At 39.7% G+C, this 144,179-nt stretch overlaps 3 protein-coding genes across 4 annotated transcripts; 2 read left to right on the forward strand and 1 right to left on the reverse strand.

Moving 5' to 3' along the window:
• Positions 1 to 13,315: 13,315 nt before the first annotated feature.
• LOC143031823 (uncharacterized) lies at positions 13,316 to 102,230 on the reverse strand. Of its 2 annotated transcripts, none has more exons than XM_076196161.1 (15): positions 102,097 to 102,230; positions 90,318 to 90,488; positions 87,008 to 87,129; positions 76,526 to 76,646; positions 72,862 to 73,141; positions 65,195 to 65,258; positions 61,206 to 61,476; positions 59,456 to 59,735; positions 50,908 to 52,316; positions 50,423 to 50,545; positions 44,071 to 47,655; positions 33,107 to 36,512; positions 32,623 to 32,734; positions 32,131 to 32,502; positions 13,316 to 22,268 (listed from the first exon to the last, which is right to left on the reverse strand). In XM_076196161.1, the coding sequence occupies exons 1-15, from the start codon at positions 102,143 to 102,145 to the stop codon at positions 22,179 to 22,181; spliced, it is 10,455 nt and encodes a 3,484-aa protein (XP_076052276.1). In that variant the 5' UTR covers positions 102,146 to 102,230; the 3' UTR covers positions 13,316 to 22,178. The 2 variants fall into 2 exon arrangements, with proteins under 2 accessions (XP_076052276.1, XP_076052268.1); XM_076196153.1 differs by having other exon boundaries at positions 72,862 to 73,147.
• Positions 102,231 to 121,223: 18,993 nt separating this feature from the next.
• Positions 121,224 to 122,431, forward strand: LOC143030085 (uncharacterized). Its single transcript, XM_076193290.1, has 2 exons — positions 121,224 to 121,258; positions 121,395 to 122,431. The coding sequence occupies exons 1-2, from the start codon at positions 121,253 to 121,255 to the stop codon at positions 122,427 to 122,429; spliced, it is 1,041 nt and encodes a 346-aa protein (XP_076049405.1). The 5' UTR covers positions 121,224 to 121,252; the 3' UTR covers positions 122,430 to 122,431.
• A 565-nt stretch (positions 122,432 to 122,996) lies between these two features.
• On the forward strand, positions 122,997 to 123,669 carry LOC143031606 (uncharacterized). Its single transcript, XM_076195683.1, has 2 exons — positions 122,997 to 123,118; positions 123,360 to 123,669. The coding sequence occupies exons 1-2, from the start codon at positions 123,048 to 123,050 to the stop codon at positions 123,667 to 123,669; spliced, it is 381 nt and encodes a 126-aa protein (XP_076051798.1). The 5' UTR covers positions 122,997 to 123,047.
• Positions 123,670 to 144,179: the final 20,510 nt, after the last annotated feature.

Genomic DNA, 144,179 nt, shown 5'->3' on the forward strand with positions numbered 1-144,179 from the left:
TTTGAATCTGACTAAGTTGTGATCGCTATTTGCAACAGATTCACCGACTTCTACATCAGTTACCATGCTTTCGCGGCTAGTGATCAATAAATCGAGTAAGTTTCCATATCTTGTGGGCTCTTTTACATGTTGAATTAAGTAATTGTCACCAAGAAATCAATCAAGCGACTACCTATATGGCCATGTTCAAGGGTCATCCAATCAATGTCAGTAAAATTGAAATCACCCATTATCAATAAATCCCGGTTGCAGAAACTAGACAGTTCTTGAAATAACAGTTTGTCGTCTGCTAATGATAATGTCTTTGGCCTATATATTACACCTATATTCATTTTTTGTCCATTTGTTTGGGTTAACTCTACCCACAAACTGTCATATGCATCCTGTTTCACTTTCTCTAAAACACAAGCATGAACATTGTTTTTAACGTACAGTAGAACACCCCCACCTTTCTTGTGGTTTCTATCCTGATGAAAGTGTTTAAATCCCGCAATATTAAATTCAGCTTCGAACTCTGTACCATTTAACCATGTCTCAGTTATTCCTATCATATCGAGATTTATCGCTTTTGACATACGCCTGTATTTCTTGAGATTTGTTCCTAATACTACGAGCATTAAAGTACATAGTTTTAAGAAACTCGTGATTATTTCTTTTTGACACATTTTGAGTTTCAATATCATGTCTTATATTATCATTTTGTTTTTTATTTATGCCTTGCTCTATATTATTATTATTTGGTCCTTCATTGACATTCAATGCCTCATTAACATTTCTCCTATCAAAATTAACATTTCCCCCATCACGGACATCTGGTCGATTACGGTCATCCGATCTATTTTGTACATTTTGTCCCCCTACGTCACCGTGATTCACGCCGGCCTCCCGTCGTTCAGTGACATTATGTCCGGCATCCCTTTCTAAAATTATATTTTGTCCTCCAGTGACATTATATCCTACCGTGATATTTTTTCCTCCACTATAATTACATCTCATCGTGATCTTTTGTCTTCCACTGTCATTACATCCTATCTTGATATTTTGGCCTTCATTGACATTCTGTCCGGTATCTCTTCCTAAAATTATATTTTGTCCTTCACTGACATTATATCCTACCGTAATATTTTCTCCTCCATTATCATTACATCCTATCGTGATATTTTGTTCGCCACTATCATTATTTCCCATCGTGATCTTTTGTCCTCCACTGTCATTACATCCCATTGTGACATTTTGTCATATGACATTACATCCTAATGTGTCATATCGTCCTCTAGCGACATTACATCCTATCATGATATTTTGGCCTTCATTGACATTCTGTCCGGTATCCCTTCCTAAAATTACATTTTGGCCTTCAATGACATTATATCCTACCGTGATATTTTCTCCTCCATTATCATTACATCCTATCGTGATATTTTGTTCTCCACTATCATTACTTCCCATCGTGATCTTTTGTCCTCCACTGTCATTACATCCCATTGCGACATTTTGTCCTATGATATTATATCCTAATGTGACATTTCGTCCTCTAGCGACATTAAATCCTAAAATTATATTTTGTCCTATACTGGTACATTGTTCTACATTAATGCTATACTCTACACTGTTTTCCCAAGTACATTCTATTTCCCCTTCCCTTTGGCCTTCTACCCTAAAAAAGGAGCTAGTTCATTACAAACTCCCACAATGAGGTTTGTAAGAACATCTTTGCCTCTGCGGGTAAGGTGGATCCCATCAGAAGCGTAAAGGTCATGGCGCCTAGAAAAGAGATACCAAGGATCAAGAAAGTGGTATCCCAATTGTGTGCACAACTGCGATATCCTATCATTGATCCCTATGGCTCTACTGTTCCAACACGAACCTGCGTAGATCCTCGGGAGGATCCCACAGACTACGTGACGGCTCCCACGTTCCTTCATCTCCTGAAGGAGGACCTTGTAATTCCGAACAAGCTCCTCTGATCTCACCCTACCTACATCGTTACTTCCCGTATGAACAATCGTAACCGTGTTCTTCCGTCCTTGCTCCCTGATGGACCGGGTACAATCAACGATCCCACGGCCCGGTTGACATACAAGCTTGCAACGTCGCTTAGTCTTTCGCTGCAGGATGTCGTCATAGCCTCGAACTATGGAGTCCCCCACCGCCAAGAACTCCTGGTTTTCAGCCACTTCATCCTCCAGTAGAGCAAAACGATTGACTAGAGCCAGCGGTTGCTCCACAGGGCACACGTCTACCGAACGCGGGCTCGACAAACGGGACCCCACGGAGCGCCACTCGCTCATGGCAGTGACAGTAGGTGAAGAAGTGGAACGCTCTTTGGGTTGTGGGGAGGGTTCACTCTTCTCACGGAGCGCACTCCTGAGAAGCCGAATTTCCTCCTCACACATCCTGAGACGGACCTCTAGGTTCACGCAACCTTCACAAGCCATTTCGCTCCCCCTTTAGCAATAAAAACGGCAAAGAGAAAATACAAATCAACAACAAAAAATCAAAGCGGTCTCTAATAAACTAAATACGCGAAGCTTACTCTGCTTACCTTATACTATTTGTCCTACCTTTGGAGTACGGTAACAGAAAACTGTTTTGAAATTAAATAGAACCCTGCACTTTATCTTATATCTGTCAGTGATCATCTCAATATGTCTAATGACAAAGTTTATTTTTGTATGGTGAAATAGCGGCAGCTTCAGCTATGACTCCTCCCACCAGGACTCCGTTGTAAAATTCTCGAGGGAGGATCCAAATTATTCAGCATCTGCATTTACTCAAAGTGAGGATAGTATCATCAACACTAAATTCATTACAGGGTCTGAAAATATTTCATGTATTCGGTCTCAACTTGTTCCCAACTCACTGGCCTCTGAGATGATGCCAGCTTCACGCGTCAACCCTATTGCTTTAAAATATGCTTACGCCACCTTCAGGGCGAATTTTCATAGAATGTTTGATGCAAACCTGGTAGGTGATAATTTTCTCTAGTGTTTCGGGTTGGCTGACGTACTCTCTTCCTCTATGGGCACTGAATTTTTTATGCGTGCTCAGGCTAGAGCCAGTACGGTGGTCTCTGAAGTACTAGTTTCATTGATAAATTCACAGTGAACAGAAAAAAATCTATTACACTAGATAGACTCCGACTTGTTTTGGATTACCTATTCTACATTTTGTTACTCGCTCCATCTGAACGAAGGATTGTTTCTTCTCTTAGTTATCAGACAGATGAGTCTTTACTAACATTTACAACAAAGCTTTCTAGAAAGTTAAAAGAATTGCCTCATTGTACCTTGCTAGCTCCTGCACTACCTAGTCATTCACAGCAGACCACGGAGGTTCATACTCCTCCTCCACTAACTCCTCTGTCTTCGACACCTATACAGAGCACACTCCTTCATCTCCATCTATTCCTACTGTGCTTACTTTCATATATTGTAACCAAGTAGGTCATTCTAGTGTTTTCTCTTTCCTTTGTAAGCATCATGAGCGTTATTCTAAGCAGACTCCTGTATGCAGACGTTTTACTACTTCCTCTTCTAGCATCACACATGACTTTTCAAGAATGACATTTCAACCTCAATATAGCTATTGTCATGTCCAGTGTTCCTGGTCAGTGTTCCAAGATTTTGAAGCTTAGAGCAGAAAATAGTTCAATCCCCAGACATACTCAGTCCCATTTTCACAATCGCCCATATCAAAATCCCAAAGACTGACTAACAGTGATCAGTCCTGCTGTCTCTTCCCAACTCCTTACCTTTCAAAGTTATATGGACCAGTTACCTACCTCTGTAACAGTAGAGACTGGAGCAGAATGTAGTATTATAAGTACCATTGTTACCTTCTTGTAGTGCTTTGCAAGCTGTACAAGGCTCTCCCTTGTCTACTCTTGGATCTTTTTGCATTCCTTTAAGGTTTTCTTCCCATGCTAAAGTGTTTCATGTTAACTTTGTGGTAGCCTCTGATTATATACTTCAGTGTGATTGTCTCTTAGGTTTTGATACTTTAGCAACTCGTGCCATAGCTATATCTCCTCTGCATCATATGGTTACTTTCGACAAAAATGTCATTTCTGCAATGGACAGGCCAATTTCTATACATAGCTCACCTTCTGTGCATGGTCTGACCAGGCAGCCATCTTCCAAGTATTTAAAGCTCTTAGGCCCTCCTGTACTTTCTTGTGCTGCTGTTGTTGTAGACGAGCACTATTTTGGTCATTCTAGTGTAGTTCGAGTCCCAGTGCGCATTTCAGATGCCCCAATTAGTACTGACGTCTTATCTCAACCTGATTCTGCTCAAGTTAGACATCTTGCATTGGAGGGTATTCTTTCCACTGTTCGTGAGGACTATGTTACCACGGCACTGGTAACCAACAATACTGGTGTTCCCATTGCAATCTCCTCTGGTGGTAATTTGGGTTCTTTTGATGTCGTTGAGCTTGACACTATCCAGGATTCACCTATCATAGCAGCTTCTAGTCAATCGTCTACACAGGCAAGTGACACAGCTCATTTAGTCTCTCAGTATGCTACATATGCAGATAACATTTATTTTCCTGAGGTAAGAGGCCGTCTCATTAAACTGTTAGTGATACATCGTCAAGCTATGGCCTTACCTGGGGGAATGACTGGGTTCTTCAGATCATGTTGTTCACATCATTGACCTTAAACCATGGGTAGCTCAGTCTCTAGTTGACGAGTTGTTGAGTGAGGGCGTCATCCAAGAGTCTTGTTGCAAGTGGAACTCCCCACTCCTTCTTGTGCCCGAGAAGAATGAATCATTCCGCACTGTTTTGGATTGTAGACATGTCAATGATGCCACAATTCCAGATCATTACTCGCTGTCTATGTTGAGTGATCTTTTTCAGTCCATAGGAACAGGTAACACAGTGTTCACCACCTTGGACCTAAAGGCTGGTTTTTGGCAGATTTCTTTGAAAGAAAAGTCTCGTAAGATCACGGCTTTCTCGACTCTGTCAGGTCATTATAAATAGCCCCATTACTCCATGGGTTAACGTAATGCTTCTTTAACATGTCAGCGTCTTATTAACACAATTTTTCATGTAGTGGGTAATGGACTTTTTTGTGTATCTGGATGACTTGATTCTAGTTTCTAAGGATGTGGAAAGTCACTTCCATAAGTTTTCCTTAGTCTTGCAACGTTTTGATGAAGCTGAGTTGAAGTTCAATTTACCCAAATGCTCATTTTTTAAACCCAGCATCCAATTCTTATGTCATGTAGTAGACAGGGATGGCATTCATACTATAGATGATAAGATTAAACCTGTTAGAAATTTTCTTACACCTAAGACGTTTACCAAGTACATTCTTTCCTAGGATTGGTAGGATATCATTGTGCTTTTGTAAAAGACTTTGCTTACATTGCATCACCTCTTAATTGTTTCCTCAAAAAGGATGCTTCCTTCCAGTGGTATGATGCTCATCAGAAATTTGTTGACTCCTTGAAGCATGCACTTAGTGAAGCACCTGTGTTGGCATTCCCAGATATCTTCCTTTTACCATTTACACTGATGCTTCTGGTTTAGGTATTGGAGTTGCCCTAATGCAGTAGGTAGATGGTCGTCGTCCACTTGTCATTGTATATGCTAGCTGCATACTCAGTCATGCTGAGTCTCACTACTCTGTTATGCATCTGTAAGCTTTAGCAGTGGTGTGGGATCTCAAGCATTTTCGTGACACCATCTTTGGCTATCCTATTACAGTTTACACAGACCACATTGTTGTCACACAATTTTTCAAGGGCAATAGTCTTTCAGGCCGCCCAGCCAGATAGTTTCTTGCTATTGAGGAGTTCAATCCAGTCCTTAAGCCTATTCTGGGACGTGCAAACAATGTTGCTGATGCATTTTCACAAAATGTATCCGTAGCTACTGTTGCAGTAATTCACAAGTTCTATGAGATTTAGCCAAAGCTCAACGTGAGCGCCCTATTTGGTCTGCTGTCATTTACGCCTTAGAATCTGGCGATGTTGCTACCTTGCCAAATTTGCCTGTACATCTGTCTCAATTCTCCTTGCAAGACAGTGTTCTCACTCGTATTGTGAAAGTGTTTGAGCAAGATGTGGCACAGTTAGTGATCCCTGAGTCCCTGTTGTTTTATCTCTTGCTCATGATTCCACTCAAGCTGGTAACCCAGGTCATGACAAAATTCTGGCTATGGCTCACAAGAAATATTGTTGGCCTAGAATGCGTTTAGATATTACCACTCATGTAGCCTAGTGCAAGTCTTGTACTCAGACCAAAGGTTCTACTCAAACTGTTACTATTCTAGATTATCCTACTCTTTCTCGCCCCTTCAACACAGTAGTCATTGATCTCTTGCGATTACCCCCATAGCATTCAAGGCTCAGTGTACATTCTTGTATGTGTTGATCACTTTAGCCGTTTTGTGATATTGGTTCCCTTGGGTAATAAATCTGCTCCAGTTGTTGCTCATCCTCTAGTTTCCCATGTTTTCTGTTCTTACACTACTCATTCAGCGTTGCTTAGCTACGATGAGACTGAGTTTAAGAATGAGGTCATAGCCAACATTTGCAAACAATACATCACCACCCAGACTTTGGTAACTGCTTATCAACTTTCCTCTAACGGTCTGATGGAGAGGACAAATAGGAAAATACTTGACATCCTAAGGCACATTGCTAGTGATCTGGAGAAAACTTGGGAAGACCGGCTACCCCATGTCAGTGCCTGCATTGATAGCACTATCGATGTACAGGAGTCCCTCAAATAACGCGGATTCGAATAACACGGATTCAATCATACGCGGATTTTATTTCGAAACCATTTCAAATGTAGAACCGAATCGGGCACGCATACGCACACACGCGGCAACATCGCAAACATTTGTGGTGACTGCTTTCTATTTTACCATATACAGTCGATCCTCATATAACGCGGTCATTATGTACACTGGGAACTGCTCAAGGGTGTGGGGCGAGGGGATAGCCGTGGGTGGCTGCCTGCGGTTACGTGTCAACCTACGGGTACTGATGCAGGAGGGAGGAGAGGGGGAGTAGGGGGTGGTAGGGGGGTAGCCAACAAGCTTTAGCTTGTCGCTTCCACCACCTGCGGCGTGCTATCGTGAAATTTTTACTGCCCTAACCTGTTGAAGTGTAATGTTTCTTTCGTTTGGAACACAACTAATAAGTCTGATAATGACTGCGCTTGTCGTGTCTTAATTTCTCTTATGAGGTTCTTGTTGTTACTGGCGGTGGTGGCTTGGGAGATCAAAAACAGACATATACACGCTTACACACGTGTAGACACGCACACGTAGACACATGTTAGACAACCCGTGTATGTTGTGAATGCGCGCGCGTGTACACACAAATACGAACACAGACACATGCACGTACATGCTTACTTGTACATGTGAACAGACACATACACGCACGCACGCGCACACACACACATACATACGCCACATACACACACACGTACATACGCCACATACACACACATGTACATGCGCCACATACACACACATATGTATATACGCCACATACACACACATATGTATATACGCCACATACACATATGCATATACGCCACATACACACACATGTATATACGCACAAACACATACGCCACATACATACACCACATACACGCGCACACGCCGCATACATACACCACATACACGCGCGCGCACACACACACGCACGCACACACACACACTTTTGTCGGATGGACGGCGAAGATTAGAGTTCTGAAGAAAAAGTGAAATTTTCGTGGACCTCAACGCAAAGGAAGTACCTATTGTATTTACAGGGAAGGGGATAACTCGTGGTGTCGTGGGAAAGTGAGGAAAAAGGAGAAAGGGAAGGATTACTGAGGGAAATGGAAGGAAATGAGGAAGGGGAGGACTTGGTCCAAGAGGCCAGACGTCTTGTAACAAACGAAGGACCGATGATTCTGGTGATGGGATTAACAAAATTGTAAAGATTAGAAATATAGATAAGAGCAGCACAATGGAAGGTGAGGATAATAATTTCCAGGGATTTAATGAGGGTGGGGGAGATACCAACCTCCCCCGATTGACAAGACTAGAGGAGAAACTTGATATGATCGAACATTGGGAAGACAGGTTCGGTAACGTAACCAACATTGCGCAGAGATGTGAAAAGTTGGAAGAACTAGAGAAGGCGAAAAAAAAATTAACTAATGAAATAGAAGAATTAAAAAGACAGTTAAAAGAAGTAAAAGAGGAGAATGAAGAGTTAAAGAGGAATAATAAAGACAATAAAGAGGCCATAGCAAAAGAAGCACAGGGTTGGAGAAAAATCCAGGAAAACAGTAAAGTTGCATTTACTGACATAATTAAACAGCAAATGAAAGAACAAACTGAAAACTCAGTTATCAAAGTGATGAGACTGAAGGAGAATATAGTAAGAGACTTAGCAGATAAAAAGAAATGTATAATTATATTGGGAATGGAAGAGAAACATAACCTAGATAGAACTTCAAGAATCAGCGAGGAAAAAGAAAAAGTAAGCAGCTTACTAGAATTAGTTCAGGAAGATGAACCTGAAATAATGAAACAAATTGAAGAGATGTTTAGGCTCGGAAAATATAGTACAGATAAATCCAGACCAATTAAGATTAAATTCAGGACACAAACAACAGCAGAGAATATCTTAGCAAAAACAGGGAAGCTAGCAGCAAGTTAACAATATAAAAAAGTATGGATATAAAGAGAAATGAATAAAGAGGAAAGAGAGGAAGAAAATATGAAAAGGAAAGAAGCTAAAGAAAAAAAAAAAACGAGACCAGAACGGAGTCAGAAAAAGAAGAATTCTACTGGAGAGTAATGAATATGAAATTGAGGAAATGGACCATAACAGAGAGAAACAAAAAACAGAGAATACAATGGAAATAACAGAAAGTTAAGAGTGTCCTACACAAATATAGATGGATTAATAACAGGACTGAATGAACTGAACGAGTATCTGAAGGAAAAAGAACCGGACATAATGGGAATTGTAGAGACAAAATTAAAAGGTCCACTACCACCCAACAGCATAGGACACAATGCATATAATTATTGGATTAGAAACAGAGAGATAAAACAAGGGGGTGGAGTTATGTTCCTGACTAAGAAGGATATAAACGTGAAGTGTGTCACATATGGAAAGAATACAGTAGAGATGATTATGATAGAAGTAGAAGACAGAGATAAGAAGAGCAGAAAGTTTGTGATAAACTACGTGCCCCCGAAAACAGCCTCGTGGGAAGAGAGTGAACATAAAAGTATGTTAGACACAAGAATAACATTAAACAAGATAATGGAAGATGGAGGAAGAATAGTTATGATGGGCGACTTTAATTGCAAAGAAATCTGCTGGGAAGAGATGACTGTAAAGGGTGAAGACTCATGGGGAAATGTTCTACTTGATGATTATTGACCACACAATGGATTCAAGAGAACACTAGGTATAGAAATGAAGAAGAACCATCGAGACTAGACCTAATAATCACATCAGAACCTGAAATAGTGGAAAAAAAAATAGAATACCAGGCACCAACAAGTAAAAGTGACCACATATTGATAGAACTAGAACTAAATGAGAAAAAATATATGAAAAGAAATGAACAATATAGAAAAGGAAGATTGATGTATGAATAAACAAATTTTGATAAAATAAGATAATTCTTTCAAAATGAAAACTGGGAAAGAATACACAAAGAAGATACAACAGTAGAAGAGAAATGGAATATTTTTGCAAAAAATTATAAAAAAAGGAGTGGAAAAGTATGTCCCAAGACAAAAACAAGAAAAAGAATATGTAAAATGCTGGTACAATAAAAGTTGTAGGGAGTTAAAAGACAAAATAAACAAAGCTTGGACCAAATTGAAGAAAGACAAAAGATCTGAAAAATGGAAAATATATACTTGTTATTGAAATGAATATGTACAAACGTGCAGAGAGGAAAAGAGAAAATATGAAAAAGATGTCATAGAAAAATGTAAAGATCAACCAAAACTATTCTACAGATTTGTAAACAGCAAACTGGAAAACAAACAAGATTTGGAGAAATTAAGACAAGGAGTTGAATACACAGAGGAAATAGAAATGGCGGAAATTATGAACAGGCATTTTAAATCAGTGTTTACAAGGGAGAATATACAACCGGAAGAGATCGAATGGAGAAAGTCCCCCCTATGAAAGAAATAGAAGTAACAAAGAATGAAATAATGAAACACTTGAGTAATCTTGATGTTAGAAAATCGCATGGACCAGATGAAATAGCAAACTGGATTTTGAAAGAATGCAGAAATGAACTGGCAGACAAAATACATAGCATAATAGTTCCTTGAAAGAAGGAAAAGTTCCAGAAGATTGGAAAAAAGCAAATATAATACCTATATATAAAGGAGGAAATAAAGAAGACCCTACCAACTATAGACCAGTCTCTCTAACAAGTACAATAGCAAAAATTTGTGAAAGAATTATCAAAAGTAAATGGGTAAAATATTTAGAAAAAAAACAGCGTGCTAAATCCAAGGCAATTTGGATTCAGACAAGGACGATCATGCGTCACTAATTTAATATGTTTCTATTCAAGGCTAATAGATATAATACAAGAAAGAGATGGATGGGCTGATTGTGCATTTCTAGACCTAAAAAAAGCTTTTGACAAAGTACCACATAAGAAGTTGCTTAAGAAATTAGAAACTGAAGGAGGAATACAGGGCAAACTGCTTAAATGGATGGAAGACTTTTTGCAAGAAAGAAAAATGAGAGTAGTGATAAGAGACAAACATTCAAAATGGGATGACGTAATAAGCGGTGTTCCACAAGGAACAGTTCTGGCCCCAATAATGTTTGCTATATATATATTAATATGGATGAAAAAATTGAAAGTTATATGAGCTTCTTTGCAGATGATGCAAAACTATTAAAAAAAAGTGAACACGGAAGAAGATTGTGAGTCACTACAGAGTGATCTAAATAAAGTATGGGAATGGAGTAGTTTTTCATTTTAACCCAATTTTCATCGATTCTTGACCAGCCGGTCCCCTTAAGAGATAATCTCCATTTCCAGAGAAATGTTGTGCACCTTTTTTAACTTTTTATGTCTTTCTGCTGCTTCCTTGAATCTATCTTCTGCCACTCCTAAGTCTCCACTTATTCATATTTCTATCCTTCTGTGGCAGGGAGTCAGAATACTACTACCTTGTCCCAGAAGGCAACTAAATGCAACAGGGTGAGGGGATTAGGAGCTTCTCTGTAATTTTCCTTCCTAGGAGTCCTTTGTAGTGGATTAAATAACACACAAAATGATTTACTTGAAATATATAATCAATACAAATACATCATATTTACAATACAAGAACCTAAAAAAAATATGCTTTCTTCTATACTATTTACATCCTTTGGTTCTGCTAGACTGTCACATTCATATTCATCAAATACTAGAACTCAATACTAGATTGCATGCTGGACTTAAAGATTCAAGCTATAACTTTCACAATCAAAAATGTGTGCTGTTTCATACCAAACTATCATTTCAGTGTCTAATTATGATCAAGTACAGTTGAAATATGTAGCCATACTATGGTGAATGTGCAATGAGACACAAGGGGAGAGAGATTGTGGTCTGCAGGAGTTTCACTAAATTATTGACTCCATAAAACCCTTGTATCACATAAGGATGATGTATGACTCTGGTCTGCAGGGATATCAACAAAGTCCTTAGTCTTTGACTGCAAAAGACTTATGTGGTGAATACCCCCATATTGTTAGGGCTTCAGAGAAGTATTTTCAAAAGCATTCAGAAAAAAATATCTTATTCATTGACCCTCAGTCCTCTTTATGTGAAAATGTGGAAGAGAAATCACTGAAGTTGCTAGGAAGATATACTGGGTCTAGTCTACAAATGAATGCCAATCTCGTAGGGTTAGCATGTAAACCATGCAAAGGTTAAGGTGTGATGAGAGAGAGAGAGAGAGAGAGAGAGAGAGAGAGAGAGAGAGAGAGAGAGAGAGAGAGAGAGAGAGAGAGAGAGAGAGAGAGAGAGAGAGAGAGCACGTCCAGAAAAACACATGTTGGGATGGGTCAGAAACCCTCCCTGTTGCTTGCCTCCAGATCCCATCAACATTGATCTTCACCTAAAGGTACAGCTCTAAGGAGACGACAGTCTCTGTACTGAGCCTATTTCTTTTTCTCTCCCTCTCTATAACAAATTCTAAACTTATACTTCTCCCAAACTTCATAAGAAGGGCAGAATTATAAACTGACCTATTTCTCTTACTAAATGGTGACAAACAAATCAAGGTCCATTCACATGCTCATACTGTAACAAACCTATAATGCTTCGTTATTACCACTGTTGTGTTGCCATTACTATTATCAGTGGGATGGTATATCTGGAGTGACAGGGAGGTGTAGTAACACTGACGTGGTGAACATGTGGTGCTCATGGTTTGTTCACTTTGGTCCCCACCTGGTATCCAGATCTTACCAGTGGCTCAAAGTAGCTGTTTGTATGCAACAGTGGCCACACCCCAAGCAATGGCTTCCACTGGCCAGCTAAACCTGGTGAGGGTAATTGATGGGTCTGAAACCCTCAGTGATTTTGGGCTTGTCCTATGTGGAAGAATCCTTCATGGTTCAATGGGGAGGACGGTGGCTACAGCAATGTACCGTGGAGTGAAGAGAGCAAAATGAGACACACAAGGGCATCCTGGTTGTTCACTGCATCCATATTCATTCTTCAGTCATCTCGATCTGGTCTTGTTACTGGGAATCGATGGACTCTGATGAAAGAGTGAGGTTGATGTTGCACAACTCTTCTTCACTTTAGACAAAGTCATGGCACAAGTCATCATTCATCCTTCACCCCATCCCTTTATTCATCTTTCAAGCCCTGTGGCAAGAGACAAATGACAAAGCAACAGGTGCGAGTACAATGGTAGTTGTAGCCATGGACCTACACACAAGCAGCTCAGGCCATAGGATCACTTTTTATCAACTGGAGCAGTTATGGAGTTTGGTAGCCATCTGAGCAACTGAACAGCCCTCTTCAAGAATGCACTGTTCACCTCCCTGGCATAAGGAAGGGGGTAGAAAAGGTGTCCTAAACATTCCGTGCTATATATCATCCTAGCCAGCATACTGCAGCTGGCAGGGACCCAACATCAATGGTTGACATCAAAAGATAAAGATGAGGATTGTACCTCTCACCATTGAGGATTGAAATGTTCATGCCCTCCTAGACAGTGATGAATCTGATGGACCCCACAGGAGAAAAGCACTAGTTGCAACTGAACTTGCCAAGTACATCAACCTATACATACAGTCATTGACACTGCACTGCACAAAGGTAAGCTGTGTGAGACCAACAGGACTGTTCCAGTTATTCAGAAGAGGCAGGCTAGAAAGTCACAGGCAAATAGTATCCATGATGATGTCCCCATCAACTCTTTATTCCCTATATCACCATTGTCATCACATGACCATTACTGCCATTACATTATATTACTGCTGTCAGTTATGCATTGCCATTATAATTATCTGCCACCTTTTTTCTTTATTACTGCTGTTGCTGTGTTGACATTATCAGCCTTATATTTCCTTTACTACAACTGTCATCACATGACCAATACTATTACTGCTGTCAGTTAAGCATTGCCATTACTAATACTTCCATTTTTATTATTACCACTGTTATGTTGCCATTACTGTTATCAGCTGTACATTCCCTTTAGTACCATTGCCATCACATGACCATTGCTTTTCTAGATCTACAAAAAGCATTTGATAAAGTACCACACAAAAAACTAATAAAATAGAATCAATAGGTGGAATCAAAGAAAATTATTGTAATGGATGGAAGACTTCTTGACTGGGAGGAAAATGAGGGTAGTAATTAGAGACAAATACTCGACCTGGGAGGAAATGATAAGTGGTGTTCCGCAAGGTCTGGTATTGGCGCCAATCATGTTTGCCATATATATAAATGACATGGATGAAGGAGTGGAATGTCACATGAACTTCTTCACAGATGACGCAAAAATACTAAAGTACAGAGGAAGATTGATCTAGACAAATTCTGGAATGGAATTAAAAGTAGGAAGTAAACTTTAATATCAAGAAGTGTAGTATAATGGAGTTTGGAAAAAGTAAAAATAGAACTTTGGAGTCTCCAAAGAGACTTTGGAGTAATAATCAGCAGACATGTCACCACACAAACACATCAATAAAATAGTCTAAGAAACCTTCATTAGAGGCACAGGCTGAGGATCTCAAGATCATCTACACTTCCTTCATATTACCCTAGTTGATGTACATGTCACTTTCCTGGGCCTCCTCACTTACAGTAATGCAGCAGAGACAACTGGAGAAAATGCAGAAAATAGCCTGTCACATAATCCTTGGCAAGAAATACACCACCTACCAGCGCTGTCCTAAATCCACACTGTTCCTCGACAATTACTCCCTCTGTTCCTCTCCTAATCCTCTCAATCAAGATCTCCCATAAGCCTTCCCAACTACACTTTACAAGCTAATCCCTCTGAAACTACTACACTCACACTTGTCCCCTTTTCCCTTGTAAAGTGGAACTATACAGGCACTCCTCCAGTCATCCGGCACTCTACCCTCTCTCCAGCAAACATTAAATAACCTCACCAGCCAGTCCACCATCACTGTACCTCCTTTTTTTTTTAGACATTCTGCATGGCATCCATCCAGACCAGGTGCCTTACCTGCTTTCATCATCTTAACAATTGCCTTCACTTCATCTTTCCTTATTTCTCTTCCATTTTCCTCACTCATCACAATAATTTTCTTAGCACTTTCCACTGCAACTATCTTTCCCTCCCTATCCTCCTTCACATTTAGCAACTCCCCAAAACACTCTGCCCCCCCTCACTGCCCTCTCCCCCACCATCATCTCTCCATCCACACACCCCAATCCTTCTTCTCCACTTGATTCGCCTCCCCTTCCTCTCCCAACTTCGTCTTGATGTCAGAAAATCACACGGTCAGGATGGAATGGCGAATTGGATATTGAAAGAATGAAATGATGGGCTGACAGACAAAATATACAATATAATTAAATACTCAAAGAAGGAAAGGTACCACAGGACTGGAAAAATACAAATATTGTACCAATATATAAAGGAGAGAACAAGGAAAATCCAACCAACTACAGACCTGTCTCCCTTACAATCACAATACCAAAAACATGTGAAAAAGTTATTAAAAGTAGATGGGTTAAACATCTGGAAGAAAAAAATACTGAATCCAAATCAATTTGGATTAAGCGAAGGAAGATCATGTACAACAAACCTGATCTGCTTCTGTTTGAGACTAATAGAAATAATACAAGGGATGGATGGGCGGACTGTGCCTTTCTAGACCTACAAAAAGAATTTGATTAAGTACCACACAAAAAACTAATAAGAAAAATAGAATCAATAGGTGGCATCAAAGGGAAATTATTGGAATGGATGGAAGACTTCCTGACTGGGAGAAAAATGAGGGTAGTAGAGACAAATACTCAAATTGAGAAGAAATGATAAGTGCTGTCCCGCAAGGTTCAGTATTGGCTCCAATCATGTTTGCCATATATATGACATGGATGAAGGAGTGGAGTGTTATATGAATTTCTTCTTAGATGATGCAAAAATACTAAGTAAGAACAAAGGAGGATTGTGAATCATGACAGTTAGACCTAGACAAAATCTGGAGATGGACTCAAAAGTAGAAAGTGAACTTCAATATCAAGAAGTGTAGTATAATGGAATTTGGAAAAAAGTAAAAATAGAATATCAAGAAATTATAAAATTTGTGAAGAAGTAAAAAAAGTGAACTCAGAAAGAGACCTTGGAGTAATAATCAGCAAAGACATGACACGGACAAACATATCAATAAAATAGTCAGAGAGACCTTCAACCTACTAAAGTCAATGAAAGTGGCATTTGACTATTTGGATGAGGAAATTATTTAAAAAATATTAGTTACACTAAGACCAAAATTGGAGTATACAGCAACACTATGGACACTCAGTACTAAAAAGAATATAAAGAAATTAGAATACAAAGAGCAATGACAAAGTTGGCACCAATTCTCTCCGAATTAACATACAAAGATTGTCCAAATTGGAACTACCAACTCTGGAACAAAGAAGAGAAAGAGGAGATCTATTGACTATTTATAGAATCATGAAAGGAATGGAAACCCTAGATAGAGATGATTTAAAATGGGACAACAGAAAAACAAAAGGACATGAAAAACCCAAAAAGGATAACAGAAGAGATCTGGAAAAAAGCTTCCCACATGAAGTGCTGGATACCTGGAATAAATTAGATAAGGAAACAGTATGTGCAAACACTATTCAAGATTTTAACCTCTTCAGTACGGGCCTTAAATCTCGCGGGCAGCAGCCGCTGCCAGCCGTACGTGTCGTAATAATACTCGCATCATAAAATATAGTCACCGCTTATATCGATCGTTCTCTCTTTCACCCTTGAATTTTGATAACCATAGAAAATGTGATTAAAGACAGTTTAGAGAGTATGTAAAAACGCAGGGGCAACTACAATAAATATAATCAAGACGCCGATATGGCAGCCTCGCGTATCCACTTGCTCCTCATGCCGCCTACGTATGCGGCACCGTATGGAAGGGGTTAAGAAAAAACTTGATGTTGAAAGATACAAAGACGGGTCACCACAAGCATAGCTCCTTTCCCTTATAATACAACTAGGTAAATACAAAAATGAGAGTGGTGCTCAGAGATAAGAGTTCTACTTGGGAAGAGGTGATTAGTAGAGTTCCACAAGGATCAGTACTTGCTCCAATTATGTGTGCTATTTATATGAATGACATGGATGTGGGTGTAGAATGTTACATGAGCTTCTTTGCAGATGACTCAAAAATGTTGAAGAAAGCAAATATTGGAACGGATTATGATTCACTGTAGAGAGATCTGAACAGGGTTTGGGAATGGAGTCAGAAGTGGGAAGTGGACTTTAACATTAAGACATGTAGCATAATGGAATTTGGAGAGAGATATATTAGGACAATATAAGATTGGTGAAAAGGAAGTAAAGAAAGTGGGATCTGAAAAAGACCTGGGAGTAAATCATCACAAAGGATGAGTCCCCAGATAAACTGATAAACAAAACTATCGAGAGAAACCTACAACTTGTTAAGATCAATAAAAGTAGCTTTTACTTACTTGGATGAAGAAATGGTTAAGAAAATATTAGTCACACTGATAAGGCCAAAATTGGAGTATGCAGTGACACTGGTCACCCTGTACTAAAAAAAAAAAAAATACAGGGAAAATTGAGAGAATCCAAAGAGCAACTACGAAGATGGCCCCAACACTATCAAAACTGTCATATGAAAAGAGACTGTCAAAACTAGAATTGCTGAATCTGGAACAAAGCAGAGAAAGAGGTGACTTGCTGACCATCTACAGAATCATAAAAGGTATAGAAATCAACAATAGAGAAGACTTATTAAATTGGGATAAGAGAAATACAGTACTTGTCAAAAGTATGCGACCCCTACTCCCTGTGGCCACTTATTCATGACGAAAATAGAAAGGCATTTTCTGAGGTGACATTATGTAGACAGAATGTATCTGGCAACTCCCTGGTGTCACGCTGGTCCAACAGAGTGGAACATGAAGGAGAACTCAGCCAGTCGCTCCCACACTGCCATGGGAAGAGCATTTACAGGACACCCCTCTCTTTGGGCTCTTGCCTTCTTTCACACTGGTTTTCTTCATTTCCATTGGGTCTGTATCATTACCCCTACAAAAGAATTAATCAAAGATATAATTGCCCATGTCATTGAATTAAAGAAAGCAGACCATGGAACTAAAGAAATGAGTGAAATGTTGAAAGTAGCCAAGCCCAAAATCAAGAATACATGGTGCAATTTCAGGAGGGAAGAGGGCGGGAGATATCATCCCAGAAACCTAGGACAGGGCACCCTAAGAAGACTTCTCCAATGGTTTTGAATATCATAAAGCATACTTCGAGTCAAATCCATTAACAAAAATAAAATCTCTGTGGGAGAAGCCTTCTTAGGTTCCCCTATAAGAAGTTACTGGGATGGTATCTCCAGCCCTCCTCCCTCCCAAAATCGTACCATGTATCTCTTTAACTTTGGACTTGGCTACCTTCAACATTTCACTGATTTATTTAGTTCCATGCTCTGCCTTCTTTAATCCAATGACTTGGGCAATTACCACTTTAGTTAATTCCTGTAGTTTGCTCAAGTGCTGGGGGCAATGATATAGGTAAGTTAGGGAGTGAAGAATAGTTTGCGTGGTTCCAGGATGCACAAGACAAGATTAGAAATAAGGGAGGTAGGTGTTCCTGTTGTATATGGAATCCTTCCAAGGCGTTGAAAGCATGTGGCATTCCAGGGTTATTGCAATGAATTGCAGGCTGGCAAAACATTGTAAGGCCAATGGATGGGCATTTGTCGACAACTGGGACCGCTTCTAAGGTAAGAATCATCTATATACAAGGGACGGGATGCACTTACAGAATCAACAAAACTAGCACCGACACTCGCCGAACTAACATATGAGCAAAGACTATCCAAATTGAACCTGCCAACTCTGGAACAAAGAAGAGAAAGAGGAGATTTGCTATCTACAGAATAATGAAAGGAATGGAAGTTTTAGACAGGAACAACCTATTAATGTGGGACAACGGTAAAACAAGAGGACACGGAAAAAACTTGAAAAAGCATAGTTATAGAAAAAACTTGAAAAGGAACTGTTTCCCACACAGAGCGATAAATACATGGAACAAATTAGACAACAAAACAATATGTGCTAACACTATACAAGATTTTAAGATAAAACTTGATGCGGAGAGATACAAAGACGGGTCACCACTAGCATAGCTCCCCTCCCGTATATTACAACTAGGTAAATACTTGTTGCCCAGAGGATTTTGGCTCCTTGCTGAATCCCTTGAGCAAAAAGTAGGCATCCTACAGGTTTTTTTTTGGGTAGATTATGTGGGAGTAGGGGGGGGGAGTATCGGAATACAGTTTAGGCAATAGAAACAACTTAGAGAGGGTCTGTGAAAAGAATCATCAAAGCAAGTGTAAGGAAAATAAACTTAAAGTTTACTATACAAATAGCAGAAGCATAATTAACCAAATTGATTTGCTGCGAGGTAAAGCATGCACAGAGAATTTCGTTATTACAGCTATTACTGAATCCTGGATCAACATGGCTGATAAACATTTCCTTCTGGAAATCAAAATAGAAGGATATAAGTTTTTTCACAAGGATAGGGTTGGCAGGAGTGGGGAGGTGTAGCACTTTTTGTTAAAAATACAAGAAACTGTATTATCAACAATTTGATTAAGGAAGAAGACTGTATGGAATTTATTTGGGTAGAGATTATAGGCAAGAATAAGAGTTATTATTGGCATCTTGTATAGACCTCCTAACCTCAGCATTGAGCAGACTGATCCCCTGATTCATGAAATTCACAGAGCGTCCCAGTACAAAAATGTTGTGATCATGGGAGATTTTAATTATAGAACCATTAACTGGGAAACTTTAATAGATCAGGAAACGAAGAAATTCCTAGATGTGGTGCAGGATAATCTTCTATCCTTTTACACTAAAGTATATAAGGCATCTTTATTTTTAGGAATGTCCCCTGTGGGGCTACAGGGAGAAGGATGCCTGGTCCCAATCCCCGTTCCTTTTTTCTCACTTCTTACAATCCAAGTGGAAATATTTGGTGGCAGTATTCTTTTGCCCCCACCACAGGGATGACCCATTATCCAGGAGGTGCTAAGATAAGAGGGAGGGTGGAGGGGAGTGGAGTGTATTTAGGAATGAAATGGGTGGGAATTATTTTATGCCTTTTTCTTTTTGGCTACCTCCCTTGAAAGGGGGAAAAGGCCTTGGTATATGTATGCATGTCTAAAAGGCATCAGATAACAATGATAATTACGATGTAATTTACCTTGAAGTGTTCGACAAGGTGCCACACCAGACTAAATAAAATCAAAGCCCATGGCATAGGAGGAAAAGTGTTAGAATGGATTAGAGCTTGGATTAGTAACAGAAAACAGTGGGTCACCATAAATGGAGTAAAATCTAGGTGGGGCAATGTTACTAGTGGGGTCCCCCAGGGCTCGGTTTTGGGTCCCTTGTTGTTCATTATGTACATAAACGACTTAGACGATGGGATAAATAGTGATGTTAGTAAGTTTGCGGACGACACTAAAATAAGATGCCTAATTAGATCAGGAGACGACGCAGAGATTCTGCTGGATGATCTTAACAAATTGTTCACATGGTCAGTGAAATGGCAAATGAACTTCAATATCTCTAAGTGTAGTGTGTTAAACATAGGGCTACACAACCCTGAAAATAGATACAGCTTAGATAACATGCTTTTAGAGGAAACAGAGTGTGAGAGAGAGTTGGGAGTTCTAGCGAGTCCAGACCTTAAAACCAGAAAACAGTGCATTAATGCCAGGAATAAAGCTAACAGAGCATTAGGTTTCCTTGCTAAGATGGTAACGAATAGAAGTGCAGAGGTAATTATTAAACTCTATCTAGCGATAGTTAGACCCATCCTTGACTATGTGGTACAGTTTTGGTCTCCATCCTACTAAATGGACATCAATTCACTAGAATCAGTACAGAGAAGAATGACCAAAATTATACATGGACTCAGAAATTTGCCTTACGAAGAGAGGCTTAGGCACCTTAACTTACACTCTCTGGAAAAATGCAGAGTGCGGGGTGATCTAATAGAGGTGTTCAAGTGGATCAAAGGCTTTAACAAGGGTGATGCAAACAAGGTCATAATAAAACAACAGGACAGGACTCGCAGTAATGGTTATAAACTGGACAAATTTAGATTTAAGAAGGAAATAGGCAAGAATTGGTTTACTAATAGGGTGGTTGACAAATGGAATAAACTTAGTAACCATGTAGTAAGCGCTGAAACTATCAGTTGCTTTAAGAAACGATTAGACAACTTTATGGATGGGGATGACAGGTGGTGATGGATACGGAGCTGCCTAGTGTAGACTTTATGGTCTTTTGCAGTCTCCCTCATTCTTATGTTCTTATGGTAATGATACAGACCCTAGAGAAATGAAGAAAAACAGTGTGAAAAAAGGCAAGGTCCTGAAGAGATGGGTTACCTGTAAAAGCTCTTCCCATGGCAGTGTGAGAGCGACAGGCTGGATTCTCCCTCACGTTCCACTCTGTTGGCCCAGTGTGACACCAGGGTGTTGCCAGATACATTCTATCTACATAATTCCACCTCAGGAAATGACTTCCTATTTTCAACATAAATATGTGGCTGCAAGGGGTAAGGGTCGCATACTTTTGATAAGTACTGTACAATGGGACATAGAAGGAAGCTCAAAAAGGATAGTTATAGAAGAGACCTGAAGAAGAATAGCTTTCCCACAGAGTATAGTTGTATGGGACAAACTAGACAAAACAAAAGTGTGTGCAAAAACCATACACAAAATTAAGAACAAATTAGACACCACAAGCTAGCTCTTCCCACTAGGTAAATACAATACAACAGACAATACAGAATTAAGCTTAACTGCTTTGGTTGGTCACAATCCAATGAGGGATGCACTTGGGTAATCTGGTTGCATCTGCATTGTGCTGGAAATCTATCTAAATGACAAACACATGACTTTTCATAACAATCTGCATGCAAATCCCCACGACTTATACCTGATTTATAAGTTCAATGTAATTTATTCATCAAGTGTTCTGTTCCCTTGCATAACAAGTCATCTAAACACATAACATATTGTGGTCTATGGTTTGAATTTTATTCAAAAGACATGGTATATGCACAAAGACAAATATTTAAAAGTTGATTTTTCATGTTCACATACAGGATGTTATGGTCAAACACAAATCCTATAATGAATTATCCGTATAGAAACATAAATATACTTATCTATTACTTTCACGAGACTAATATTCTATTAGGTACATGGTTTAGAGTAACAATATAAAAGACAATTTTATCCTTAAAAGTATATATACACAACATATACATATATACAAATATATATATACATATATACATAATTATATGATCTACACATTTAGAATAAAAAAGAAAGACATCACTGATCAGAAAATTGTAAAAACCTATGGAGGAACTATGTCATGGTCGATGAACTTTATTCAGGAAAGTCTCAAGATCCTTCATCTTGCTAAGTACCTTCAAAGCTTGACGTTTACTGACAGGAGCACCCTGAAAATTGAAGAAATTTTGAAATGTTTAACATGTAATTACACATATACACATACAGATATATACATATATACATACACAAAAGGCTTTTTTTCACCCTTATAAGGGAGGTAGCCAAAATACAAAGGTAAAAACCACTCCCTCCCATTCCATCCATAACATACTCCACTCCTCTCCACCCTCTTATCCGATGACAGGTCATCCCTGCATTTTGTCCACTGCCCTGGGTCAGAAGCAGTGTTGCAAGACACAGTACACTCACAGCAAGACTGTTTCATTAAATTGGTGACCCCCCTCTCCACCCCTCATGCAGAAAACGAGAAGACAGGGAGAAATCCTTTCAGACTGTGTCAATTTATTTCTCACACATCCATTACCCCTCATCCCCTACCCACTCCATCTCATGCATCACAGCATCATCCATACACAACCATTCTCCATTCACCCCATCTTCTGTCTTCTCCCGTCCTTCCTCAACAGACATTCCCCTCTTTCCCAATGCCCCTTTTACCCCCATCCATCCATCTCATCCTACATTGACCCCTCATGTTTACTCCTTCCACCCCTGCCTTCCACACCTCTTTTACTAGTCTTTCTTCACTCATTCTTTCCATGTATCCAAACCATCCCATAACTCTTTAATCAACCCTAACTCTCAACTCCCTTTCCACCCCCGTTTTCCTCCTCATCTCCTCATTTCTCACTCTATCCAACCTAGTAACCCCTATCATACTTCTGAGGCACCTCATCTCAAACACATTCAAACTCCTCTCTTCCTCCCTTATGTTCCATGTTTCTGCCCCATACAGTGCTGTTGGCACAATCACTCCTTCATACAATCTCCTCTTAGTATCCATTCCTAAATGTCTATTTCTCATTACACTTTTTAATCCTCAAAGGCATTTACTCACTTCTTTCAATCTACATTCTATCTCCACCCCCACTCCTCCCTTTCCTGCCACATTCACACCCAAGTATCTAAAACTATCCACTTCCTCCAGTCTCTTTTAACACTCACTTCCAGTCTGCTGCCACATTCTCCCCTTGTACATCTCATCACCTTACTTTTACCCACATTTATCTTCAACTTCCTTCTTTCGCACACCTTCCTAAACTATGTCACTAACTTCCTAAATACCTTCTCTGATCCTGCCACAAGCGATGTGTCATCCTCAAACAACAACTGGCTTGTCTCCCACTTTTCTCCATTTTTTTTAACCATCTCCAATCCCTGACCCACTTTCCCTAGCATTCACCTCTCGCACTACCCCATCCATGTATAAATTGAACAGCCAGGGAGACATAACACATCCCTGATAAAGTCCCACCTTTACCTCAAACTACTCTCTCCATTTCTAATCCTAACACAAGCTCTACCACTCTCATAAAAATTCCTGATTGCTTTTAACAGCTTTCCTCCTATCCCATATATTTGCAATACCTCACACAGTGCCTTCTTGTCTACCCTGTCATAAGCTTTTTCTAGATCCATAAAAGCCCAAAAAATATCCTTACCTTTTCCGCTTTCTCACATATCTGTCTTACCACAAAAATCTGATCTACACAACCCCTACCTGTCCTAAATCCCCAATAACTCCCTCTGTTCCTCTCCTAATCCTCTCAATCAAGATCCTCCCATAAGCGTTCCTAACTACACTCAACAAGCTGATCCCTCTGAAACTACTACACTCACACTTGTCCCCTTTTCCCTTGTAAAGTGGAACTATACAGGCATTCCTCCAGTCCTCCGGCACTCTACCCTCTCTTAAACAAACATTAAATAACCTTACCAGCCAGTCCACCATAACTGTACCTCCTTTTTTCATACATTCTGCATGGCATCCATCCAACCCAGGTGCCTTACCTGCTCTCATCATCTTAACAGCTGCCTTCATTTCATCTTTCCTTATTTTTCCTCCCTTATCACTCTCATTTTCATAGTCCTTCCCACTGCAACTACCTTTCCCTCCCTATCCTCCTTCATATTTAGCAACTCCCTAAAATACTCTGCCCACCATCCTCTCACTGCCTCCACCATCACTGTACCTTCTTTTTTCAGACATTCTGCATGACATCAATCCAATCCAGGTGCCTTACCTACTCTCTTCATCTTAATAACTGCCTTCACTCCATCTTCATTTCTCCTCCATTTTCCTCACTCATAACAGTAATTTTCTTAGCGTTTCCCACTGCAATTACCTTTCCCTCCCTATCCTCTTTCACATTTAGCAACTCCCTAAAATAATCTGCCCATCTTCCTCTTACTGCCTTCCCTCCCATTATCAAATCTCCATCTGCACCTTTTACCTTTTCTCCTCAACTTGATTCACCTCCTCTTCCTCTTAATTTCCTTCCAAAACATTTTTTAATTACTTTAAAATTTTGTCATACTCTTACCCCATTTCACATCTGCTCTCTTCTTTGCCTCCTTTCTTATGCTTTACTTCTCTTCTCTTTTCTTTGTACCTCTCATATGATTCCCTGGTCCTATTTTGTAACCAATCTGTGAAAACTTGCTTCTCTTCTACAACCTTCTTTGCTTCTTCATCCCACCACTCACTACCCTTCCTTCTATTTCCTTCCATCCTCCTTATTCCACATACCATCTTTGCACACCTTGTGACTCCGTCCTTGAACCATCCCTATTTATCCTCCACTCCTAGTTCGACTCTATCCTTCACTCCTTCCCACTCCTCTCTCAGCTTCTTGTATTCCTTTTCTTTCTCATTTAAGCAGTTCACTCTATGTACCTCCCTACCTTCTGTCCTTTTCCTCTTTCTCCATCTATCCTCCACTCTCAACTTACCTTCCACCAAAAAATGATCTGATATTCCCCCACTCTCTCCCCTTAGAACATGTACATCCTTAACTCTTCCTACTATACTCCTGGTTACCACTATATAGTCCATTAATGTTCTATCTACCCTTCCATCCACCACCCTCTCCCATGTGTACTTATGCTTGACTTTCTTCCTAAACCTCTTCCAGGTGATGACGCCTACATAGGCATCATGAGGCACAAGTGGGTATATGAAGGTGCTGACAATGGCATCTTGATCATACTTATTTTGCAGCTGTAGCTAAGTGACCCACAAATTCTGTGAACTGGGTTGATCACATTTTCTGTGTTTATTGTTACTCAGAGTGAAAGAGAATGAGTAATACAACAGTGACTTTATATTTTACAATGCAAGTAGTGTGATGCATCATACATTAGGCATCCAATGCTGCACACAAGAATTCGACTCATACTGAAGAGGTTAATTTCATGATTGGTGTCGTTCTTTGTTGCACATATACAACAAGCTTATATTTCACTCCAGATTATCAATAAGCACTGGTGGTATTTTCAGAAGCATGGTGGTCTCACATTCACTTAATTGTGGGTTCATGTCCCACACTTCTCTCTGACTCCCAGCAGTGACTGTTCCCTGCCTTAACAGTCTAAGTCCATAAGGCAAAGGTGACAGCATTGTGGCTATGCACCTCCAGGTGTAGGCTCCTTACCTTCACCCTAGATAAATGTTTATTAAACAATACTCATTTAACAGATTCTTTTTTAACTCAAGGCCCTTGTAAGTGTTATTATTTATGTTTTGGTTGGGAACACTTCCTGATATTCACCTGCTGGCCCTTTCTGGTAGAAATCTTGTACTGGGCAGAACTCAAGATATTTCAATTTTTTTTTTTTTTTTTTTTAATATTAGAAGTAATAGCACTACCCAATCAGGGTATATACTGTAAAGATAAAATACTATAACAACCTCCAATGTTATATTGATTCTTCTTTATATACTTACAGCTGTCAGATCTATAAATGTTTATCTTGCACTACATTTATTCCACCCTGTGGTGGGGGCAAAAGAATACTGCCAACAAGTATTTCCACTTGGATCGTAAGAGGCAAGAAAAAAGGGACGGGGATTGGGACCAGGCATGCATCCTTCTCCCTGTAGCCCCACAGGGGACATTCCTAAAAAAAGTAAAGGCATAAGAGGGTCTAGGAGTTTTCCAACCAGCACCCTAAGGTTTGGGTCTGTTAATGTGTGTGGATGTGGTACAGATGAGAGTAAAAGGGAAGAGTTAGGTAGTATGTTTGTGAGAAGAAAGATGGATGCATTGGCTTTGAGTGAAACTAAGTTGAAAGGGAAGGGCGAGTGTAAGTTTGGGAGTGTAAATGGGAGGTTATCAGGAGTGAAGAGAGGGCGAGGGAGGGAAGGGATGGCTATTCTAGTAAGTGAAGAGATAGGTAAACATGTAGTGGAGTGGAAGGAGGTTTCTTCAAGGATAATGTGGATGAAGGTGAAACTGGGAAAGGAGATGTGGGTTTTTGTAAGTGCATATGGGCCTGGTAGTGAGAAGAGTGTAGAAGAAAGGGAGGCTTTTTGGATAGATTTAAATGAGTACATAGAGGGGTTAGGGAGAAATGTCAATGTAATAGTACTGGGAGACCTTAATGCTAGGGTAGGAAATGATCCAATTGATGGAGTGGTTGGGAAATGTGGAGTTCCAGGAAAGAATCGTGGTGAAGAGTTGATGGTGGAGATGTGTCTAGAGTTGATGATAGCAAATACAGTGTTTAGGAAGAAAGTCAAGCATAAGTACACATGGGAGAGGGTGGTGAATGGAAGGGTGGTAGATAGAGCGTTAATGGACTATGTAGTGGTAGATAGGAGTATAATAGGAAGAGTTAATGATGTACATGTGCTAAGGGGAGAGGGTGGGGGAATATCAGATCATTTTTTGGTGGAAGGTAAGTTGAGAGTGGAGGATAGATGGAGAAAGAGGAAAAGGACAAAAGGTAGGGAGGTGCTCAGAGTGAACTCTTTAAATGTAAAAGAAAAGGAGAAGGAGTACAAGAAGAAGCTGAGGGAGGAGTGGGAGGGAGTGAAGGAGGAATGGGGATGGTTCAAGAAGGGAGTCACAAAGTATGCAAAAATGGTGTGTGGAACAAGAAGTACAGGAGGAAATAGAAGGAAGGGTAGTGAATGGTGGGATGAGGAAACAAAGAAGGGTGTAGAAGAGAAGAAGCGAGCTTTCACAGATTGGTTACAAAATAGGACGAGGGAGTCATATGAGAGGTACAAATAAAAGAAAAGAGAAGTAAAGCACAAGGTAAAGGAGGCAAAGAGGAGAGCAGATGTGAAATGGGGTACGAGTATGACAGAAAATTTTGAAAATAATAAAATGATGTTTTGGAAAGAAATTAAGAGAGGAAGAGGAGGCAAATCAAGTAGAGTAGAAAAGGTAAAAGGTACAGATGGAGAGATGATAATGGAAGAGAAGGCAGTAAGGGGAAGATGGGCAGAATATTTTAGGGAGTTGCTAAATGTGAAGGAGGATAGGGAGGGAAAAATTGGTGCAGTGGGAAATGCTAAGAAAATAAGAGTGATGAGTGAGGAAAATGGAGGAGAAATAAGGAAGGATGAAGTGAAGGCAGTTGTTAAGATGATGGAAGCAGGTAAGGCACCTGGGCTGGATGGATGCCATGCAGAATGTCTAAAAAATGGAGGTACAGTGATGGTGGACTGGTTGGTGAGGTTATTTAATGTTTGCTGGAGAGAGGGTAGAGTGCTGGAGGACTGGAGGAGTGCCTATATTGTTCCACTTTACAAGGGAAAAGGGGACAAGTGTGAATGTAGTAGTTTCAGAGGGATTAGCTTGTTAAGTGTAGTTGGGAAGGCTTATAGGAGGATCTTGATTGAGAGGATTAGGAGAGGAACAGAGGGAGTAATTGGTGAGGAACAGTGTGGATTTAGGATGGGTAGAGGTTGTGTAGATCAGATTTTTGTGGTAAGACAGATATGTGAGAAAGCTATAGGAAAGGGGAAGGATGTTTTTTGGGCTTTTATGGATCTAGAAAAGGCTTACGACTGGGTAGACAGGAGGGCACTGTGGGAGGTTTTGCAGATATACGGGATAGGAGGAAAGCTTCTAGGAGCTGTCAAGAGTTTTTATGAGAGTAGTAGAGCATGTGTCAGGATTAGAAATGGAGAGAGTGAGTGGTTCAAGGTAAAGGTGGGACTTCGTCAGGGATGCGTTATGTCGCCCTGGCTGTTCAACTTGTACATGGATGGGGTGGTGCAAGAGGTAAATGCAAGAGTGGTGGGTCAAGGATTGGAGATGGTTAAAGAAAATGGAGAAAAGTGGGAGGTGAGCCAGCTGTTGTTTGCAGATGACACTGCGCTTGTGGCAGGATCGGAGGAGGGATTGATGAAGTTGGTGACAGAGTTTGGGAGAGTGTGTGATAGAAGAGAGCTGAAGATAAATGTGGGTAAAAGTAAAGTGATGAGATGTTCAAGGGCTGAAAGTGGCAGCAGACTGGAAGTGAGCATTAAGGGAGAGCGACTGGAGGAAGTGGATAGTTTTAGATACTTGGGTGCAAATGTGGCAGGAAAAGGTGGAATGAAGGTGGAGGTGGAATGTAGATAGAGATAAGCGAGTAAATGCCTTGGTGGATTAAAAAGTGTAATGAGGAATAGACATTTGGGAATGGATGCTAAGAGGAGACTGTATGAGGGAGTGATTGTGCCAACAGTACTGTATGGGGCAGAAACATGGAACATAAGAGAGGAAGAGAGAAGGAGTTTGAATGTGTTTGAGATGAGGTGTCTGAGAAGTATGATGGGGGTTACTAGGCTAGATAGAGTGAGAAATGAGGAGGTGAGGAGAACAGAAGTGGAAAGGGTGTTGGGAGATAGGGTTGATGAAAGAGTATTAGGATGGTTTGGACACATGGAGAGAATGAGTGAAGAAAGACTAGTAAAAGTGGTATGGAAGGCAGATGTGGAGGGAGTGAACATGAGGGGACATCCTAGGATGAGGTGGATGGATGGGGTGAAGGGGGCTTTGGGGAAGAGGGGAATGTCTGTTGAGGAAGGACAGGAGAGGACAGAAGACAGGGGTGAATGGAGGATGGTTGTATATGGATGATGACATTGTGATGTATGAGGTGGAATGGGTGGGGGGATGGGGGGTGAGGTGGTATGTGTGAGCAAAATTTGATGCACCCCGAAGGGATTTCTCCCCCCGTCTTCTCCTTTTATGCATGGGGGGATGGAGAGGGGGGGTCGCCGATTTAATGAAGTGGCCTTGCTGTGGATGTGCTATGTCTTGCGACACTGCTTCTGACCCAGGGCAGTGGACAAGGTGCAGGGATGACCCATCATCCAGGAGGTGCTAAGATGGGAGGGAGGGTGGAAGGGATTGGAGTGTATTCTGGGATGGAATGGGTGGGAATGATTTTATGCCTTTTTCTTTTTGGCTACTTCCCTTGTCAGGGGAAAAAATCCTTGGTATATGTATGTTTGTATGTATGTATGTACATTTACTCCATAACGTATGTAAGTTAGGATTTTGCAAATGGAATAATACCAAATTTCGATGACAGAAATACATTTATGACATGACTTGACAAAGAAACTGAAAAAAAGTATTGCTAAAAAGAGACAGGCTTACAAGAAATACAAGTGCTCGGGTGCATCTAATGACTATCAAAGTTATGTATCAATACAGAGAGATTTAAAAAACAATAAAAAATGAAAACGACAATACAAAATGAATATTGCTGATAAATCCAAAGAGAATCCCAAAGAATTTTATAGTTACATTAGAGATAAAAAGGTTGTTAGGAATCATACTGGTCAACTATTATCTGTTGACAGTCAACTTGAATATTCAAATGAAGGAATGTGTGATATTTTAAACAATTATTTTAGCTCAGTATTCATAAACGAAACACTTCAATGTGAACTCCAAACTGAAACCTGTGAAAAGTCTAGGATAAACTTACTACAGTAAATATAACAAAAGAAAAACTTAAAAGGTGTATAGAGAAACTCAAAGTTAATAAAACACCAGGGCCTGATGATTGGCATCCAAGAATCTTAAAGGAAATGAAAAATGAGGTTTTTGTTACATTAGAAATTATTTTCAAGAAATCCATCATATCTGGAGATGTCCCAAGAGAATGGAAGCTAGCTAATATCACTCCCATATTAAAAAAATGTGACAAAAAGAAACCAAATAACTACAGGCTGGTTTGGACACCTGGAAAGAATGAGTGAAGAAAGACTAGTAAAAGAGGTATGGAAGGCAGATGTGGAGGGAGTGAACATGAGGGGGCGTCCTAGGATAAGATGGATGGATGGGGTGAAGGGGGCTTTTGGGAAGAGGGGAATGTCTGTTGAGGAAGGACAGGAGAGGACAGAAGACAGGGGTGAATGGAGAATGGTTGTATGTGGATGATGTGATGCATGAGGTGGAATGGGTGAGGGTATGGGGGGTGAGGCAGTACGTGTGAGCAAAATTTGACGCAGCCCGAAGGGATTTCTCCCAGTCTTCTCCTTTTCTGCATGGGGGGATGGAGAGGGGGGGTTGCCGATTTAATGAAGCGGCTTTGCTGTGGTTGTGCTGTGTCTTGCGATCCTGCCTCTAACCCAGGGCAGTGGACAAGGTGTAGGGATGACCCGTCATCCAGGAGGTGCTAAGATAAGAGGGAGGATGGAGGGGAGTGGAGTGTATTTATTGATGGAATGGGTGGGAATGGTTTTTATGTCTTTTTCTTTTTGACTACCTCCCTTGTAAGGGGGAAAAGGCCTTGGTATATGTATGTATCTATGTATATGTCAATTTATTATTATTTACTATTTACCTGTTTGTTTATTATTTAATTATACCTATGCATTTTATCATTTACATTATTACAGTTTTTATTCATTCATTTATTTATTTATTATTATGATTTTTTTTTACATCCAACCTAGATATGGACCAAAAGGTCTCCTGTCTGTATGCTCCACCTTTGTAATCCTTTGAACAAATAACTGATTTCTGAGCCCTGTATGTATAACTTATTTCATGTTGAAGATCATAAATTCACCAAAGGATATGGCAACTGTATCTTATTGATTGGTTGTGGTGGTGATAATAATGATATTGATGATGATAAAAACAGCAGCACCTAGGCATAGGAGAGAGATATCCTAACCCCTTTCATTCCCATCATAACTCCCTTTCTCCATATCACTCTTTCCTGATTTAAACCATGTACCTGATTTAAAACATTGTACCACACTTCTTTCCCAGCAATACGATCAGTTCATACCTGATATATCCCTCTCATGAAGAAGGCAGTGGCTTTATAACATAATCTACTCATGCCCACTCTGTCACCCATGCACATATACATATGGAGGGAGGGAGGGAGGAAGGAAGAAAGGAAGGAAGGAAGGAAGGAAAAGAGAGAGCAAGAGAGAGAGTGAGAGAGAGAGAGAAAAAGAGAGTGAGGGAGAGAGAGAGGGAGGGAGAGAGAGAGAGAGAGAGAGAGAGAGGGAGAGAGAGAGAGAGAGAGAGAGAGAGAGAGAGAGAGAGAGAGAGAGAGGAAGGAGAGAGAGAGATGGAATGAAGGAGAGAGAGAGAGAAAAGGAGAGAGAGGGGAAAAAAGGAAGGAGAGAGAGGGAGGGAGGAAGGAAGGAAGGAGAGGAAGGAAAGAGAGGAAGGAAGGAGAGGGAAGAGAGGGAGGAAGAAGAGGGAATGGAGGGAGGAAGGAGAGGGAAGAAGAGGGAAGAGAGGGAGGAAGGAGAGGGAAGAGAGGGAGGAAGGAGAGGGAAGAGAGGGAGGAGATGGAAGGAGGAGAGGAAGGAGAGGGAGAGGGAGGAAGAAGAGGGAGAGGGAGGAAAGAGAGGGAGAGAAGGAAAGAGGGAGAGGGGGAGAAAGAGGGAGAGAGGAAGGAAAGAGAGAGAAAGGAAGGAAGGAGAGAGAGGAAAGAAGGAGAGAGAGGAAAGAAGGAGAGAGAGAGAGAGAGAGAGAGAGAGAGAGAGAGAGAGAGAGAGAGAGAGAGGAAGAATCATTTATATACTACCTTAGATAGCTGTGGCTCAGTTGCCATAAATTTTCTTTTCTTGGGAGGTAACCCATGTGGTGCAGGAAGTCTTTCATTTGAGTCTGCTGAAGAACTGGGGTTGCCTCTCTGTGGCTTTGTGGAGTTTTGTGGTGGGCTCTGGGTTGAAGGTAGCAGAATACTGGTTTGTGCAGGAGATGGGGAAGTAAGGGAGGTTGCTGATGCAATGGCACTTTCTTCTGGCTTTGTTGGGTTTTGTGCTGAACTCTCAGTTGAAGACAACACAGCTGTGGTTTGTGAGGTAGATGGGCAAGTCTGGGAGGACACAAAAAACTTGCCTGGGGTTGGTGGGAATGAGCTGTGGTTGCTCTCATCAGGAGTAAAGAAGTATGCCTGAAAATAAACAGTCCAACTTTCAATGTAACTTCAATTGATTATACACTATCTTTGTGAGTTAATTTGACTCATTTCTGGATTATAATGCAATAAAAAATACTGTACATTCCATCTTACTTCAAACTGTTCATGAGTGTTGATGATTGCCAATTGTTTTTGTGGACTCTTGGCAATCTCTAATGAACTACCAGATTTTAAAATTTGAGAGAGTTGTCTTGGATGACGCTGTCTGGAATCACAAAGAGTTTGATTAGCATAGCAAATATAATTATCTAATTTAAATCAAACAATGTGTTTCATGTATACCTGACACATTAACTATTGACAAAATCCAATGAAGTATTCTATCACTAATAAACAGTGCTTCTATCCTTGGGGAAAATAGTGCATCAAAGATGCAAGTGATAAAGGACATTTTCTAAGATGGTAACAGAAAAGAATGTCAGAATTAAAAAATTATCTAAACTTCATTCTTTGAGTGGAGATTGATCCCCAATCATAAAAGAATGCAGCATGACTAATCAATGAAGTCCCTAAAATGTATGCAGTCAATACCCCATGTGGAGAACCCAGTAAAAAAAAATCAGACAATAAGATATACCTTTTATCTTCTGTTTCAGTAGCTTCAATAGAGGATTCAGATTCCAGTAGGTAACAAACTTCTTGAGGGGCTGATGAAAGAAGTAGTTTCTGCTTATCTTGACTAAAGCTAGATGAGGACTCTACACTGACAGGCGAGGCAGAATCCTGCCCATCCTTCAAATCTCCCTGTGTAAGATTAGCTTCCTGATCAATAACTAAGTTCTGACTCTCCCTAGTATCTTTATAAAATTCTTTCATTGCATACTTCTTCTGTTTTAGTCTAGTTTCCACTTTGTCTGAGCTCCCTGGCTCCATCTTTTCCATGACATCATCACAGCTTTCATGTGCTACCTCCAAATTAAATGTTGATTCATTTGTAGCACCACTGTCAGGTTGAATCTCATGCCAGCTTGAGGATTGTTCTTTTTTTTTCTTCTGTGCTGAATCTTTAAAATCACTTTCTTTCAGTTCTTTATCTTCATATCCTAATGTCTGTTTCTTATTTAGGTCCTTTTTGTTCAACACATCCTTTTCAGACAACTGTTGCCAGCTTTGGTTCTGCTTGCCACATTTGGTTATTGGAATGGTAGGGCTGGAATGAGTTCTCTTTCTTCTTTTATCATGAATTTTTGTTTGAGCACAGCTTGATCCAGATTCTTCTTTTGATGCTTTTTCATTCATGTTGCTCAAGCTTTTACTTCTACTTCTTAGACACCAATTTACTGATTCACTTCTATCGATCATTCTTGATTTCCAATGATCTGGTTCTTCAGTGTCTTGAACATATGAAGATTTACAGAGTTTTTCTGGAGTATTCTTTGGAGTTTTATTTTTTGATCTTCTCTTACAATGTTTTTTTCTTTTCTCTTTATGCAATTCCTCTTGGGGAGTTTCTTCAAGGTTCATAGTTAGTATATTAATAAAAGGAGTAACATATAAATGATCTTCTTTAATTTCATATTCATCACTTATTTCCTCTATGACTCTGCCTGTACCTCCTGATTCTAAAGAATCATCTAAATAAATACTGTTAAGATTAACTAAGGAATTTTGGTTCTTTGTCTTTTGCCAATCACTTCTGTCATCTTCACCAGCTCTATGTCCCTTCTCAACTAACTCAAGAGACAGTGATGTACTTCCTGGCTCAAAACATCTACTACTCAGGTCTGGGTTGCAGTACTTCATTTCATGAACCACTGACTCCTCCTCCTCCTCCTCCTTCTCCTCTTCCACTTCCTGACCTTTACCTTCCCAGTCACTTTTGTCCCCAGATGCACTTAGGTCAAGAATACGTCTGACCTTAGAGCAAGGAAGCTCCTTAATTTCATCACTTTTCACTTCATAAGCTCTCTTCCTTTTGACACTATCAGTAGCATTAGACTCTTGATGTACTTCTACTAGTCTGTTAGACAAATCAATTGGTTCTACACAAGCTTTTTCTCTATTAACAGGTACTGCCACTATTCCCCTAACAGGTGATTTACTACCAATATTTTGTTTCAGAGGAGATTCTGAGGGGAATGCAACCATAGCACATTTTTCTTTCACAATGTCCCTACAAATACGAGCCACTTCTTTACTTGGAGTATTGGGCAATGGTGTAAAAGTTAAAAGGTTATCTGTGTCAGATGGACTTGGGCACTCTTCTATACTAAATTCACTTCCAGAACTACTTTTTTCTTTCTCTCCCTGTTTACTGTTAGCACCATTTCCCTCTAAGGGAATTCCTTTCACAGGCATAAATGACATCCTTTTTTTATCATGTCTTTTATTTTCTTCATTATACTCTCTTCTCAAATCAGCTTCATCTGATCTTTCATCTTCCTCATTCTGTGGTGTGTTACCTAGATGATCTGATCTAGAAGATTCCTGGGGGCTGGTTGAGTTCTGACATTGTTTTGGCGATACTATTAAACTCCCACCCAATTCTGCTGCTGCTTTTAGTTCTTTGTTATTTCCACTACCAATATCCTTCAAATGAGTATTTTCAGCCTTTAGAATTTTCCCTCCCTTTTCCCTTATCAACAAACTATGACACTGGGTATCATCTTGCTCTGGTTTCTCACAAGTCACAAAATTTTCTTTCTCAATACAGCCAGTCGCTGTATTTTCTTCATCAATAAAATCTCTTATTTGATTTTCTAAGCTATTAGTTCCTCCACTTTCTTTACCACCAATGCTTATAAGCTCTGCAGAGGGTTTTATCATGGTACCTACATTCTGATCAGATATGAAGCCATGCATCTCTGCCAACTGCTTATCAATTTTCCAGAAATTTTTATCAATTTTAGAACCATGGGATGTGACTTGTGTTGCATTTCCTTCAGTATCAACACCATGCAGAGTAATAACATCATTTTGCAAGTCTTCCCTTGTGTCTTCAGTATTTGCTTCCCCTGAATTCTCCCAACTGATACTTATGTCAGACTTATCAAGAACATCTTTGATAAGTGTTAAATCTTTCTTTAACTTATCAACACTCTTCTTGAGATGATTGTCAATATTATCAGCACTATGACTTACTGAACCACTAGCTTCATTATCCTTGAATATGTGAATATCAGGTTTATCATTAACTGATTTTTCTGATCCTAACACTTCATCATTCCCTTCTGAGATTTCATGTGTCGAAACTAGATGACTATGTCCTTCCATAATACCTTTACTTTGTTTTTTGGTTATATCAGCTTCAGTACATTTAAGAGCATCTATATTATCTGATATTACTTCATTCTTTCCTCTCCTTTTACTAGTGATACATTTAGATTTTTTGTCAAATGTTGCTTCATTATCCTCTGCTTGAACTTTATGCTGCTTGTCAGCAGAGTTTAGTAGTGAGACATCCTTGACATTGTGATTATGCTCTGACCATAATGGATGAACTGAATCTGGTGACACCAGCCTTCTTTCATCTGCTAATTTGGATTCAACAAGAGACTCAGGTACTACTGTGTTTTCATTTTCATCATTTCTTGTTTCTGTGTAAGCTGACATGAGTGGCAAACTTGACTCTGTTGATTCACAACTATTTTTGAAGGCTTCACTACTTTCATTAAGATCATCCTGAGTTTCATTATTTTCTTCACAGTAAGCTTTATCATAATTTTCTAAAGTATTTTTCTTAATTTCATCACTACCATCACACTGATTTGATAATTCTTTTTCATCTGAACATGAATCACTATCCTTATCTGCTCCCACTGGATCATTCGTATGTTCCTCTGTCTCACTCACTGGGGTTACACAATTTCCTGATGGGGACTGCCTCAATTCACATTCATATTCTTTACGATTCAAGAAATATATTGATCTTTGAATTGATTTCCTTGGTGAAAAGAGTGACTTCTGTGGAGTTGCATAATATCCTTTGTATGGTGACTTAGCTGGACTTAATTTCAACCTTGGGCATATTTTTGCTGGTGATTCTGCAAGGAAAAATGAATAATATGAATACATACTATAGAATAAATTAGCACATGGACAAATTTCACAGTTCCCATCCTAACCCCCACTATAAAGAACATTTGCAATTCTGATTTACTGGTAATTCTCAATAATCAAGTGTAAATCTAAGTTAGGTTCTATAACTGAAGAGTAAGATCACTCAATCCATTACTCTGGTCTCTTGCAGAAGACCCATGGCATTCAGGTAACTGGCAACAGCCTGTGGGTGATTTTACTTCCATAGAAATATGTTGGGAAGAATTGACAGTGAGGGGTGGAGAGGATATATGGGGTAGCTTGCTACTCGATATGACCATTGAATACACATTGACCCAATGGATAAAGGAAAATACTAGATATAGAAACAATGTGGAACCTTCGAGACTGGATTTAGTACTCACGTCGGAACCTGAAATTGTAGATAGAATAGAATACAAAACACCATTAGGAAAGAGTGAACATTACTAATAGAATTCAAATTAAAAGAGCAAATGGACCTAAGAAGAAAGGAGAAACATAGAATAGGAAGACCAATGTATAGCAAAATGAATTTTGAGAAACTTAAAGAATTTTTTCGAAATGCAAACTGGGAAAAATTCCCTAGTGAAGAAAAAAGGATGGAAGAGCAATGGTATATACTAAAGGAAATCTTTTATGAGGATGTGATCAAATATGTTCCACGACAAAAGCAAGAAAGAATATACGTAAAAAACTGGTACAACAAAAAATGAAGTGAAGCCAAGGATAAGAGAGACAAATACTGGAAAATGGAAAAAAAAAAAAGAGCAAATGGCAAACATACATCAAACTAAGAAATGATTATGTAAAAATACGCAGGGAGGAAAAGAGAAATTATGAAAAGGAAATTATAGAAAAATGTAAGGATCAGCCGAAGCTATTTTACAGATATGTGAATGGTAAACTGAAAAACAAACAAGAAATAGAAAAACTACGCCAAGGAAGTCATGAATACACAAAAGAACAAGAAATGGCAGAAGTTATGAGTAACCACTTCAAATTGGTTTTCACAATTGAGAACTCACCTAACTGTGAAGGAATAGAGAAACAGAAATCCCCCCAAATGAAGGAAATAACCGTAACAAAAAAGGAAATCAGTGACCAAATAAAAAACATAGATGTTAGAAAATCACATGGTCTGCATGGAATTGCAAGTTTGATAATGAAGGAATACGTGGAGGAACTAACAGATAAAATACACACTATAATAAAATACTCGCTCAAAAAAGGAAAAGTACCACAAGACAGGTAAAATGCAAACATTGTACCAATATATAAAGGAGGAAGTAAGCTAAAATATGTGAAAAAATTATTAAAAGTAGATGGGTTAAACATCTGGAAGAAAAATCTATACTAAACCCAAGCCAATTTAGATTTAGACAATGCAATTATTATGACGCAACATCGCACGTCTGGCAGCATTAGCTGCCCGACGTGCGATGTTGCGTCATAATAATTGCATTATAAAAAATAAAGTCTGTGCTCAATCGTTCATTCTCTTTCACCCTTGAACTTTGATAACCATAGAAAATATGATGAAGCCAGTTTAGAGAGAATGGAGGTTACGTAGGTATGACTACAATAAATATGATCAAGATACTGACGTTGACATCATCGCATACCCACTTGCTCCTCATGACGCCTACATAGGCATCACCGTATGGAAGTGGTTAAAAGAGAAAACAAAAGAAAGGAAAATGAGGATAGAAACAAAAATGAAGAACTGAAGAAAGAGGTCAAAGAGCAATTACAAGCTGTGACCACAAAAAAAAATCAGTGGAAAAAGGAACGTCGAAATAAAAAAATATCTTTCAAAGAAATAGTACTACAGCAGGTAGAGGAGAATGCAAAAGAAACAGTAATTAAGGTAATCAAAGAAAAGGTAAACTGGGTAAGAGACACAGTGGATAAAAAGAAATGCATTGTGGTTTATGGTATCACAGAAAAACATAATGTACACAAATACCAAAGGGAAAAAGGAGAAAGAAATTGCAAAGGATATACTGAAAGCGGTTCAGAACAAGGGTCAAGAGTTGGAGAAGGAAATCAAAGACATGCATAGAATGGGCACATTCTCTATAGAAAAAACTATAGGCCAATGAAAATCAAACTAAAGACTCAAATGATAGCTGAAGAGATACTATTGAAAGCAGCAAAACTAGCTAACTGTGAAAATTACAAAAATGTATAGATAAAAAAGGAAATGAACAATGAAGAAATAGAGAAAGATAAGTCACTAAGACATGAACCTAATGAAAAAAGTGAGAGAACGGAAACTGAATAAAAGGAGTTTTTTTGGGAGAGTACTGGATCTGAGGTTGAGAAAATGATACATCAGAAAAAAGGATACATAAACCAAAAAATATGAGAAGGAAAAATTAAAAGTGGCATATGCAAGCATGGACAGTATGATTTCTGGAATAAATGAATTAAATAACTATTTATTAACAGAGAAACCAGATATAATGGGAATTATGGAGACAAAATTTAAAGGTCCTATACCATCAAGTATGATGGAACAAGGTCTATACAACCATTCGTCGAAAAATAAAATGGATAAACAGGGGGGTGGAGTCATGTTATTGACTAGAAAGGGCTTAAATGTGATAAAGATAACAGAAGTTATTGATAAGGTGGAAATGATCACGATTAAAGTTGAAAATAATATCATGAAAAGTAGAAAATTTATAGTAGTATATGTGCTCCCAAAAACACAGGCTTGGTCTGATAGTGAGATCACTCAAAATTACTGGAAGACACAAAGAATGAATTATCTGAGGTACTGATAGATGGAGGAAACATAGTAATTATGGGTGACTTTAATGCAAAGGAAATAAATACAGGAAGAAATGACAATAAAAGGTGGAGAGGAACTCTGGGGCAACATTCTACTGGATTTGACCATTGATTATACATTGACTCAATGGGTCAAGGAAAATACCAGATATAGAAACAATGAAGAACCATTGAGACTAGACTTGATATTCACTTCTGAACCTGAAATCATGGAAAAAATGAATTACAAGACACCAATTGGGAAGGGTGACCACATACTAATAGAATTCGAGACTTTAAGAATAAAATGTGAGAAGAAATGAGGAACAGAGAGAAGGAAGATTAATGTACAACAAAACAGACTCTGTAAAACTTAGGAAAAAAACAAAATTCAAAACACTAGTTGGGAAAAATTTGCAAATGAAGAAACAAAGATGGAAGAGAAATGGAACATATTTAAAGAAAAATACAAGAAGGGAACAGATAAATATATGCCTAAGAAGAAACAAAAAAGGGTTTACATAGTACTGGTATAACAAAAAGTGTAGTGATGCTAAAGATAGAAGAGACAAAGCCTGGAAAAATTGAAAAAAAGACCCAAAAAAAAATACCAAATGGCAAACATACATCAAACTGAGAAATGAATATGTTGATATACATAGAGAGGAAAAAAGAAACTATGAAAAAGATATAATAGACGAACACAATGACCAACCTAAACTATTTTACAGATATGTAAATGATAAACTAAAAGACAAACATAAAATAGTGAAACTGCACAAAGGAAATAATACATAGAAGATGTAGAAATGGCAGGAGTAATGACAAGGCATTTTAGGTCTGTATTTACATTTGAAAGTTCACAAATTTGGGATGAAGGACAGCGAGAAAGATCCCCCAAAATGAAAGAAATAATGGTGACACAGAAAGAAATAAGGGACCAAATAAAGAAACTTAACCCCTTCCATACGGTGCCGCATACGTAGGCGTCATGAGGAGCAAGTGGATACGCGACACTGCCATATTGGCGTCTTGATTATATTTATTGTAGTTGCCCCTCCGTAGTGACATACTCTCTAAACCAGTGGTTCTTAACCCCTGGGTCGCGACCCAAATTTGGGTCGCCAAGCCATTTTATTGGGTCGCTAAGGGTTTGCAGAAAATAATTATTTTCCCACTACAAATATATTTTTTTCATATATCACTGTTAATTATATGTGCTACTTGTATTAATAAACATCCCAGCATGTAATTTTGTTTCTGTAACCCGCTTTTAAAAGCATAATCATATTACTTATAAAAACAATTCGTATATCTATGTAGGCTTGGGTCGCGATGCTTGATTTGTGCAAAATTTTGGGTCGCTGCCAAAAAAAAGTTAACCCCTTCCATACGGTGCCGCACACGTAGGCGTCATGAGGAGCAAGTGGATTCGCGACGCTGCCATATCGGCGTCTTGATTATATTTATTGTAGTCGCCCCTGTGTTTTTACATTCTCCCAAATGCGCCCTGAATCCCATTCTCTGTGGTTTTCAAAATTCGCGGGTGAAAGAGAGAACGATCGATATAAGCGGCGACTATATTTTATGATGCGAATATTAATTCGTTACGTCATACGGCTGGCATTGGCTGCTGCCCGCGAGATTTAAGTCCCGTATTGAAGTGGTTAAGAACCACTGCTCTAAACTGTCTGTAATCACATTTTCTATGGTTATCAAAATTCATGGGTGAGAGAACGATCGATATAAGCAGTGACTATATTTTATGATGCGAGTATTATTACGACACATCGTACAGCTGGCATCGGCTGCTGCCCACGAGATTTAAGGCCCGTACTGAAGAGGTTAATGTCAGAAAGTAACATGGGCCCAATGGAATTGCGAACTGAATATTGAGAGAATGTATAGATGAACTAACAGACAAAATACAAAAGATAATTGACTCCTCACTCAAAGAAGGAAAAGTACCACAAGATTGGAAAAATACAAATATTGTACCAATATACAAAGGGGGAGACAAAGAAAATTCAACAAACTATAGACTGGTATCCCTTACAAGCACAATTCCAAAAATATGCGAGTTATTAAAAATAAATGGATTAAACACTTGGAAGAGAACAAAATACTATATCCTAAACAATTTGGTTTTAGAAGTGGAAGATCATGTACTACAAACTTAATATGCTTTTACTCAAGATTAAAAGAAATAATACAAGAGACGGACGAGCAGATTGTGCTTTCTTGGATTTACAATAGTCTTTTGATAAAGTACCACACAAAAACCTACTAAGAAAAATTTAAATAATAGGTGGAATACAAGGAAAATTATTGGAATGGATGAAAGATTTCTTGAACGGAAGAAAAATTAAGTACTTAAGAGACAAGGACTCAAATTGGGAAGATATGATAAGTGGAGTCCCCCAAGGCTCTGTATTGGCTCTGATAATGTTTGTTATTTATATAAATTATGTGGATGAAGGTGTAGAATGTTATATGAACTTTTTTGCAGATGATGAGAAACTATTAAAGGGAGTAAGTACAGAGGAAGAGTGCAAATCTTTTCAAGAAGATCTGAACAAAGTCTGGAAATGGAGTCAGAAGAGTGAAGTAAACTTAGACATTACGAAACGTAGTATAAATAAATACATACATATACCAAGGCTTTTTCCCCTTACAAGGGAGGTAAACAAAAAGGAAAAGGCATAAAAACATTCCCCCCCATTCCATCACTGAATACACTCCACACCCCTCCACCCTCCCTCTCATCTTTGCACCTCCTGGATGACGGGTCATCCCTGCACCTTGTCCACTGCCCTGGGTCAGAAGCAGTGTCGCAAGACACAGCACATCCACAGCAAGGCTGCTTCATTAAATCGGCGACCCCCCCCTCTCCATCCCCCCATGTATAAATAAAATTGGAAAAAGCAAAATAGAGTCTTGGGTCAATATAAAATTGGTACAAAGGAAGTTAAAAAGTAAAGTCGGAGAGCAACCTAGGAGTAACTATCTCAAATGACATGACACCAGACATGTCAACAAATTAGGCAGACAAACTTTTAACTTATTAAGATCAATGAAAGTAACCTTTGACTACATGGATGAAGAAATACTAAAAAAAAATACTAGTTATATTGATAAGACCAAAACTGGAATATGTAGCATCACTATGGACATCTAGTAAAAACTAAAAAATAATAATTAATAAATAAAATAAAATAATAATAATAAAATAAAATAAAATTAAAATAAATAAATAAAGAATCTAGAAAGAATTCAAAGATGGCACCAACACTTTGCAATTTGACATATGAACAAAGATTGGATAAACTAAATTTACCAACCCTGGAACAAAGAAGAGAAAGAGGTGATTTGCTAACCATCTACAGAATTATGAAAGGAATGGAAATTCTTGATAGGGATGACCTACTAAAATAGGACAGAAGAAATACAAGAGGACACGAGAAAAAACTTAAGAAAGACAGTTACAGAAGAGATCTGAAAAAGAACAGGTTCCCACACAGAGTGATAGATACCTGGAACAAACTGAATGAGGAAACAGTGAGTGCTAAAACTATACATGACTTTAAGAAAAAACCGAAAGCAGAAAGATTCAATAGCAAGTCACTACGAGCATAGCTCTCTTCCCACAAAATCCTACTAGGTAAATACAGTTCCACACAAAAAACCAAGACGGACAACAGTATATAGTTTCTTCCCAGAGATCTGTGGGAGGGTTCAAGAACCATTGCCAGCTGTTGTTGGGCAGCAGATTTCTATTCAGTGAACCTCAAAGCAAAAATTATTACTCTTTGCACCCTTTCTTCACATACTTTTCTGCCACCAACATTCTCCATTCTTCATCCCACCATTCACTGTCTCTCCTATTCCTTATCATCCTTTCTTCCACATAGCACCTTTATGTAATTAGTATTTTCTCCTTTGAAGCATACCAATTCTTCCTCTACTCATGTTTTTTCTTTATTCTTCACTATATCCCATACTCTTCTCAGCTTTTCCTAGTGTTCCTTTTCTTCCTCCTCATTCAACATGTTCACTTTCACTCCTTCTCCACTCTCAATTTTTCTTCATCCAAATATTGTTTTGGCTCTCTTCTCTGAACACACTTATGTCCAGAACTTTTCCAATTTTATTTTTTGGGCACCATTACATAGTCCATTAACCACTTCCATACGGTGACACCTATGTAGGCGGCATGAGGAGCAAGTGGGTACGCGATGATGCCGACGTCGGCATCTTGATTATATTTATTGTAGTCGTACCTACTTAACCTCCATTCTCTCTAAACTGGCTTCATCATATTTTCTGTGGTTATCAAAATTCACGGGTGAAATAGAACGAACGATTGAGCACTGACTTTATTTTTTATAATGCGATTATTATGACGCAACATCGCACGTTGGGCAGCTAATGCTGCCAGACGTGCAATGTGCCCCGGAGTGAAGAGGTTAATACACCTGACTACTTTTCCACCAACCAATGACCTACATATACTTTATGCTCATCTTCCTTCTTAAACAGTGTTCCCTATCATCATTTCCCTTTCATTACACATCTTCAACATATCTGCTACAGTTTCTTCATTCCACCCCATACCTCTGTATTGCTCCATCTCTCAGCTTATCTCCTATTCTACCCTTTAGCTCCGTAACTAGGTAAATATACACTAAGTTAAAAAAAAAAAAAATCTTGAATCTTATAAAATATAATATTGATTCTCAAACATACCTGTGGTTGATGGTGTTTTCTGGCCATCCTCAGCAAACCTTCTTCGTCTTCGTGAACTTGGTGTAATGTTAACCATTTCACCATACCCATCGTCTCTGATATGGTGCCGTGGTGTGCCACCTTTAAATATGGGACTCGTTTTATAATTTATCAACCTAGCACAGCCTTTCTTCTTCTTACTTTTTTCTTTCTTCCTTTTCTTCTTTTTCTTCTTCTTCTTATCACTATGTACTACAACTAAATCATCATTTTCTGGCATAACTAGTGATTCATCATTTTCTATCATTTTCCACCACCATTCATTTCCATCTGGTAGGTTTTGCATAATGTCTTTCTTCAATGCCTTTTCACTGTGTCTTGATTTTTTGCTACCTAAACACTTTAACCATCTATCACTAAGATCTTCAGTGTATGACTTTGTGGGGCTTGAAGATAAGTAGGATTTGTCTTTACATCTTACATTTGATCCCCATAAAGTAAAAGGTGAAACTTTACTTTTAGTACTACCAGATGGAACAAGAGAGCTTTCAGAAGAACTTTCAGCACAACTCTCCTCATCACCTTCAACTATGTCCTTGGCTGGTATGTCTCTTTCTTGCTTGTCCTTTATTTGTAACTCTCTCCGTCTGGTTGATTTTCCTGAGGTCACTTTCCCTTTCCTTTCACCACCCACACCTTCCAATGTGCTTGGGGTTTGCTTCAATTTTGACGAAATTAATTCTTTCTGTTGGGCAGAGTTTTTCTCATTCTGATCTTCCAAATCCTTTGAAGAAGCAACTACTTCAATACTGACTTCCTTCAAAACAATACCTGATGTATTTTTACATTTGGACCTTGTTGTAATTCCAGATTGCATGTTAAGAAATTTGGTCTGAACAAATTTTCTGTTTGACCTCCTTGGCTTTTCCTTTATATCAGCTTCTGTTTTACTATGACTGCACTCCGTTTCGAGTTTCTCTTCCTCATCCACTGCATTCACTTTTTCATCATTTTCCTTTGAAGAAGAATAAGAGTCATCTGAACAATGACCTGAAATCTTAACTTCCAAATTTTCAGTCATGTCTTCAACATCTGTGATTATTTTGGTTTTATTCTCTATATGGTTTGTAACTACCTTACTCTTAGTACACACTGCATTCTCTGGTACTGTTTCACATTCTCCATCAGATGTACTTACATCTGAGCCAAAGACATCAACAAAATTCTTTTTTGTAGGAGATTTTTTTGGGGAAATATACCTATTTTTCTTCCCACTTTCAGTTCTTGAATGCATATCCCCAACACTCTTGCCTTTTTTGCCATCCCCAACAGTTTTTTTAGGACTAGTGGTATTACAAGAAGTTCCACCCTCTACATCTTGTTCATGACAACTTTGCACTGAACCCCTATCTTCCTCCAGATTCTGCTTTGAGACTTTACCTAAACATTTTGAATTAACTTGCTCACTACAACTCTTTGGTACCTTTCCTCCTTCTTGAGAAATGTGCTTGTCTTTATCATTCCTTAGCAAATTCCTTTTCCTTAGTCTTGTTCTGTTTCTACTGTCATTCAGTTCTGATGGTGATGATTTTGCTTTATTCCTTACTTTGGCAGATCCTGACTGTGTGGGCTCCAATTCATCCTCTGAGCATGTTGATTCTGATATGTTAAGATAATTAACAGATGGAGCTCTTCTCTTCTTAGTCTGTTTCCCATGCGATCCCTCTTGACTTTTAGTTTCTTTCTGCACTGGCTGCTGGGTGGTATTTTTAAAAAGCTTGTCAAGTTCTTGTTCAATAGCCTTCCCCATAACTCTGCCGGAACTGGTATATTTTTTACTGGGAGAAGTCCTTTTCTTTGGAGAAGTATCTGAATTAACATCTGAGAGTTGCTGTACAGCTACTGCCACTGGAGAATTGTCAATACTATGGTCATCCATAATCAACCTTGGTGATGTCATGCCATCAGAATCAGTGATGGAGCGCTCAGATGGAAGGTAGTATGAGGTGGCAACTGAACTGTTTGAATATGGACCCTGAGGATAATCTTTCAGTCTTGGGGTTTTGCTGGTCTCAAAATCTTGCTGCATATTAAGGATTACCGGTGTGTTAAGATCATTATTCCCTAGCCCACACTGGTCACTTGGAGAGCATATCACTGGAGTATCAAACACAGGTCGTAAATCAATATTTTTAATGCTATCAAACATTTTCAATGGTGTTTCTTGGGTCATTTCCATTCCCGTTTTTTTCTCTATTTTCTTAAGTGGCACTCCATCTTCATTTGATGATGTCTCACACACTGACATCTCATGAAGTTCTGAATTACAACTCTGGGAAGCTACCTCACTGTCCTCCTCCATCTGCAGTACTAGACTCTCTTCATCATCTTCACGGTCATTTTTGTTAACTGCAGACAAATGTGTACTGCTGGTTTGGCATTCCACTTCTTCAGGAATCATTGCCAAGCTTGTATTCCTTGAATTAATAATTTTCTTTGTGGCAGGGCTCATTCTAGCCTTCACCACACTAACATGCCTACCTTTGTGAACCAAGCTACTTACATTTGACACTTTTGACAATCCTTCACTTCCTTTCTGTGCATGTTTTGCATCTATTTTGCTGTGGTTAAGTTTTTTAACTGTTCTTTTTGATTGTGTTCTCTTTGTTGGAGTTTCATGTTCTGACTCCTCAGTCAATACTTTCTTAGGAGTTTTCTTCACAGGTGTTTTATTTCTACATGCCTCAGCTTGTGTCTCATGTTGTGTACTTTCATTATGAGATAAAGTTTTGGTGGGTGTATTCTTAACAACCAGATCTTTCTTGCTTCTGCTTGGAGTGTTGACACTTCCAAGGGTTTTGGGAGAAAACTGTAAATTAACTGAAGCTTTACTTGGTGATCTTGATGGACTTTTATTTTTACATGGTGTGCTGAAGTCCAGTGCTCTGACCGCTCGTGCTTGACCAGACTTTCTGCTTGGAGTACTTCTGCATTTTCGTGCTGAAACTTGTAGTCGTGCTGGACTTGAGGCTTTCACAGCACTTCGGTGTTTTGAGACTCCATCCTTTAAATCATCAGATGATAGTTTTTGTGATAGGGATAATAATTTCTTCAACACCGGACTTAATTGCATATTTGACAAACAACTTTCATTCTTTTTACTCCCTTCCCCTTTTTCATTTTCATCTTCTTCATGGCAACTACTAGTCTCATATAATTGTTTTTCCATTACTTCTTTGCTTTGCTGAAGTTCTTGAGTTGAACTTTCACCAATATTTGGGGAGACTGCAGTTGAAATTGCATCCACTGTAGAATTGTCCTGAGTATGGCAATCAGCTTCAGCTTCAGCCCCAGCAGTCTCTTCTACAGCGGCATTATCTGACCCTTTGGGTGATACTTTCTTGGGTGTAACAGAATTTAAGGCAAAGGACAATGCTCTTGAAATAATGTCATTATTCACATCTGTTTTTTTATTTGTTTTTCGTTTCATCTTGACCTTCTTGGGTACTTTAGCTGCTTTCTTTGCTGGACCAGGGATGGACATTTTCACTTTATTTGGAAGGACAAAGTTACCTGCAGAATCCAATGTGTTCTCCGTACTGGTTCCTGAAACAAAAGAAAATGTTATAAATATCAACTGTAACAGGCCAATGTTATAGAAAAATACTTTGAGGTCTATCTATACATACACATTATATACATACATACATATACCAAGGCTTTTTCCCCCTTTCAAGGGAGGTAGCCAAAAAGAAAAAGGCATAAAATCATTCCCACCCATTCCATCCCTAAATACACTCCACTCCCCTCCACCCTCCCTTCCATCTTAGCACCTCCTGGATGACGGGTCATCCCTGCACCTTGTCCACTGCCCTGGGTCAGAGGCTGTGTCACAAGTCACAGCACATCCATAGCAAGGCCTCTTCATTAAATCGGCAACCCACCCTCTCCGTCCCCCCATGCCTAAAAAGAGAAGACAGGGAGAAATCCCTTCGGGCTGCGTCAAATTTTGCTCACACATACTACCTCACAACCCATCCCCCCACCCATTCCACCTTATGCATCACAACACCATCCATATACAACCATTCTCCATTCACCCATCTTCTGTCCTCTCCCGTCCTTCCTCAACAGACATTCCCCAAAGCCCCCTTCACCCCATCCATCCATCTCATCCTAGGACATCCCCTCATGTTCACTCCCTCCACATCTGCCTTCCATAATTCTTTTACTAGTCTTTCTTCACTCATTCTTTCCATGTGTCCAAACCATCCTTATACTATTTCATCAACCCTATCTCCCAACTCCCTTTCCACCCCTGTTCTCCTCACTTCCTCATTTCTCACTCTATCTAGCCTAGTAACCCCCATCACACTTCTCAGACACCTCATCTCAAACACATTCAAACTCCTTCTCTCTTATATACAATATATATATATATATGTATATATATATATACAATATATATATATATGTATATATATATATACAATATATATATATATGTATATATATATATATATATATATGTATACATATATATATTGTATATATATATACAATATATATATGTATATATGAGTGGAAGGGTGGTAAGGTGAAGGGCAAAAACTGTTGTAGTTTTATTACTGACGTTTCTTTCTAAAAGGACTTCTTCAGAGTGTACACAAAAAATAAAATAACAACTTAAATACTCCCAGTTTATTCCGTTCCTACCCGATCACTGTCACTTCTCCCACATCTCAGCTCAGCCTCGCAAAGAACCAAGTGGCTTGCTATACTCGCTAACTTAACAAATCCATCACGGTGGTTATTATACACTAATGTAGGGGGTAATTATACCTAAGTTCATTAAATACACATTTGAAAATTTTATTTCACCACCTCTATAAAGCGATGTGACACTCTCTTAAACCACTTGCTCTCTCCATTTCCAATTCTAACACAGGCTCTACTATTCTCATAAAAACTCATGACGGCCTCTAACAGCTTTCTCCCAATTTCATATATCTGCAGTACCTCCCACAATGCCTAATAAGTCTTCTTCAAATACATTTGGCCTAAAAAACATCCTTACCTTTTGCCAAAGCCTTCTCACAAATCTGCCTTACCACAAATATTTGATCCACTCATCTTCTACCTTCTTTAAATCCACACTGCTCCTCACCAATTACTTCCTCTATTCCTAATCCTCTCAGTTAAAATCCTCCCATAAGCCTTTCCAACTAAGGTACAATTAGGTAAATACATTGACAGTTCCTCTTTCTATATCCCTTGGTAACTCACTGACCAATCAGGTTACAGCATTGTTACTTGCAACAGAGGTTGAGGCAACAGCAGTTTGAGCCCTGCTGCAGGCAAGTTGAACCAAGGCCATGATTCATTCAATTCCACACTATAAAGTCCTCTGTAAGGAGCACAATCCTAGCCTATTGATGAGGGAGTTTGTGACATTAAACTGAATCTATATCCCTTACATTCCAAGTCTCTAACTGTACACTGTTGTAATCGTCTCTATGTCTATCCCTAGATATCTATTTCTCATGGCACAGTTCCTTCCTCCAAAACATTTACTTGCTTCCTTCACTCTACAATTTACTTCCAGCCCCCACTACTCTTCTACTACTGCCAATATCTCCCATCCCAATCTCACTTTTATCTATATCATCCTCAATGACACTTCATTCCACCATGCACTTAACTATCTCATGTCTTACTAACAATGCTGCTCCTCTTCCTTTGCCTTCTTGCCACTCTTGACAAACTATCCACTACATCATCCCTAAACTATTTCTCTCCCCTCCCTTTCAGTTTCATTTCAAAGCTAACAAATCCAACTTTCTTATAACAAACACTGCCAATTTCTACCCTTTTGCCCTCATCTGTACCACATCCATACACACATACAACAATCCAATTACTAGGATTCTAGTTGGAGTCCTCCTCTCAGGCCCTCTCATGCCTAGATTTTTTGCAGGAAAAATATTGAGGGATCCCTCCAGTAGTCCCCTCTCTTCACCCTATTTTTTCTTTCACCATCACACATAGAAACATGGTGGCAGCAGTTTCCCCTTTCCCCTACTACAGGGGTTCTGAGAAGGAAGCAGTACAATAATAGAAGTGGTAAAGAACATGTTCAAGAAGGCAGCAGCAAGAAGGGACAGCAATGACACAAAAGTAATTAATTTTTCCTTTGTGAGTAGTGACTTTACTCTAACAATCGATCATTCTAATGGCCCCAGTGTCTCTTGCAGTGGACCCTGAACTCCCTGGCTATGACCACCTGGCAGACCCATAAGTCACTCAGGTAAGGAATAATTTTCAAAATTCAATACATTAAAAGCTTAGATATGATTAAGAGATTAAACAGTACCTGCAGAAGAACTTCCATTATGCTGATCTGGCATAAGTTTGGGCTGAATTGGAACATATTTTCTCATGTTTTCAGCAAATGATGGAGGTTTGATCTGAAGCACAGTAATCTTTGGGGCAACATCTGTGTAACAAAAAGTTATATCACTGAATTAAAGATAATCTAGGTATTACATACATACATACATATACCAATGGCCTTTTTCCCCCTTACAAGGGAAGTAGCCAAAGTCAAAGGCATAAATCCACTTTCACCCATTTCACCCCCACATACTCCATTCCCATTCACCACCCCTCCCTTCCTCTTTTCTTGGCTCCTCCTGGATCTAGGTATTAAACTTGTATAATCATTAGCTGTCATTCTAGTACAAAATGATTAAATTAATGACTCCTACTGAGGGCATGAAATTAATATCACAAACCATTCCAACTGCATGAAATGTTAAATATTAATACCATTCAAACAGACTGAAAACTAATACAAACCTTCAACAAGTGGAATGTCTACAATCTGTCCCTCCTTCATGAATCCATTTTCATCTACTGACATCAAATACAATGACTTGATTTTTGACGAGTTGGATGTGTCATGAGTGGACTGCTGGTCTTGGACAACAGTACTGCTGTCCCAATTCTGTGTCTCTTCTGTTGTCGTATTTACCTGTGGCAGGGATGCATTGACACTAGTGTGAGTATCATCATTTTCCTCCTTCCTCTGGGATTCCAAATTGTCACCACCACTCTCAACAACCCCTTGAACATAAGGAGTCCAACTTGGGCCATCTGTATTAACTATATATGATGCAGGTTGAAAAGTGTGGAATGTCTGTGCAGTCTGAACTTGCTGAAATTGTTCAAAAGCTTCTTGCTGCTGAAGAGTCATAGGGACAAGTTCAGTCAAGGTGTATGGGGATGCACTCCCTTTCATGCTGTCAGGGATTACATCTGTGCAACCAGTATCACTGATCCCAGGCACAGTAGTAGTTTTTACAGTTACACTTTGTACATGGGAGGGAGAACTTAGATTGAGAGGATCATTTCCTTCTCCTTGTGTGACTTCTTTTGGATTGACAGTCCCAGGCTGCAATCCAATGTCTGAATTAAAGTCAACCTTATTGTGTGGGCTACTGCCATTCACACAATTACCACTGTCCTGTTGAGTACTTAAAGGCACCATGGGGCCAATATTAACATTTCCTGACTCATTACTCTGTGCTGAAATTTTTACTTCCAATGCAGCAACTGTCTCTCCATGCCCTTCACCTGCATGCCCCATTATACCCAATTCACATTCACTCTGATCAACTTGAACACCTTGGGACTCAATGCTCTGCAAAAGTTGCTCACCACATGTTGATGAAGCAGCATCTGTGGGTGTCTGGTTCCCACACTGTGAAGGCCCCTGTTCAGCTGGTAAAGTAGTTTTGCTCTCCTCTAACATACCTAGAGATGCATGAACTTCAGATCCTGAACTTTGAAGGACTCCAGCTTTGTCACCTTGATAGTCCTGTTTATCACTCTTAGGTGGTTCATTGGTTTCACATATATCATCTTTTTTTGTTGCACATTCAACTGCTTCATTTGGACCTGAGATGTCTAGAGAGGGCATATCCACATGTTCAATAAATGAACACAAGCCACCCTGGTCTGCCAAAAGGCTAGTTTCGCTCTCACTAACACGATCTGGTCGCTTTGACTGAAACTCTTCAAATTCTCTAATCAAGTCTTCCCCTAGCTTCCTTTCAGCTTCTTTTTCAGCAGCAGTTTGCCGCTTTTTCCTGGTCGTTTTATTCTTTGTTGCATACATCTTTGAAGCACATGTCCTCCTTGGACGTGAAGAAGATGGACCACTTCCTTCAGTATTGGAATTCAATGGATTCATAAACATTTCTGACCTGATGGATAGATGAAAACAGTATAAATACATATACAACAAAGCCCTTTCCCCACATCTATTAAAAACCCATTTGACATCCCTTCTATTTAAGCTCCTTGTGGATGAAGGATCCTTCCTGCCTTCTACCCACTACCCAGACCATAAACAATTCAGCAAGACCAAGCAATACCTCCACAGTAGGGCCTAACAGCAGGCTGGTTTACCTCCACTGCTCCATTACATGGCAACCCTCCCACCTTATTCACTCAAAAATTTAGAGACCTGAAAAGAGCAATCCCTACCTCCCTTATAAGGAACCAAAAAAATCAAAAAAAAAAAAACCTTTTGTTATATGGAATAGAATAGACTGAAACACCCACTACTTCATTACATGGCAACCCTCCCCCCTTATTCACTCTAGAATTTAGAGACCTGATCATAGAAATCCCTACCTCCCTTATAAGAAGAAAAAAAAAATGATATATGGAACAATAGAATGAAACACCCACTGTTTCACTCTTCATTACATGGCAACCCTCCTCTTTATCAACTCAAGAATCCAAGGAGCAGACATGAAATCCATTCAAGTAACATCAATTTATCATCCATTTATGGTTAATTTCCACTCATACCTTTCTCTTGCCCTCTCCCTTTTATTCTCAATACATTCCCTTTTTATGCAAGGCCCCCTTCATCTCATCCATCCCTCCATTCCATTCTTGTTCTTCCCCTTAATTTCATTCCAACTTTGCCTTCCACACTTGGCTAAATTAATTTTTTTCCACATGCCCAAACCATTCTTGTATTCTTTTATCAACCCTACCTGCCAGCTCTCTTTCTACACCCCCACTCTCCACCTCACTTCCTAATTTCTGATTCTATCCATCCTTGTAACACCCATCATACTTCCTGGACTTCTCATATATTTCATCATTTCTTTTTTGCAACAATTCCTAATATGCACACTTCTTTTCTGCCACTACTGCCCTTAACACTTCATTTCACCATTCACTGTTTCTCCTGTTTCCTCCCATCCTCCTCATCCTACAATTTGTGCACTTTAGCACTTCTTCCTTGAAAAATGTTCATTCTCTACTACCTATTTATATACAAAGGGTTTCTTCACCCCTTATAAGGGATGAAGTTTCCACTGCTCTACCTCAGTCCTACTTAGACTAGAGCAATGGCTCAGAATTTTTTCTAATAAAAGCATTACTCCAGAAATCATTAATAATACTACTCAATCCTGACAACCACGAATGAATGAACAAATAAGACTACTTCAGCCTACACATCACAGATGGTGAAGAAAATACTAGTCATACTGATGAGACCAAGACTGGAGTATGCAGCGACACTATGGTCACCCAGTATCAAAAAGAATATAAGGAAAATTGAAAGAATCCAAAGAGCAACTACAAAGATGGTCCCCACACTTTCAGAACTGTCATACAAAGAGAGACTGTCAAAACTAGAGTTACCAACCCTGGACCAAAGAAGAGAAAGAGGAGATAGAATCATGAGAGGTACAGAAGTCCTTGATAGAGAAGACTTACTAAATTGGGATGCAAGAAATACAAGAGGGCATGAAAAGAAACTAAAAAAAGACCGTTATAGAATAGACCTGAAAAAAAAGTATGTATGGAACAAACTGGACAAAATGATAGTGTGTGTAAAATCCATACACAAATTTAAGAACAATTTACACACTGTGAGATACAGAGACAGGACACCATGAGCAAAGCTCCCCTTCCCATAAGATGCAACTAGGTAAATGCTTTAGGGACTGTTTTGGGGCATCCCTATGAACTGGAGCCAAACATTATTTTGTCACTGTTAGAGTTAAATCTCTACTCCTAGAGGAAATAATGCTACTTTTGTAATATGACTCACTCCATTATGCTGTTCCCTCTTAGAACTGTCCTGTACCAGTTCTTTAAGTGTATGTATATATATATATATATATATATATACATATACATATACATATACATATACATATATATATATATATACATATACATTTATATATACATACATACATATACCAAGGCTTTTTCCCCCTTTCAAGGGAGGTAGTCAAAAAGAAAAAGGCATAAAATCATTCCCACCCATTCCATCCCTAAATACACTCCACTCCCCTCCACCCTCCCTTCCATCTTAGCACCTCCTGGATCACGGGTCATCCCTGCACCTTGTCCACTGCCCTGGGTCAGAGGCAGTGTCGCAAGACACAGCACATCCATAGCAAGGCCACTTCATTAAATTGGCAACCCCCCGTCTCTGTCCCCCAATGCACAAAAGGAGAAGACGGAGAGAAATCCCTTCGGGCTGCATCAAATTTTGTTCACACATACTACCTCACCCCCCATCCCTCCACCCATTCCACTTCATGTATCACAACATCATCCACATACAACCAACCTCCATTCACCCATCTTCCGTCCTCTCCCGCCCTTACTCAACAGACATTCCCCTCTTCCCAAAAGCCCCCTTTACCCCATCCATCCATCTCATCCTAGGACGTCCCCTCATGTTCACTCCCTCCACTTCTGCTTTCTATACCTCTTTTAATAGTGTTTCTTCACTCATTCTTTCCATGTGTCCAAACCATCCTAATATTCTTTCATCAACCCTATCTCCCAACTCCCTTTCCATCCGTTCTTCTCCTCACCTCCTCATTTCTCACTCTATCTAGCCTAGTAACCCCCATCATACTTCTCAGACACCTCATTTCAAACACATTCAAACTCCTTCTTTCTTCCTCTCTTATGTTCAATGTTTCTGCCCCATACAGTGCTGTTGGCACAATCATTCCTTCATACAGTCTCCTTTTAGCATCCATTCCCAAATGTCTATTCCTCATTACACTTTTTAATCCACCAAGGCATTTACTTGCTTCTCTCAATCTACATTCTACCTCCACCTCCACTCCACCTTTTCCTGCCACATTTGCACCCAAGTATCTAAAACTATCCACTTCCTCTAGTCGCTCTCCCTTAATGCTCACTTCCAGTCTGCTGCCACTTTCACCCCTTGTACATCTCATCACCTTACTTTTACCCACATTTATCTTAAGCTTTCTTCTTTCACATACTCTCCCAAACTCTGTCACCAACTTCCTCAATCCTGCCACAAGCACGGTGTCATCCGCAAACAACAGCTGGCTCACCTTCCACTTTTCTCCATTTTCTTTAACCATCTCCAATCCCTGACCCACCACCCTTGCATTTACCTCTCGCACTACCCCATCCATGTAAAAGTTGAACAGCCAGGGCGACATAACGCATCCCTGACGAAGTCCCACCTTTACCTCGAACCACTCATTCTCTCCATTTCTAATCCTGACACATGCTCTATTACTCTCGTAAAAACTCTTGACAGCTCCTAGAAGCTTTCCTCCTATCCTGTATATCTGCAAAACACAGTGCCTTCCTGTCTACCCTGTCGTAAGCCTTTTCCAGATCTATACATACATACATACATATACCAAGGCTTTTTCCCCCTTCCAAGGGAGGTAGCCAAAAAGGGAAAGGCATAAAAACACTCCCACCCATTTCATCCCTAAATACACTCCACACCCCTCCCACCCTTCCTCTCATCTGAGCACCTCCTGGATGACGGGTCATCCCTGCACCCTGCCCACCGCCTTGGGTCAGAAGCAGTGTCGCAAGACACAGTACATCCACAGCGAGGCCGCTTCATTTAATCGGCGACCCCCCCTCTCCGTCCCCCTTTGCATATAAGGCGAGGACGGGGAGAAATCCCTTCGGGCTGCGTCAAAATTTACTCACACATACTACCCCACCCCCCACTTCCCCGCCCATTCCTCCTCATGCAGTCACAACATCATCCATATACAACCAGATCCATAAAAGCCAAAAAAACATCCTTCCCCTTGCCTACAGCTTTCTCACATATCTTACCACAAAAATCTGATCTACACAACCTCTACCTGTCTTAAATCCACACTCTTCCTCACCAATTACTCCCTCTGTTCCTCTCCTAATCCTCTCAATCAAGATCCTCCCATAAGCCTTTCCAACTACATTTAACAGGCTAATCCCTCTGAAACTACTACACTCACACTTGTCCCCTTTTCCCTTGTAAAGTGGAACTATACAGGCACTCCTCCAGTCCTCAGGCACTCCACCCTCTCTCCAGCAAACATTAAATAACCTCACCAGCCAGTCCACCATCATTGTACCTCCTTTTTTTAGACATTCTGCATGGCATCCATCCAGACCAGGTGCCTTACCTGCTTTCATCACCTTAACCCCTTCCATACGGTGCCGCACACGTAGGCGTCATGGACTTAGATCTCGGTGGCAGCAGCCAATGCCAGCCGTACGACGTGTCGTAATAATACTCGCATCATAAAATATAGTCACCGCTTATATCGATCGTTCTCTCTTCACCCATGAATTTTGATAACCATAGAAAATGCGATTACAAAAGAATTAGAAAGAATGTCATTATGGAGGGGCGACTACAATAAATATAATCAAGACGCCGATATGGCAGCCTCGCGAATACACTCGCTCCCCATGACGCCTACGTGTGCGGCACCGTATGGAAGGGGTTAACAACTGCCTTCAGTTCATCCTTCCTTATTTCTCCTCCATTTTCCTCACTCATCACAGTCATTTTCTTAGCATTTCCCACTGCAGCTATCTTTCCCTCCCTATCCTCCTTCAAATTCAGCAACTCCCTAAAATATTCTGCCCATCTTCCCCTTACTGCCTTCTCCTCCATTATCATCTCTCCATCTGCACCTTTTACATTTTCTTCTCTACTTAATTCGCCTCTTCTTCCTCTCTTAATTTCTTTCCAAAACATATTTTTATTAATTTCAACATTTTCTGTCATACTCTTACCCCATTTCACATCTGCTCTCCTCTTTGCCTCCTTTACCTTGTGCTTTACTTCTCTTTTCTTTTCTTTGTACCTCTCATATGACTCCCTCGTCCTATTTTGTAGCCAATCTGTGAAAGCTCCCTTCTTCTCTTCTACAACCTTCTTTGTTTCCTCATCCCACCATTCACCCCTTCCTTCTATTTCCTCCTGTCCTTCTTATTCCACACACCATCTTTGCACTTTGTGACTCCTTCCTTGAACCATCCCCATTCCTCCTCCACTCCTAGCTCTACTCGATCCTTCACTCCCTCCCACTCCTCTCTCAGCTTCTTGTACTCCTCCTTTTCCTCTTCATTTTAAGAGTTCATTCTAAGCACCTCCCTACCTTTTGTCCTTTTCCTCTTTCTCCATCTACCCTCCACTCTCAACTTATCTTCCACCAAAAAATGATCTGATATTCCCCCACCCTCTCTCCTTAGCACATGTACATCCTTAACTCTTCCTACAATACTCCTATCTACCACTACATAGTCTATTAATGTTCTATCTACCACCCTTCCATCCACCACCCTCTCCCATGGGCATAGTAGAGACAAAATTGAAAGGACCGCTATCAACAAGCATAGTGGGTCATGGTCTATATAACCACTGGGCGAAAAATAGAATTGAAAAGCAAGGAGGATGTGTCATGATATTGACCAAAAAAGTTTTAAATGTGACAAAGATTATTAAAGGTCAAGACAACATAGAAGTAATTATGATTAAAATTGCCAACAAAAAGATGAAATGCAGAAAATTTGTAGTAGTGTATGTACCACCAAAATCCCATGCGTGGTCAGAAAGCGAACATTCCAAATTATGGGAATAAACAATAAAGGTGCTAAACGAGTTACTGAAAGAGGGTGGAAACATAATAATTATGGGTGATTTTAATGCAAAAGACATAATTTGGGAAGAAATGATGGTTAAAGGAGAAGAACTTTGGAGCGACATTCTACTAGATATGACCATTGAATACACTCTAACACAATGGGTTAAGGAAAATACTAGATATAGAAAAAATGATGAACCATCTTAACTAGACCTAATATTAACTTCTGAACCAGATATTGTAAACAGAATGGAGTATAAAACACCATAGATAGAAATGATAAACAACAACAAAACGGACTTTGTAAAACTAAGGAAATTTTTCCAAAACGCAAATTGGGATAGGTTCTTTAAAGAGGAAACAAATATGGAAAAACAAAGAAGGAAAACAAATATGTACCAAAAAATAAACAAAAAGAGATTTATATAAAATGTTGGTTCAACAAAAGATGTAGTGAGGCTAAAGCCAGGAGAGATAGCCTCGAAAAAATGGAAAGACAGAAAAACATCTAAATGGCAAACATAAAAAAAATTAGAAACGAATATGTAAACATACGCAGGAAAGAAAAAAGAGAATATGAAAGGGATATCATAGACAAATGTAAGGATCAACCGAAACTCTTTTACAGATATATAAATGACAAACTAAAGGATAAACATACGCAGGAAAGAAAAAAGAGAATATGAAAGGGATATCATAGAAGATCATTCGGGCTGCGTCAAATTTTTTCTCTTACATACCTCCTCACCCCCCATCTCCCACCCACTCCCCCTCATGCATTACAGCATCATCCATACACAACCCTTCTCCATTCACCCCTATCTTCTGTCCTCTCCCGTCCTTCCTCCATAGACATTCCTTTTTTTTGTAATGCCCCTTTCACCCCATCCATCCATCTCATCCTAGGATGCCCCCTCATATTCACTCCTCCCACCTCTGCCTTCCACACTTCTTTTACTAATCCTTCTTCACTCATTCTTTCCATGTGTCCAAACAATCCCAATACTTCTGAGGTTGCATTGTATGTATAAACCAGAAAATACACTGGAACAGCAAAGAAAAGACACTGCTCAGGCTTTGCTTCTCCAACATCAGTACCTTAATAATGTAGACAGAAACTACACATCTACATAGAAAAATCACACAGCCTTAAATGCAACCACCATACAGGAGACAATGAATGCTTCATCATATAATGCCCCACACTAACAATCCCTAAACAACACAATATTTCTTCCCAGAGTAGCTAAGGACCTATTCATTAACTATTGTCAGTTACCTAGGAGACATGGGTCTTCAGCAAGAGAGACCTGTGGCAGCATGTTGACTGACTGATCTCATAAGATCCCCCAACACCATTACATTAGCATTTCTCCAAAAACACTTCATACTCTCAATGAATGGTAAAGAGAATAATTCAGAAGACACACCTGTTGTGAAAAGGTTTTCCTAGAGACGTTAACTCATTCTTGTGAAGGTGTCCATCCATTATTTCAACCCGCACCTCAGAATTCTGACCAGCCATAGGGACCATCATGACTGACTTGTTCCTTATGTCCTCACCCCCTGCATTCCTCTGACAAACATCATCTGATTTATCCCCTTGTGAGGAGTTGCTCAAGTTGCAAACAAACTGATGAAGCATGTCAGTTTTTGGTTGACGAGTAGAAATACTTGAAACATGAGTTGAGGCTACTGGTGATGAAGACACTGTAACATAAGAGAATGGGTCTTCATGTTATTTCTCATCTCTGTTGTGAGATACATAGAAAGAGAGAATGTGATATGGCTATAGAGAAAGATGAGATACAAAGAGCATTGAAAGTGATGAAGACTGGTATGGTATTTGGGTTAGATGGGTGTCAAATAGTGTCTGACAAAGGGAAGAACAATTACAGTAGATTGGCTAGTGAGGTTTTTTTTAATGTGTACCTATGTCCTACAGTATGGGAATGTGCCAGAGGACTGAAAGAGTGCATGTATAGGTCCACTGTACAAAGGAAAAGGAGACAAATATGAGTGTAGTAGTTTTAGAGAGATCAATTTGTTAAGTATAGTTTGAAAGGCATAAGGAAGGGTGTTGAGAGAATTAGGAAAAGAACAGATGTATTAATTGGGGGAGAACAGTGTGGCTATAGGAAAGAAAGAGGGTGTGTGGTTAAAATTTTCATAGTAGAGTAAATATGCAAAATGTTTTTGGCACAAGGCAAGTATGTCTTTAAGGCTTTTATAGATTTGGATATAGAATATAACAGGGTTGACAGGAAGGCATCATGGGATGTGAAGCAGATGTATAAGATAGAGGGAAGGCTGTTAAGGATGGTCAAAAGTTTTTACACGAGAGTGAATAGTTTGAGGTGAAGATGGGGCTGTGAGAGTGTTGGTAGTGGCACTATAGTTATTCAACATATCTATGGATGGAATCGTATGGAAGGTAAACACAAGGATGATTGGCAATGGTATGGAGCTGGCAAGAGTACAAGGAAATGGGATGTGAGCAATTTATTGTTTACAGATGATACTGTAATTGTGACTTGGAGAAGGGTCTGAGGCAGCTAGTGGCAGAGTTTGGGAGGGCATGCAAGAGAAACCTCAAAGTAAATGTGGGCAAAATTAAGGTGATGAGATGTACAAGGGGAGAGGGTGTCAGTGAGTTGAAGGCAAGTCTTAATGGAGTAAGGTTGGGGTAAATAAAAAGCTTTAAGTATTTAGAATCACATATAGCAGGGAATGGAGGAGTAAGGGTTGAGGTAAACTGTAGAGTGAAGCAAGTAAATGTCTATCCATACTACTTTCAGTCTTCCCTTTAATTTCACTCCATCCACTTCTGCCTTTCACACTCTTTTTGATGGTCTTTCTTCATTCATTCTTTTCATATGCAAACCTTCCCCATATTCTTTGATCAACACTATCTCTCAGCTCCATTTCCACTCTTCACTTCACCTCCTCAATTCCCTTCTATCCATCCTTGTCAAACACTTCATCTCACATAGATTCAAATTCCTTTCAGCCTCAATTAAATTTCAAATCTCTCCCCTATACTCACAAGTACAATCACCTTTTCATACAGCCTTCTCTTTACATTAATCCTTAGATACCAATTTCTTATGACACTTTTCATTCTCCCAAGACATTTACTTGCTTCTCTTTATCTATAGTTTGTATATGTTGTAAACTCACCAAAAACATCACCAACTAAATTTTCAAAAATAGGGTCTGCTGTTGTTTCTGAAATTATGTTGTTGACCATTTGATCAAGCTCATGAACAAAAGTGTCAGAGCTGCCCTCCTTCTCTCTGCTCACAGGTTGTGCTTGGGGTATGGCATGTGGTGACAGGGTCTCTGCATTCTCCACTCCACCGATCTGCTTTGTGCAATTTAACCCACGATTGATATTTTCTGCTATCTTTTCATGAAGTGCTGTGTTTTCATAGAGGCTCTTCAGTATTTTCTGTTGAAAAATAATAAAAACATAAATACAAATACATACATCACATTTTTTTTTTTTTTTTTTTTTTTATTAACAGGGAGGTAGCTAAAGTCAAAGGGCATAATTCCACTCCCACCCATCACCCCTCCCTCCCTCTCATCTTGGCTCCTCATGGATGACAGGTTATCCATGCATCTCACCTATTGCCCTGGGTCAGAAGCAATGTAACAAGACACAGTACATCCACAGGAAGGCCGCTTCATTTAATTGGCAAACCCTGCCCTGTCCCCTCATGCAAAAACATTGAAGACAGGGAGAAATCCCTTCGGGCTGCGTCCAAATATCATTCACACATAACCACTCCCTAGCCCCCATAACCCACCCACTCCCTTGCATGCACCACAGTATCATCTATACACAACCATTCTCCACTCAGTCCTATCTTCTGTCTTCTCCCTTCCTCAACAGATATCCCTCTCCCAACACCCCTTGTACCCCATCCATCCATTTCATCCTTGGTCATCTCTTCATGTTCACTCCATTCACCTCTGCCTTCCACACCTCTTTTACTAATCTTTCATCACTCATTTTTTTCATGGTCAAAACTATCCCAATACTCTTTCATCAACCTTATCTCCCAATTCCTTTTCCAGCCCCATTCTCCTTTTCACCTCATTTCTCAGCTTATCCAGCCAAGTAACCCCTACCATACTAAAGACATTTCATCTCAAACACATTTAAACTCTTTCTCTTCCTCCCTTATGTTATATGTTTCTGTCCCGTACAGTGCTGTTGGCACAATCTTCTCTTCATACAATCTCCATCTTAGCATCCATTCCCAAATGGCTATTTATCATTTCGTTTTTAAATCCCCCAAGCAATTTACTTGCTCCTCTCAATCTACATTCTACCTCCACTCCTCCCTTTCCTGCCACATTTGCACCCAAGTATCTAAAGCTATCCACTTCCTCCAGTCTCTCTCCTTTAATACTCACTTCCAATTTACTGCCATCCTCTCCCCTTCTACATCTCATCACCTTACTTTTACATACATATACCAAGGCTTTTTCCCCCTTACAAGGGAGGTAGCCAAAAAGGAAAAGGCATAAAAATATTCCCACCCATTCCATCCCTGGATACACTCCACACCCCTCCACCCTCCCTCTTTTCTTAGCACCTCCTGGGTGATGGGTCGTCCCTACACCTTGTCCACTGCCCTGGGTCAGAAGCAGTGTCGCAAGACACAGCACATCCACAGCAAGGCCGCTTCATTAAATCGGCGACCCCCCCCTCTCCGTCCCCCCATTGCATAAAAGGAGAAGACGGAGAGAAATCCCTTCGGGCTGCGTCAAATTTTGCTCACACATACTACATCACCCCCCATCCCCCCGCCCATTCCACCTCATGCATCACATCATCCATATACAACCATTCTCCTTTCACCCGTCTTCTGTCCTCTCCCATCCTTCCTCAACAGACATTCCCCTCTTACCCAAAGCCCCCTTCACCCCATCCATCCACCTCATCCTAGGATGTCCCTTCATGTTCACTCCCCCCACATCTGCTTTCCATACCTCTTTTACTAGTCTTTCTTCACTCATTCTTTCCATGTGTCCAAACCACCCCTGTTCTCCTCCTCACCTCCTCATTTCTCACTCTATCTAGCCTAGTAACCCCCATCATACTTCTCAGACACCTCATCTCAAACACATTCAAACTCCTTCTCTTTTCCTCTCTTATGTTCCATGTTTCTGCCCCATACAGTGCTGTTGGCACAATCACTCCTTCGTACAGTCTCCTCTTAGCATCCATTCCCAAATGTCTATTCCTCATTACACTCTTTAATCCACCAAGGCATTTACTCGCTGCTCTCAATCTACATTCTACCTCCACCTCCACTCCACCTTTTCCTGCCACATTTGCACCCAAGTATCTAAAGCTATCCACTTCCTCCAGTCGCTCTCCCTTAATGCTCACTTCCAGTCTACTGCCACTTTCACCCCTTGTACATCTCATCACATTTATCTTTAGCTTTCTTCTATCACATACTCTCCCAAACTCTGTCATCAACTTCCTCAATCCCTCCTCCGGTCCTGCCACAAGCGCAGTGTCGTCCGCAAACAACAGCTGGCTCACCTCCCACTTTTCTCTATTTTCTTTAACCATCTCCAATCCCTGACCCACTACCCTTGCATTTACCTCTCGCACCACCCCAACCATGTATAAGTTGAACAGCCAGGGTGACATAATGCATCCTTGACAAAGTCCCACCTTTACCTCAAACCACTCACTCTCTCCATTTCTAATCCTGACACATGCTCTACTACTCTCATAAAAACTCTTGACAGCTCCCATAAGCTTTCCTCTTATCCCATATATCTGCATAACCTCCCACAGTGCCTTTCTGTCTACCCTATCGTAAGCCTTTTCCAGATCCATAAAAGCCAAAAAAACATCCTTCCCCTTTCCTATAGCTTTCTCACATATCTCTTACCACAAAGATCTGATCTACACAACTTCTACCTGTCCTAAATCCACACCGTTCCTCACCAATTACTCCCTCTGTTCCTCTCCTAATCCTCTCAATCAAGATCCTCCCATAAGCCTTCCCAACTACACTTAATAAGCTAATCCCTGAGACTACTACACTCACACTTGTCCCCTTTTCCCTTGTAAAGTGGAACTATACAGGCACTCCTCCAGTCCTCCAGCACTCTACCCTCTCTCCAGCAAACATTAAATAACTTCACCAGCCAGTCCACCATCACTGTACCTCCTTTTTTCAGACATTCTGCATGGCATCCATCCAGACCAGGTGCCTTACCTGCTTTCATCATCTTAACAACTGTCTTCAATTCATCCTTCCTTATTTCTCCTCCATTTTCCTCACTCATCACAGTCATTTTCTTAGCATTTCCCACTATTTTAGGGAGTTGCTAAATGTGAAGGAGGATAGGGAGGGAAAGATAGCTTCAGTGGGAAATGCTAAGAAAATGACCTTACTTTTACCCACATTTATCTTCAACTTCCTTTTGCACACCTTCCCAAACTCCATAACTTCCTTAATCCCTTCTCTGATCCTGCCACAAGCAGTGTCATTAGCAAACAACAACTGGCTTACCTCCCATTTTTCTCCATTTCATTTAACAATCTCCAATCCCTGACCCATTACCTTTGCATTTACCTCTCACACCACCCCATCCATGTATACACTGAAAAGCCATGACGACATGACACATCCCTGGTGAAGTCCCACCTTTACCTCAAACCACTCGCTTTCTACATTTCTAATTCTAATACAGGCTCTACTACTCCTGTAAAAACTCTTGACTCCTCTTAACAGCTTTCTTCCTATCCCATATATCTGCAATACCTCTCACAGTGCCTTCCTGTCTACCCTGTCAGCCTTTTCCAAATCTATAAAGGCCCAAAAAACATCCTTACCTTTTCCTAAAGCTTTCTCACATATCTGCCTCACCACAAAAATCTGATCAACACAACCCATACCTTTTCAAAACCCACACTGTTCTTCACCAATTACTCCCATTGTTCCTCTCCTAATCCTCTCAATCAAAACCCTCTAATATGCCTTCCCAACTACACTAAACAAACTGATCCCTCTGAAACTACTCCACTACAAAATAAAATACAACAATAAAAATCATGACTGACTGGACCCAAACAGGACTATCTACTTGAAAAAAAAAATGCACTAAAATGAGATCAAGAACATGCAAACCTCAAAATCCTCTTCAGCAAAAGGACTACCACTTTTCGGTGATGACATTCTCCGGCGCACTTGTCTGAAAAAGATATCAGTTTTGATTATTTTGTGTTTTAGAATATGCAAACAAACTAAATATACACTCCCTAATGCTCCCAACCTTTTTACTTCTATAGCATATTTATCAAGTTCAATGTTTATGAAATATTCAATTACAGCTTGTCAAGACAATTCATAATTTTTGTTAGCTTCTGCTCCATTAGGATATTAACTACTTAAGTTTTATGCAGTCCCCACCTCTAGACTTAATTAGGAGGCACCCCAAAAGACCAACTGAAGGATTAAGTAACGCTGACAGGAAAACCAAAAATGAGGTGGATAGATGGATGGATGGATAGGGTGAATGGAGCTTTGGATGCATGTGTAGTGTGTCAAGCAAGGAGAAGTACAACAGAGTGAAGTGAATAGAAATTGTGAATACCTGAAGGGATGATATGGTCTGGAGGTATATTCTCATCTACTTCATAAAATATTCTGAGTGGATGAGGATGGGAAGGTTATCATACAATAAAGTAGTAGGGGTAAACCAGCTTTTGCTGTAGGGCCTTGCTGCTCAATTGCTGTGCCCTGATAAATTGCCTTTAAACCCAAGCAATGTGATGAGTGAGAGAGCTACCTTTCATTCTTGAGGTGTTAAGATAGAAGGGGTGGTTGAATGGGTTTTAACCATGCATAATGTGGGTAAGATTTGACTTTACCTCCACCCCCCACCAACCTCTATACAGGGGAAAGGGCCTTTAGTAATTATGAAATTAGGTTAATGTGAGTTGTTAATATATGAGAGGTACAAAGAAAGGAAAATAGAGTTAAGCATAAGATAAAGGAGGCAAAGAGGAAAGCAGATATGAAATGGGGTAAGGGTATGACAAAATTTTGAAAGCAATAAAAAGATGTTTTGGAAGGAAATTAAAAGAGGAGGTGAATCAAGTAGAGAAGAAAAAGCAAAAGGTGCAGATGGAGAGATGATAATGGAAGAGACAGGCAGATGGGCAGAGTATTTTAGGGAGTTGCTAAATGTGGAGGATAAAGAGGAAAAGGTAGTTGCAGTGGGAAGCGCTAAGAAAATGACAGTGATGAGTGAGTAAAATGTAGGAGAAATAAGAAAAGATGAGGTGAAATCAGTTATTAAAATGATGAGTGCAGGTAATGCACCTGGGTTGGATGGGTGTCATGTGGGGTGTCTAAAACAGGGATGTACAGTGATGGTGGACTGGCTGGTGAGACTATTTAATGCTTGTTTAGGAGAGGGTAGAGTGCCAGAGGACTGGAGGAGTGCCTGTATAGTTCCACTTTACAAGGGAAATGGGGACAAGTGTGAGTGTAGAAGTTTCAAAGGGATTAGTTTAAGTGTAGTTGGGAAGGCTTATGGGAGGGTTTTGATTGAGAGGATTAGGAGAGAAACAGTGTCAATTTAGGAAAGGTTGGGGTTGCGTGGATCAGATGTTTGTGGTAAAACAGATATGTGAGAAAGCTTTAGAAAAAGGATGGTTTTTTTTGGCCTTTATGGAATGGGGTGGATGGGAGTGGAGTATGTGGTGATGGAATGGGTGGGAGTGGATTTTATGCCTTTGTTTTTTTTGGCTACCTCTTTTCTAAAGAGGAAAAAAGCCTTTGGTATATGTATTTACCTAGTTCTATTTCAAGGGAAGAGAGCTATGCTCATAGCTACCCGCTTTTGTATCTTTCAGCATCCAGTTTGATCTTAAATTCTTGTATAGTTTTTGCCCTCACTGTTTTCTCATTCAGTTTGTTTCTATCACTCTGTGTGGGAAGCTATTCTTTTTCAGATCTCTTCTATAACTATCCTTTTTAAGTTCATTTTCATGTCCTCTTATTTTTCTTTTATCCCACTTCAGTAAATCAACTCTATCAAGGACTTTCATCCCTTTCATAATTCTGCAGATGGTTAGTAGATCTCCTCTTTTTCTTCTTTCTTCCAGGGTTGGTAGTTCAAGTTTGGACAATCTTTGTATGTCAATTTAGAGTATTGGTGCCATCTTTGTTATTGCTCTTGAATTCTTTCTAATTTCTTTATGTTCTTTTTAGTACTAGGTGTCCAGTGTTGCAGCGTACTCCAATCTTAGTCTTATCAATGTAACTAATATTTTCTTTACCATTTCTTCATCCATGTAGTAAAAGGCAACTTTCATTGATCTTAATAAATTGAAAGTTCCTCCAACTATTTTGTTGATATGTTTGTCTGGTGCCATGTCATTGGTGATGGTTACTCCTAGGTCCTTTTTCAAGTTGACTTTTTTAATTTCCTTTGTACATGCACAAGCCGCAGGCTTCGCCCTCTCTGGCTTCGCCGGGGGCTTGGCTGCGCAAACAGCGACCTACGGCTGCAGCTTTCCGCGCTCTAATCCCTCGTTTTCTCCTTCGGCCTCAGCCTCAGCCTCAGGGCGGAACCCCAACACGGGATCCCCAGCACGAAGAACGCGAAGAAGAATGCGAGGAAGAAGAACACGAAGAACGCGAAGAAGAAAAGGAATGCGAAGAAGAAGAAAAGGAACGCGAAGAAGAAGAATACCACCTGACTCCGACTTACCCAAGCGCTTTTTCAAGACTATTTTTAGGACAAAGTGTCACCTTAATACCACCTGTCCCCGACTTCCACAGCGTTTTTTAGAAGAATATCTTTATTTAGACTTAGATATACCAAAGGCTTTTTCCCCCTTACAAGGAAGACCAGTCTATAGTTGGTTGGATTTTCTTTGTGGTACTTTTCCTTGAGTGAGAAATCAATTAACTTGTGTATTTTGTCCGTTAGTTCATCTATACATTCTTTCAATACCCAATTTGCAATTCCATCCGGCCCATGTGACTTTCTGATGTCAAGGTTTTTTATTTGGTATCTTTTTTCTTTCTATGTCACTGTTACTTCTTTCATTGGGGGATCTTTCTGTCCTTCCAACTTTGTGAGCTTTCATAATTTCAGCCATTTCTACATCATCTATATATTCATTATTTCCTTTAGGCAGTTTCACTATTTTGTGTTTGTCTTTTAGTTGGTCCTTGCATTTTTCTATTATGTCTTTTTTTGTTTCTTTTTTCTTCCCTGCATATTTTTACATATTCCTTTCTTAGTTTGATGTATATTTGCCATTTGGTCATTTTTTTTTTTTTTTCTTTTTTCCATCTTTTCCAGGTTTTGTCTCTTCTAGCTTTAGCCTCACAACTTTTTGTTATACCAACACTTTATGTATACCCATTTTTGTTACTTCTTTGATACGTATCTATCTGTTCCCTCCTTGCAATTTTCTTTTAATATGTTCCATTTCTCTTCCATCTTTGTTTCTTCATTCAAAAATCTTTCCCAGTTAGCATTTAGAAAAAAAATCCAAGTTTTTCAAAATCCGTTTTATTGTACATTGGTCTTTCTTTTCTATGCTACTCATTTCTTTTCAAATCAATTTGTTCTTTTAGTATGAACTCTATTAGTATGTGGTCACTCTTCCCAATTGGTGTCTCGTTTTCCATTTTATCCACAATTTCAGGCTCTAATGTAAATATTAAATCTAGTCTTCGTTGTTTCTATATCTGGTATTTTCCTTCACCCATTGAGTCAATGTCTATTCAATGGTCATATCCAGTAGAATATTTCCCCAAAGTTCCTCTCCACCTTTTACTGTTATTTCTTCCCAACATATTTCCTTTGAGTTGAAGTCACCCATAATTACTATGTTTCCTCCTTCCTTCAATGATTCAATTAATGACTTCTTTGTGTCTTCCAGTATTTTGGAATGATCACTATCTGTCCAAGCCTGTGTTTTTGGGGGCACAGATATTACTATAATTTTTCTACTTTTCATATTTCTGTTTTCAACTTTAATCACAATCAATTCCACATTATTTTTCCTTCTGTTATCTTTGTCATATTTAAACTTTTCTTAGTCAAAAATATGACTCCACCCTGTTTCTCCATACTATTTTTTGCCCAATGGCTGTATAGACCTTGTCCCACAGTACTTAATGGTAGTGGACTGTTTAATTTTGCCTCCACAATTCCCATTATGTCATTTAATTCATTTAGTCATGAAATCATACCATTTATGTATATATTATTTCTATCTTTTTTTTTCACCATTTTCTCAGCCTCAGTACTCTCCAAAAAAAACTCATTCTTTTCAGTCTCCATTCTTTCATTTTTTTTCAATTGCTTCATTTCTAAGTCTTTTCTTCCTCTATTTCCTCATTGCTTATTTCCTTTTTTATCCATACATTTTCATAATTTTCACTATTTGCTAGCTTTGCTGCTTTTGATAGTATTTCTTCAGCTATCATTTGAGTTCTTAGTTTGATTTTTAGTGGCATATAGTGTTTTCATCTAGAGTATTGTCCCATTCTTTGCATCTCCTCAATTTCTTTGTCCAATTCTTGTCCCTCTTCTTGAATCTCTTTCACAATTTCCTTTTCAATTTCTTTCTCTTCTTTTTCTCTTTGGTATTTGTATACATTATGTCTTTCTTTAATACCATAAACTACAATTCACTTTTTTTTATCCATTGTCCCTTACCCAGTTTTCCTTTTCTTTCCTTTTTAATTAACGTTTCTTTAGCATTTTCTTCTACCTGCTGTTGTACTATTTCTTTAAATGTTACTTCCTGATTTTCTCGCTCATGTTTCCACTGATTTTTTATTTCTAGGAGATCTGTCTCCTTAATTGATTCACCAACTTTTTCAGTCAATACTTGTATTTGTTCTTTGACCTCTTTTTTCAATTCCTCATTTTTGTTTGTCTTCATTTTTCTTTCGTTATCACTTGTGATAATACTTAATTCACTTTTTAGATAATTAAGTTCTCTGTTCATTTCTTCATTAGCTTTTCATAGATTTGTTATTTCTCTGTGCATTGCTCTATAATCAATTATTAAATCTATTAGTTACTCCATCAAGTTATTAATGTCTCAATTCCTTAATACATTGCTATACCTAGTTTCTCTTTCTACATCTAAACTTTTACCTAATACTCCTCTTTCTCTTTGAAACCCTGAAAAAACATTATTGTCCCACCTTTGAGTTGACTTTGGGGTACCGTTCAAACAAGTTCTTTTCAATATTATTCCCAGTGGTGATTTGACTCTGTTCATGTCCAATCCTCTCTTAGTTGGTTCATTATTCCTTTTTTCTTCTTTTCCTTCCTCCATTTTGTACATCAATATACTATATCAAACTGTGAACTTATTATACCATAGTGGTCACTTGAAAAACACAACTTTTTTTCCGTAAGCACAACATTGGCATCTCCTTGTTCTTATCGAAAAAGTGCTGGCTTAGAACTCATTCACTAGCCTTCTGTTCACGCCAACATCAGTGTCGTGTGGGTATGTATATGTATTTGGACAATTTTTATGACAGGGTAGACAGGAAGGCACTGTGGGAAGTATTGCAGATATATGGGATAGGAGGAAAGCTGTTAAGAGCAATCAAAAGTTTTTACAAGAGTAGTAGGCCTGTGTTAGAATTAGAAATGGAGAGAGTGAGTGGTTTGAGGTAAAGGTGGGACTTCATCAGGTATGTATTATGTCACATTGGCTGTTCAATTTGTACATGGATGAGGTGGTACAAGAGGTAAATGCAAGGATAATGGGTCCGGGATTGGAGATGGTTAAAGAAAATGGAGAAAAGTGGGAGATGAGCTAGTTGTTTTTTGCTGACGACACTGTGCTTATGGCAGGATCTGAGGAGGGATTGAGGAAGTTAACCCCTTCCATACGGTGCCGCACACGTAGGCGTCATGGGGAGCGAGTGTATTCGCGAGGCTGCCATATCGGCGTCTTGATTATATTTATTGTAGTCGCCCCTCCATAATGACATTCTTTCTAATTCTTTTGTAATCGCATTTTCTATGGTTATCAAAATTCACGGGTGAAGAGAGAACGATCGATATAAACGGTGACTATATTTTATGATGCGAGTATTATTACGACACGTCGTACGGCTGGCATTGGCTGCTGCCACCGAGATCTAAGTCCATGACGCCTACGTGTGCGGCACCGTATGGAAGGGGTTAATGACAGAGTTTGGGAAGGTGTGCGAAAGAAGGAAGTTGAAGATAAATGTGGGTAAAAGTAAGTAGATGAGATATACAAGGGGAGAAAGTGGCAGCAGACTGGAAATCACTTCCATACGGTGATGCCTACGTAGGTGTCATGAGGAGCAAGTGGGTACTCGATGATGCCGACGTTGGCGTCTTCATTATATTTATTGTAATCGTACCAACGTAACCTCCATTCTCTCTAAACTGGCTTCATCATATTTTCTATGGTTATCAAAATTCATGGGTGAAAGAGAATGAACGATTGAGCACTGACTTTATTTCTTATAATGCGATTATTATGACGCAACATCGCACGTCGGGCAGCTGATGCTGCCAGACGTGCAATGTGCCCCAGAGTGAAGAGGTTAAGGGAGAGAGATTGGAGGAAGTGGATATGTTTAGATATTTAGGTACTAATGTGGCAGGAATGAGAGGAGTGGTGGAGATAGAATGTAGATTGAGTGAAGCAAGTAAATGCCTTCGGAGATTAAAAAGTGTAATGAGAAATAGACATTTGAGAATGGATGCTAAGAGGAGACTGTATGTAGGAGTGATTGTGCTGACAGCACTGTGTGGGGCAAAAACATGGAACATAAAGAGGAAGAGAGGAGGAGTTTGAATGTCTTTTGAGATGAGGTGCCTGAGAAGTAAGATAGGGATTACTAGGTTGGATAGAGTAAGAAACAAGGTGAGGAGAACAGGGTTGGAAAGGGAGTTGGGAGATAGAGTTGGTGAAAGAATATTGGGATGGTTTGGACACATGAAAAGAATGAGTGAAGAAAGATTGGTAAAGGTGGTGTGGAAGGCAGAGGTGGAAAGAGTAAACATGAGGGGGTGACCAAGGATGAGATGGATGAATGGGGTAAAAGGGGCATTGTGAAGGAGGGGAATGTCTGTTGGGGAAGGACGAGAGAAGACAAAAGATAGGGGTGAATGGAGAAGGGTTGTGTATGGATGATGCTGTGACGTATGAAAGGGCGTGGGTAGGGGATGGGGGGATAAGGGAATATGTGTTAAAAATAATTTGATGCAGTCCGAAGGTATTTCTCCCAATTTTCTCTTTTTTTGCATGAGGGGACAGAGAGGGGGGATCATCGATTAAATGAAGTAACCTTGCTGTGGATGTGCTGTGTCTTGATGACCCATCATCCAGGAAGAGCCAAAATAAGAGGGAGAGGGGTGAATGGGAGTGGAGTATGTGGGGATGGAATGGGTGGGAGTGGATTTTATTCCTTTGCTTTTTAGCTACCCCCCTTGTAAGGGGGGAAAAAGCCTTTGGTATATGTATTTATGTCAATATCTTAGCTTTTGCTCATTCCTTTGCATTCTTTCTTCTTCAAGACCACATACTCATTTTATTCAACTTGAAAAAACATGTCAAAACAATTGCCTCCCATACACAAACAAATAATATTCATAATGGCATGAGTAACAGACTGCCATGGCTAATGCCAGACAATCTTACTAAGCTGAATGGCATACAAGAAACTCAGCACCTGAATGACATCAATTCGTCTGACAATAGCCAAAACAAAATCTACTGTGTAAATAATAACAATGAAAGGATGAAACTACCACCTACCCTTTTCTCTTTTGAGGAGTAACTTGAGACCCATGAGCCATTTCCTGCCCTGGGGAAATCATTCGATCACCCACCACTTTGTCGTCCTTGGAACATCTTGAGAGGTTACCATCCACCATGTCTGACATGTGGTGGCTGTCCACATTCAAGTGAGACATCTCTACATTGGAAGTTTCTGATATGTAAGGCATAACGGGGTCTCCATCTCCAACATGATATGAGAGGTCACTTGTGCTTTGACTGCAGCCAGGAAGGTCTCCAATTTGAGTGGCATTCACATCTAAAACTGACCGCCAATTAATACAAATAATATTCAGGCATTCAAGCCATATTTACACTAATCATTCACTAAAATAACCATCATTCTCTTGCCACTAAATATCAAAACCATTAAAAGTACAAAACAAGGCATGAAAAACAAATATATGAACCCATACCAAGTATGGAAAAAAAATCTACTTCATTTGGAAAAAAATTAGCACTACTGGTAAAATAATAAATTCAATAAAAAACAATCCATTTAATAACTTCTCCCTACCAACATAACCCACAGAACATATATGAATCTGTGTGTTCAAAAGTAATCAATGATGGACATTAGAATCCTCTCTCAGCTGCCCATAAAAACCTCCCTTCTTTCCTCATTTCTATTGTTGGCTTCAATTCTGGGAGCCTTGTCTTTCTCTCTTTCCTCATCACTCATTTCCTTTTTTATCCATATGTCTGAATTTCTCACTGCTAGTTTAACCACTTTCAATAGTATCTCCTCAGCTATCATTTGAGTTCTTAGTTTGATTTTCAGAGGTCTATGTTGTTTTTCTTTTGAGTATTTGCCCAACTTGTAAATCTCGTCAATTTCCTTGTCAAAATTTTGCCCTTCGCCTTGAATTTCTTTCAGAATTTCCTTAGCTATTTCCTTTTCTCTCTGGTATTTATACACCCCATGTTTTTCTTGGATACTATGGACCACAATGCATTTACCTTTGTCTACTGTATCTCTCACCCAATTTTCCTTTTCTTTAATTACTTTCATGACTGTTTCTTTAGTACTTTCCTCCATCTGCTTTTGTACCATTTCTCTACAGGATATTTTTCGATTTTCCCGTTCCTGCTTCCACTGATTTTTTTTTCATCGAGGTCTGTTTTCTTGATTGACTCTTCCACCTTTCCGGTCACTACCTGTAATTGTTCTTTGACCTTTTTCAGTTCTTCATTTTTGTTCTTATCCTCATTTTTCATTCTTTCGTTTTCTCTTTTGAGTATATCAATTTCACTCTTTAGGTCACTCAATTCTCTAATTGTTTGCTCATTACTCTTACGCAAAGTAGTCTTTGGGTGCATTTCCAGTGAAGACCACATCATGTCACCCCCCATCTTTGAAGAGGGACTCAAGACTTACTTCAGATGGTTATATTGAGTTGCTGCCCACTGTTGTCAAGCATTGGGTGGAGAGGGTGGCTGCAGGAAGACCATACACATGGCAGCAGGACTCAGCTCTGTGTCACACCACTGGGAAAACCCAGAAGTGGCTATAACTTCACCAATCCCAACATCTGGGCCCCCCAACTCACCTAATTGCAACCCCATGGACTGTGTGGGCACAGTTGAAAAAGACACCAATTGTACTGCCTGCAACACCAAGGACAAGTTGATTGCTAAGATCAAACTTGTGTTCAGGCAGCTCTCGAAGGACACCAAGAAGGCCACGTGCTGCAGGTTCAGGTTCTGCCTGGAGGCCATGGGGCAGGCTCAGGGCAGCTTCTTTGAGTGAACTGTATTTGGCAAAAGATCATCTAAGAGATGGACTTTCAATTTTGAGAATACATAATTTTTTGGCTAAGATATGATGTTTTTCTTTCCTTTCCAAAAAAGTATCAAATTTATCTCAAACACCCTGTATCTGATGGTGGTTCCCAAGGAGGATTTCTTATTTTTCTCAGGGATGGAGAAGGAAAAAGATTACCAATTTATTGGCAATCAAGGAAATTGCACCAAGTGGTGAAATCCATACTGTCTGCTGAGACCTTGGCACTTATTGAGTATGCTGAAGCTGTTTCCTATATTGGACGGATTATCAGGGACATTGTCAAATGCCAGACCTTAGCTGTACACTGCATGGTTGACAACAAGAGTTTGGTGGAGGCCTTGAATTCTTCTCATAATGTGGAGGATCATCATCTTTGCATCGACATTGCACTGCTGAAGAATATGTTGTCGCATGGTGAGATTAACTCTGTTTTTTGGGTCAGAACCTCCGAGCAACTTGCCGACTGCCTTACTAAGAGGGGGGGGCCTCAGCCCTGTGTTTGCAAGCAGTCCTCTCTGGTCAATAGTTCCTTGGCTTATAAATACTGTAAATAGGTTGTAAGATGTTTTTAGCTAAGAAGATGTTTATTCATCAAATAAGCAAGATTTTATTCCTTATCAATAAATTGGTCTTGGCCATAAGTTTTATGGACCTTCAGTTTTATCTTCCATTGGAGATAAATGAATAAATAGAGAGAGAGAGAGAAAGAGAGAGAAAGAGAGAGAAAGAGAGAGAGAGAGAGAGAGAGAGAGAGAGAGAGAGAGAGAGAGAGAGAGAGAGAGAGAGAGAGAGAGAGAGACTCTGTTGGAGTGTTCTTTGTTGTCATTTGGTTGAGGGCAGTCATATTGGTTTTTGGTGTGGTTCAGTGAATAGACACCAAGTGGCAGTATTGTTGAGCTGCTATAGTGAGTCCCCATTGTAAGGGAAGAGGTGACTGTAGCAGGGTTGGAGAAAAGACTGGACTGGAAGTAATAGATGTGTTGCATGGTCCAGGTGGTAGGTTGCTGTACATGTTTAAGTAGTAATTTAGTTGGTTCGACTTGTATTATGGATGGATGTATGGGCCTGAGGTCTATTACATTAAACTGTATGCCTACCATTTTCATGTTTTGTTCTGTGGGGAGGATGTTGGTTTCAGCATGTACAGGTTCTATTAGAGTGGTTTTGGTGTATCCTGTTATCAACCATGTATAGCTTGCAGGGTGACTACTTTTTTCTTGATAGTTGGGAATGATGCTGTGAAAGCATAGTCAAGTGTGATTCTTAAGAACTTTTTATAAACTGTAATGCGAGTTCCCTTCTGCTGACCTAAAAATGTACTTGTTATTGATTTCAGTATATCCTTTTTTTTTTTGCTGTTTGGTCCTTCATGTGTGGGCTGAAGGGCATGTGAGTATCAAAAGTGAAGCCCACAACTGTAAGGCTCTTATCCAATGAAAGGAGTTGGCCATCTAATTTTACTGATGAATGTTTCTTCAATTCATAGTTGTTTGGGGTAAGCAATGTCACTGATCACTCCTAGGGGTGAGGCTCACATTTTATTGTCTTAACCATTGTTCTAACTTATTTAAGTATGTTTGAGTATTCTTAGCAGCTACTCTATAGGTGTTGTACTGGGATATTATCATTTATTATAGGAAACCCATACCAAGGAAGCATAATTGTGTGCTTTTGCTCCCTTCTTTGTTCAAAGGACAGTCCTCATGCATCTGATGCCCCCTTTACATTATACACCTCATTCTCAGTCTTTCACTTGACAGGACAACTGAGAATGAGGTAGAAATTATACAATTATTAAATAAAAAATTACAGCTAAATGATGAGCAATATTCTATTATCAACTGTTAGCCTCCTTACCCAAGTTGGGTGGTTGTTTTACAGAAGAATCTGCAATGACAGCCTTTGCTTTGTGGAACTTAAGGAGCTTAGAGGTCCTCGTACGCTGAATCTCGGAGGAAGTGCACAGAACTCCTTGTGGCTGTTAGTAAATCAAAAGAAGACCTTGAAATTTTTCAATTGCATCATCTATTGCAGGTGAACCCATCACATTTTAAAAAATTTGTTCTAAGTAATGATATAGATTTTATGGCATTCATAAAGATGTTTGCAGTCTTACAACTGCAAATCTTACCTATATCATCAGCTAGCTCTTACAATTCCGAGTATTTTGAACCCCATATAGAAGTACATACATATATCTACCAAAAGCTTTTTCCCTCTTACAAGAGAGGTAGCCAAAGTCAAAAGACATAATTTCACTCCCACCCATTTGCCACCCCTCCCTCCCTCTCATCTTGCCTCCTCATGGATGACAGGCCATCCCTGCCCATTGTCCTAGGTCAGAAGCAATACAGCAAGACACAGTACATCCACTTCTAGACCACTTCATTCAATCGGCAACCCCTCTCTCCTTTCTGCAGTATATAAGTACCACAAATTGATGGTAACATCAGTACTGATTCTTTATTTATATATTTAATCTTATTTTTTCCTTTTTTGGGGGCAGGGGCTGCGGTGCATAGTAGTACACCTACACATCAAAGGAGCTCTAAGCCAATTGCCAGCCTCAAGTAAGGTGTTGTGCATTGTTTTGTGTGTCTGGCAGCCTTTGCAAGACAAAAGCACTGGCGAATTAATAATTCATCAACTATGTCTTGCTTTAGGGTCTATACGGGATGCCTGTATAGACCAGAGCCACACACCATTTTGTCTGTGATACAAGAAATCTGTTCATGAAGAAATGATACTTTATTATACTGCAACTGTCCCTCTATTATGCTGTCCCCCACCCTTTGTTACTGTCCTGTACCATTTCTCTGAATATTCATTTCCTTTTTTTGGCCTAACCTGTGATGGGGGAAAAGAATACGGCCACCAAGTCTTCCCACTTGAGTCATACGAGGCGACAAAAAACAGAACAGGGATAGGACTAGACATCCTTCTACCTGTAGCCCCAAAGGGGATATTACTAAAAAAAAAGTAAAGGCATATAAGGGTCTAGGAATTTTCCAACCCTAAGGTTTGGGTCTTTTAATGTGCATGGATGTGGTACAGATGAGAGTAAAAGGGAAGAGATACACAGTATGTATGTGAGAAGAAAGACGGATGTGTTGGCACTGAGTGAAACTTAAGTTGAAAGGGAGGGGCGAGTGTGAGTTTGGGAGTGTAGTTGGTAGGTTCTCAGGAGTGAAGAGAGAACGAGGGAGAGAAGAGGTGGCTATACTAGTAAGTGAAGAGATAGGTAAGCGTGTAATGGAGTGGAAGGACGTTTCTTCAAGGTTAATGTGGATGAAGGTGAAGCTGGGAAGGGAGATGTGAGTTTTTGTAACTACGTATGGGCATGGTAGTGAGAAGAGCGTAGAGGAAAGGGAGGCTTTTTACATACATATACCAAGGCTTTTTCCACCTTACAAGGGAGGTAGCCAAAAAGGAAAAGGCATAAAATCATTCCCACCCATTCCATCCCTGAATACACTCCACACACCTCCACCCTCCCTCTTATCTTAGCACCTCCTGGATGACGGGTCATCCCTGCACCTTGTCCACTGCCCTGGGTCAGAAGCAGTGTCGCAAGACACAGCACATCCACAGCAAGGCCACTTCATTAAATCGGCGACCCCCCCTCTCCGTCCCCCCATGCATAAAAGGAGAAGACGGGGAGAAATCCCTTCAGGCTGCGTCAAATTTTGCTCACACATACTACCTCACCCCCTATCCCCCTGCCCATTCCACCTCATGCATCACAACATCATCCATATACAACCATTCTCCTTTCACCCCTGTCTTCTGTCCTCTCCCATCCTTCCTCAACAGACATTCCCCTCTTCCTCAAAGCCCTCTTCACCCCATCCATCCACCTCATCCTAGGATGTCCCCTCATGTTCACTCCCTCCACATCTGCCTTCCATACCTCTTTTACTAGTCTCTCTTCACTCATTCTTTCCATGATGGATTTAAATGAGTGCATGGAGAGATGAGGCAGAAATGTCAATGTAGCTGTATTGGGAGACCTTAATGCTAGGGTATGAAATGAAGCAATAGACGGAGTGATTGGGAAGTATGGAATTCCAGGAAAAAATCAGTGGAGAGTTGATGGTGGAGATGTGTCTCGAAAGAGAGTTGATAGCAAATACAGTGTTTAGGAAGAAAGTCAAGCATGAGTACACATGGGAGAGGGTGGTGGATGGAAGGGTGGCAGATTGAGCATAAATGGACTATATAGTGGTAAACAGGAGTATGGTAGGAAGAGTTAAGGATGTACATGTTCTAAGGGGTGAGAGTGAGGGAATATCAGATCATTTTTTGGTGGAAGATAAATTGAGAGTGGAGAATAGGTGAAGAAAGAGTACAAGGGCAGAGAGTAGGGAGGTACTTAGAGTGAAATGCTTAAATGAGAAAGAAAAGGAGTATAAGAAGCTGAGAGAGGAGTGGGAGGGAGTGAAGGATAGAGTAGAACTAGGAGTGGAGGAGGAATGGGGAGGGTTCAAGGAGGGAGTCATGTGATGTAATTTGGTTTTATGTCACAAATTCCCCTCTATCAGGAGGCTAGGATGGTGCCCCTTACAGTGGACTTTGTAGCTTGGGATTTAATGAACTATGCCCTTAGTTCAACTCACCCTGAGCATGGTTCGAACCATCATCATTTCGACCTCCGCCACAAATAACGACGCCCTAACCCACTTGGTCAGCAAGGGAGTCATAAGATGTGCAAAGATGGTGTGTGCAACAAGGAGGATGGGAGGAAATAGAAAGAAAGGTAGTGAGTGGTGGGATGAGGAAGTGAAGAAGGGTGTAGAAAAGAAGAAGTAGGCTTTCATAGATTGGTTACAAATTAGAACAAGAGAATCGTATGAGAGGTACAAAGTAAAGAGAAGTAAAGCATAAGATAAGGAAGGCAAAGAGGAGAGCAGATGTGAAATGGGATAAGAGTATGACAGAAAATTTTGAAAGTAATAAAAAAAAATTCTGAAAATAAATTAAGAGAGGAAGAGGAGGCAAATCGAGTAGAGAAGAAAATGTAAAAGGTGCAGATGGAGAGATGATAATGGAAGAGAAGGCAGTGAGAGGACGGTGGGCAGAGTATTTTAGGGAGTTGTTAAATGTGAAGGAGGATAGGAAGGGAAAAGTAGTTGCAGTGGGAAGCACTAAGAAAATGACTGTGATGAGTGAGATATAGGGAAAGATGAAGTGAAAGCAGCTGTTAAGATGTTGACAGCAGGTAAGGCACCTGAGTTGGTTGCCATGCAGAATGTCTGAAAAAAAGGAGGTACAGTTATGGTAGACTGGCTGGTGAGGTTAATGTTTGTTTACGAGAGGGTTGAGTGCCCAAGGACTGGGGGAGTGCCTGCATAGTTCCATTTTACAAGGGGAAGGGGGACAAGTGTAAGTATAGTAGTTTCAGAGGGATTAGCTTGTTAAGTGTAGTTGGGAAGGCTTATGGGAGGGTCTTGATTGGGAGGATTAGGAGAGGAACAGAGGGAGTAATTGGTGAGGAACAGTGTGGCTTTAGGACAGGTAGGGGTTGTGTAGATTTTTGTGGTAAGACAGATATAAGAGAAAGCTATAGGAAAAGGTAAGGATATTTTTTGGGCCTTTATGGATTTGGAAAAGGCTTATGAAAGGGTAGACAGGATAGGAGGAAAGCTTTTAAGAGTAGTCAAGAGTTTTTAAGAGAGTAGTAGAGCTTGTGTTAGGATTAGAAATGAAGAGAGTGAGTGGTTTGAGGTAAAGGTGGGACTTCATCAGGGATGTGTTATGTCACCCTGGCTATTCAATCTATAGATGGGGTGGTGTGAGAGGTAAATGCAAGGGTAGTGGGTCACGCATTAAAGATAGTTAAAGAAAATGGAGAAAAGTGGGAGATAAACCAGTTGTTGTTTGCTGATGACACTGTGCTTGTAGCAAGATCAGAGGAGGGATTGAGGAAGTTAGTGATAGAGTTTGGGAAAGTGTGTGAAAGAAGGAAGCTGAAGATAAATGTGGGTAAAAGGTGATGAGATGTACAAGGGGAGAGAGGGGCAGCAGGCTGGAAGTGAGTATTAAGGGAGAGAGACTGGAGGAAGTGGTTAGTTATAGATACTTGGGTGCAAATGTGACAGGAAAGGGAGGAGTGGGGGTGGAGGTAGAATGTAGATTGAGAGAAGAGAGTAAATGCCTTGGGGGATCAAAAAGTGTAATGAGAAATAGACATTTAGGAATGGATACCAAGAGGAGATTGTATGAAAGAGTGATTGTGCTGACAGCACTGTATGGGGCAGAAACATGGAGCATAAGAGAGGAAGAGAGGTTTGAATATATTTACCTAATTGTATTTTATGGGAGGAGAGCTATGCTCATAGTGACCTGCTGTTGTATCTTTCTGCATCCAGTTCTTTCTTAATCATGGATAGTTTTAGCACACTGTTTGTTTCTTCTTTCAGTTTGTTCCAGATATCTACTGCTCTGTGTGGAAAGTTATTCCTTTTCAAATCTCTTCTGTAACTGTCTTAACCTCTTCACTCCGGGGCACATCGCACGTCTGGCAGCATTAGCTGCCCGACATGCGATGTTGCGTCATAATAATCGCATTATAAAAAATAAAGTCAGTGCTCAATCGTTCGTTCTCTTTCACCCATGAATTTTGATAACCATAGAAAATATTATGAGGCCAGTTTAGAGAGAATGGAGGTTACGTAGGTACGACTACAATAAATATAATCAAGATGCCGACGTCGGCATCATCGCACACTTGCTCCTCATGCCACCTACGTAGGCGTCACCGTATGGAAGTGGTTAATTTTCTTATTGTGTCCTCTTGTAACTCTTCTGTCCCATTTTAGTAGGTCATCCCTATCAAGAATTTCCATCCCTTTCATAATTCTGTAAATGGTTAGCAAATCACCTTTTTCTCTTCTTTGTTCTTGGGTTGGTAAATTTAGTTTGTCCAATCTTTGTTCGTATGTCAAATTACAAATTATTGGTGCCATCTTTGCTGTTGCTCTTTGAATTCTTTCTACTTTATGCTTTTTTGGTACTAGGTCACTGAGATGCTGCATATTCCAAATTTGGTCTTATCAATGTAACTAGTATTTTTTTTTTTTAGCATTTCTTCATCCATGTAGTCAAAGGCTACTTTCATTGATCCTAACAAGTTAAAAGTTTCTCTGACTAATTTGTTGACATGTTTGTCTGGTGTCATGCCGTTTGAGATAGTTACTCCTGAGTCCCCTTCTGAATTTACTTTTTTTACTTCCTTTGCACCAATTTTATATTGACCCAAGATTCTATTTTTGCTTTTTCCAAATTCCATTATACTGCATTTCTTAATGTTAAAATTTACTTCACTCTTTTGCCTCCATTTTCAGACTTTGTCTAGGTCTTCTTGAAAAGATTTGCTTATCTTCCTCTGTAATTCTATTTAATAGTTTTGCATCTGCAAAGAAGTTCATATGACATTCCACGCCTTCATCCATGTTGTTTATATAAATAGCAAACATTATTAGAGCCAATACAGAGCCTTGTGGGACTCTGCTAATCATATCTTCCTAATTCGAGTTCTTGTCTCTAAGTACCACCCTCATTTTTCTTCAAGAAATCTTTCATCCATTCCAATAATTTCCTTGTATTCTACCTATTGTCTCAATCTTTCTTAGTAGCTTTTTGTGGTACTTTGTCAAAAGCCTTTTGTAGGTCCAAGAATGCACAATCTGCCCATCCATCTCTTTCTTGTATTATTTCTATTAATCTTGAGTAAAAGCATATTAACCCCTTCCATACGGTGCCGCACACGTAGGCGTCATGGGGAGCGAGTGTATTCGCGAGGCTGCCATATCGGCGTTTTGATTATATTTATTGTAGTCGCCCCTCCATAATGACATTCTTTCTAATTCTTTTGTAATCGCATTTTCTATGGTTATCAAAATTCACGGGTGAAGAGAGAACGATCGATATAAGCGGTGACTATATTTTATGATGCGAGTATTATTACGACACGTCGTACGGCTGGCATTGGCTGCTGCCACCGAGATCTAAGTCCATGACGCCTACGTGTGCGGCACCGTATGGAAGGGGTTAAGTTTGTAGTACATGATCTTCCACTTCTAAATCCAAATTGTTTGGGGTTTAGTATATTGTTCTCTTCCAAGTGTTTAATCCATTTATTTCTAATAACTTTTTCACATATTTTGGCAATTGTGCTTGTAAGGGATACCAGTCTATTTTGTTGGATTTTCTTTGTCTCCTCCTTAATATATTGGCACAATATTTGCATTTTTCCAATCCTGTGGTACTTTTCCTTCTTTGAGTGAGAAGTATGTCTTGTGTATTTTGACTGTAAGTTCATCTATACATTCTTTCAATATCCAGTTCGCTATTCCATCGGGCCTATACGACTTTCTGGCATCAAGATTCTTTATTTGGTCCCTTATTTCTTTCTGTGTCACCGTTATTTCTTTCATTTTAGGAGATCCTTCCCGCTCTCCTTCATCCCAAATTTGTGAGCTTTCAAATGTAAATACAGACCTAAAATGCCTGGTCATTACTTCAGCCATTTCCTTTGTGCAGTTTCACTATTTCATGTTTGTCTTTTAGTTTGTCATTTACATATCTGTAAAATAGTTTAGGTTGGTCTTTGCATTTGTCTATTATATCTTTTTCGTAGTTTCTTTTTTCCTCTCTATGTATATCAACATATTCATTTCTCAGTTTGATGTATGTCTGCCATTTGGTAATTTTCTTGTCTTTTTTCCATCTTTTCCAGGCTCTATCTATAGCATCACTACACTTTTAGTTATACCAACACTATGTAAATCCTTTTTGTTTCTTCCTAGGTACATATTTATCTGTTCCCTCCTTGTATTTTTCCTTAAATGTTCCCTTTCTCTTCTATCTTTGTTTCATCATTTGAGAATTTTTCCCAGTTAGCATTTTGAAAATATTTTCTAAATTTTACAAAGTCAGTTTTGTTGTACATTAATCTTCCTTCTCTGTGTTTCTCATTTCTTCACATCATTTTGTTCTTTAAATTCAAACTCTATTAGTATGTGGTCACTCTTCCCAATTGGTGTCTTGTAATTCATTTTGTCCACGATTTCAGGCTCAGAAGTGAATATCAAGTCTAGTCTCAATGGTTCTTGTTTCTATATCTGGTATTTTCCTTGACCCATTGAGTCAATGTATAATCAATGGTCAAATCTAGTAGAATGTTGCCCCAGAGTTCCTCTCCACCTTTTATTGTCAATTCTTCCCAATTTATTTCCTTTGCGTTACAGTCACCCATAATTACTATGTTTCCCATCTATCAGTACCTCAGATAATTCATTCTTTGTGTCTTCCAGTAATTTTGAGTGATCACTATCAGACCAAGCCTTTATTTTGGGGGGCACATATACCACTATAAACTTTCTGCTTTTCATACTATTTTCAATTTTGTGATCCTTTCCACATTTTCTTTACCTTCCGTTATCTTTATCACATTTAAGCCCTTTCTAGTCAATAACATGACTCCTCCCCCTTGTTTTTCCATTCTATTTACAAAGGATTACAAAGGCAGAGCATGCCGACAGGAGACCTTTTGATCCATATCTAGGTCAGATGCAAAAAAAAAAAATCATAATAATGATAAATAAATAAAGGAATAAATAAAAACTATAATAATGTAAATAATAAATAAAATACATAAATAAATTCATAGGTTTAGTTAAATAATAAACAAACAGGTAAGTAGTAAATAATAATAAAATGACATATAATGAGGTGCTAAGATAAGAGGGTGGGTGGAGGGGTGTGGAGTGTATTCAGGGATGGAATGGCTGGGAATGATTTTATGCCTTTTCCTTTTTGGCTACCTCCCTTGTAAGGGGGAAAAAGCCCTGGCACACGTATGTATAACTAATAATAAATGAGAATCAAGCAAATAATAAACAAACAGACAAATGATAACAAAACAAATAAATAATGTAAAATAAATGATAGTCATTACAGCATTTTGCTTAGGTGCTCATCTAAATTATTCTAAAAGCTTTGAACTGAACTACATTGCACTGCCTCTGCAGGAAGTTTATTCCATTCATTAACTACATTGTTGAAGTTGTTTCTACCCACTTCCAAATTAAATCTATTTCCTGACAGTTTGAGACCATTGTTTCTTGTCTGATTCTCATTCAGTGTGAAGATTTTGTCACTTTTGATGTCAATTCCCTTTAGAATCTTAAAGACCTGCATCAAGTCACCTCCGAGTCTACGCTTTTTAGTTGATTTTTGCATGATTTATTTTTCATATTTGGAATCAATTTTGTGGCTCGCTGTTGTACTTTTTCCAATCTGTCAATGTCTTTAATGAGATTCAGTGACTATACAGAGACAGCATATTCCAGATGTGGACAAACTAAAAATTTATATAGCTTGTTCATGAGTGATGGACTTTTGAAGTCAAAAGATTGCGCAATCAGTCCTAGAATCTTATTTGCTTTCTCTAAGGCTGAAATACACTGATTAGATGATTTGAGATTGTTACTGATAATTATGCTGAGATCTTTTTCACTATCCACTTTTGTTAATGAATTTCCAGAAAACTTGTAATCATACTGTTAATTTTACCTATGTACATTACCTTGCATTTACTTGTGTTAAATTTCATTAACCACTTTTCAGACCATTGCTGTAATTTATCTAAATCTTCTTGAATATCTAACTGGTTTAAGTGATCATTTGCCATTCCATACAGTTTTGTATCATCAGCAAATTTAGAAACAGTAGATTTTAGTCCGTAGTTTATATCATTTATATATACTATGAATAGAAGTGGCCCAAGAACGGAACCCTGAGGAGCTCCACTCATAACATTTTTCCATCCATAAGTTTTTCCATTTAAAACAACTTTGTTTTCGATCATTCAACTAATTACTAGTCCAATTTAATAGGCTGCCACTTATTCCATGTGAAGGTAATTTAGTAATTAGTCTTTCATGAGGGACGGTATCAAAAGCTTTTGCAAAGTCTAGATATATTAAATCTATATTGTTTTGTCATATTTCGAGATAAATGTGCTGTAGAATTCGAGTAAGTTAGTCACACAAGAATGTTTGTTTGAAACCATGCTGGCTGTCATTTATCAAACAGTTACTTTCTAAATGATGTTCGATAGCATCTCTGATGATAGTTTCCATAATTTTTTCTATGATTGAAGTCAAACTTATAGGCCTGTAGTTATTTGGATTCTTTTTGTCACCTTTTTTGAATATGGGAGCTACATTAGCTAGCTTCCATTTTTTTTTTCAACCAATGGATGTATAATCCTTATCCCACCATACTTGATTGTATAGGACCTTTCAATTTTGTCTCCACAATTCCCATTATGTCTGGTTTCTCTATTAACAGAGTCATTTAATACATTAATTCCTGAAACCATACCGTCCATGTTTGTGTATGCCACTTTTCATTTTTTCTTTTATTCTCTTTTTTGGTATATGTGTGTGTATATGTATATATATATATATATATATATATATATATATATATATACATACATACATACATATATATAACAAGGCTTTTCCCCCTTCCAAGGGAGGTAGCCTAAAAGGGAAAGGCATAAAAACACTCCCACCCATTTCATCCCTAAATACACTCCACACCCCTCCCACCCTCCCTCTCATCTGAGCACCTCCTGGATGACGGGTCATCCCTGCACCCTGCCCACCGCCCTGGGTCAGAACCAGTGTTGCAAGACACAACATATATATATATATACATACACATATATATATATATATATTATATATATATATATATATATATATATATATATATATATATATATATATATATATATATATATATATTAATAATAAGAATAATAATGAAAAAAATAAAATAAATAAACTAAAATTAATTTTCTTACTGACATTATCAATACATAGGGTTCAAAATACTCAGACTGATCAGAGCTATCCAATGATATAAATAAGAATTGCATCTGTGAGATTGGAAAACATCTTTATGTTTACCAATCTTATTAAGCTATAAAATGAATCCTGGAAGGAAAGTTAATTGAACTGCATTCAGTCTGTGATCCACCTGAAGGCTGAATTAAAGTGCCTAGCATAAGTATTTCCCCAAACTGAAAGGATTAGAACTGAATTAGATTAGATTTGAATTGGATTAGAATTGATAAAATATTACATTCTTGTTTGCATGAACTTTGTTCATCAATTATTACTCCTTCCATGTGATATTGCACACCCATTCTAGATATCAAATGTGTAAAATGAATAATAATATGGTCTACTACTAGTATATTACTTCTATAATACAAATAAATAAATTATATTGGTACCAATACAAATAACTTCCTCAACAAACCTGTGCACTTTTTAGCCATCCTGATATTCGAAAGTTCAGCAAAGACTTGATTTGTTCATATAAATTGTCGTGCTTGTTTGCTGAAGGAAACAATCTCTGACATTTGTCAAAGGCCTCCTGAACTGTAAGAGACAAAACAGTCAAATTCTACCAAAGACGACAATACATCTACTTCCACAATTAACAGTCAATCAATCAACTGTTGCCTCAAGTTTCACTAAGTGGAAAACCTGAAGCCCCACTGTGGCCAGCAACAGTCCGTGGAAACTCCCACAGAACCTCTCCTAAGGTCCCCAGGGACTGAACACCTGGCAGTCACCGGCTGCACTGAAGTCATACCCAAGCTGCATTGGGTCAGATAAACGGGCCCTTGAGGTCCGTCCTGCAAAATGAGTCTCATGGAACACCTGCAGCCCTCAGCTGTGCTGAGCATCTCTCAAGGGACAGTTAAAGCGAGAGTCATGACCTGATCTCTGTGAATATAAGGGGTCACCATGAGTTCACCAAAGACAGACAGCCTCAGGAACCAAAGGAGGAATCTCCCACCACCTCCCCAACTGTGACAGATGACCTCAGGAACTTAGGAAACTATCTCCAGCCACCTCCCGCACTGATAATTCACCCACTGAGACACAGTCTTCCCTCCCTGCTCCTCTCATTGCTTGAGGCTTTCACAGATTGGTTACAAAATAGGATGAGGGAGTCATATGAGAGGTACACAAAAAAAAAAAAAAAAAAAAAAAAAAAAAAAAGTAAAGCAAAAGGTAAAGGAGGCAAAGCGGAGAGCAGATGTGAAATGGGGTAAGGGTATGACAGAAAATTTTGAAAGTAATAAAAAGATGTTTTGGAAAGAAATTTAGAGAGAAAGAGGTGAATCAAGTAGAGAAGAAAAGGTAAAAGGTGCAGATGGAGAGATGATAATGGAAGAGAAGGCAGTAAGGGGAAGATGGGCAGAGTATTTTAGGGAGTTGCTAAATGTGAAGGAGGATAGAGAGGGAAAGATAGTTGCAGTGGGAAGTGCTAAGAAAATGAATGTGATAAGTGAGGAAAATGGAGGAGAAATAAGGAGGGATGAAGTGAAGGCAGTTGTTAAGATGATGAGAGCAGGTAAGGCACCTGGTCTGGATGGATGCCATGCAGAATGTCTAAAAAAAGGAGGTACAGTGATGGTGGACTGGCTGGTGAGGTTATTTAATGTTTGCTGGAGAGAGGGTAGAGTGCAGGAGGACTGGAGGAATGCCTGTATAGTTCCACTTTACAAGGGAAAAGGGGACATGTGTGAGTGTAGTAGTTTCAGAGGGATTAGCTTGTTAAGTGTAGTTGGGAAGGCTTATGGGAGGATCTTGACTGACAGGATTAGGAGAGGAACAGAGGGAGTAATTGGTGAGGAACAGTGTGGATTTAGGACAGGTAGAGGTTACGTAGATCAGATTTTTGTGGTAAGACAGATATGTGAGAAAGCTATAGGAAAAGGTAAGGATGTTTTTTTGGCTTTTATGGATCTGGAAAAGGTTTATGACAGGGTAGACAGAAAGGCACTATGAGAGCTTTTGCAGATATACGGGATAGGAGGAAAGCTTCTAGGAGCTGTCAAGAGTTTTTACGTGAGTAGTAGAGCATGTGTCAGGATTTGAAAATGAGAGAGTGAGTGGTTTGAGGTAAAGGTGGGACTTCGTCAGGGATGTGTTATGTTGTCGCTCTGGCTGTTCAACTAAAAGTACTGGGTCTGCCAACTTTGAAAGATTGAGGTGAAAGAGGTGACATGATTACAGTATTCAGGCCACTACTAAAGGGGATAGATTGCATTAATAGAAAAGATCTGATTAAAGATGGGAAGGCTTTAAGAGCTCATGGAAGTAAATTAGGAAAGGATGTGAAGAATGTGAAGAAATAGTTTTCCATATGATGATACGATGATGATATGGTTTAACGTCACACACTCCCCCCCCCCTATCGGGAGGCTAGGATGGTGCCTCTCACAGAGGGCTTTGTAGAGTGGAATTTAATGAACCATGCCCTTGGTTCAACTTTGCCAGTGGCAGGATTCAAATCGCCCTCACCTTGACCTTCGCCACCAGTAATGACGCCCTAAACCACTCAGCAAGATGTACAAATATATGGAATAGCTTAGGTGATATAGCCCAAGCTCAAACAATACAGGAGTTCAAATCTAAATACGATAATTGGAAATCAGAGAAACTGATTATGTTGGAACCGTACATGAATTTAAGTCTAAGTATGTTAGAGAATTAGAGAACAGGAGACGGGACCCAACAAACACTGCTCGTTTCTTGTATACTACAATTAGGCAATACACCCATTTCATAACCAGTACAACCCATTGAACACACCTCCCATCTCTACACTTCATGGACAAAGGGTCTTCCAAGTACTTGACCACAATGTTCGGGTAGAAACCAATACAGCAAGACACAGCAACTTTCACAGAAGGACCAGAAAGCCAAGTTGGTTTATCCCCACTCTTTCATGCTTCAGTATATAGCAACCCTCCTCATCATCTACTCAAAATATTTTACAGTGATGATGGGAAGATCCTCATTACAGGCCAAGTCACCCTTTCGTATACTTATAACAGAAGAAGGAAAACCAAAATTTGATGGCAGCTGGAGAAGACAGCAACAATCTTGGTACTAAACAGGAACACAATATTGATTACAGAAAAAATATTAACAAGGTAAATAATATACATACACCAAACACAATAATAACCACAGTGAATTAATTACTGATAACAGTAGTGGAACACATAAGTACAAAGAAAAATGTGAATGTACTTAACAATTTACATGCCAGGGGGCAAAAGCAGAAAATTTAGAATGCTAAATAGTATGACCAATTTCAACAAAGACCAAAGGAGATGGTTAAACAAGCTGAAAGATGATTATGACAAATCAAAGAAGAGAGATAATCTGGAAATCTGTGAAAAAAGCATGAAGATCAAAGAGAATGAAGAAAACCTCCAAAATCATACAAGAACAGCAAAGGTGGATTAGGATACATGAGGAGGAAACAAATAAAACTTGGGGGATACATCCCAGAAATCTATGAGAATCCCTAAGGACCACTTGGCCTTCAAATGAAATACTGGACTTTTTGAAATGATTAAAACTAACAATTTCAATGTTCCAGATGAACATCTGTCAAAGAAAGATTTCAGTTCAAAATGTTTATTTAGTCCTGTAAATAAACAATTCCATTTATACATGAAAATCCTATAAACATAATTTGGCTCATCACTGCTGCTATGTTACAAACACACATTTTCATTCTTTTCTACAACTACACTTACTTTCATCTCTTGCAGCTGAGTAATCCTGCAACATGTCGATAAGTGTTAGATCGCCAACTTTCTTTTTGATTCGTTTCCCTTTCCTTCGTAATTTGGCACACTCAGCTAACTCTGGCAATTCTTCCAGAAGTGCCTGTGCTGCTTTCTCACATCCATGTTCTTCTAAGTAACCTGAAATAAGTGAGGTACATATTGTGAAACAAAATGAAGACTTAGTTTTAAGACCATAATTCATCAATCCCCAATCATATTTCTTCATTCATCCAAGCACTGGAGCCAATGATGGGTACCTGTATGAGATGTTCTTATGAGACAGATATATGAGAGTCACCTCCCTTCATCTGAAGGTGTACCCCAGGGGTTTGGCACTAAGCCTTTGGACTAGGCTCAAGATCTCTATCAACTTTGACTGCATTTCTTCCACTTTTCCACACAAGGAGAACTGACAACAAGCATCTACTCCCATCCTCTTTCTACTGTAAACCAATGACAAAGAAACATTCCCATACTAACACAACCTAAATGTTATAATAATTTTTTTTCCAAAGGGATCTAAGGAAGGGTCTGAGTACTGTTGTCAGCTCCTTTGGGGCTGCAGGTCTCTTGTCAGTGACCCTCAAAGCATGAGGTATTAATCATTAAACAATTCTAACTGGAAAATGTGTGGATCAACCTTAGGATAGCATAATAAAATTGTGCTAGATCTCCTGCAAGAGATTCATGGTAACAGACCAATCTACTCACCCATCATATTAAAGTTAAAACTATTATGGTCAGCGATGAGAAATAAACTGATGGTGGTATAAATAAGCATGAAAACTATAAAAGAAAGAAAGCTATGCCATAATAACTTAACTAATTGGCCGAATCCTTCCACTGGAAACCCAAAAATTATAGGCCTCCCATTGGATGCTCACGTGACTTTCAGCCTGTACATCAAGAACATGATAGGAAAAAATCAACATACTCAAAACCAGCATAAGCACTGACTTTGGACAACAGAAAGAAACCAATAACCATCCTCAAGCAATCCATGAGCCACAAAACTGATTCCAAATATCAAAAATAAATCATCCGAAAATTGACTATATCATATGAATCTGTTTTCCCTAAAAAGTGTAGACTCAGAGGTGACTTGATACATGTATTTAAGATTCTAAAGGGGATTGACAACATCAAAAGTGACAAAATTTTTACACTGAATGAGAATCCGACAAGAAATAGATTTAATTTGGAAGTGGGTAGAAACAACTTCGCCAACTATGTAGTTAATGAATGGAATAAACTTCCTGCAGAGGCAGTGCAATGTAATTCAGTTCGAAGCTTTAAGATTCATTTAGATAAACATTTAAGCAAGGTGCTGTAATGACTGCCATTTATTTTATATTATTTGATTATTTATTTGCTATTGTCTGTTTATTTATTATTTACTTGATTTCCATTTATTATCATTTACCTGTCAGTTTATTATTATTTATCTGTTTGTTTATTCTTTAACTATACCTATGTATTATTTATTTGATTCATTATCATTTCTATTATTATAACTTTTATTTTATCTATTTTTTTTTTCATCATTTATATATATATATTTTTTGTATCCGACATAGTTATGGCCCAAAAGGTCTCCTGTTGGCATACTCCTCCTTTGTAATCCTTTGTACTCTCAACTAGTCCTCCATGGCATGGCTCCCAACAAGCAAGACAAACATGAACAACTTATATTACAAACTTTGCAGAATGGAACACTGACATACAGAAACCAAGATCCTCCCAATTGAACACATGAAAATTACAGGAATTTCTATGCCAGAGCCCTTAACACAACAATCCCATCACACTACATTTTTTAAGCAATACCAGCAGAATCCAACAAAACAATATACCAGCAGCATGCTATTCAAACATATAGGACAACCTACCACACAAAACATTCATAAAAAAAACACGTACACACCCAACTCACTCAACAAACCCTTCAAGATAGATCAATAAACTTTGTAACATCCAATAACCCCCAAACATCCAAACCAACAACCCCCTTAACTATTTCAGTATGATGACGCCTACAGTGGCGTCATGAAGCGCAAGTGGGTATACAAGGATGCATCAGCATCTTGATTATACATATTTATATATATATTACATATATATATATATATATATATATATATATATATATATATATATATATATATATATAATTTTGTAGTTTACATAAATGTGGGTAAAAGTAAGGTGATGAGATGTACAAGAGATGAAAGTGGCAGTAGTCTGGAAGTGAGCATTAAGGGAGAGCAACTGGAGGAAGTGGATAGTTTTAGATACTTGGGTGCAAATGTGGCAGGAAAAGGTGGAGTGAAGATGGAGGTAGAATGTACATTGAGAGAAGCGAGTAAATGCCTTGGCGGATTAAAGAGTGTAATGAGGAATAGACATTTGGGAATGGATGCTAAGAGGAGACTGTATGAAGGAGTGATTGTGCCAACAGCACTGTATGGGGCAGAAACATGGAACATAAAAGAGGAAGAGAGAAGGAGTTTAAATGTGTTTGAGATGAGGTGTCTGAGAGGTATGATGGGGAAGGTGGAAGGCTAGATAGAGTGAGAAATGAGGAGGTGAGGAGGAGAACAGGGGTGGAAAGGGGGTTGGGAGATAGGGTTCATGAAAGAGTATTAGGATGGTTTGGACACATGGAAAGAATGAGTGAAGAAAGACTAGTAAAAGAGGTATGGAAGGCAGATGTGGAGGGAGTGAACATGAGGGGACGTCCTAGGATGAGGTGGATGGATGGGGTAAAGGGGGCTTTGGGGAAGAGGTGAATGTTTGTTGAGGAAGGACGGGAGAGGACAGAAGACGGGTGAATGGAGAATGGTTGTATATGGATGATGTTGTGAGTGAGGTAGTATGTGTGAGCAAAATTTGACGCAGCCCGAAGGGATTTCTCCTTGTCTTCTCCTTTATGCATGGGAGGACGGAGAGGGGGGGGTCGCCGATTTAATGATGCGGCCTTGCTGTGGATGTGCTGTGTCTTACGACACTGCTTCTGACCCATGGCGGTGGACAAGGTGCAGGGATGACCCGTCATCCAGGAGGTGCTAAGATGAGAGGGAAGGTGGAAGGGTGTGGAGTGTATTCAGGGATGGAATGGGTGGGAATAATTTTATGCCTTTTCCTTTTTGGCTACCTCCCTTGTAAGGGAGAAAAAGCCTTGGTATATGTATGTATGTACTCCCGGATCCTGGAAAATGGTTTGATTACATTTTCTGTTTATTATTACTCAGAGAAAAAGGGAATGAGTAATACAGTGGCAACTTTATATTTTATAATGTGAGTAGTGTGATGCAAATTACATATGGCAACCAATGCTGCACACAATAATTTGAGTCATACTGTGATTTAAAAAAATCTAATAAAGTAATAACATGTATAAATTCTATCAATCTATATACGAAGAGCTTTTTCCACTTATAAGGGAGGTAGCCAAATCAAAGGCACACTCCCATCCAGCACCTCCCCCTCTCGTCTTAACTCCTCATGGATGACGGGTCATCCCTGCATCCTGCCCACTGCCCTGGGTCAGAAGCAATGTAGCATGACACAGTATATCCACAGCAAAACCACTTCACTTAGTCACTTTGGTACAAGTCAAATTCTCGCATGCAGCATCGGCTGCCAAATGTACAATGCATCACATTACTTGCATTATAAAATATAGTCACTGCTGTATTACTCAGTCTCTTTTATTCTAAGTAATAATAAACACAGAAAATGTGATCAAACTAGTTCACAGAATCCGGGGGTAACTCATGTACTACAAAAAAATATATACATAATCAAGACACCGATGCCGGCACCCTTGTGTCCCCACTCGCACCTCATGATGTCTACATAGGTGTCATTGTACCAAAGTGGTTAATCAGCAACCCCCACTCTTCATCACCTCATGCAGAAAAAGAAAAAACAGGGACAAATCTCTTCATGCTGCATCAAAATATTCGCACATATGTACCCCCTACCACTCCCTTCCTTGCACAACAGTACCATCTATACACAGTCACTCTCCACTCATCACTATCTCCTGCCTTCTCCCTTTGCTCAACAGACCTCTTGCTCAATACCCTATTCAGCCTATCCATCCATCTTATCCTCAGTCACCCCCTCAAGTTCACTCCCTCCACCTCTACCTTCCACACCTCTTTTACTTATCTTTCATCATTCATCCTTTCCATGTATCCATATCATCCCAATAACCTTTCATCAGCCATCTCGTTTTCAGTAAATAAATAAAAATAATAATAATAATACATCTGGTAAGAGCCACACTGGCATGGCTGTGTTCAGGACATCATCCAGCATTGAAACACTTCTAACACAGAATAGGCCTGGCCACAGATTCAAACTGCCCAAGATGCAAACACCACACAGAGGACACAGAACACCTTATACTACAATGCCCAACAATAACAATTTCTCAGCAACACATTATATTCCCAATGTGACTTTGGTGTTGGTCAGAAAGAAACTCTTATCAGTATACAAATATCTGAGAAGAACACTGGACTACAACTCCACAGCATGGTTACCAACAATCAGGAAAACACCCTATAAATTCCACAAAAATACTTAAAATAATACCAGGATGCACCAAAACAGGCACAACAGAACATATACACACAAAATTCATAATCCTTCCCATTGAACCCCACATGCAGAGAAAAAAAAACACAGGGTGGTGGACAAATTTGTTCTTTTAAGTTCAAAAGGGGGGGGGGGAGGGAGGGAGGGAGGGAGAGAGAGAGAGAGAGAGAGAGAGAGAGAGAGAGAGAGAGAGAGAGAGAGAGAGAGAGAGAGAGAGAGAGAGAGAGAGAGAGAGAGAGAGAGAGAGAGAGAGAGAGAGAGAGAGAGAGAGAGAGAGAGAGAGAGAGAGAGAGAGAGAGAGAGGGAGAGAGAGAGAGAGAAGGGGAAAGAAAAGAGAAAGAGAGATACGGAGAGAGAGAGAGAGTGAGAGAGAGAGAGAGAGAGAGAGAGAGAGAGAGAGAGAGAGAGAGAGAGAGAGAGAGAGAGAGAGAGAGAGAGAGAGAGAGAGAGAGAGAGAGAGAGAGAGACCAGCAGCATAATATTCAATTCAAACATCTACAGTATTTGCTGCATATTTATGACAAAAATAGGGAGACATTTTTTGAGGAGAAAATATGTAAATAGAATGTATCTAGCAACCCCCTGCTGTCACTTTAGGCCAACAGAGTGGAGTGTGTGGAAGAACCCAACCACTCACTCCCACTTCTGTGGGAAGAGCTTTTACCTTTCAGGACCTTGTCTTTTTTCACACTGGAAGCGACTATCTGGGTTCTCCCTCACACTCCACTCTGTTGACCCAACATGACAGCAAGAGGTTGCCAGATACATTCTATCTACATACATACATTCATTCTTTCCATGTGTCCAAATCATCCCAATATTCTTTTATCAACCCTATCTCCCAACTTCCTTTCCACCCCTGTTCTCCTCCTAACCTCCTCATTTCTCACTCTATCTAGCCTAGTAACCCCCATCATACTTCTCAGACACCTCATCTCAAACACATTCAAACTCCTTCTCTCTTCCTCTTTTATGTTCCATGTTTCTGCCCCATACAGTGCTGTTGGCACAATCACTCCTTCATACAGTCTCCTCTTAGCATCCATTCCCAAATGTCTATTCCTCATTACACTTTTTAATCCACCAAGGCATTTACTCGCTTCTCTCAATCTACATTCTACCTCCACCTTCACTCCACCTTTTCCTGCCACTCTATCTAGCCTCATAACCCTTATTGTACTTCTCAGGCATTTCATCTCAAACACATTCAAACTTCTTCTCTCTTCCTCTCTTATGCTCCATGTTTATACCCCATACAGTGCTGTGGGCACAATCACTCCTTCATACAATCTCCTCAAACAGCAATTTATATATTTTTTGCATCTATATTATGACAACTCCAACAACTTTTCTTAGTAACATTTTCCCCTCAAATTAATACTAAGGGATGATGAAAAAATCATTTCTGCAACCTTCCTGCCACCCACAGGCCAAAGTGGTGTCATGGCTGTCCAGCCATAAACTGCAAGATGTGCGTCTGTCTCTGCACACATTTTTAGGTTAGGTTAGGTAGATTTGGTTAGATTAGACAGGTTAGGTTAGAATAGAGAGGAAACATGTATTTCACGAAAAGACAGTGGGTGATGCTTGCAACAAAAATGGTGTTTCATTGACATGCAGTGGGAAGGTTGCAGGATTTATTTTTCCCCCATACCTTAATATCAATTTCCACTTTCCCCCATCCCTTAATATTAATTTCTACAACAAACATTACTAAGAAAAGTTACTGGATTTGTCATAATATAGATTAAAAAATATATACAAACTCCTGTACAAGCGGGCAAGACAAAACTTCACAAATTCCATATCTCCAAGTATTATTCATGTAAATCTGACACTAATTTCATTCATTTTCAAATTTTTTACCCACTCATCCCAAGTTGATGCAAGAACAAAAGAATTTCAGTAAAAAATAACACTATTGGTCATTTATTTTACTGTGTTTACCACCAGAGTGATGGGGAAGTTGTGTTGCTGTAACACATACCGTATTTTCTGGCGTATAGTGCGCGACTTTTTTCCGTTGGAAGGGCCTAAAAATGGGGGGTGCGCGTTATCCGGTGGTGCGCATTATCTACAGCCTACGATAAAAATTCTGTGGCTGTGTGTGTAATTTTTTCACAACGTGACGATGTTGGCCGTCGCAAAGTCGGGAGGCACACTTCTCCGTGACGTTCCGTGAGAACAAGAAGAACAGCCATGGTGACATGAAAGAATACGTCAGCATGGGCTACCGTATATAAATATTTGGTATAGGTAGGTATCTATCGAATCTTATTTTTCATGTTTAAATAGGCCTAAACACCATGAAACATGATCAATATTCATGATATTTGCCCATGTTCACAGCATCCTAGTTTGAATTTTTATGTTGGCTTTGTTGCTTCACTTTAGGTATGGTACAAATTCCGTTGCGGCCGTTCATAAACTCGTGTCAAACAACACTACTACAACACTACAACACCCTCTTTCGGGAGTTATATTAACTAAACGTCACCTCGATGAGAGACTGTCCTATTTCACCACTGTCATTGCAGGTTCAAAGCTAAAATGAAACAGTCTGTAGTTTGTTTCAGTATTAAATAAAAAATGGTAAAGACGAATTATTTCCTCAAGATATAAAATGAAAATTTTCTGTAAAAATCCCAAATTTCTTCTGTATATTTTACTTTCAATAAACTTTTTTTAGATCATATTTCCTACAAACTATTTAAGCTACAAAGTAATAAGGGACCAACGCACAACACGAGTCATATACGGTACCGGTACATGTAGTTCCAACTTTTTCTTAGTTGTGTCCTGATTGATGCCTAAACTGACACTTAATTTAGTGATAAATCAACAGATTTCCCAGCGGTGGCTCTAGCCAATGAAAAATACTTCTCCATGTAACCTCGTTCACATGATATAAATACCGAGGTAAAACTGCGTTATAGAAAAATGTGATCGGGCATGCGCGTTATACGTCGGTGCGCGCTATCTCTGTACTGAGATAACGAAGTGCATGGGTGCGTATTATAACCCGGAAAATACGGTAATTAATTTCTAAAATATTATGATAGTCTTTCTCTTCTCACTACCATCACTGCTAATGAGGATGGCCAAGGATCACATACATTACATTACAGAATTAAAAGCTCGGCACAATAAATTAGAGGGTAAGACATGGGAACCCATGAGTGTTGCTCCTTTCCTGTGTATTGCAAAAATCTATATCATGAAAACCATACGTAAGCAAAAAGTTTATCTACCTGACAAGGCACAATAATCTAGAACAGAAAAAAAGAGGCAGGTGGTGAATCTCAGCCAAAATAATACCCTGGTATTTTGTAAATCCCTACCAATATTTCTCAATACCTCTCCTATACTTGCTTAACCCCTTATCAGGCAAGGACAAGTAAACTCGTCTTCACCCAATTTTTCTTTTTCAGAAAGCGGCAAGTAAACTCATCCAAACATAATGTTTCAAAAACAGGCACAGATGAGTGTACTTGTTGAATTAGGGCCCTTCTAAACCATCAACAAATGTACTTGGTGATTCGTATGTCTAGTCACTGTTTACATAAGAACATAAGAATAAAGGAGACTGCAAGAGACCATAAGACCTACACTAGGCAGCTCCGTATCCATCACCACCTATCATCCCCATCCATAAAGTTGTCTAATAGTTTTTTAAAACAACTGATAGTTTCAGCGCTTACTACATGGTTACTAAGTTTATTCCATTCATCGACCACCCTATTAGTAAACCAATTCTTGCCTATTTCCTTCTTAAATCTAAATTTGTCCAGTTTACACCCATTACTGCGAGTCCTGCCCTGTTGTTTTATTATGATGACCTTGATTGCATCACCCTTGTTATAGCCTTTGATCCACTTGAACACTTCTATTAGATCACCACACACTCTGCGTCTTCCCAGAGAGTGTAAGTTTAGGTGCCTAAGCCTCTCTTCGTAAGGCAAATTTCCGAGTCCATGTATCATTTTGGTCATTCTTCTCTGTACTGATTCTAGTGAATTTATGTCCCTTCCGCCTTGGGAAGCATTTGTTAGCGATAAGCAGACTCGTCACTTTTGAGCCCACACACACTTCTTTTTTTGTTTTTGTTTTTTATATAAATTATACCCAGATGTCTTCCTCAGAAGATGAGAATGAATATGAAGCTTCAATTAGAAGCTTGCATACACCAGATGAGAGTGCAAGTTTATCTGACGACAGGTATACTCTCTCAAGTGAGGAGGAAGAGGAGGAGGATGTATGACATTGGTGTTGACATGATGTGTTGGAACAAAACATGCCTCCTCCACCACCACGCTTCTCATTCACTGGAAATCCCAGATTATCAATTGTAAATTAAAATATAAAAAAAGAGTAAAATAGGTGTGTAATTTCCTTTAACTAGTTTCTAAAGTTGGGGAAAAGGCAATAAATAAAAAAAAGGGAAGACTAATTATATTATTTTTGCTGGAAATATCTTCAAAATAAAATTTGAAGTAAAATATTGATAAAGATAAAAATAAGTTATTTCCATAATGAGCATGAAAAATGCTAAAAAAAAAGCAATAAATTTTTTTATCTTAAAATGAAACATTAAAAAAAAAAAAAAAAAAAAAAAAAAAAATGCCAGGTAAATAACCGGTAGAATTTTAAGTGCACACCTACACGATATAGCAATAGAACATAAAATATAAATTTTGTAAATTATAATACACCAACATAATATACATTTTTCTTGGCAGAAATAAATAACAGAAGAAGTTACTAAAAGCAATGCTCAAACAAACCTAGCCCTATGACTCCTTGAGACGCTATCTTTGTTCTGGTAGATGCAGAGGTCAAAGAGATCAAGTTATGATAAATTTGCCTATTCAAAGGATTACAAAGGATTACAAAGGCGGAGCATGCCGACAGGAGACCTTTTGGTCCATATCTAGGTCGGATGCGAAGAAAAATCACAATAATAATAAAATAATAAATAAAAACTATAATAATGTAAATAACAAATAAAATACATAAATAAATGCATAGGTATAGTTAAATAATAAACAAACAGGTAAATAGTAAATAATAATAAATTGACATATAACTAATGACTAATGATAAATGAAAATCACAGACAAATGATAACAAAATAAAAACAAATAATATAAAATAAATTATAATCATTACAGCATCTTGCTTAGGTGTTTATCTAAATGATTCTTAAAGCTTCGAACTGAACTACATTGCACTACCTGTGCAGGAAGTTTATTCCATTCATTAACTACACGATTGGCAAAGTTGTTTCTACCTACTTCCAAATTGAATCTATTTCCGGACAGTTTGAGACCATTGTTTCTTATCTGATCCTCACCTAACCTACCTTCCTAACCTAACTACCTAACCTGCATTTAGTAATGCAGTACCGGTAATTCCAGAGGTTATCAGGGTCGTCATCGTTGCCTTCAACCTCCGAATCTATCAAAACAAAGATGGCTTCTCAGAGAGTCGCCGCAACTCCTTTATCGTTAATGAATCGTTTTTAGCAATGGTTTCTGTTATTAATTTCTGCCAAGAAAAACATATATTACGTTAATGTACTATAATTTACAAAATGAATATTTCCGATGCCATACCAGGTATTGCATAGGTGTGCACTTCTAAAAAAAAATACTCATAGAAAACTCAAACTGATAGTTCTTAATGACAGAAGCATCATTTACCCACTATTGATGGCAAACATCGAGTTTATTACCACCCCTCCAGAATCCCACAAACATGGATCTCAAATTTAAAATATACATTGCCCAGTAGCTCCTAACCTAATATAACCATTCCATACAAAACACAGATTTCTCAAATGTAAAAATGAAAGTGAAAAGTGTATTAGTGTGATACTACAATAGAACCAATTTTTTTTCTTATGACATTCCTCAAAATAATTACATCAGCACATTACCCAGAGCTCCTAACCTAATATAACCATTCCATACAAAAAAAACAGATTTCTCAAATGTAAAAACGAAAGTGAAAAGTGTATTAGTGTGATACTACAATAGAACCAATTTTTTTTTTCTTATGACATTCCTCAAAATAATTACATCAGCACATTACCCAATCATTAAAACACTTGAAAGTATGAAAACTCAATTGGCTTTACCTTCAAGTATCATTCACATAATTCCAAATTTAACTATACAAAAGTACAAGGGACACCTGCCACATCTAAATCATTCATATACCTACAAGTCTAACAAACAATAGTCCTATAGCACAAAATGTTTTGAATACAACTGCAAGATTATTAAGGGTGTATCTCGTTGTGATAGGATTATACCTGTATTGATTTGCAATGGCTGCCCATAATTCATAAAAGCTAGAATTAAGTATAAAATATGTGTGATGACTCAAGTTCTACAAACTGAAAAAACCATCATACTTAGGGAGTCTACTGGAGATGGTCTACCCAACTGAGGAAGGCGTAAATACCCAACAAGCTGACTCAGGTCTAACCTTATTTGAACCCCAAGTTGTATCATGTGTTGGTTTTCGTTCTTTTAAAACTAAGTCAGCCTCCCAAAATTTTATAATAGTCTTCCTCTTGATCTATGAAGTATTGTCAGTATCCAAGGTTTCAAGGATAAACTCAAGATGTTCCTGTTCTCTGAATGTTACGACATGGAAGACCTCAGCATCAAAGTCAAAGAAGAATACAGATAATAAAGTTGAAGTAGATCTTTATTGATGTGAGGGTCCAGCAGAGCACCATTGGTGGAGTGGGACCAGATAAAGAACTACAAATAACAAGTAACAAGTAGCACCACAGCAAAAGTTAAATTTTCATATGCCTATCTTTATAATCTTATAATATTCTTGGGTCAAGAAGCTGAAATTATAATCAACCCTCCCTACCACTAACTTGACAGTTTTGAATATCATTTCAGCAAAATTCTCGTTACTTTACTTAAAAAAGATCTGAACACATCTAATGACAATCAACATGTGAAACGTTAGCAACTACGTCATTTTATGTGATAAGTGAACTTTCAAAACTTTTAAGTTTTAACAAATTGAAATACATATCAAAGTTCAACTAGTTGAAACTGAGGGAATGTCTCTCATATAGTATGGAATACACTGTAAACCATATTCTACTTACCAAAAACTAGACGAGCAATTTCTGATGGGAGTAAAGATTCCATCCTCATACATCTGATTCTTTTGTCCGTATTTGCCTTCCTTACTAACCCTACCACGCAACTTATTTGTTTACATTACCCTCCCGCCTTTGAGTATCTTTTGTTGGTATTGCCATGGTGAATTAAAAAAAACAACTAATAAGAAGTATTTATACTAAATAGTTTTTATAAAATCAACGTAGTTTTATATCACAAGTAAAGGTAGAATAATATTCGAAAAATCGAAAGAAATCTAATGGAATATGCATATCTCAGATAACGCTATTATTATTGGAACTCCCGCGAAATTATCTGATATTTCATAAAGACTATTATATGGTACAAAAGAGCATGAAGTTGACACATATAAATTCGTTATTTTGACTAAGCTGAATTAAGCCACGCTTATAACGAGTTTGATAAAGCTCAATGCGCTCTTGATAATATATAGTCCAGATTATTATTAAGCATTCTTTTGAAAAATATTTAGTTAATCACTGCACAGTGAAAACAGCATCATCCCATTCTTGAACTGCATTTACATATGTGATCCAACATAGGTATGTTTAATAATTATAATATGTTGCGCATTGTAACAATTTTTGAGACATGTAAGAAGTTTGCCCAAAGTAACCATCTTCGAGGAAATCCTAATTGATAAAGCTATTGAATTTCGTTGGAGACGAAAATAATGTATCCTGTCAAATAGGAGTTACACAGGTTGTAAAAGACTTAGGAAGACAGCAAGAAGAAGGGATAGTACAAATCAAGTGATCAGCATTCTTTTTTTAAATATTGAGTATAGTCTCCGTATATAAAACAAATGTTGTGCGAAAATCTGAGCGAGCAGACGTCTGAATTCAACGAACTTGACCACTCCACAGCTCTAAATTACCAACTTCCACATTGATTTTTTTTCTGATTATTCCATTAGTTTTCATTCTACTTACATGAACTCTGCTAATAGCTCCCACTTCTCTACAATAATCAATGCCGTATTTTACATATATTATTGTAAAATTAGACTAAAGTCAATACAGGTAACAATTAACTTTAGTCAGGATAGTGCCAAACGATCTTATTCATATTCACGTTTCATACAACTGTATGAAAATTGATCGAAATATAAATACCCGTTTCAAATCGTGCTTCACGCTCTCATCTCTCACAGAACATACGTAGAATACGGAATTAATAATTGTATAGAAGTGGGGGCTAATCCAACAGTCTATATTCGCTGACTCCTTCCCCGCTTCACTCACGTAGTTAGCATTACATTCTCCACATTTGATGCAGTAAAGCAACCCTGCCTGGTCTTCCTTATCTATAACCATAATTTTGGTTAAGGCGTTGTACAGTATAGGCTATTGCTTGGCTTTACGCCAAGTGGGATGCTTTGACGCAAATGGTAATAGAGATGGTATGGAGATTCGCTCTCTCTCCCTTTGTCCCCCAATATTAAATTCAAAACGGAATGGGAGGAGGGTCACCAGATCCCATTCTTGGGTATCTTGATCAGAGGGATTGGTGGTAACTTATTTTTCAAAGTTTTCAGAAAGCCCACTCACTCAGGGAGTTACATTAATTTTTTCAGTAACCACACAGACAAAGTCCAGAGAAGTGTTGCGTAAGGTCTTTTTCTGAGGGTTTTCAGGATTTGTAGCCCCCAGTTCTTGGACCCGGAGATCGACTTCCTTAAATCTCAATTAATGAAGTTGGGCTACCCGCCCTGGTTCTTGGATCAAACCCTTAATAAAACTAGAACCAGTCATTTTAAATCTTCAGCTCCCACAAATCAACACCCCATTCATAGAGACATGAAAATCCCTTATAGCAACGCCATCAATTTAATTCAATTCCCAAGGATCGTCTTCACAATTGCTTATCACTATCCTAACACTGCATGTGCAAATTGTGAATATTCATCAGAGGATTAGGGAATCTGATTCTCCAGGACTTTAGAGCTTACCCTGCCGAGATTATGATCTCGAACACTAAATTGGGAAGCTATTCTTTTTCAGATCTCTTCTGTAACTATCCTTTTTTAAGTTTCTTTTCGTGTCCTCTTGTTTTTCTTCTATCCCACTTTAGTAAGTCATCTCTATCAAGGACTTCCATCCCTTTCATAATTCTGTAGATGGTCAGCAGGTCTCCTCTTTCTCTTCTTTGTTCTAGGGTTGGTAGTTCGAGTTTGGACAATCTTTGTTCGTATGTCAATTTGGAGAGTGTTGGTGCCATTTTTGTCATTGCTCTTTGAATTCTTTCTAATTTCTTTATATTCTTTTATATTAGGAAATACAATACAAACTACAAATTGTACTGTACACATCATATTCACGGAAGGCGTACCTTAAAATACAAACAGGAGACTTTATTCACACAAGGGCGTGACACAGCACAACAACGGGATTCTAATCACGCTAAGGACATGGCACCCTCACCCTTTAGGTCGATTCTCGATAGGGAATCGGCAAGAACAATATCTGATTCTTTTATATGGTGTATGTGGAGATTGTAGGATTGTAACAGGAGACTCCATCTGGTGAGTCTTTGGTTAGATTTAGAAACGGAGAGCACTTTGCACCGAAACGGCACTTAGGCATGTAAGGGCTCTGAGTAGGATACCTGGTCATGTCCGAAATTACTTTTTTCCAACTTCTTATAACTACTAATACCTTTAACCTATGTTTCCCTCTTGGTTTTGGTACTAGTAAACAGGGAGCAGCCCAAGGACTGGAGGATGGTTCTATTAGTCCTTGTAGTAGTAGAGACTACTTCGACTCTAAGGATACTATTTTTCTCGGGATTTAACCCGTAAAGGACTTTTTTAATAGGCCTGGCAGAGGTTAGTTCGATGTCATGCATTACATCTGTGTTTTGCCTCAGAACATCGGAAAATAATTGTGGCCAATCCCGAACTAATCTTACAAATTCTTGCTGTTTATCGTAGCCTAGATGTTCTACTTTTTTCTCCAAGTTCATCAAAGCTACGGAGTTCTGCAATGGTAGATCAGGATGTGGTGAGTAGTATTCGTTTGTGTCTTCCTTGATTACATTAGCCAAGACCACTTTGTTGGAATGAAATAATTTCAGTGAGTTTATATGGCACTTCCTAAATTTCTTTTTGTCTTTCTGGAGTTTCTATAATATAATTTAGAGGGTTTACTGTCTCCTTGATGGTGTATGGTCCTTGAAACCTACTCTAAAGATAATCTCCTGGTGTAGGTAGATATAGAAGGACTTCATTACCTGGATGAAACTCTTTTTCTTTTGTCTTTTTATCATACCTTCTCTTCATCTTGTCCTGAGCCTGAGTCAATTTTAAAGTCAACTATCTTTCAATATTTTAAGGTGTCATCTGACCCCATGAGCAAAATTTAGTTCGGCTGAACTATAGCCTCATCTGGTTGCAAGTTGTAATAAAGGCAATTCTTCTTCCCAGTCAGGACCGTTTTCTAAAACATACTTTTTGAGTATAGACTTAAGCGTGCCATGGAATCACTCTAATGTATCTTGTGATTGAGGGTGGTAAGGGGTAGAGATAGTATGATGTACTCCCAATCCCTTCAAGCTTTGTTCAAACTGGTTTGATATAAAGTTTGTGCCTTAGTTACTTTGTATCTCTTTGGGGAAACCCATCAAAGAAACATACTTGATTAATTTCTTCACAACATTTTGAGACCTAATGTTTCTTAGTGGAATTGCTTCAGGAAATCTGATACTGAGACACATGCAGGGCCCTCACATGGGGAGACAGGGGGGGCATATGCCCGGGGGGCGGCACATTTAGGGGGGCGGTAATTCTAGTCTGGACATGCCGCCCATAAGGCTGACAAAATAATTATAATAAAAAAAGGTCGGAGCCCTGAATATTTTACCGTAATATTCGTATTTGGCATTAGAATAAACAGAATATGAAATATTTTCTCCATATCCTTTCTGCAATAGGGACATTAAATAACATTCTTAAAATCTGTTTAATTATTTCGCAAGCCAATAGCTATAATAGGCAGTAAGGAATGGTGGAGATGGGAAGTGGTGATGGGGGGGAGGGGCGTCACTGAGAACTTTGCCCCGGGGCGGCACTTAGGCATGGAAGGGCTCTGGAAACATGTTTGTCAACAAAAACTTGTGTCCTTTCTTTAAAGGAGATATTGGTCCTACGTAATCTATGATAATTTTGGAGAAGGTTTCTCTCATAGCAGGAAAAGGTTGTAAGGGTGCTTTAGGAACGGGTTGATTTGGGTTGCCTACCATCTGACACGTGTGACATTGCTTGCAGTAACGTGATGCATTTTTCCTGATATGAGGCCAATGAAAATGTCTAATGGTGTGTGACAATGTTTTTCGGACTCTTTGGTGACTTGCTAAATGAGTATAATGAGCCAACTGCAGAAGTTGTGACCTCATGCATGTCATGTTCCATGAATCGTTACTGACACAAAGGGGACGCGATATAATGGCGCCACAAGCTACATTCTAGCAAGAGCCATATTTTTGGTCATTCTAAATAGGATGAGCATTGATGTTGGATTCAACCAATTAGTGGGTTATCTTAAATTAAAAAAATAAAATTTGATATAAATTGTCTGTACCTTATAAATGCCCTAGTTGCAGGAGCCTTGCTAAGCGGACGGCGGAATTATACATAATAGAGGCCTTCTTCCCTTAGAGGTCAGAGGGCATATAAACAAAATGACGCTACGAAATAGTATCCTCCCATATGTATTCATGTTCTCCCATTGGTTTAGATAGTTAATGACTGAAAATTTGCAAGCCCTCTTCACACACAAATAAAGAAGTTGAAGGAGTGTTTGATGCCAGGCAAATAGGGATACTAGGTTTATAGAGGCACACATCGGCACCTGTTACTGGCACCTATGTTCTGCAGTCGTGGTATGAAATTAAGAAAACGCGGGCATTGAGTCTGACTCCTTCGCTCGCATTCTGTTCATACGCAACTTCAGTGTAAGTCGAAATCTTGTATTTCTATATCACGTAAATTAAATAAGTTTTGCACATCACCTCTTTTTTCCAAGTGAAGATAGGAAACCCATTAAAAGGCACAATAACCACATTGGTCATTGGGTTGAAGGAACTGTTCAGATCACGGTCGAGATCTGATACATCAACTCAAATACAAAGGCTAGTTCGTGACTCATGCGGGAATAATAATTTGATGTCTGGATTGCCAAAAGTGGTCATGGGGGACATTAGGCGCTAACCATTTGCGCCTTAAAATACCTTGTTCAAAGTAAAAACATCGAGATAATGTCTCGGATTGTGTTTTGGTTACACATTGATCCCAAATGGAATAAAGGGTTTCACCCTCCTTCTGGCCATTAATTAATGATCCCTAGTCACAGTAGAAAGGGAAGTATTTGGAGTGGAAGCATCATCACAGTTTTCCAGGAAGAGTGTATCAATACTCAAGGTTTCTATGTCCTCGGAACGTGTACTGTGTTTGTGTTGTCTTGTAAAGTGTGAACGTTTTGTACAGCACTGATTTCTGGTTTGAGACCTAGTTACAACACATACAGGATAAATGGATGAATCTTCTAGTGAAGTCTCATCAATAATGGGGCAGAGCACGAACACGTTGGTTAAACCCCAAATACCCCGTTCACACGTTCACACATCACTTTAAACACGTGACTGTCGAACCGAGTTCGACGAACCGTTAGACCGTGTAAACCCCCTCTAAGTGTCGCTCCGGGGCAAAGTTCTTAGTGACACCCCCCTCCCCCATCACCACTTTAATTATCTTGTCAGCATCGTGGGCGGCATGTCCAGACTAGAATTGCCGCCCCCTAAATGTGCCGCCCCCGGACATATGCCCCCCTTGCCCCCCACGTAAGGGCCCTGTAATGGGGGTCATTAGTTACAATAGGGGAATTTACCGTACTACCTGCTAGGTCATTGACAATAACAGTTGAATACTGACCACTGGCATATCATCACTCATCAGTTGCAACTACAACTACATCTCCTTTGATTATGTCAGTTTTTAAGTATACTTTGTGAAGTGGGAGTTTTCTATAGCTTGCTTAACTAAGGCATTTGTTTCTTCGTTTAGTTGGATTCCACAGTGTGAAGGTATCCACATGGATATTGCATCACAATTTGTTTTTCTTAAATTATGTACAAGTTCCCTGCATTGATTAGCCAAATTTGCGCAGGCAGGTTCTTTCGAGTAGGATTGTATAGCGATTTGACTATCTACAAATCCGTGAACGTCTTTCTTTTTCTTATATGTCATCTGTAGTCCTTCATATATTGCTTGTAGCTCCGCTGCAGTACTAGAGCTGTTATCGTTCACTCTCTTTCACAATCTTTCGTCAACATGTTTACCAGGCTCGAAAAATTCCCTAGCAATCACACGACATCCTCCTCGATCTCCGCACACAGAGCCATCGTAGTGACGTTGTCTCAACCGCCGACGACGGACACACCGGAGATGTCTGCTTTCCTGCCCGGTCCAACCCAGACTTATGACGTCACAAACGCGAGCTGAGGCGTATCCACTCGTCAAGGCTCACAGCTCGCTCACGAAAATTATAGCCATAGAGAGGCGGCTAATCAGAAGACTAGACGTTCCAACGGGACCCGTCCGTGATCCCACAACTGGGTTTAAAAGGACGGTCTCTTGCCAACCGAGAGCAAAACAGCCTCACCTCAGCAACAACTCGCCTCCAGCTCCAAGACCTTCTCCCTCCTAGCATCGATCGAGGACCTCCAGCTCCATATTTCAGACTCGCCTGATTCGGTGATTAAAGAGATAAAGATCACTACGTTGATTTCTTTCCTTGGTTGTCCTTCGTACCAGAACACTACAAATTGGTAACCCCGGAGTGGCAACCAGGAAGATGGCAGAATCAAAACTCAAACTCCCCAGTTTTTCCCATGACGTGGAAAACTGGCTAATCAACGCACGAGGATATTTGGCCACTCAGACTGGGATGACCGATCAGCAAGCCTTCGGAGCGTATATTGCCGCACTACCGACGGAAGTAATCTCCCACGTCCAGAATGTCATCATTACACTACCAGCGGAACGTAAGTGTGACGCCCTCAAGACGGCATTGAGGAACCATTACGCCAGATCTGACGAGGAATTTTACAAGAAAATACAGCAAATCCAACTCGGAGACGACCAGCCATCAGTGTTTTTCAGGAGAATGGCTACACTCAACTCTCGTACAAAGGTGCACCTTCCCAAGGAACTTCTTCGGTCAATACACCTCTCCAAGATGCCGGTTGATCTGCAGTTAAATCTGGACGCCCTAACTGCTGACAAGGACGACGACGCCTACTGCTCCACCGCCGACAGGATGTACCAGCTCCATAGGTCTCTACAAGTGTCGATAAACACCACGCTCTCAGAAAGAAGCAACAGTGCATTGAACAATATTACAAGTGCTAGTGATTGCGGGCCTCCAACAAACACCATGCTTTCAGAAAAGAACATGGTGTGCAGTGATACTACAGGTGCTAGTGGTCGCGGGCCTCCCAGTTATCACCCCTCGACCAGCTTTCCCGCAGTCAATAGTGCGGTGAGCAGGACCGTTCATCCGTCTGAAAGTGATTGGGCATCGCCACTCCATATGGTTCCCAAGAAAGCTCCACCACCCAACCAATGTCGGGCCTTTGGTGATTATCGCCAACTCAACCGCATCACCAAGGCTGACCGCTACACCATATCACATTCTCAAGATTTCCACTTTAAGCTTCACGGGAAGCAGGTGTTCTCTAAGATCGATTTCATTAGGGCATTCCACTAGATTCCCGTAGCACCAGAGGATGTTCATAAAACAGCCATTATCACTCCCTTTGGCCTTTTTGAGTGGAGAATGATGTCGTATGGTCTCCGCAACACCGCCCAAACATTCCAGCGGTTTATGGATCACACTCTCAGAGACTTCAACTTCGTCACCGTCTACATCGATGATATACTGGTGGCCTCTGATAATCACGAGAGCACCGCCCCCCTCTCCGCCTCCTCTTCCGCTGATAGTAGGATTATGGCCTCAGGATACACCCATCAAAGTGCCTTCTAGGAGTGCCATCACTCGACTTCCTCGGACACCGTATATCAACAGAGGGTCTCTCTCCTCTTTCTCAAAAAGTGGACACCATCATCGACTTCCCGCAGCCATCCTCAGTCAAAACGTTGCGCCAATTCCTAGGGATCGTCAATTATTATCATTGATTTATCTCCGATGCGGCCGCCAAACTTGCACCTCTGAACGACTTCACCAAGAACCGTTCCAAGCGGTCGGTCGCTCCCGTTAGGTGGTCTCCTGAATCAACTCAAGCATTTAGGCAGATTAAGGCTGCAATAGCAAACTTCACCCGCCTGTCCTATCCAGTGGATAATGTTCCTAACGTCCTCACCAATTACGTCTCCTCTACAGCCATAGGTGTAGTACCCTAACAGAGGGTCAACATACAGCTCCAGCCAATCGCATTTTCCCCCAAATGATTGGATACTCCCCAAATGCGCTACAGTGCCTTTGATAGAGATCTTCTGACCATTGTTTCAGCGATCAAACACTTCTTCTACCTTCTAGAAGGAGGTCCTTTCACCATTCTTACCGACCACAAGCCTCTCACCAACGCACTGGACAGGGTATCTGACCACCACTCACCGAGAGTCTCTCTGCAGCTGTCATTCATGTCCCAACTTGACACTCGCATCAAATACATCAAGGGAGAATATATCCATGTTGTTGATACCTTGTTCAGGATTGTCTGTAGCGTCATCCCTGAGTACCGACCCATCGACTATGCACTTATCGCAGCCTCCTGGACTAACGACGGAGAGCTCCATCACCTCCGCCTGGATAACACATCCTCCCTGCAGCTCCGACAGCTCCCCAATACTCCCGCTCCAGTGTGTTGTGACATCTTTACAGGCAAACCCCGACCATACATCCCGGCCTTTCATCGCAAGGATGTGTTCTCGGCGTTCCACGACCACAGTCATCCTGGAATTCGGGCAACACAACGTCAGAGAATGGACCCGTACCTGCCTTACCTGACAGTCATTAAAGGTGACGCACCACGTCCATGCTCCACTCCATCGCTTCCCCGCACCCACAAAATGCTTCCAATCGGTCCATGTGGACATTGTGGGCCCCCTACCTCCCTCTCGTGGGATGCGTTACCTGCTCACTTGCATCGACAGGTACATCAAGTGGCCAGAAGCGATTCCTCTACCTGATATCTCTGCTGAGACAACCGCCCATGCCTTCCTCTCAGGTTGGGTATCCAGATTCGGCGCCCCTCACACCATCATCACCGACAGGGGCGCCCAGTTTGAATCTGACCTCTGGCCAACTTCCTTGGCACCAACCACAACCGGACTACTGCGTACCACCCACAAGTCAATGGACTCGTGGAAAGGTTCCACCGCCAGCTGAAAGTCACTGAAAACACAGAAACACTCATATGGTTGGGCCGATGCACTTCCTCTGGTGCTCCTTTCTATCCGCAACACTCCCAAGGTCGACAGCGAGGTATTTCCATCCCAGTTAGTGTATGCAGAGGACCTTCGCCTTCCCGGGGAGATAGCCATCCCTGCTGTCAGCGACCCCGACCGACACGCCCTCCTTCAACTACTCAGGGAGACCTTTACCAACACCCGTCCCCCGCCACCACGGACGATACACATAAACCCAGTGCATGTTGCCCTGGCCCTTGATTCAGCGGACCATGTCTTCGTCAGGCAGGACTCCAGACAAACTTCTCTCTAACGACCGTATGATGGACCCCACAAAGTTATCAATAGGTCAGCGAAGCACTTCCTCATTGACCGAGGTTCTAAGCCAGACCGCATTTCCATCGACAGGCTCAAACCAGCTCACCTCCCTCCTCTCCATTCCAACCCTTCTTCCCACCTCCTCTCCCTCTTACAACACATCCCTGCCACTAATCAACATCAAGCCAGCCCACTTCTTTCCCCCACTACAATTGCCACCCCCCACGCCTCAACACAGTACCTCCCCGCACCCCGGACTCAATTCAGACTTTACCTTTACCCCACTCACCTACCCGTCTATCTCCACATCTCCATACCCAGCCAGGACCCTCTTGTCAAAACCACAACCACACTTACAACCGACCGCCGCCTTCTTCTCCAGTGTCCAGCCCATCCTCTCCAGAGATCTCGCTCGACGGAACAATCACCCGATCCGGCCGTCTGGTCAGAAGGTCTGCCCCAAGGTCTAAGTAAACAGGTCTAACCGCTGGAGCAGTTCTGCGCAGCTTCTGACGTCAATTGGATGCGTCCATTTTCTCTTTGTGATACACTGAAGAAAACTGTGAAACGCCAAGGAAGACAGGAACTATAATATTTTATATATCATATATATATATATTATATATCATATATATTATATATTCATATATATAGACATGAACTATAATATTTTATATATATTTATATATATTTTTTATATAATATTTGTCAGAATATAACTAATTGAGTGGAGCGGTGCGAGCGAAGGCGACGTCATTTTCGAACGACGGACCAACTTCAACTGACAGCTATAGGACCCGCTAACCCCACTTTGAACAGCCAGGTGACGTTCACGGGCTCGCTGCGCCAACTCCCTCGAAAATCGGTCGGAAGTGGTTAGACCTTATATTCTTAGATCTTGGTCTGCCCACTACTCCCACTCCGCTCGCGCGACTCCTTAGCCTCCGCGCTTCTCGCTTCCGCGGGGTGGGGGGGTGGGGGAGTGGTGTGGTGACATCTCAACCGCTGACGACGGACACACCGGAGATGTCTGCTTTCCTGCCCGGTCCAACCCAGGCTGATGACGTCACTAATGCGAGCGGAGGCGTATCCACCAAAAGCTCACAACTCGCTCATGAGGACCACAACCAAAGGGAAGGTGGCCAATCAGAAGGCTAGACGTTCCAACAAGACCCATCTGTGATCCCACAACAGGGTTTAAAAGGACGGCCTCTTGCCAACGGAGAGCAGAACAGCCTCACCAATCACCTCAGCAACAACTCGCCTCCAGCTCCAAGACCTCCCTCCTTGCATCGATCAAGGACATCCAGTTCCAGATTTCAGGCTCGCCATATTCTCGCCTGATTCGGTGATTAAAGAGATAAAGATAACTGCATTGATTTCCTTCCTTGGTTGTCCTTTATACCAGAACACTACACCATCACTCGTTTATTTTCTCTATGTATATCTGTTTCATTACACTTTCATTCATCTCATATTTCCAGTGTGTCTATCCTTATGGAATTTTTCTCTTGTACTAGGGTTTGACCTTTATTTCACTGTTCTCAGGGAGAAACTGACGATGTCATAGTCCTTCATTGCAATTATATCTTGTGCATGAAGGTATTTATTTGACGTGTTTTTTGGGCATTCCGTATGGTATGCATCTACACAAGTTTTAATATAGGGGCCTTTTCGTTTTACCATTCTTATTGTGCATGATGTTGCCAATCCTTTCACTCTATGGACAATACTAGTTAAATTCAGTTCCATTGCTTTATTCTGCAGTATTTCTAATGCTTTTATTTCCTTGTCCGCATATGTTAAGGCTGGTGCTGAGTAATTTATTACTGATCTAATTATACTTATGTATACAGTTCTGAGGACCAGGATACCCATTCCTTTTCTCTTATTTGCTAATACCTTCAGTGGTTTGAGTCTCGCCATACAGATATTTTTGACATATCTTATTTGGTCCTTGTTTTTGTTAAATCCTATGTTCATACCTAAATATTTGTAGTTTGTAACCTTTTCTAATCGTGCCTCGTTTAAATGAAAACCAACATCATCGAATTCTCTTGTTTGATATTTTGTTTTACTCTTATTCATGACGAATCCTATGTGTAAGCACAGACTTTGTATTTCTGCAATGGTATTTCTCGTAACGCCTCGCTCGTGCACTGAATAAGTCATCTGCGTATACAATTGCCTGAGTATTTTTTTAATCTGTCTTGCTATTCTGTCCATCATTACGTTGATTAGCATTGCACTTAGTACTCCTCCCTGTTGAGTATCAGGCTACTCTTTCTCTTCAGATTCACTCCCTTGGAACCAGACTTTTGCTCTTCTTCTAGTTAGGCAATCTATCCATGTTAGGAGTTTACCTTTTACTCCTTTGCTTACTAATTCTTCTAATATCACTTCCTTGTTTGCTCTATCAAATGCTCCTTTTAGAACAATAAATACCCTGCACGTTACCTCAGCATTAGTTACATTTTATTATACAATCGGCAGTAGATCCCCTTTTCATAAAATCATGAAGATTCTCAGACATAAAATCTTCAGTCATGTACATCAATCTAATAAGGACAGATCTTTCCGTTAATTTGCATAGACATGACGTTAAAAATATTGGTCTGTATTTGTTATCACCTTTTGGTACTGGTATTAGAATGGCTATTTTCCATAGTCTTGTCAATTTACCGTTTTTGAACGATAGATTTATTATATCTACAATTAGGCTATTTTCCATATATACTAGGGAGTTTACAGTATCATAATTAAGCCAATCTTCCCCTTGCTCGTCTCCATCTAGATTTTTCAAATGTATCTTTATAGCTTGTACTGTATGAAATAAAAATAAGAGACTTGGCTGTTGCTCCCAAGTTTAATCAACTCAAACACATATAGACATGAAAATACATTACAGAATGTAACTTACATAATATAACGGAATAAGTGAAGTCAGAAAATGCTACAGTTTATACAATATTTCTTACATATCATTTGCTGAACATACAGAACTCATCATATGGGTAGACACAACATAATATATAAGACATGGAATATAATGTCTACACAATGATTGAGTAAGTAGGGGAAAGGAATTAACTTACATAGAGATTCTTGACTGTTACTCCGACCGGTCCCAAATAGACTATGACGTCGCAGCCAGACAGTTTCGTCAATGGTTCTGTTCTGTTTAGTTTGGGAAAAGTATTCCCACGGACTTTATGTGTGAGCCCGTCTGGAGGGTGATTTGACTTATGAGTGTGTGTGGGCCCAACCACACACACCCATACATTCACAAGATGTGCATTATATGAAATACGTATGCACATCTCGGTGAATGCACCCTTCCTAACATTAACTGTGTGTTTAGTCATAGTGGTTTGTGTAGCAATTGGTGTGATAGATTTAGAAAAGAGGGGGGGGGGGTGATTCAATATATGGGTGTGTGTGGCTTGGCCACGCCCACTCATACATTTACCTATGTTAAATATGTATGCACATCTCGGTGAATTCACCCTTCCTGACATGATGGAGAAAACAAATGCAACAATAGAACATAATTAAAGGGGGGGCTGACACTCCACCAGACGACGCAGTTCGTAAGCGCTTAAGTGGCGGCATAGGCGACGCACAAGACCCTCAGATGTTGTCGGAGGCCCTCTCCTCAGAAAAGCAGTTGCGGGGCAATGCTTGAGGTAATGCTTCAGGGTGGCTTCAGGGTGGCTTCAGGGTGGCTACAGTAGCGGCATCTTCTTTCCTCAGGTGTTGATTTATTCTTGATCTGCCAGAAACAACGGTCCTCCAGTCGCAGACGGAAGAGCAGAGTTTCCACTATTCTAGGTGTGGAGCGAGGAAGTACAAGGGGCTCATAGTCTGTGACTGCCCTGTACCACCTCGCTCTCTCTGACATCTCTGCCTCCAGTCTGTGCTGAAGGAACCGTTGTACCTGATTAAGAGCCCTGGTGCGTATGCACAACTGATTTCTGCTGAGAGGGACGACAACATCGACTTCGGGTCTTTGGCGCGCCGCTTCAGCTGCGGCGTCGGCTAGCCCATTACCTGGGACGCCTACGTGGCTTGGCACCCAGTTGAGCGTAACACTCCTGCCTTGCTGATGCAGCTTCAGCAGGAGTGCTAGGATGGAGGTCAGTAGGCGTACATTGTCGCTGGGCTGTATCGATTCCAAGCTGCCTAGCAGAGACTGTGAATCCGTGTGGATCACCACAGGACCAGCTCGAGATATTAGAGCATGCTCTAACGCTCCTTGGACAGCTATGGCCTCAGCTTGGAGAGTGGACGCATGATCAGATACTCTCCTGCCGTAGGTCAAACCATCCGTCACGAAAGCAGCCCCCGCACTACGAGGCATGTTGGGGTCTACGGAGCCATCCGTGTAATAGACCGCCATTCCAGGTTCCGACAGTGCGCGGATGCCTTGTAGTGCCTGCTCTCGTACTCTTTCCTGATCACATAACTTCTTCTTACTGGGAAGCTTTGTAACAACGAAGGTTGCAGGTATCGACAGGCATGGTGGTGGGGGCTTGAACTCTGGGTGTGGAGAGTCCCTACCCTTCTCAAGGAGAGGGACCTCTTGCAGTCAGGCTCGTAGATTCCTATTAGCGCTAGAATTTTCAATTGTCTCAAATTTCACGTGGCAAAGGGGTGACTTAGCTAATTTGGAAACCGATATAAAAAAAAGACATAAATTGCTGCATAAGTGTATTTAAAATTAAAAACACGACTCTTAATGTTATAATTTTTACTTACTGTTGTGTGATAAGGCTTTGTTAATTCAATTATAAGATAAAACTAAAAATAGGTAATTATTTTTACTGAAGTAAGTATGAGCAGTAAAAATAAGAGGATGTTGATTTCGGTTTGTGCATTTTATCTGAGTGTTGAAAAATAATGGATATCACTGTCACGTCCTGTATATGATGATAATTAATCAGTGAGATAAAAGGTAACAACAGTGGTGGTGGACGTACGAGGTACTGAAGTGAGCGACGTTTGTGTAAACAATAGCCTCTTAGATCTGCTGGGAGCTATTTTCCAACAAATATGACTAATTTTACGTGTGCCGTGGCAGACTGCACGTCAGATTCAAGAAAAAGAGAAAGACAAACATGCAATAATATGTACTCCACACTATCAATCTTTCTTATTTCTTATTTCAGTGGCAATGTAACAATGTTGTAGAAGACGGAGCATTACGCAACGCTTTTATTCAGAAAGTTCTAAGGAATACCGAGAGTATTAAAATATATACGGGCATGGAACAAAAGGATTTTAATGATTTGTTTGATTTGATAAAAGAAAATGTGACTCGCATACATTATTGGAGAGGGACAATTAGTGTCAAGAATGAGAATACACCGCCAGGCATTATCAAAGCACATACAAATAGGAAGTTGTCACACTTGGATGAATATTTAATGACCCTAGTGCATATAAGAAAAGGATATGATTTAGGAACTTTAGCAGATCTTTTTGATGTAGCACGAAGTGTTGCAACTAGTATCATCATAACTTGGATTAATGTACTGTATGGTTTGTTGCCAGCAGCCGAGGGTTCGTAATCGTACCGGAAAAATTAAGTCTTCGATGCAAAATTATATTTTCTATACATTACATGGATTTGCCTATTGCTTGGTGCATTCAAATGAAAGTATATATCAGTATACGTCCATTAAAGTCGGTAGAAAATGACAAATTACTTGGCTTGATACAATTATAGGGTGTTTTACGAATATCATCTGTAATTACAAATAGAGGCTCAAACAATGCTATATGCCGTTTGCAATCATGAAATTAATTGACTTAAATTTCAGACACAATAATGTACAACGATACACCTCTGTAAGCTTATAAAACTTGCCCAAAAAAGTATTTATTTTCCGGCAAGAGTTACAAAATCTGGCTGTGTCTGGTATCAAATCGCTCACTGCGAAAGGTCCAACTGATTACTGAGCAGCCAAACAAACGGCTCAGAGTATGAAAAAGTCTAATGACAAAATGTAACATTCTTCACCCCTTAAAAAAAAAAAAAAAAAAAAAAAAAAAAAAAAAAAAAAAAAAAAAAAAAAAAAAAAAAAAAAAAAAAAAAAAAAAAATAAATAAATAAATAAATACTGCATAGGTTATCAATCCCATCCATATCTGTCCGGAGTCTTCGACACACGGGTTGACCTCCGTACTAGAAGTGTTGACGCACTCGCCTCTACGTCAGCCTCTTGACGAAGTGACAGCGAAATTTGGAACTCCAGGAAAACTTCAAATTCCGTGGATCTCAACGACGATGGAGTACCTGTGTTGTATTAGTAGGGAAGGGAAAGCTGGTGGTGTAGTGGGAAGGTGAAGAAAAAGGAGAAAGGGAGGGATTACTGAGGAAAATGGAAGGAAATGTGGAAGGGGACGAACGGGCCCCGGAAGTCAGAAAGAATGTCAACAAGAGATGCGCAGACGATAGAGGTGAAGTCGAAGACATTAGTAAAAATGTAAATATTAGAAATATAGATAAGAGCAGTGCAATGGAAGGTAAGATAATTATTTCTATGGATTTAGTGAGGGAGGATATGACAAACTCCCCCGATTAGCAAGTCTAGAGGAAAAACTAGAGAACATAAACAAACAGTGGGAGGTTAGGTTCAGTCAAATTACACGGATTACACAAAGAGTTGATAAATAGAACTAAAGAAGGAGAACCAAAACCTAAATAAAGAAATAGAAGAATTAAAAAGACAGTTAAAAGAAGTAAAAGATGAGAATGAGGAATTAAAGAACAAGAATAAAGAGAATAAATAGTCCATAGCAAAAGAAGTATAGGGTTGGAAAAAGTCCAAGAGAACAACAAAATTGTATTTAGATATAGTAAACCAACAGATGAAAGAAGAAACTAGGGATACAGTTATTAAAGTGATGAGAGAGAAGGAGAATATAGTAAGAGACTTAGCTGATAAAAAATGTATAATTATATTAAAAATGGCAGAGAAGCATAATCTAAATAGGACTAAAAGAGTAGAAGGAAAAGGTAAACAAAATATTAGTAGTTCAAGAGGATGAACAAGAAGCAGGGAAAGAAAATGAAGAAATATATACAATAGGGAAATACAATACAGATAAGACCAGACAAATTAAGGTTAAATTCAGGTCACAAACGACAGCAGAGAATATCTTAGCAAAAACAGGGAAACTAGCAAAAAGTGATCTATATGAACAGGTATGAATAAAAAGAGAGATGAATAAAGAGGAAAGAGAGGATGAGAAAACAAAAATAGAAGCTAAGGAAAAAATGAGAACAGAACAGAGTCAAACAAAGAGAAATTCTATTGGAGAGTAGTGGATATGAAAGTGAGGAAATGGTTCATAGTAGAGAAAAACAGAAGGGAAACAGAAACAGAATGGAGATAGCAGAAATCTAAAAGTGTCTTTCACAAATATATATGGATTAATAACAGGCTTGAATGAACTGAATGATTACCTGATGGAAAAGGAACCTGACACAATGGAAATTGTAGAGACAAAATTGAAAGGTCCATTGCCACCCAACAGTGTAGGATATGGTGCATATAATTATTGGATTAGAAAGAGAGAAGTAAAACAAGGTGGTGGAGTTATGTTCCTGGCTAAGAAGGATATAAGTGTGAGGAATGTTACATATGGAAAGAATAGAATGGAAATTATCATGATGGAAATAGAGGACAGGGCCAAGAAGAGCAGGAAGTTTGTGGTAAGTTATGTGCCTCCTAAAACGGCTTCGTGGGAAGAGAGAGAACACAAAAATATGTTAGAAGACACAGGAATAATACTCAATAAGGTAATGGAAGATGGAGGAAGAATAGTTATAATGGGTGACTTTAATTGTAAAGAAATCTGCTGGGAAGAAATGACAGTGAAGGGTGGAGATGACCTATGGGGAAATGTACTACTTGATATGATTATAGAACATACAATGACGCAATGGATACAAGAGAATACTAGGTATAGAAATGAGGAAGAGCCATCGAGACTAGATCTAATAATCACATCAGAACCTGAAATAGTGGACAAGATTGAATATAAGACACCAATAAGTAAAAGTGACCACATATTAGTAGAACTGGAACTAAATGAAGAAAAATACACGAGAAAAAACGAACAATATAGAAAGGAAGAATGTATAAAAAACAAATTTTTGCTACAAAAAAATTAAAAAGCAGACTGGAAAAGGATATACAAAGAGGAAACAACAGTAGAAGAGAAATGGAAAATTTTGACAAGAATTTATAAGGAGTGGAAAAGTATGTTCCAAGACAAAAACAAGATAAAGGACATGAAAAATGTTGGTACAACAAAAGATGTAGAGAGTTAAAGGATAAAAGGGATAAAACTTGGATAAAATGGAGGAAAGACAAAAAACCCGAAAAATGGAAAATATATACTGATAATAGAAATGAATAAGTACAAATGCGCAGAGAAGAAAAGAGAAAACACGAAAAGGATGTCATAGAAAAATGTAAATATAAACCAAAACTATTTTATAGATTTGTAAACAACAAACTGAAAAACAAAGAAGAATTAGTGAAACTACGACAAGGAAGAATAGAATACACAGAGGAAATAGAAATGGCAGAAATTATGACGAAGCATTTTAATCAGTGTTTACAAGGGAGAACATACAACTGATAGATGACGAGTGGGAGGGGAAGGTCCCCCCTATGAGAGAGAGAGAGAGAGAGAGAGAGAAAATGGAAGTAACAAAAAATGAAATAATCTCTTGAGTAATCTTGACGTCAGAAAATCGCATGGACCAGATGAAATGGCAAACTGAATTTTGAGAGAATGCAGGGACGAACTAACAGACAAAATACATATTCTAATAAGCAGTTCATTGAAGGAAGGAAAAGTTCCAGAAGATTGGAAAAGAGCAAATATAGTACCAGTATATAAGGGGAGGGGGGATAAAGAAGACCCTACAAACTATAAACCGGTCTCCCTGACATGTACGGAGCAAAAATTTGTGAAAGAATTGTTACGTATTGTTACTATACGTGACAAACCTTCTCACTTCAAACTCACCAGTTCTATAGCTGCATGGGCCGCGAGCAACCCACGAGTGAATAGTAAATTATCGGCTGAAAGAAACCTGCACAGCGAAGCTATAGCGATAATCCCATACCACACTCCTGGTCATATGGCCATTTCCCGAAGGTTGAGTGTGGTTTGAATTTTCCGCCAAAATCATCGGAAATTTAAAATTCCCGGCTCTGTGCAGGCATGCGCATTGTCGACCCCACCTCCCCCTCCCTATTCCCTCCCTTCTTACCCGGCTAGCTCGAGCCGGACGTCGCGTCACTTAGCATCGCGGAACCAGACGAGTCGGTCACTCCACAACCCACCTTCTTTTCATGCCGGTAAGTCTGGTTCCTGCTCGTGCTCGTGTGTTCTCGTAGGGAGCCCTACCTGTTCTCCTGCAGTTTTTCCCCTTCGGTGTTGTGTCCAGACACCTTTGGGACACCCCTTCTATGATTATCATTATTCTATTTTCAGACCAAACGCTTGTGTGTGGAATCCGGCTGCACAGCCAGGATCTCGTCAGACGGCCACCACGACCTCTGCTCCCGCCATGCCCCTTGTTTCTCACAAGCTGGCTTTAACCCCCTAGCCTGCGTTGTGTGCAAAGCGCGGGTTGAGGAGATTCGTGCTGCTCCTCCCAAAACCCGTTCCAAGCTAGCCGCCCTCGAACTTCTTCGGGAGGCATGGCGCAGAGCTCGGAAATTGAAATCCGCTGACGACCCCCCCCCCCTGGTGTGGGCGGATCCGGCGTTAGGCGTGGAATTGGGCCTCGTTCGCCCTCGCCATCCGTCTCCCTATGTCTCCGAGACTTCCGTTGGTGGACAACCTGGGCCTCTCGGAGTACAAGGGGACGAGTCTGATGTTACGGAGTATGGTGTCCCCGAGCGTCCTCAGGCCTCTCGGCAGCCCCATACATCCGACCATCAAGGGTCCTTAAAACCCTTACGGCTTGCTTTGTCAAGCACCCCCACGAACTCGTCTTCCTCCCTAGTTCACTCACGTGAACCCGGCAGGAAATCTCGCTCGAAAAAGAGGTCTGCCTCACCGAGGTCCAGGACGCTCAGCTTGTCCCCACCCTCCACAGCCTCTCCCCCCAACTCACCCTCCCTTCCTCGCTCTCCTTTTCCTCGCCGTAAATCCCACAAGGGCAGGGAGCCGGGGGACGAAACGAGGGGAGAGGGAACTCTGGCTGCCCAATTGACTGCCCTCCTTCCGTCCCTGATAGGCCCCGTCCTTGAATCGGCCCTATCACATTATCCGGCCTTTCAGACCGCGCAAATCATAACGCACCCCTCTCCAGAGCAACCTCCTATTGAACCTACGGCTCTAGCCCCCCCTCCCACTCTCCCTCCTGGTCCTTCCCTCCGCCCCTCCGTGCCGGCGACAGGTATAGGACTAGAAGGCCCCTCTCAGGAGGAACCCCCCAATCAGACGTCCGTCGGGTTGGACGGGGTGGAGGACCACTACAGTTCTTCTTTACCTTATCCTCCTACCATGACGGACTCTTGAGTTCACCCCTTCTCATGGTGTGACCTTCCCCGGTCCTGGGAGTACTCGTTTGGAGAAGATCACAAGCTAGTGGCCTGGTCTCCCGACTACTCGCTACTGGAGGGCTGGAGGAGGAGAGATGACGTTATCCTAAAGTGGGCCAACGACGCGGAGGGGGCTAAGGTTCTATATAAGATTCGACCCCTCTCCGCCCCGGCCTCCACGCCCTCCAGGATTTCCACCTCTAACACTCTGGACGCATTAGGTGCTCTCCTGGAGAACCCTCGTTTAAACCCTGATGGGCATATGTTTGTCGACAGGTCGGGGGACTCACCGGCGGTAGCACTCTCCCCAAACGCCTGGTTCCCGCAGGAGAAAGGGGAGAAAGCCTTAGACATCCCTGCTCTCGAGCGGGCCCAAGACCAACCCAAGACGGTTCCTCCTCGACGGCATATCCCTTCATCATTCCCCGTCGTCCTGCCACCACCCTTCGCGCCGGAGGGCCTGCGCGATTGCTTGTGGCACTCGGGCAGGGACCCCGCCCTCCCCCAGCAACTTAGTGAACCGGAGGCTAAGTTGCTGACGACGGAGGCCTCGACCAGACAAGACCTTGCCTCTACCATCTCGACCGTCACGGCAATGGCGATGATGAGGAACTGGCTGACGACGCTCGCCACGAGCTTTGAGGACTTCCCGCGGGAAGAATTGAGGTGAGTGGGATATTTCAATCTATAGAGGGTCCAGACCTGTCCTGGCGAGAGACGCTCGGGTAGCGTCTTCACCCAGGACGGAGCCTCTTGACTAGCGCCCGAGGACGAGGTCGTTCGGAAACGACCTCGGCTTCGCATATGTTATACGTTCTACAATTGAGCGATGTGACTTTATTACACCCTCCGGGGATCGGGATCCTTCTCGCCCTACTAATTTGATTCGCGTGTTTTCTGTATGCAGAGACACCCTGGCGGCACTCTCTACCGTGGCAGAGGGTACAGCCAACATGGCGTCATCAGCCCTACCCCCAGCAGCGAGGGCCTTCACCACGGCTCGTCTGGCAGCTCGTCAGTCTGCAGCGCGGTCGGCCCCGGAGATAGCTCGCCGGGGCGTGGTGAGAGCAGCTCCCCTTTCCCGTGGTCTGTTCGACCAGGAAGCGACAGACCGCGTCTTCGCTACGGTCCCGACCGTCATCCAGATCCAACAACCCTCCCAACCGGAGATTCCAGGACTTCCTTCGGAGACACGCGATAGTGACCATCTCCGCTAGCACAGTTCTGGACTTCCTGTCTTGGCTAGCTGACACCACCAACAGGGCACCGGAAGGCCGACCCGGGCCATGCCCCCCACGCCCACAACATCAGAGGCCTCGCGGCATCGCTGGCGTTTCTCCGCACCCACTCTGTGGAACGGGTGCAGGACCTCGGGGGCTGGGCATCAGCAACTTCCTTCAGGACACGGTATCTCTACCACTCGATCACCCCTGTCCCATGTGTCGCCATGGGAACGGCTCCACCCCTCTTCGCAAAAGAAGGGGGGGCAAAGGGCGACCGAGGGGTAGGGGAAGGCCCAGGAACCGCTGAGCAAGATACAATATTCTACATAGAATTTATGCACTATGTGAATTGTACAATATTATTTTTATAAAAAATAAATAAATAAATGAATATATATATATATTGATATTGATATCGATATAAGTAAAAAAAAAAAAAAAAAAAACAGGTCGAAATGGACATGACTTCTCCTATTCAACTTAAGCTAATCTATAGTCATGATGGTCGAGAATTTTACCATGTTGAAATTAATTTCGACGCTCACCGTGACTCAGGTGGAAATGGACATGACTTTTCCTATTCAACTTGAGCTAATCTACAGTCATGATGGTCGAGAATTTTACCATGTTAAAATTGATTTCGACGCTCACTGTGACTTAGGTCGAAATGACCATGACTTTTCCTATTCAACTTAAGCTAATCTGTAGTCATGATGGTCAAGAATTTTACCATGTTAAACTAATTCAACGCCCACTGTGACTCAGGTCGACATGAACATGACTTTTCCTATTCAACTTAATTTAATCTACAGTCATGATGGTCGAGAATTTTACCATGTTAAAATTAATTTCGACGCTCACTGTGACTTAGGTCGAAATGACCATGACTTTTCCTATTCAACTTAAGCTAATCTGTAGTCATGATGGTCAAGAATTTTACCATGTTAAACTAATTCAACGCCCACTGTGACTCAGGTCGACATGAACATGACTTTTCCTATTCAACTTAATTTAATCTACAGTCATGATGGTCGAGAATTTTACCATGTTAAAATTAATTTCGACGCTCACTGTGACTTAGGTCGAAATGACCATGACTTTTCCTATTCAACTTAAGCTAATCTGTAGTCATGATGGTCAAGAATTTTACCATGTTAAACTAATTCAACGCCCACTGTGACTCAGGTCGACATGAACATGACTTTTTCTATTCAACTTAATTTAATCTACAGTCATGATGGTCGAGAATTTTACCATGTTAAAATTAATTTCGACGCTCACTGTGACTTAGGTCGAAATGACCATGACTTTTCCTATTCAACTTAAGCTAATCTGTAGTCATGATGGTCAAGAATTTTACCATGTTAAACTAATTCAACGCCCACTGTGACTCAGGTCAACATGAACATGACTTTTCCTATTCAACTTAATTTAATCTACAGTCATGATGGTCGAGAATTTTACCATGTTAAAATTAATTTCGACGCTCACTGTGACTTAGGTCGAAATGACCATGACTTTTCCTATTCAACTTAAGCTAATCTGTAGTCATGATGGTCAAGAATTTTACCATGTTAAACTAATTCAACGCCCACTGTGACTCAGGTCAACATGAACATGACTTTTCCTATTCAACTTAATTTAATCTACAGTCATGATGGTCGAGAATTTTACCATGTTAAAATTAATTTCGACGCTCACTGTGACTTAGGTCGAAATGAACATGACTTTTCCTATTCAACTTAATTTAATCTACAGTCATGATGGTCCAGAATTTTACCATGTCAAAATTTATTTCAACGCTCACTGTGACTCAGTGATGTCACGGTATGATGACGTCATTGTGATAAATTGACGTCACCATGTAGTCCTATGACGTCAATTTGTGTCCCTGTGACGTCACGAGACGATCCTATGGCGCCATGATCAATCCGGTGACGTCACAGTACAATCACATGATGTCACTAGGTATTAAACATATAGAAGTCCGCTTGTGGGTGACGAGACGTCACAAATTGCCATAGCACACTATTGGATGAAGACGCTCGCCACGGGCTTCGAGAACTTCCCGCGGGAAGACTTGGGGTGAGTTGGATACATACCGAGGGTCCAGGCCCGTCTTCGTGGGAGACGCTCAGGGAACGTCTTCACCCAGGACGAAGCCTCTTGACTAACGCCCACGGACGAGGTCGCTCGGAAACGAACTTGGCCTCGCATACTCCCTTTCGGTTTCTCGCTTACCCCGAGGATCTTCACGAAACTAGTGAGAGTGGTAGGCGTACGTTGGACGGAAGCAAGCGTCTCCACACTCATGTTCCTAGACGGCTAGTGGATGCATTTGCCCACCGGGGAGGGTGCATCGGCCGACATCTCAATGGCTCTGAGTGTGTTGGCGGACGTGGAGTTCGGGGTGGACTGGGACGGGTCTGCCCTTGCTCCCACACAGACTTTATTGGCTCGGGATTGAGTGGGACACAGTCAGCGTCCTTCGGGTGCTCCCCTGCGCCAAAAGAGCGTGCTTCTCTCACACGTCCTCCCTCCTTCGGTGGCGGGGGGGGGGGGGCCTCAACTTCGCGACCCCGGCCCTTCCACTGAGCCGCTTGGGGCGCCGACGGCTGGTACGGGAGGTCGACAGGAGCATACTGCTTCTCCCGCGTGACCTGCCCGGGCCGATACCCTCAGCACTCCACAGGTTGTTGCGTCCCTGGCTTCGGTCGGGGGCCCTACGCCGGTCGCTGGAGTTTCTCCGCACCCACTCTGTGGAGCGGGTGCGGGACCTAGGGACTGGACATCGACGACTCCCTTGGGGACACGGTGTCTCTACCACTCAGTCGCCCCTGTCCCATGTGTCGCCATGGAAACGGCTCCACCCCTCTCATCTCAAAAAAGTGGAGGGGGCAAAGGGCGACCGAGGAGTGGGGAGGGGCCAGGAACCGTTGAACAGGATACAAATTTCGTATAATTTACGCATTGTGTGAACAGTGCAATGTTGTGCATGTCACATTCTTCGGCGTGGGTACTTGACGTTTCTGTCTCCCCTCTACTGAGTGATAAAATGAATAAGTCTCCCATAGGAAAGACACACGTAATAACGGTTTGATTCAGGCTTCACCTCTCCTCCCACCTGTCCTCGTCTCATGCATAGCTTCGCTGTGCAGGTTTCTTTCAGCCGATAATATTTCTTTGTCGCGGCTCGTGCCGCTTAAATTCTTCTTATCGGCTTAAGAAACCTGCACAGATTTAGGGTCCCTCCCTCCTCCCACAGGCGAAGCCTTCATTTCTCATTGAAGTGACGCGACGTCCGGCTCGAGCTAGCCGGGTAAGAAGGGAGGGAATAGGGAGGGGGAGGTGGGGTCGACAATGCGCATGCCTGCACAGAGCCGGGAATTTTAAATTTCCGATGATTTTGGCGGAAAATTCAAACCACACTCAACCTTCGGGAAATGGCCATATGACCAGGAGTGTGGTATGGGATTATCGCTATAGCTTCGCTGTGCAGGTTTCTTAAGCCGATAAGAAGAATTTAAGCGGCACGAGCCGCGACAAAGAAATATTATACACTTGTCCGGGTCAGGGAAAAGGCAGTATCATCACTTTCTTGACTTTATTATGTCCAACGAGAGGATGATTGACACTTCTGTTTCACACTGGGTCTAGGCTTGCACTGCCGGCGAGCAGGGTTGCCAGAAGTAAACTGCCGAAAATCGCGAGCTGCAGGACTAAAAGTCGCAAATTTCTTGCTAAAGTAGCCCAATATATGAGTATACATACATACATACATACATACATACACACACACACACACACACACACACACACATATATATATATATATATATATATATATATATATATATATATATATATATATATATATATATATATATATATAAATTGCAGGAGCTCGCACTTGATGATGGCATTTCTACTTTCAAGAGTTCACTCAGATGATCAATTAACTGAATAGAAGAATGACATGCTACACATACAGAGACGAATTTCAAATTTACTAAGTTTATCTTCCTTCTTTGATAGAACAGAATTGATGCTCATCTACTTGTCACTCACTTTCGATACATTTTGTTTGTGTTTTAGCGACTCACTCGTTTTTTTTTAATCCGTTCTGAGCTCTCATGTCCCTTCTACAAAATTTACAACGTGCCTTATTTCCATCCTCTTTCACTTCCGCTAACCATTTTTCAAACAGGGGATCCTGTAACCAGGCAGACTGAAACGTTTTCGAGTAGTTTGACCACCTCTTCATTTATCTGTGGAGCTCACAACATGATCCTCAATCGACCGTCACATAGGCTGACTAATCGAATACGTACATTTCGTACTGAGCCTCTGCGGGCCGAGATGCGAGCCGGACGATCTGGCACGTTGAATATGTTCCTGTTAATTTTCATATTCGAATACGTACATTTCGTACTGTGCGTCTGCGGGCCGAGAAGCGAGGGGGACGATCTAGCACGTTGAATACGTTCCTGATAATTTTCATCATACGTAGCAGTCTCAAATCGGACTAGGGTTGCCTGGTTGGTTTTAGCAAGAAAAAATGCCAACTGTTGCCTAAAATATGCCAAATTATGCCAAAATTACTTCCTGAATGCAGAAATAATCATTACTCTATTAGTCTTCATGAATGTAGAAATAATAACTACCAGTCTTCTCATTAGTAGCCCAACTTACTTCAAAAGTAGCCCAAAATGTCGTAAGTCGCAAAACTCAAATTTAAGTCGCGCCGAGCTTTCAAAAGTAGACCAATTTGCGACTTGTAGCCCAATCTGGCAACCGTGCCGGCGAGGTGGGTATGGCGGGCCCACAGTGACCCCCCCCCCCTGCGTCCCCCACACATACCCTCGCTACTGCTACCCCTTACTTCCTCTCAGAATCACGTCACATCCAAACCAACCATCCAGGCATGCTATGCAACACTCATTCATGCTCTTTCGTTACATTATCCCCCTCTACAAAGCTTGACGACCCGTCAGCTTTCATCTTGCATACAAAGACTTACAAAAGAACTTAAACAAAACATTTTGTATAAAAATAAAAAATCACTTCTTCATTAGGAAAACATTACATCCAAAGAACACATTAATCACATCCAAGGTCATATTCAAAGAACACATTAATCACATCAAATGACATATCCAAAGAACACATTAATCACATCAAATGTCAATCACATAGTCCGTTAACCACGCTGGTAGCTTCCTATTTCTGGGAAGTCGACCAGGTCTCTGATCTCTCTCTACTTCATCTTCACTTTCTTTCTCCGAGTCTTCATGTGCTACACCTTCATCACTCTCATCAGTGTCACTATCACTATCATATTCACGTTCAACACCAGTACTATGATCACCATCATCACAACTACTACTACTACTGTCACAGTCTCTCGACTCTACATCACCACGTTCACTCCAGGTAAATTCTCGCTCACTTGGGTGTTTCCACAGTCTATCTACATGTACGATTTTACTTGCCCGTTTTCTGCCAGGCATTTCTAGTCAGTAATTCACTGCGGATATTACTTCCGTCACCTTATATGGTCCTTCCCAGTCAGATTGGAGTTTCGGTGACTTCCAGGCTTTCTCTGTGGATTATGCAGTCAGACCAAGTCGCCGGGCTGGTGTTCTGCATTTCTGGCGCGACCTTGGTACTGGCTCCACATAGCCTGACCTGACACTCGCAGGTGTTGCCTCGCCCAGCAGGAAGCCTCCTCCAGACGCCGCTGCATTGTCATCACGTAGTCACTATAGGTATGTGGGAGTTCTGCTTTCGGTGGTCGGCCGGTGGAGAGGTCGACTGGCAGACGAATTTCCCTGCCAAACATCAACTTGGCTGGCGTGAATCCCGTGGCCTCATGATCAGCTGAACGATAGGCCATGAGAACGTACGGCACCCACATGTCCCAATCGCATTGGTCTTCCTGACAGTACTTGGCCAGCTGCTGGACAATCGTCGCGTTAAACCTTTCCTTCACACAGTCGCTCTGGGGCCTCAGGGGAGAAGTACGAGTCTTATGCCAAGCAGACTGCAGTATTCCTTAAGACCCGCGACTCAAACTCTCGTCCTTGGTCTGAGTGCAGTTTCCCTGGGACTCCATAGCGCACGAACACCTCTTCCACGAGGAACTGAGCGACAGTCTCTGCCTCGTGGTTAGGTAGAGCACAGACTTCCGGTCTTTTTGAGAAGTAGTCCATTACCACGCACAGGTACTTGTTTCCCCTCTCTATGCACGGAAAAGGGCCGGCTATATCCATAGCCAAGCGTTCCATCGGCGCCCCGGTGTGATATAACTGCAGGGAGGCGCGAGTCTTGTGGGCGGGGCCTTTCTTGGCGGCGCACACACGGCAAGTCTTGCACCACTCCTGCACGTCTCGTCGCAGGCCCACCCAGTAGACTCGCTGTCTTAACTTTTCGAGAGTGCGTTTCACTCCCAGGTGGCCGCTGGTATTCCCCTCGTGCATCTCTCTCAGCAGCTCCTGTCGCCGAGAGCATGGCACTCCTACCAGCCAGCTTACCTCTCCTGTTCGTGCGTGCGTCCATCGCTGGTGTAGGATTCCCCCTCGCAGACTCAGTGCCTCCCACTGGTCAACAAGGCACTTGGTAGCAAGACTCACGGGTGACATTGTTTCTTTGGGAGGATTTTCACTGCTGGCCTCTAACCACCCAATCACCAGAGACAGGCCAGAATCCTCTCGTTGGTCCCTCTTCCACTTCTCGTCTTCCTCGGTGGTGCTTTGAGCGACGGTCACTTTCCTCACAGCCACCTCAGGCTCCCGCCGTGAGCAATGCACACACTCGGGTGGGCAGGGACGGCGACTTAGGCTGTCGGCGTTGTTATGCACCCGGCCAGATCGGTGTTCGATCTCATAGTTGTACTGCTCCAGTTTTCCAATCCACCTGGCCAGCTGTCCTTCCGGTTCCTTCATTGTCTTCAGCCATCTCAAGGCGGCGTGATCCGTACGAATGGTGAAGCGCGTGCCATACAGGTAGTGATGGAAGTGGGCGAGTGCTTTCATCACTGCTGCCAGGTCCTTCCGTGTGACGCAGTAGTTTCTTTCCGCCTTGTTAAACTTGGCACTAAAGTAGCCCACGACATACTCCTTCCCATCACGAAGCTGTGACAACACGGCTCCCACACCCTTGTGGCAAGCCCTTCCTTACTTAATTATTGTATATATTCATTGTATATTATCTCCTTTATTGTATATGTAACACTTCTTTATTATACATGAGTACTTAATATCAACATATATTTATTGTAAATGTATTGTATAAGTAAGCCTATGTAGTCACTACAATATTCAATTGTCCTATACATAATTATATAACCGATTATATGTACGTCATTAGGCGTACGTTACAGGCGTATGCGTCTATGCCAATTGTACGCGTTATAACATCAAGGTATTTAATATATGTTACCCTTAACCCTTTTGCATGCATATTCATCATTATATGTAATTGTTCTCCTGTTTCTGTATATTCTTATGTATATACCTAGAGATGTTTGTATGTCTTGTTTTGCCTAATCTTTTTCCCGCCTGGCGCAATAAACTCCTATCAAAAGTACAGTGTGTTTGACACTTACCACACCCTCTTGGCTCGCGTCCGTGTCCACAATGTACGGCAAGCCCAGTGCTGTACTAAGTTTGTAACGTCCTTTGAAAGTGAAACACTCTCAGGCGTATGGGATGTTGAAGATACACGACGATAGACAATCCTTTACACAGGATTTTATTCACACTAAGGAAGTGACATATATGTATATATTTATAAAAATTATACATACACACATATATATACTCGTGTATATATATATATAATATATATATATATATATATATATATATATATATATATATAGTGAAATCTCACCTACCTAGACTGATGGGGACCTAAAGCAGCCGGCATTGGCGTCTTGATTATATTTATTTTGTAGTTGTAGCTGAGTGACCTCCATGTAAATCGGTTTGATCATATTTTCTGTGGTTATTAATATTCAGAGTGAAAGAGAACAAGTAATACAGCTGTAACTTTATATTTTATAACACAAGTATTGTGATGCATCATCAAATCATCATACAGCAGGCAGCTGATGCTGCCTGCGAGAATTTGACTCGCATTGCAGAGGATATTTACTCTATTGGCAAAGTAAAACCCTCAGGAATATAAATAATATTTGCTCATGATAGCACAAGTAAAACAAAGCAAAAGATTTATGGTAATAAAGTTTATTTCATGTGGAAATTACAACTAGTATAATGAAATGCTTGTTTATAATCTTTGAACACAAGCAATATGAATATAACATGCATATACTGTACTACATTTAAGCCTACCGTTTTTTTTTCTGTAATTGACTTTGTACTTAATATATGAAAAAAATATAAAAATAATATTTAGTAAATAAAATATGTTATTGGTGTATAAACTAACTAATGGCATTGGGTGCTGAAATAAATACAGCATTTCAGCTGACTACTGGCCTTTGATATAAACGAACATCACTGCAAAGCTGACATGTGGCTAGCAATTAATGTGATATTTTTACAGTATGTGCAGTAGTCCTATCTGATGATACAGTTTTCTCCCCCATCCATCCCACGCTGAAATGGTTAAATAAACGGCCAGTATATCCGTGTATATCTAAACTAAGGTAATTACAATTTATATTTTGCTATGCTTGGTATGGGAGGGGTAAGGCAGCCTACACACGGAGCGTCTTTGTGACGAGCGTCATTTATGGCGACCGTCGAAAAAGACGCTCATTTTTAGATAACTATACTCACAAACGTTGTCCTACACACGCAGCGTTAAAATGACGGTCGTCATCATGGTGCCTGAGTGTTGCGCGTCATCCTGCTAATTTGACGCGCAACGCTCAGGTGCCATAATGACGACCGTCATTTTAACGCTGCGTGTGTAGGACAACGTTTGCGAGTATAGTTATCTAAAATCGAGCGTCTTTTCCGACGGTCGTCACAAATGACGCACGTCACAAAGACGCTCCGTGTGTAGGCTGCCTTTGGGAGGAAATGGTATTGCTGAAGAAACTCCCCCACTCCTCATGCGTTAAGCACAACAAAATAATTATGGACTAAATCACTAGTGGTAGATATCTTTTAAATAATCAAACCCAGTTTGATTATTCAATCTAGGCTAAATTAAACATTTATTTTACTGTGTTTAGCACAGGAGGGGTGGGGGAGCAAACTGTGTTGCTGCTAAGGCCTGTGTGCACTACAAGGGTGACATATCTGTTGCTAGCCACTTGTGCACAGCCACGCACATGTTGTGAACACAGGTCTCCATATCATGTGCTTGTAAAATACAAATTATCACTATATTTCTATTTGTAATCTATATTTAGTCACAAGTGATTTAAATCTTCAATTGTTCACACACACACACACACTTTCAACGAACGGACGGCTTGAAGAACGTTCTGAAGAAAAAGTGAAATTTCGTGGATCCCAAAGCAAAGGAAGTACCTATTGTATTTGCAGGGTGGGGGGAAATTGCTCGTGGTGTAGGGAAAGTAAGGAAAAAGGAGAAGGGGAGGGATTACTGAGGGAAATGGAAGGAAATGAGGAAGGTGAGGACTTGGCCCAGGCAGGCAGACGAAATCTAAACAAACGAGGGCCGGACCAATTTAGCGATGATGAAATGTCTAACAAAAATGTAAAGATTAGAAGTATAGATAAGAGCAATACAGTAGAAGATGATGAGAATATTTTCCAGGGATTTAAAGAGGGTGGGGGGACACAACCCCCCCCCCCCCGATTAACAAGACTAGAAGAGAAACTCGATAAGATGATCGAGCACTGGGAATTTAAGTTCGGTCACGTTAACAACATTGTGCAGAGAGTTGAAAAATTGGAAGAACTAGAGAAGGCGAACAAAAACTTAACTAAGGAAATTGAAGAATTAAAAAAAAAACAGTTAAAAGAAGTAAAAGAAGAGAATAAAGTCTTAAAGGAGAATAATAAGGAGAACAAGGAGGGTTGGAAAAAAATCCAAGAAAATAGCAAAGTTGCATTCACTGACATAATCAGACAGCAAATGAATGAACAAACTGAAGACTCAGTTATTAAAGTGATGAGACAGAAGGAGAATATAGTAAGAGACTTAGCAGACAGAAAGAAATGTATAATTATATTAGGAATGGAAGAGAAACATAACCCAGATAGAACCACAAGAATCAAAGAGGAAAATGAAAAAGTAAGAAATTTACTAGAATTAGTTCAGGAAGATGAGCCAGAAATAATGAAACAAATCGAAGAGAAATTCAGGCTCTGGAAATATAGTACAGACAAGACCAGACCAATTAAGATTAAATTCAGGTCACAAACTAATGCTGAGAATATCTTATCCAAAACAGGGAAACTAGCAACAAATGAACAATATAAAAAGAGAACTGAATACAGAAGAATGAGAGGAAGAAAAAGCGATATGACTTGACGCTAATGAAAAAAGCGAGAGAAGAATGGAGTCAGAAAAAGAGAGATTCTATTGGAGAGTAGTGAATATGAAACTAAAGAAAGTCGACAAACAAGAGAAAAACAAAAGGGAAACAGAGAACACAATGGAAGTGGCAGAAAACTAAGAGTGTCTTACACAAATATAAATGGATTAATAACAGGATTGAATGAGTTGAATGATTATTTGAAGGAAAAAGAACCAGACATAATGGGAATTGTAGAAACAAAATTAAAAGGTCCACTACCACCCAACAGTGTAGGACATGATGCATATAATTACTGGATTAGAAACAGAGTGAAAAAGGAAGGGGGTGGAGTGATGTTCCTGACTAAGAAGGATATAAATGTGAAGTGTGTCACATATGGAAAGAATACAGTAGAGATGATAATGATGGAAGTAGAAGACAGAGATAAGAAGAGCAGAAAGTTTGTGATAAATTATGTGCCCCCGAAAACAGCCTCATGGGAAGAGAGTGAACATAAAAGTATGTTAGAGGACACAAAGATAGCATTAAACAAGATAATGGAAGAGGGAGGAAGAATAGTTATGATGGGCGACTTTAATTGCAAAGAAATCTGCTGGGAAGAAATGACAGTAAAGGGTGGAGACGGCTCATGGGGAAACGCTCTACTTGAGATGGTTACTGACCATACAATGACACAATGGATACAGGAGAACACTAGGTAAAAATGAAGAAGAGACATCGAGACTAGACCTAATAATTACATCTGAACCTAGAATAGTGGACAAAATTGAATATAAAACACCAATAAGTAAAAGTGAACACATATTGATTGAACTGGAACTTAATGAAGAAAAATATATGAAAAGAAATGAACAATATAGAAAAGGAAGAATGATGTATGAAAAAACAAACTTTGATAAAATGAGAGAATTCTTTCAAAAGGAAAACTGGGAAGAAATATACAAAGAAGAAACAACAGTAGAAGAGAAATGGAATATTTTGACAAAAATTTACAAAAAAGGAGTGGAAAAGTATGTCCCAAGACAAAAACAGGAAAAAGAATATGTAAAATGCTGGTACAACAAAAGTTGTAGGGAGTTAAAAGACAAAAGAGACAAAGCCTGGACCAGATGGAAAAAAGACAGAAGACCTGAAAAATGGAAAATATATACCTGTTATAGAAATGAATATGTACAAACGTGCAGAGAGGAAAAGAGAAAATATGAAAAAGATATCATAGAAAAGTATAAAGATCAACCAAAACTATTCTACAGATTTGTAAACAATAAACTGAAAAACAAACAAGACTTGGAGAAATTAAGACAAGAGGGAGTTGAATACACTGAGGAAATGGAAATGGCGGAAATTATGAACAAACATTTTAAATCAGTGTTTACAAGGGAGAACATACAACCTGAAGAGAACGAATGGAAAGAGAAAGTCCCCCCTATGGAAGAAATAGAAGTAACAAAGAATGAAATATTAACACACTTGAGTAATCTTGATGTCAGAAAATCGCATGGACCAGATGAAATTGTAAATTGGATACTGAAAAAATGCAGGAATGAACTGGCAGACAAAATACATAGCATACTAAAACAGTTCCTTGAAAGAAGGAAAAGTTCCAGAAGATTGGAAAAAAGCAAATATAGTACCTATATATAAAGGAGGAAATAAAGAAGAACCTACCAACTATAGACCAGTCTCTCTAACAAGTACAATAGCAAAAATTTGTGAAAGAATTATCAAAAGTAGATGGGTAGAATATTTAGAAAAAAACAAAGTGTTAAATCCAAGGCAATTTGGATTCAGACAAGGACGATCATGCGTCACCAATTTAATATGTTTCTATTCAAGGCTAATAGATATAATACAAGAAAGAGATGGATGGGCGGACTGTGCATTTCTAGACCTAAAGAAAGCTTTTGACAAAGTACCACATAAGAAGTTGCTTAAGAAATTAGAATATGAAGGAGGAATACAAGGTAAATTGCTAAATTGGATGGAAGACTTTTTGCAAGAAAGAAAAATGAGAGTAGTGATAAGAGACCAGCACTCAAAATGGGATGAAATAATAAGCGGTGTTCCGCAGGGAACAGTTCTGGCCCCAATAATGTTTGCTATATATATTAATGATATGGATGAAGGAATTGAAAGCTGTATGAGCTTCTTTGCAGATGATGCAAAACTACTGAAAAGAGTGAAAACTGAAGAAGATTGTGAATCACTACAGAGAGATCTAAATAAAGTACAGGAATGGAGTAGGAAGTGGGAGATGGAGTTCAATACAAAAAAGTGTAGTATAATGGAATTTGGAAAAAGTAAAAACAGAATAACAGGAGCATATAAATTGGGAGAAGAAGGAATAAAAAAAGTAGAAAATGAGAAGGACCTGGGAGTCATTGTTATGAATAATATGTCACCTGAGAAACATATAAATAAGATTTTTGGAGAAACTTATAATTTAATAAGAACAATCAAAGTTGCATTTACATACCTGGATGAAGAAATGGTGAAGAAAATCCTAATCACCCTGATAAGACCAAGATTGGAATATGCAGCAACGATATGGTCACCAAGTACAAAAAAATGTATAAAAAAACTTGAAAGAATACAAAGAGCAATTACAAAATTGGCACCAACACTCTCAAAACTATCATATGAAGAGAGACTAGAAAAACTTGAACTACAGACACTAGAGCAAAGAAGAGAGAGAGGAGATTTGATAGCTATTTACAGAATCATGAAAGGCATAGAAATTACTGATAGAGAGAATCTGATAAAATGGGATGACAGAAATACAAGAGGACACGGAAAGAAAATAAAAAAAAGACAGCTATAGAAGAGATTTGAAAAAGAACAGCTTTCCTCACAGAGTAATAGACAGTTGGAACAAGTTAGATGAGAAAGTGGTGTGTGCAAAAACAATACATGAATTTAAAAATAGTTTAGATAAAATGAGATATGAAGACGGGACCCCACGAGCATAGCTCCCCTTCCCGTAAAATACAACTAGGTAAATACAACTAGGTAAATACACATCGTCGGATTGACAGCGAAGATTGGAACTGAAAAAAAAAAAAAATTGTGGATTTCAGCGACGAGGGAATACCTGTGTTGTATTAGTGGGGAAGGGGAAAGCTCGTGGTGTAGTGGTCTGGTTTAAAAAAAAAGTGAGGCATTATTGAAGAAAATGGAAAGAAATGAGCAAGGGGATGAACAAGCCTCAAACATCAGAAGGGGTGTATACAATAAAAGATGTGCAGATGACACAGCTGATGTTGAACAAGTAAAGGAATTAAGAGTAGAAATATAGATAGATGCAGCTCAATAGAAAGTGGATATAAATATTTCTATAGGTTTAATGAGAGATGGAATGACAACCTCCCCCGAATAGCAAGTCTAGAGAAATAACTAACAAAAAATGGACAAATTTATGGGAGGTTAGGTTTAGCCAACTCGCATTAATTACACCAAGAGTTGATCAATTGGAAGAACTAAAGGCGATTCAAAACCTAAGTAAAGAAATAGAAGAATTAAAAAGACAGTTAAGAGAAGTAAAGGATGAGAATGAGGAATTAAAGAGGAATAACAAAGAGAATAAAGAGTCCATAGCAAAAGAGGTAAGTGGTTGGAAAAAAGTCCAGGAGGATAACAAAATTGAATTTAGAGATATAGTGAAACAACAGATGAAAGAGGAAACTAAGGACACAGTTATTAAAGTGATGAGAGAGGAGAATATACTAAGATACTTAGCAGATAAAAAGAAATGTATAATTATATTAGGGATGGAAGAGAAGCATAATCCAAATAGGACTACAAGAGTAAGGGATGAGAAGGAAAAGTAAACAAGGTATTAAAATATTTCAAGGTGAACAAGAAATAGAGAAAGAAATTGAAGAAATATATAGACTAGAGAAATACAGTATAGACAAGACCAGACCAATTAAGGTTAAATTCAGGTCACAAACAACAGCAGAGAATGTCTTATCAAAAACAGGGAAACTAGCAAAAAGTGATCAGTATAAACAGGTATGGATAAAAAGAGATGAATAAAGAGGAAAGAGAGGAAGAGAAAAGCAAAAAGAATAAAAGGCAAGAAAAAAACGAGAACAGAACAAAGAGAAATTCTATTGGAGAGTAGTGGATATGAAAGTGAGGAAATGGTTCATAGTAGAGAAAAACAGAAGGGAAACAGAAAACAGGATGGAGGTAACAGAAAATTAAAAGTGTCTTTCACAAATATAGATGGCTTAATAACAGGCTTGAATGAACTGAATGATTACCTGAAGGAAAAAGAACCTGACATAATGGGAATTGTAGAGACAAAATTGAAAGGTCCATTACCACCCAACAGTGTAGGACATGGTGCATATAATTATTGGATTAGAAACAGAAAAGTTAAACAAGGGGGTGGAGTTATGTTCCTGAATAGGGAGGATATGAATGTGAGGAATGTTATATATGGAAAGAATAGAGTAGAGATGATTACGATGGAAACAGAGGACAGGTACAAGAACAGCAGGAAGTTTGTGGTAAATTATGTGCCTCCTAAAACGGCTTCGTGGGAAGAGAGAGAACACAAAAATATGTTAGAAGACACAAGGATAACACTAAATAAGGCAATGGAAGACGGAGAAAGAATAATTATAATGGGTGACTTTAATTGTAAAGAAATCTGCTGGGAAGAGATGACAGTGAAGGGTGGAGACAACCTATGGGGAAATGTACTACTTGATATGATTATGGAACATACAACAAAAGATGTAGCGAGTTAAAAGATAAAAGGGATTAAGACTGGATAAAATGAAAGAAAGACAAAAGACCCTACAACTGGAAAATATATGCTGGTTATAGAAATCAATATGTACAAGTGCGCAGAGAAGAAAAGAGAAATTACGAAAAGGATGTCATATAAAAATGTAAAGATCAACCAAAACAATTTTATAAATTTGTAAACAACAAATTGAAAAACAAACAAGAATTAGTTAAACTACGACAAGGAAGAATAGAATACACAGAGGAAATAGAAATGGCAGAGATTATGAACAAGCATTTTAAATCAGTGTTTACGCGGGAGAACACACAACTTAGAGATGTCGAGTGGGAAGGGAAAGTCTCCCCTATGAAAGAGATAGAAGTAACAAGGAATGAAATAATGAATCATTTGCGTAATCTCGATGTCAGAAAATTGCAAAGTCCAGATGAAATGGCAAACTGGATTTTGAGAGAATGCAAGAATGAATTAACAGACAAAATACATAGTATAAGCAGTTCATTGAAAGAAGGAAAAGTTCCAGAAGATTGGAAAAGAGCAAATATAGTACCAATATATTAAGGGGGAAACAAGGAAGACCCTACTAACTATAGACCAGTCTCTCTTACAAGTATGGTAGCTAAAATTTGTGAATTATCAAAATTAGATGGGTAAGGCATTTGGGAAAAAATGTACTAAATCCAAGTCAATTTGGATTTAGACAAGAAAGATCATGTATTTATTTTGTATTTTACGGGAAGGGGAGCTATGCTTGTGGTGTCCTGTCTTCATATCTTGTATTATCTACACTGTTTTTTAAATTTGTGTATCATTTTTGCACACACCACATTTCCATCTAACTTGTTCCAAATGTCTATTACCCTGTGGGGAAACCTGTTCTTTTTCAGGTCTCTTCTATAACTGTCTTTCTTGATTTTCTTTCTGTGTCCTCGTGTATCTCTACTATCCCATTTTATTACATCCTCTCTATCAATAGTTTCTATGCCTTTCATGATTCTATAAATAGTTATCAAGCCTCCTCTCTCTCTTCTTTGCTCTAATATCTGTAGCTAGGTCAAGTTTTGCTAGTCTCTCCTCATATGATAGTTCTGAGAGTGTTGGTGCCAATTTCGTAATTGCTCTTTGTATTCTTTCAAGTTTTGTTACACATTTCTTTGAACTTGGTGACCATGTTGTCACTGCATACTCTAATTTTGTTCTTATCAAAGGGACCAATATTTTCTTTACCATTTCTTTGTCCAGGTATGTAAATGCCACTTTGTTCTTATTAAATTATAAGTTTCTCAAAAATGTTTGTTTATATGTTTCTCAGGGGACATATTATTCATAATAATGACTCCCAGGTCCTTCTCATTTTCTACTTTTTTTTTTATTTCTTCTTCCAATTTATATGATCCCACTATTCTTTTTTTGCTTCTTCCAAATTCCATTATACTACACCTCTTAATATTGAATTCCATCTCCCACTTCCTACTCCATTCCCATACTTTATAGAGATCACTCTCAGGGGACATATTATTCATAACAATGACTCCCAGGTCCTTCTCATAATCTCATTTTCTACTTTTTTTTATTTCTTCCTTTCCCAATTTATATGATCCCTCTATTCTTTTTTTGCTTCTTCCAAATTCCATTATACTACACCTCTTAATATTGAATTCCATCTCCCACTTCCTACTCCATTCTCATACTTTATTGAGATCACTCTCAGGGTACATATTATTCATAATAATGACTCCCAGGTCCTTCTCATTTTCTACTTTTTTTATTTCTCCTCTCCCAATTTATATGATCCCACTATTCTTTTTTTGCTTCTTCCAAATTCCATTATACTACACTTCTTAATATTGATAAACTGGAAGAACTAAAGAAGGAGAATCAAAACCTAACTAAAGAAAAAGAAGAATTAAAAAGACAGTTAAAAGAAGTAAAGGATGAGAATGAGGAATTAAAGAGGAATAATAAAGAGAATAAAGAGTCCATAGCAAAAGAGGTAAGTGGTTGGAAAAAGTACAAGAGAACAACAAAATTGAATTTAGAGATATAATGAAACAACAGATGAAAGAACAAACTAAGGACACAGTTATTAAAGTGATGAGGGAGAAGGAGAATATAGTAAGAGACTTACCAGATATGGAAAGAGAAGATAACTACTTTTATGGATTTAATGAGGGAGATGACAACCTCCCCCGACTAGTAAATCTAGAGGAGAAACTAAAAAAAATGAATGAAGCATGGGAGGTTAGTTTTAACCAATTAACACTAGTTATCCAAAGAGTTGATAAACTGGAAGAAATAAAGAATCAAAACCTAACTAAAGGAACAGAAGAATTAAAAAGACAGTTAAAAGAAGAAAAAGATGAGAATGAGGAATTAAAGATGAATAATAAAGAGAATAAAGAGTCCATAACAAAAGAAGCACAGGGTTGGAGAAAAGTCCAAGAGAACAACAAAATTGTATTTAAAGATATAGTGACACAACAGATGAAAGAACAAACTAAGGACACAGTTATTAAAGTGATGAGAGAGAAGGAGAATATAGTAAGAGACTTAGAGGACAAAAACAAATGTATAATTATATTAGGGATGGAAGAAAAGCATAATCCAGATATGACCACAAGAGTAAAGGAGAAGGAAAAGGTAAACAAAATATTAGTAGTTCAAGAGGATGAACAAGAAACAGGGAAAGAAATTGAAGAAATATATAGAATAGGGAAATACAATACAGATAAGACCAGACTAATTAAGGTTAAATTTAGGTCACAAACGACAGCAGAGAATATCTTAGCAAAAACAGGGACCCTAGCAAACAGTAATCAATATAAACAGGTATGAATAAAAAGAGAAATGAATAAAGAGGAAAGAGAGGATGAGAAATCAAAAAGACTAGAAGCTAAGAATAAATGAGAAAAGAACAGAGTCAGAAAAAGAGAAATTCTATTGGAGAGTAGTGGATATGAAAGTGAGGAAATGATTCATAGCAGAGAAAAATGGAAAGGAATCAGAAAAGAAGATGGAAGTATCCTGAGGGCACATAGAACATCCAACTCCCTGGTTCGTCATCTAGACAAATGCGGAAACCTACCTGACTGGAGCCGCGTGGAAATTCTACACGAGGGACTTGAAAAGAAAATGAGAAAAACTGTGGAAGCTGCACATATCGCCACCAGGGAAAATAACAATGACAGAGATGGATTTAAATGCCTTTCAAAAACAGCAAGTGTCTTGATAATTAAATCATTAGCCGAAGAGAAGACCTGACACATCCGCTCACAGCTGGCCGGGTTCCCCCTCGCTGCGAGTATAAGACTTGTGATCCCATTGTAATGCAACATGTCCTCTGAAGAAGACCAAGTTGGTCGAAACGTTAGGGAAATAAACTCTATTCCCAACACATCTTCGTTTGCCCTTCCCCACCCATTTCTCTCTCATTTGTCTGAAATATTTTTTAAGTATATATATATATATATATATATATATATATATATATATACATATATATATATATATATACATATATATATATATATATATATACATACACACACATACACATTTTCCTGATCGTATTTGTTCAAAGTCCATATATATATATATATATATATATATATATATATATATATATATATATATATATATATATATATATATATATATATATAACACATTTATGGAAATAATGTAAAAGAGACCAATAAAAAACTACTTACATTTTCAATAAAGAAGCTACCCCATTCTAACAGTACTAATTTCTTTCCTTTTTCAAACAAGGGTGGATGGAAACACAATAACTGAAAGTATAACTGAAGAATGCAAAAGAAAAAAATATATCAGTTAACACATGTAACCCATAAGAGGTCATGGAAATTGACATACTGACCTTGTTTACTCCTTAGAGTTGGGACATAAAAGAAAACAAACAACTAACTCAACAAATAATATCAGTGATAATATTTAGAAAAAAGCGCTTGGAGAAAGGCAAACACCTATGAAGTCCCAGTAAAATTAGAGTCTATGGCCTCCATTGTTTGTGGTACATGATTCAAATGATTCATGGTAAATACTACTCCATATTGGGTTACAACCAATGCCTCTAAATAAGATATCCAATTCTTGAAGGGGGAGAGGTGCAAAGAGTTATATACACATATAAACAGAGGAAGATTCCACCAGTAAAGTACACACTACACATAAAAATATACATGTGTATCTAAATATTTATCATTTTTTTCTATGAAGGATCTTCCCATGTAGAAAGTGTCAACCCAGGTAACACCAAAGAAAGAGTAACTAAAAGACTGAGAGAAATGTACTTGATGCCACAAGAATAGGGCTATGCTTTTGATAAGAAAAAAAAGTATATACATATAAAAAATGGGATATATATATATATATATCTATATATATATATATATATATATACATATATATATACATATACATATATATATATATATATATATATATATTTATATATATATATATATATATATTAGTAAATTTAGGGAGCAGGTTTTCTTGAAGACATTTTCTGTTGAATAATACAACATACTTGGTGTTAGTAATCTTCTTTTTAATACTTTCAATTCTTCTTGCTATCTTTTCTGTAGGGGGAAGGGAGAACACTACATTACTAAAAGAATCCATGGTATCTATGGAAATAAAAACAAATACATACATAACTTACAACATTTCACCTATACTTTAGGTATCTTCTGGTAATTTATTTTCAGAATTTACAAAATGTGATTATATATGACACTACATGAAATGGGAGAAGTGCTCTTAGTTTCTCCTCGGCACACCATGGGGTGCCCCATATAGCTCTAAGGTTCCACACATATTTTGTTGTATGTTGTATTTCTGGCTGAATATGTCTTATCAATACTGCTTCCATACATTTTAGTTTTCTTTTATTGTTGTTGTTTGCCAGTATTGTTGTGTTTTCACTCAGGTCCTCCCGTGAAATGTTAATTTTATGTACTTTTGTGGTGTGGGATTGTATTGCCCTGTTTTGCCTATGGTATGTGAGTCTCTGTGATAAAGTTTAGGTTGTGTGGTCAATATACTTGTCATTACAAAGTGAAGAGTATATTGGCCACACAACCCAACCTTTATCACAGTGACTCACATACCATAGCCAAAACAGGGCAATAAAGTCCCACACCACAAGAGTACATAAAACTAGCATTTCACAGGAGGACCTGAATGAAAACACAATAATACTGGTGAAAGACAAGAATAAAAGAAAACTAAAATGTA

Source organism: Oratosquilla oratoria, chromosome 1 (assembly GCF_046742065.1).
Source record: "Oratosquilla oratoria isolate Oo_2021 chromosome 1, ASM4674206v1, whole genome shotgun sequence".
Taxonomy (NCBI): Eukaryota; Metazoa; Arthropoda; class Malacostraca; order Stomatopoda; family Squillidae; genus Oratosquilla; species Oratosquilla oratoria.

Bases quoted from the DNA above. Each gene is read 5' to 3' on its own strand.
- LOC143031823 (XM_076196153.1), bottom strand. From the start codon at position 102,145: ATGAGGATGGAATCTTTACTCCCATCAGAAATTGCTCGTCTAGTTTTT. The intron at 52,317-59,455 runs GTGTGTCTTCTG...TCTATCCATCAG, and splicing joins GGAAAACCTTTTCACAACAG to GTCAGAAATGTTTATGAATC. The intron at 36,513-44,070 runs GTATGTTTGAGA...TTTTCCTTGCAG, and splicing joins GAAAACACCATCAACCACAG to AATCACCAGCAAAAATATGC.
- LOC143031606 (XM_076195683.1), top strand. From the start codon at position 123,048: ATGGCGATGATGAGGAACTGGCTGACGACGCTCGCCACGAGCTTTGAG. The intron at 123,119-123,359 runs GTGAGTGGGATA...TTCTGTATGCAG, and splicing joins TTCCCGCGGGAAGAATTGAG to AGACACCCTGGCGGCACTCT.